This window comes from Bubalus bubalis, chromosome 3 (genome assembly GCF_019923935.1).
Source record: "Bubalus bubalis isolate 160015118507 breed Murrah chromosome 3, NDDB_SH_1, whole genome shotgun sequence".
NCBI lineage: Eukaryota > Metazoa > Chordata > Mammalia > Artiodactyla > Bovidae > Bubalus > Bubalus bubalis.
Window position 1 is genome coordinate 25,615,789 of NC_059159.1, and position 107,221 is coordinate 25,723,009.

Here is a 107,221-nt window from a genome sequence, read left to right on the forward strand (position 1 = left end):
AACCTGAGGCTTACATGATGCCATCTGGTTGAGTGAGGCACCTTTGTAAGGTGCTCATAAAAACTGCAAACAATCTCCATCCACTCCTCACCTGGCCATTTGGGTCTCCAAGGGCCTACTGAGTTAACTGCAGGATGATGCAAATAAGCAGCTTTCCCAAGGATCACAGGTGGAAAATGTCATCAGTTGTCTTTTGAAGTGGGGAATCATTCTGCTCGCACAACTCTGGACAAGTTGAGAGCCTGTGGGGATACACAGAGCAATGAGTGCATGGTTCCAAGCATGAACAAAAGCCTCCTATGAAGTTTCGGTGGTAACTGTGACTGGTTCACCCGGTGCCGTGTTCTCTGTATTTGCTCTAGAAACAGAATGCTGGTTCTAGGTGATAAAAAACAGTATACCTAAAACATCTCTGCCCTTTTCTGTCCGAGCTTGTGCATGGGGCAGAACAGAGAACTTAAGTGAATCTCAGCTCTAAGAAACCAAGGTATTTCCTTAACGTGTGTGGGTGACACAAGCAGAACCTGGAGTCACTGATATGTGAAGAGTTAAGGATTTATGAATAATGTGGGTATTTAATGAACTTTCCAAATCTAGGCAATGGCCTGAAATTCGTGGGCATGATGGCATGAAGACTCTGTGGCCCCATAATACACCTGGACGTGGGAGGGAGCTGTGGGCACTTGCTGAAGCATCAGTTACAGTGGGTAATAGAGCCAGACAGAAGAGGACACGGGGGTAACCCCATCATAAAATTTGTGCAGCTTCTAACTACAGCTGGGGCATTATTATTGAGTTGTGTGTCAGGAAGAAGAGGAAAACCCTGATATTTATGTGCACTCATGATCTCTGATGAAGGTGAAAGAGGAGAGTGAAAAAGTTGGCTTAAAACTCAACATTCAGGAGAATTTGAATACAGTGGGGGACCACGGACTCGGCTGAGGAGAGGTCGCCTGTCTGAGGTGCTACCAGGAGTTAAAAAAAAAACAAAAGAAAACAAAACAAAAAAAAAAACCTCAACATTCATAAAATGAAGATCATGGCACCTGGTCCCATCACTTCATGGGAAATAGATGGGGAAACAGTGGAAACAGTGTCAGACTTTATTTTTTTGGGCTCCAAAATCACTGCAGATGGTGATTGCAGCCATGAAATTAAAAGACGCTTACTCCTTGGAAGGAAAGTTATGACCAACCTAGATAACATATTCAAAAGCAGAGACATTACTTTGCCAACAAAAGTCGGTCTAGTCAAGGCTATGGTTTTTCCTGTGGTCATGTATGGATGTGAGAGTTGGACTGTGAAGAAGGCTGAGCACCGAAGAATTGATGCTTTTGAACTGTGGTGTTGGAGAAGACTCTTGAGAGTCCCTTGGACTGCAAGGAGATCCAACCAGTCCATTCTAAAGGATATCAGCCCTGGGATTTCTTTGGAAGGAATGATGCTAAAGCTGAAACTCCAGTACTTTGGCCACCTCATGCAAAGAGTTGACTCATTGGAAAAGACTCTGATGCTGGGAGGGATTGGGGGCAGGAGGAGAAGGGGACGACAGAGGATGAGATGGCTGGATGGCACCACTGACTCGATGGACGTGAGTCTGGGTGAACTCCGGGAGTTGGTGACAGACAGGGAGGCCTGGCGTGCTGCGATTCATGGGGTTGAAAAGAGTCAGACACGACTGAGTGACTGAACTGAACTGATGATCTCTGACACAAGGATTATAACTCAAGTTGGTTTTTAAATTCATCCAGCCAAGGCAGTCCCCTTCAGAGCTGGACACTTCAAGTTCATGCCTAGAAAGGGTACCTATTAATATTTATGAACCCAACTCAATTCTCCTTCACATTTTTTCATGGATGTGCCACAGAGATTAGAGAAAGATCATTAAAAAACTACACTAGCTTGGCATTACAAATATAGAATAATATAGAAATAAAAATTTATAGATGACTTAGCTATGAAATATGACTAAAACTACTGCTGCTGATGTAACTTTAGGGACAGTGTCAAAGAGATATGTAACTCAGAAAATAATAGAAATTGTTGGAAGGCATTTTAGAATTTAATAAAGAGCATTTTACTGTTTTTGGAAGTATAGGAAACTCTGTTAATATTTATGGCCATAAGCATTGAACATTAGGAATCTAAGATCATAAATACCAACCAAAAAAATAAGTGGATACCCATTCATACAAAATTGAAACAAAATTTTGTTACTTTAAGTTCCACATGGCAGTTCCTGGACCAAATTGGTTTGATATTTGAAGAGCTCCCACAAGGTCCAACTGACAGATCCCATCCCAAATTCTGACATGGAAATATGAGATCCTCACAAAAATTCCAAGAGCTGACATGTCTTTTTCCTAGAACCTTTCATTCTTCTTTCACTTCAAAGACAAGAGAAATGGAAGAAGAGTCTTAAGACGGCCTCTGGTGAACAGCTTCGATTTCTAGATTGACCAATTTTGAGGCCCATGACTTTTGTGTGGGGAAGGCACAGCATTATCAAGCTGCAGCTGCTACAGCAGTGCTGTGTAACAAACAGCCCCAGATCCAGTGGCGTGCAGCAGTGCACATTAGCCATCACACTCATGCTTATGGGTCGGTGGGTCAGCTGGAAATGCTCTTCTCACGTATGTTTGAGTTTTCTGGAACCAGGGCATTTTTTCTCCCATAGTGATGGCAGAGGCACAGAGGAAATGCAAAGTCATGCTACTAAAGGCATAAGGAAGGGTGAGTGATTGGGAACGATAATGCAATCAATATATGCTATGTTCATCAGCAGTTGAAAAAAGGAGGTGTGAATAACCCAATTCTCTAGACTTAGAATTGTGAGGACACTGCTGGGAGATCGAGAAAGATGAGAGCTGAAAAGCATGCATTAGGCTTAGCAACATGAAGGCCACTGGTGATATTAACAAAAGCTAATTTTGTGATATTGTGGAGTGGAATCCACAATGGGGAGATTGAGGCATGTGTGGCAGGTGGAAGAATGGTGGTGATGAGTATAGACAACATTTCAGAGATCTAGCTCTGAAGGGAGGAAGGAGACTAGTAGCTGAAGAACAATCTGAGGAGGATTCTTCTTTTTTAATGAAAGCGGCACAAACATGTTATATGTTGCCTATAAGGGTCAGAATGAAGGGATGGAGTCAAAGCAAAAAGAATACCCAGCTGTGGATGTGACTGGTGATAGAAGCAAGGTCCGATGCTGTAAACAGCAATATTGCATAGGAACCTGGAATGTCAGGTCCATGAATCAAGGCAAACTGAAAGTGGTCAAACAAGAGATGGCAAGAGTGAATGTCGACATTCTAGGAATCAGCGAAGGAAAATGGACTGGAATGGGTGAATTTAACTCAGATGACCATTATATCTACTACTGCGGGCAGGAATCCCTCAGAAGAAATGGAGTAGCCATCATGGTCAACAAAAGAGTCTGAAATGCAGTACTTGGATGCAATCTCAAAAATGACAGAATGATCTCTGTTCGTTTCCAAGGCAAACCATTCAATATCACAGTAATCCAAGTCTATGCCCCAACAAGTAATGCTGAAGAAGCTGAAGTTGAATGGTTCTATGAAGACCTACAAGACCTTTAAAAACTAACACCCAAAAAAGATGTCCTTTTCATTATACGGGCTGCTAAGTCACTTCAGTCGAGTCCGACTCTGTGCAACCGCATAGATGGCAGCCCACCAGGCTCCCCTGTCCCCGGGATTCTCCAGGCAAGAACACTGGAGTGGGTTGCCATTTCCTTCTCCAGCGCATGAAAGTGAAAAGTGAAAGTGAAGTCGCTCAGTTGTGTCCAACCCTCAGCGACCCCATGGACTGCAGCCCTCCAGGCTCCTCCATCCATGGGATTTTCCAGGCAAGAGTACTGGAGTGGGGTGCCATTGCCTTCTCCATCATTATAGGGGACTGGAATGCAAAAGTAGGAAGTCAAGAAACACCTGGAGTAACAGGCAAATTTGGCCTTGGAATATGGAATGAAGCAGGGCAAAGACTAATAGAGTTTTGCCAAGAAAATGCACTGGTCATAACAAACACCCTCTTCCAACAACACAAGAGAAGACTCTATACATGGACATCACCAGATGGTCAACACCGAAATCAGATTGATTATATTCTTTGCAGCCAAAGATGGAGAAGCTCTATACAGTCAGCAAAAACAAGACCAGGAGCTGACTGTGGCTCAGATCATGAACTCCTTATTGCCAAATTCAGACTTAAATTGAAGGAAGTAGGGAAAACCACTAGACCATTCAGGTATGACCTAAATCAAATCCCTTATGATTATACAGTGGAAGTGAGAAATAGATTTAAGGGCCTAGATCTGATAGACAGAGTGCCTGATGAACTATGGACTGAGGTTCGTGACATTGTACAGGAGACAGGGATCAAGACCATCCCCATGGAAAAGAAATGCAAAAAGCAAAATGGCTGTCTGGGGAGGCCTTACAAATAGCTGTGAAAAGAAGAGAAGCAAAAAGCAAAGGAAAAAAGGAAAGATATAAGCATCTGAATGCAGAGTTCCAAAGAATAGCAAAAAGAGATAAGAAAGCCTTCTTCAGCGATCAATGCAAAGAAATAGAGGAAAACAACAGAATGGGAAAGACTAGAGATCTCTTCAAGAAAACTAGAGATACCAAGGGAACATTTCATGCAAAGATGGGCTCGATAGGACAGCAATGGTATGGACCTAACAGAAGCAGAAGATATTAAGAAGAGATGGCAAGAATACACAGAAGAACTGTACAAAAAAGATCTTCACGACTCAGATAATCACGATGGTGTGATCACTGACCTAGAGCCAGACATCCTGGAATGTGAAGTCAAGTGGGCCTTAGAAAGCATCACTACGAACAAAGCTAGTGGAGGTGATGGAATTCCAGTTGAGCTATTCCAAATCCTGAAAGATGATGCTGTGAAAGTGCTGCACTCAATATGCCAGCACATTTGGAAAACTCAGCAGTGGCCACAGGACTAGAAAAGGGCAGTTTTCATTCCAGTCCCAAAGAAAGGCAATGCCAAAGAATGCTCAAACTACTGCACAATTGCACTCATCTCACACGCTAGTAAAGTAATGCTCAAAATTCTCCAAGCCAGGCTTCAGCAATATGTGAACCGTGAACTTCCTGATGTTCAAGCTGGTTTTAGAAAAGGCAGAGGAACCAGAGATCAAATTGCCAACATCTGCTGGATCATGGAAAAAGCAAGAGAGTTCCAGAAAACATCTATTTCTGCTTTATTGACTATGCCAAAGCCTTTGACTGTGTGGATCACAATAAACTGTGGAAAATTCTGAAAGAGATGGGAATACCAGACCACCTGACCTGCCTCTTGAGAAATCTGTATGCAGGTCAGGAAGCAACAGTTAGAACTGGACATGGAACAACAGACTGGTTCCAAATAGGAAAAGGAGTACGTCAAGGCTGTATATTATCACCCTGTTTATTTAACTTCTATGCAGAGTACATCATGAGAAAAGCTGGGCTGGAAGAAGCACAAGCTGGAATCCAGATTGCCGGGAGAAATATCAATAACCTCAGATATGCAGATGACACCACCCTTATGGCAGAAAGTGAAGAGGAACTAAAACGCCTCTTGAGGAAAGTGAAAGTGGAGAGTGAAAAAGTTGGCTTAAAGCTCAACATTCAGAAAATGAAGATCATGGGATCCGGTCCCATCACTTCATGGAAAATAGATGGGGAAACAGTGGAAACAGTGTCAGACTTTATTTTGGGGGCTCCAAAATCACTGCAGATGGTGATTGCAGCCATGAAATTAAAAGACGCTTACTCCTTGGAAGCAAGGTTATGACCAACCTAGATAGCATATTCAAAAGCAGAGACATTACTTTGCCAACAAAGGTCCGTCTAGTCAAGGCTATGGTTTTTCCGGTGGTCATGTATGGATGTGAGAGTTGGACTGTGAAGAAGGCTGAGCACCAAAGAATTGATGCTTTTGAACCGTAGTTTGGAGAAGACTCTTGAGAGTCCCTTGGACTGCAAGGAGATCCAACCAGTCCATTCTGAAGGAGATCAGCCCTGGGATTTCTTTGGAAGGAATGATGCTAAAGCTGAAACTCCAGTACTTTGGCCACCTCATGCGAAGAGTTACTCATTGGAAAAGATTCTGATGCTGGGAGGAATTGGGGGCAGGAGGAGAAGGGGACGACAGAGGATGAGATGGCTGGATGGCATCACTGACTCAATGGATGTGAGTCTGGGTGAATTCCAGGAGTTGGTGATGGACAGGGAGGCCTGGCGTGCTGCGATTCATGGGGTCGCAAAGAGTGGGACACGACTGAGTGACTGAACTGAACTGACTGAGAGAGGGAGAAGTTGGAGATATAAGAGGTAGAGGAGGTGACCGATAGGGCAAGGCCTGGAAAAGGGGGCATGGAGGGACCCAGGAAACAGGGGAGACTTGCATTATAGGGAGGAGGAGGGACACCACCAGGTCCCACTCTTGACCCATAATGAACTTAGAGAAGAAGCTGACTCCCCCATCTTTTCCACAGCTGGTGTAGTATGCTCTGAGTTCCTTTTCCTGCCATGGAGCATCAGTGTTTTGTATCTGTGTGCCCCTCTGCATATTTAGTCCCATACATTTCACGAGAATCAACTCAGTCTTCACTAGATTCCCTCAACATTGTTGCTGTGAAAGCAAGCACCACAAGTTCTAGCCTTGGATCAGAAGGTCCGGAATTGCTTGGAGACTGTACTGGTTGGCTTTTTTGCATCAGCATGACTAAGCCATGGGTTGCCCAGATATTTGGTTAAAGTATTATTCTGCATGTGTCTGTGGAGGTGTTTCTGTACATCTGAATCAGTAGGTTGAGAAAAACAGATTGCCCTCCCCAGTGTGGGTGGGCCTCATCTGATCTGTTGAAGTCCAGAATAGAACAAAAAGGCTGAGTGAGAGAGAATTCTCTTTCTGACTATCTTCACACTTGGGAAATCCTTTTCTTGGTCTTTCTGGCTCAGTCACTGACCTGAACTATTCCATCAGCCCTCTTGGATCTCCAGCTTTCTGATTACAGATCTTGGGACGTCTTAGTCTCCATAATCACATGAGCCAATCCCTCATAAGAAATCTGTCTATTTAGATATAGATATGTAGATACCCTAGGGGTCTTTTGGTTTTGTTTCTCTGGAGAACTCTGACTAATACCAAATCCTTGGAACATCCCCTCTTAGGAAAAAGGCTTGGCCTGGGGCTGGGACGAAGCTTAGGGGGAGGATGCTGGGGCCTCTGGTGTGAGAGTAATGTAAGTGGGGGGCACCTGCTCCACTCTCCCCATTAGAGGAGCTGCTGCTTTAGTCTTTCCACCATGAAGACAGTACTCGTAGGAACAGTGGAGGAGCATGCGTTTGGGACCTCTGTGACACTGGTGAGTCACTGAAAATTCTGAGAAGCAGGTTCTCCTGGCTTCTGGCAAAGAGATGAGCAATGGCCTTGCTTCTTAAGCCCTTTTAGCCAGGTGTTACCTGAGGCTGAAAAAAAAGTCACAATCTTAATCTTGATATGACCCTGGAGTTTGCCCAGCTGTTAGATTCACATCCATAGGTGACACACTAGATGTGGAGTAAAGGACAAAAAGGCACTTATAAGGCTCCACAGTGATCGTTGGGGCTATCAGCATCAGCGGGCTGGAGGTGACAGAAAGCTAATCCAAGAGGCAAGAGATCCAGTTCTGAGTAAAGCTCCAGCCGTGCCCTTTCCTGTATGTCCTTGAGAAGGTCAGGTCACCTCTCTGGGTCTCAGTTTCTACTCTCTTCTTTTGCCCCATCTTGTCCCTGTGATATGTAGAGACTCTTAAATTCTCCACCTTCTTCTACTAATACCCAGAATCAGGCTAAGGGAAGAATATTATTTTGCAGGTGATTCAAAGATAAGTGTGTTCACTCAGTTGTGTCAGACCCTTTGCTACCCATGGACTGTAGCCCGCCAGGCTTCTCTGTCCATGGGGATTCTCCAGGCAAGAATACTGGAGTGGGTTGCCATGCCCTCCTCCAGGGGATCTTCCCAACCCAGGGATTGAACCCAGGTCCCCCACACTGCAGGTGGATTCTTTACTGTCTGAGCCACCAGGGAAGCCCTCAGAGATGACAGGTGTAGCTCATATGTTGGTGGTGGTGGTGGTGTAGCTGGTCTACCAGATGACAGGCCCAGTTCACCGCTTCGTTTGGTGTGTATGCTGCTCCCATGCCTGGGTCTGCTATCAGGTACCCAATAAACCCTGTGATATTACAGGTAAGCAGAGGCTTATGCAGTTTCACCTGGTTGAGTGAAGCACCCTTGTAAAGTGCTCATAAAAAACTGCAAACAAGCTCTACCCACTCTGGCCTGGCCATTTGGGTCTCCATGGGGGCCTCTGAGTTAACTACAAGACCAATACAAATAAGCAGTTTTTCCAGGGGAGTCCAATTACAGGTGAACAATGCCATCAGATATCCTTCGGAGTGGGAGGTACTTCAGATATCCCTCTTCCCACCTCGTGCCCCTCAGCCTAAGATGGTAACAACTTCTTACTGCTGCTTACTGCCCAAGGGTTTTACCATCTCATTTTGATTTCTTAACCGTACTCACATCTCTGTAAATAGTTCTCCAGTCAAACCCTTTGGACTGAGTCAACAGTGAAGCTGACGTGGACAGATGCATATGATTGTTTAAAGAAGTTTAAATAATTTTTATTTATTTATTTTTGACTGAGGAGCAGATTCCCCTGGCTTCTGGCAAAGAGATGACCAATGGCCTTACTTCTTCTGGTCTTACTGCTGCACGGGTGGGGTGGGGTGGGGCGGCTTTCTCTAATTGTGGCAAACAAGGCTACCCTCTAGTCGCACTGCATGCGCTTCCCATTGTGGGGGCTTTTCTTGTTGCAGAGCACAGGATCTAGAGCATGCAAGCTTCAGTAGTTGAGGCACCTGGGCGTGGGCTCTGTAGTTGTTGCACACGGGCTTAGTTGCCCCTCAGCATAAGCAAGTTTAAATATTAATCAGAGTTTCTCTTAAAGCTTAGGATTCAAATATACTGGATTTATTAATAAAAAATATGTCTTAGTTGACTTTTCTTGCAATACTGCTGTGTAAAAGCCATCCCAGCAATGCTTACAAGCATTTATTCTCATGCTTGTGGGTCCAAAGATCAACTAGATTTCAGCAGACCTAGACTGGGCTCAGTAAGCTTTAGACTGCTTGTCAGCTGGCTTGGCTCCTGGCCATGGGTTCAGTTTGAATCCCCTTCCTGGATTTTCTTCTGGAGTCAAGGCTGAAAAGCCATCTGCTACCTGGGGCATGTTCTTCTAAGGAGAGCTTGCTGGAGCTAGGGAGAAAAAGGCAATCCATGCATATTTCAGCCTCTGTTAACATCCCCCAGGCTAAAGCAAATGTTTTGGCTGCACCCAAGTTTCAGCTTGGCTCACCTTGTGGCCATGGCAAGCATGTGATGTAAAACTCTAGTACAGGGGAGTAAAGTATTGGAACCCGTAGTTCATTCCACTACAAAAAATAAGATTTGTTCCTTGAATATGGAGCTTGCACTTGTGATTCCACTAAATTCAATATTAACTTGTAAGTCAGAAAGAGAAAGGCAAATACCATGTGATATCACTTTCATGTGGAAACTAAAATATGACACAAATGCATTTATCTATGAAACAGAAATAGAATCAGAGAATAGACAGGTAGTTGCCAAGGGGGTAGGGGGTGGGAGAGGGTTGGATTGGGAGTCTGAGATTAGCAGATGCAAACTGGTATATACGGATATGTCAAGTTGCCTTCCCCCATGACTCAAAAACAATTGTGAGCTTTCCTGGGGCTGACCCGGTTTGAAGAATCTGGATACCCAACTATGGCCTAATTACCCAGCTATTATATGAAAGCTTAAAGAGATGGGATGATTCAGTCCCACTGATGTGGGGATCTCCTCAAAAGGAGACAGAGACTACACTAAAACAATCCTTAACCCAAGCACTTGCCTTAAGGTTGCCAGACCCAGAAAAAGCATTCCAACTATATGTCCATGGAAAGGAAGGAATAGTCTTGGGAGTGTTAACTCAAAGGTTGAGACCTGTGCCCCAGTCAGTTGGTTACTTACCCAAGAGGCTTGACCCAACCACTCGAGGCTAGCCTCCCTGCCTTAGAAAATTTGCAGCTATTGCAGTCCTGATAGAAGATGCTTTAAGACTTTCTCTTGAGGACAAACTATTTTTACCAGTCACCATGTGAAACAACTCCTGAATGGGAGAGGCCATTTATGGATGTCTGATCAAAGAATCCTCAGATATCAAGTCTGATCAAAGAATCCTCAAAAAATCCAGGCTTGACTGTATCCCCTTGTGAGCTTCTTAACCCAGCTACCCTCCTGCTTACCCCAGAGGGCTCTCTCTTCTTTCACTCTTGCTTAGAAACTTTGGACCATTAGACAAAACCCCAAGAGGGATTGTCAGAAGATCCTCTGACCAATCCTAAGGAAATCTGGTACACTGATGGGAGCAGCTTTGTCTTAGATGAAAAAAGGAGAGCAGGATATGCAGTAGTCTCTAACTTCAAGACCATAGAGGCTAAACCTTTACCACCAGGCACTTCAGCCCAATTAGCTGAGCTCATAACCCTGACTTGAGCTTTAGAGCTGGGAAAAGGAAAAAGAGTAGCCATTTACACTGACTCCAAGTATGCCTTTCTGGTGGTACGTGCACATGCTGCTATTTGGAAAGAAAGAGGCCACTTGACCACCTGAGAGTTCCCAGTTAAGTATGGTGATCAAATCCTCAGGCTCTTGGAGGCAGTCCATTTGCCTGCTGAGGTTTCAGTCTCCCACTGTAAAGGACAGCAAAAAGGGAGCACGGAAGTGGCACGAGGGAACCAGACAGCCAATGAGGCAGCTAAGAGAACAACATTACAGAACAATGACCTAATAGGGGTTACCACCCTAGTTCTGCAGACTAATTTGCCAGAAACTCCTTCATACACTGAAGGTGAGACTCTTAAAGCTAAGAGCGAGGGCTTTCAAGAAGATCATATGGGGTGGTTCCAAAAGGAGGGACTCCTTTTTCTGCCTGGGAACCTCCAATGGAAGTCGGTTAACTCCTTATATGCCACCACTAATTTAGGTGACAACGCTCTCCAAAGATTACTAGAAAGGTCCTTCAGAGGAACAGGCCTCCAAACGACTATAAGGCAAGTGGTCTTCTCTTCTCTCACTTGCCAATTAAACAACCCCAAGGAGCTTGGAGACCCCAGCCGGCCCAGCCTATCCAACAGAATGGGGCCTACCCAGGAGAGGACTGGCAGATGGACTTCACCCAGATGCCAGTTTCTCAAGGGTATAAATACCTACCAGTTATGATAGATACCTTCACTGGATGGACTGAAGGTTTTCCCACCCGGACTGAGAAGGTCAAGGAGGTGGTAAAAAAAACTGCTCCATGAAATCATTCCAAGATTTGGTCTGCCCAGGTCACTATAAAGTGATAATGGGACATCATTTACTTCTAAACTCACCCATGGGGTCTCTAAAGCATTGGGCATTACTTATTAGCTCCATTGTGCCTGGAGGCCTCAGTCTTCAGAAAAAGTAGAAAGAACCAACCACATCTTAAAATCAGAGATAAAAAAGATAACCAAGGAGATCTCCCTCTGGTGCAAGGAGGCTTCAACAATAGCTTTCCTCCACACCCGTAGTGCCCCTAAGGAACAGGTCAGTCTTAGCCATTATGAGATGCTATGTGGGAGACCTTTTGTTTATATCAATGACCTCTTCCTAGATCCAGAGACTCAGAACCTCCGATCTTACACCATGGCCACTGGGCAATTCCAAGAAGAAATATGCTTGTGGGGTGTCAACAAGGATCCAAAAGAGTCTAAAGGGCCACCACTATATGCTCCAGGGACTCAAGTCCTAATTAAGGCCTGGAAAGACAGGTCCCCAAAGGCTCAACTCCAGCCCACATGGAAGCGCCTCTACCCTGTAATACTTTCTACCCCCACAGCAGTCAAGGTACCAGGGCCTGACTCCTGGATCTACTGCTTATGAGTCAAACTGTGGAAGAAAGCAGATGAGGACACTCAGCATACCTGTGAGCCCCTGGGAGATCTCAGATACCTACTCAGGACTACAGATAACTACACACGCCATATGATCTCACTAATATCTAGAATCTAAAATATAAAACAAACAGGCAAGGAAAACAAAAACAGAGTCATAGATACAGAGAACAAATGGGTGATTGCCAGAGGGGAGGGTTTTGAGGGTGTGTGTGAAATAGGCGAACAGAAAATCTCCAGTTATAAATAAATAAGCCAGGGAATGTAATATACAGCAAAAGGAATGTGGCCAATAACACTGTAATATCCTTGTATGCGGGACAGATGATTTCTACACTTACTGTGGCGAGCATTTCATAATGTATGCAGATGTCAAATCACTATGAAGTGGTGCACCTGAAACTAACATAATACTGTACATCAACTGTATTTCAACTGGGAAAAAGAAATCATTTGATTTCTCCCCGAGCACCCCTCCTCTTGGCTGACTCACTGGACCAGGATGCAGAGTTGGTTTAATCAATCTTCCAAGAACACTTTTCAGGAGGCACCAGGATCTTCTGGATCCATCTCAGACCCAAATAGATAAGCGCTCGATTGTCAAAGAGAAAGAGTTTGTGTATATAACCGCGTCAATTTTCTGTACAACAGTGATTATCACAAGATTATAAATCACCCACATTTCACTAAAAAAGAAAAAAAAAAAGGGTTTGGCCTTTAGCCCAGTGTCACCAGTGATGGTGGTGCGTAGATTGGGCACTGGAAGTGGCTGGAATAACCAAGCTCAGAGGACGTCCAAATGACTTAAGAACTTGCCAAATTATCAAAGTGACTGCCAGAAATGGGCCTACAGATAGGGAGAAGTGGAGGTCTTGTCATGGTGGTAAAATAGCAACCCCGGCCACCATGAGAAAGCCTCATGTCATCCTGGGAGAGGCTACCCTCAGGCTAGCCCAGACAGCATGGAGTAAAATGTGCTCAGACCTGGTCACCTGTCAGGGCTCCAGGTAGACTGGAGGAGCTCTTTCTTCACCTCTCAGGGCAGCAGCAAACACTGCTTGGCTCTGGGTCTAGACACCCAAGGGACCACAGCCAGACTTTGCCATGGGGAACTGGTCTTTAAGCCCCTGGCTAAATTAAGCTGAAAAAGAGCAAACATCCCTACTTAGGTAACTTTCCCTTCCTGCCAACCACAAAGAATGTACGCTGGAACCAAAATCACAGGTCGCAATGTTACTGAACAGAAGTTCTTGTGTCCAATGCACAGTGAGGCCAAACTGAGACTTTGGAGTTTGGAGAAAAGAAACATTTATTTCAGGGCCAAGCAAGGAGAAAGAGAAGCTCCTGCTCAAAAACCCTGAACTTCCCAAAGGCGTTCAGGGAAAAGTTTTTATAGGCAAAATTTGGAGTGAAGGCTGCAGAGTTTGTGACTTACTTCTGATTGGCTGGCGGTGAGGTAACAGGTTGGTGTTACAGGAATTGAGAAGCTGGGACTTGGGACCTGGGACCCTTTGCTGCAGGGCTTACACCTGGGCAAATGTCTCAAGCAACAAAGTACAAAGCAACTAAATTATAAGAGAATAAAACTAACAGCATGCATGCTTGGGGGAGGTTATGGACAACAAGATATAAAAAGACAAAAAAAAAAAAAAAACAGCAAACCAAAACACCCAACTGCCACTTCTGAAGAACTGGAAGCAAAAGTAGGGTAATGTGCATGCCTTGCACTCAACACTGCCAAAAGGGTGGGCAAACCATCTAAGCCATCCCTCAGGCTTGCACCTAGACACACCCCTACCCTCACCCCAAATAAGGAACCAGGTCGTTCCTTATATGGAACGAGCAAGGTAACTTGTTATTTGTTTTCCATTCTCCCCTACTACAGCAGGGGCCCCATTAAAGCCTTGCCTGAATTTCTTTTCTGATCTTTTATCAATTTCTATTGATAGGTGAAGGTCAAGAACCCTGGAGGACATCAGAATCTTGGGTTCACTCTGAAGTTACCACATTCACTTGTTCAGTTCACTTCAGTCGTTCAGTCGTGTCCAATTCTTTGTGACCCCATGGACTGCAGCACACCAGGCTTCCATGTCCATCACCAACTCCTGGAGTTTACTCAAACTCATGTCCATTGAGTCGGTGATGCCATCCAACCATCTCATCCTCTGTCATCCCCTTCTCCTCCTGCCTTCAATCTTTCCCAGCATCAGGGTCTTTTCCAATGAGTCAGTTCTTCGCATCAGGTGGCCAAAGTATTGGAGTTTCAGCTTCAGCATCAGTCCTTCCAATGAACACTCAGGACTAATCTTCTTTAGGAAGGACTGGTTGGATTTCCTTGCAGTTCAAGGGACTCTCAAGAGTCTTCTCCAACAACACAGTTCAAAAGCATCAATTCTTCGGTGCTCAGCTTTCTTTATAGACCAACTCTCACATCCATACATGACTACTGGAAAAACCATAGCCTTGACTAGATGGGCCTTTGTTGGCAAAGTAATGTCTATGCTTTTCAATATGCCCTCTAGGTTGGTCAGAACTTTTCTTTTCCAAGGAGTAAGCGTCTTTTTATTTCATGGCTGCAGTCACCATCTGCACCTTCACTTGGGTGGGGCCTTAGTTCCCTTAGAACTCAAAGATAATTGTTATGTATATTCCCCAAGGAGGAACCAGGACTTCGCTCATCCAGCACTATAGTTTCTTGATTGTTCCTCCTTTGTTTTTGCATTCCCTATTTCCTTGTTTGAATCTGTCCTTTGGTACTGAGGGAAGATCAAGAGGCTGAAGACTTTATCCTGCAAATAAGAAACAAGGGACCTGATGAACTATACTCCAATAAAATAAAATAATTACAAATTAAAAAGTAAAGAAAGAAATCAGATCAGATCAGATCAGTCGCTCAGTCGTGTCCGACTCTTTGTGACCCCATGAATCGCAGCACGCCAGGCCTCCCTGTCCATCACCAACTCCTGGAGTTCACTCAGACTCACGTCCATCGAGTCAGTGATGCCATCCAGCCATCTCATCCTCTGTCGTCTCCTTCTCCTCCTGCCCCCAATCCCTCCTAGCATCAGAGTCTTTTCCAATGAGTCAACTCTTCGCATGAGGTGGCCAAAGTACTGGAGTTTCAGCTTTAGCATCATTCCTTCCAAAGAAATCCCAGGGCTGATCTCCTTCAGAATGGACTGGTTGGATCTGCTTGCAGTCCAAGGGACTCTCAAGAGTCTTCTCCAACACCACAGTTCAAAAGCATCAATTCTTCAGTGCTCAGCCTTCTTCACAGTCCAAATCTCACATCCATACATGACTACTGGAAAAACCATAGCCTTGACTAGACAGACCTTTGTTGGCAAAATAATGTCTCTGCTTTTGAATATGCTATCTAGGTTGGTCATAACTTTCCTTCCAAGGAGTAAGCGTCTTTTAATTTTATGGCTGCAATCACCATCAGCAGTGATTTTGGAGCCCCCAAAAATAAAGTCTGACACTGTTTCCACTGTTTCCCCATCTATTTTCCATGAAGTGATGGGACCGGATCCCATGATCTTCATTTTCTGAATGTTGAGCTTTAAGCCAACTTTTTCACTCTCCACTTTCACTTTCCTCAAGAGGCGTTTTAGTTCCTCTTCACTTTCTGCCATAAGGGTGGTGTCATCTGCATATCTGAGGTTATTGATATTTCTCCCGGCAATCTGGATTCCAGCTTGTGCTTCTTCCAGCCCAGCTTTTCTCATGATGTACTCTGCATAGAAGTTAAATAAACAGGGTGACAATATACAGCCTTGACGTACTCCTTTTCCTATTTGGAACCAGTCTGTTGTTCCATGTCCAGTTCTAACTGTTGCTTCCTGACATGCATACAGGTTTCTCAAGAGGCAGGTCAGGTGTTCTGGTATTCCCATCTCTTTCAGAATTTTCCACAGTTTATTGTGACCCACACAGTCAAAGGCTTTGGCTTAGTCAATAAAGCAGAAATAGATGTTTTTCTGGAACTCTATTGCTTTTTCCAAGATACAGAGGATGTTGGCAATTTGATCTCTGGTTCCTCTGCCTTTTCTAAAACCAGCTTGAACATCAGGAAGTTCACGGTTCACATATTGCTGAAGCCTGGCTTGGAGAATTTTGAGCATTACTTTACCAGCGTGTGAGATGAGTGCAATTGTGTGGTAGTTTGAGCATTCTTTGGCATTGCCTTTCTTTGGGATTGGAATGAAAACTGACCTTTTCCAGTCCTGTGGCTACTGCTGAGTTTTCCAAATTTGCTGGCATATTGAGTGCAGCACTTTCACAGCATCATCTTTCAGGATTTGGAATAGCTCAACTGGAATTCCATCACCTCCACTAGCTTTGTTCGTAGTGATGCTTTCTAAGGCCCACTTGACTTCACCTTCCAGGATGTCTGGCTCTAGGTGAGTGATCACACCATCGTGATTATCTGGGTCGTGAAGATCTTTTTTGTACAGTTCTTCTGTGTATTCTTGTCACCTCTTCTTAATATCTTCTGCTTCTGTTCAGTCCATACCTAACCATTTCTGTCCTTTATCGAGCCCATCTTTGCATGAAATGTTCCTTTGGTATCTCTGATTTTCTTGAAGAGATCTCTAGTCTTTCCCATTCTGTTGTTAAATGGGGGACCCAAAAAGGCTTTTGTGCCCAGGAGGATTCCACAGGGTCCTGCTCAGTTTCCACAATACTTCTGTAAGGCAAGAGTCATGGCTAAATAAACCTGGTCCCATCTCCAAGTCGAGCTTCCCTGGTGGCTTAGGTGGTAAAGAATCTGCCTGCAATGCAGGAGACCTGGGTTCAGTCCCTAGGTTGGGAAGATTGCCTGGAGAAGGAAATGGCAACCCACTCTGGTATTCTTGCCTGGAGAATTTTATGGACAGAGGAGCCCGGCAGACTACAGTCTATGGGCTCGCAAAAAGTCGGACATGACTGAACAACTAACACTTTCACTTTCATGTCTAAGTCAGAAGAGCTCCCCTCTTAGACACAACCAGGGGGCAGGTACGGTACAGTGCACTGATCTTAGAGATACAACTCCAGGGTGCAAGTCTTCACTCAGATGCTGGTACGAAAGTTTGAACAAGTCGTGGAATCTCTCCCAGGCTGGGTCTTCACAACTGCAAAGCGGTACATTATGAGAGTTGAGTAGAATTAAGGAGTGCAATGTATGTGGAAGCCCTTGGTAAACAATGGGGTGTTTTTACTTCATGTACCTGCAAGCGCTACAATGTCTTGCTGATTACTCTTGTCCAGGAAATCCTAGAATCCGGTTTACAACTATTGCTGCTAACTGAAGCAAACTGACTGAAACCGCCCACCCTGGCTGGGCACCATAGTAACAATATGCATGGGGTATAAGATAGGAGGTTCAACGGAGAACTAATAAGCACCACCAACCAGAAGAGTTCCATAAAGGTAAAAGGAGACACTATGTGCCCTACCACCTCCCAGAATCCTTTCTGGCACCCATCTTGGCTGAGCAATGCCTAAGCCAATAGGAAGGACTCTGAGTAGGAATGCTTGGCCAAAGACAACCCAGAAACTAACCCCCTTACCAAAAACCAAGACTGCAAGCTGAACGACTGCGAGTTGAGCTGCCAGGCAGAGCAGTTCTTCTGTGTTCCCTTATCCTACTGCTCTCCGCCTGGGCGCCTCTTCCCAATAAAGTCTCTTGCTTTGTCAGCATATACTGTCTCCTCTGACAATTCATTTCCAAGTGTTAGACAAGAGCCCATTTTCAGGCCCTGGAAGGAGCCCCCTTCCTGCAACGTTGGTAGGAAAAGTTATCTGCAAGAGCCACTCCAGAACTCCCTCCAGCAGGGTTTCTCTTTTTTGCTGGCTGCTGAGAAGCTCTGAGCTGACTTTGGGACTCAGCTACACCAAGGCTGTAGATCTCTCTGGTTGTAGATCTCACCCCAGACTTTCTGGGTTTCACTGATTGTCTGGGTTTGTTTGATTTTATGTCTGTCTGAAATTCCTTTTCGGAATTTATATGGACAGAAAATCGGTCATTTTGCAATGGCATTACTAATGCCATTGTTTTGTCTAGTTTAAAACAAGGTTATGTTCATGATTTAAATACTGGATCATACTAAAATACAATACAATCACACTTGAGGTGAACTACAGGGAGCCGCCCAGCACCGCACCTGGCTGAAAAGGGATGGGCAAACGCTAATTTCACCTGAAATCCACCAGACTCTTCCAGACACATGCATTACGTGGCTGTACAAGAGTGTTAGAGGGACTTGACCAACTGCAGCTTTCCTCCCCCAACCTTTCGCCAGAACAGTTCCGGTGGGGCGGGGATGTGGAGTGCGGAGCGCGGTGGAGGTGGGGCAAGACGGATCTCCGCGAACTCAAATGTGAGCTGCGCGGGAGCTTGTGAGGCTCGCGGACGAGTTGGATGGATACCGTTTCAACAGGGCGGAAAGTGAGAGGCCGCGGTCGTAGGGAGCCTAGAGGTGGGCGCGGGGATTTTATTCTTTCTGGTGGAGAGGGTGCTCCGTCTACCCACCAAAAAGTGTCACAGAGATTGGGAGTGAGAGATTGGGAGTGACGCGGTGCAAGGACGGGCTCCGACAGCCCGAGGCAGGTGACCTAGGCAGGAGAAGGGAAGTGCGGGCGCCACGGGCAAAAAACGTTGAGTCCACGCGGTTCTCCACGGAGAGGCCCCCCCCCCCCTTTTTTTAATCAACTCGGGCCAACAAGAGGAAGTCTGGCCATCTTGGGGGCTCCGCGTCCAAGGGAGAGAAACTGCACCACTTGTCAGGGGCTTCCGAGTCATCCAGACTCCGTTCAAATCCCAGTTCTTCCATTCAACTGATCACCCTACTTCGCCTCAGCTTCCCCGTCCTAAAAGTGGGGCTAATAACTGCACTGGTCTCTTAGGGCTGTTGTGACGAATAAATGGTACCACGTAAATAAAGCGTTTGTGCCTAATATCTATCATAGGCAGGGACTATGTCATTACTGTGACCTCGGGAATTCCTTGGTGGTCCAATGGTTAGGCGGAGAAGGCAGTGGCACCCCACTCCAGTACTCTTTTGCCTGGAAAATCCCATGGACGGAGCAGCCTGGTAGGCTTCAGTCCATGGGGTCGCTGAGAGTTGGACACGACTGAGTGACTTCCCTTTCACTTCTCACTTTCGTACATTGGAGAAGGAAATGGCAGCCCACTCCAGTGTTCTTGCCTGGAGAATCCCAGGGATGGGGGAGCCTGGTGGGCTGCCGTCTATGGGGTCGCACAGAGTCGGACACGACTGAAGCGACTTAGCAGCAGCAACCAGTGTTTAGGACTTTGGAGCTTCCGTTGGAAGGGACACTGAGTTCCATCCCTGATCGGTGATCTAAGATCCTAAAAGGTTCAGTTGTCCCCCAAAGACCACAAAGATGCTGGCGCCAAGCTGTGCTCAGGGCAAGACCCAGGAGATGGGCGGGGGTTGGTGGTGAAGTGGGCGGGTTCGACCCAAGCTCTCGCGGCTTTCTCAACCCCGGGTTGGTGCCTAGGGCTGGACAATCGGCTGGGAGGCTGCCGGGCTCCACCAGCCCAGGGCGTCCGAGGCGGCGGGATTCGTGATGACTTCGTTCGGGTGAGTGTCTCTGGAGCAGAGGTCAGTCTTGGCCAGCCAGACGCGCCTTCGGAGAGCGGCCAAGTGCGGGGCCCGCGGACGCCAGGATCAAGGGAGGGGGCAGCCGGTCTCTAAATTTAGTCCAGTCCGCCCCCTACTTAGGTGGGGCAGCTAGGAGACAGTGCCTGGGGACACTGATGAGAACCCTTGCATGTTCTCGACCGCTGCGCTCTGGGGAACACTGGTTTTAGAAGTGGAAATGGAAAATTTGACGTGGAGGTTGCTTCTCGAGCCTGGAGTGCGTAGCGCGGTGTTGCCGAGCGTGCGAGAGCGGCCTGGAACCCGAAGTCTCTGAACAGGGCTGGGAGGTGTGGTTCCCCGGGGTGTAGAACCCCGGCGCGGAGACCGCCAGCTCTGGGCTGCCAGCTCTGGGCTGTCAGAAACTGCGGCTGCGTCCCTTATGCAGCTTCAGAAAACAGCCTGGGGTTTAGGAGTCAGAGATTTTGAAAAGTCGGTTCTCAGGTCCAGGCGACAATCTCGAGGCAGAGTAAGTGTTTATTTTGTGGCTCCGGGTGCTAAATCCTCTAAGGAATAGCGTAATAATTAACAGGGGAAAAAATAGATTTGGAGGGCTCATTTAGTTTTTATAAACCAGGAAGAAGGATCGGAAATACAATTTGTGCCTTTTTATCCCCAAAGTTTACTTTCTTTGTATTTTTCAAAACTAAAACGATGATTTAATGCTAACAAGGAAGGCATCTTCCGGCAATACAAAAACGTGTTGGTGGGATGATGTTTTATGGGCATTAACATGAAGCGCAGTTTGTAAGCGCTTCCCTGGTGGCTCAGATGGTAAAGGATCCGCTTGCAATGCGGGAGACCCAGGTTGGATCTCTGGGTGAGGAAGACCCCCTGGAGAAAGGAATGGCTACCCACTCGGTATTCTTGCCTGGGGAATCCCACGGACAGAGGAGCCTCCTCCATGGGGGTCGCAAGAAGTCTGACACAACTGAGTGACTAACACTTTCACCTTCACTTTTGTGGCTGAGCGAGGAGAGGAGGTAGCCCTTTCATCGCAGAAAGACCTCTCCCCTTCCTTAGCCAGAGACTTCCTTCATCCCACATTCCTTGATGAGTTCTCGAGAAGGAGCCCTGGCACCAGGCTCCCAACTGGTGCCAAGGAATTTAAAGCTGGCAAGTCCTCAACAAACTTGACTTTCCCTTCACATATGGACTGCTGGAATTGTGAACAAAAGGTCTGGGTTTTGTCTGATATTTTTGCTATGTTTATACCTCTGTAATAGTAAGGCTGCTGACTCGTGTGACCTTGGGGAACTAAAGTTTTTTCCTCAGAAGAAACTATTTCTTTCTTTCTTTTTTAATTTAATTTTATTTTTTTAACTTTACAGTATTGTATTGGTTTTGCCATATATCAACATGAATCTGCCACTATTTCTTTTAACCTTTGCCTTTTTAGTTTTCTTTTTTATTAAAAAAATACCTGACTCTGAAATAGGTATTTCTAATTTTTGTCCCTCTGTGATAGGATAGTTCACTCCAACACACCGTGCTACTGCTACTGCTGAGTCGCTTCAGTCGTGTCCGACTCTGTGCAACCCCATAGACGGCAGTGCACCAGGCTCCCCTGTCCCCGGGATTCTCCAGGCAAGAACACTGGAGTGGGTTGCCATTTCCTTCTCCAATGCATGAAAGTGAAAAGTGAAAGTGAACACACCCTACCTACCCAAGAAACAATCGCCATAGTAGCATGCAGTGAAACTCAGTAAATGTTGGTCGGTAAATTCCTGTCATCCACTGTGGAGCACTTATTTGTTATGAATAGGCCCTGTTCTAGATTGTACCACTAGAGTTCACCTCAGCACTCTTTGAAGTGTCATGTCCAAGCTACAGTTGTGGAAATGGAGAATAAAGGTTGTCCAAGGGCTACATTGAAAGGAGCAGGTTGGAATCTTAACTCTGAGGATAGTCAGTACTTTTTTGATTTATTCATAGCATTTCATTCCACAAAAGTTTGATAATCTTACCATGTGAGAGGCATTATACCAGGTATGGGGAATACAACTGTCCTGACCTCTTGGAGAAGTTATGACTCTAGCATATTTGACATCATCAGTTGATCATTTTTTAATACCCTTCTCTACAGGACAGAATTATCTTCAGTAATAATATATAATACCAATGATAATTACTATTGTCTTGCTTTCTTTTCATTTGCAGACAATTAGAAATAAACAGCAATTTTTAAAGATATTCAAATTGGGTAAAATAATTTATATATGAATTAATTCAGTTCAGTTCAGTTCAGTTGCTCAGTCATGCCCGACTCTTTGTGACCCCATGAATTGCAGCATGCCAGGCCTCCCTGTCCAGCACCAACTCCTGGAGTTCACCCAAACTCATGTCCATTGAGTTGGTGATGCCATCCAACCATCTCATCCTCTGTCATCCCCTTCTCCTCCTGCCCCCAATCCCTCCCAGCATCAGAGTCTTTTCCAATGAGTCAACTCTTTGCATGAGGTGGCCAAAGTACTGGAGTTTCACCTTCAGCATCAGTCCTTCCAATGAACACCCAGGACTAATCTCCTTTAGGATGGACTGGTTGGATCTCCTTGCAGTCCAAGGGACTCTCAAGAGTCTTCTCCAACAACACAGTTCAAAAGCACCAATCCTTTGGCACTCAGCCTTCTTCACAGTCCAACTCTCACATCCATACATGACCACTGGAAAAAGCATAGCCTCGACTAGACGGAACTTTGTTGGCAAAGTAATGTCTCTGCTTTTGAATATGCTGTCTAGGTTGGTCATAACTTTCCTTCCAAGGAGTAAGCGTCTTTTAATTTCATGGCTGCAGTCACCATCTGCAGTGATTTTGGAGCCCAGAAAAATAAAGTCTGACACTGTTTCCACCGTTTCCCCATCTATTTCCCATGAAGTGATGGGACCAGATGCCATGATCTTAGTTTTGGTAAATTCATACCAAACAAAATATACTTGGCAGTTTGCACTGTTTTTGCTATTTTAAATTTTAAACACAAATGAAAAACTCAAGTGGTCACCACTAAAGATAGAAGTAACCAGAAGCTTGGTTGTATCTTTAAAATCATTGTGTTATTGGTGTCTATTTTACATCTGTTGCTTAAATGGAGAAATGGGCTTGAGGAATTCTGAATACTTATTCTGATTGAACATTTACTCCTGTGAATCTATGTAGCTGAGCCAGGTATGTGTTGGGAACCAGCTGTGCCTGTGCCTGTGAGTTCTTCAGATTAACTTGCACATAAAATAACTTTTATTAAAGATAAGTAATGTGCTAATTTGAAGCTCATCTGTATTATTATTATCTTATTAAAATTTTTATTGCGGCATAGTTGATGTACGATAAGTTTCAAGTGTGCAACATTTTGTTGTTCAGTTCCTCAGTGGTGTCTGACTCTTTCACACCCCAGGGACTGCAGCATGCCAAGCTTTCCTGTCCTTCACTACCTCCCAGAGCTTGCTGGACTCATGTCCATTGAGTTGGTGACGCGATCCAACCATCTCGTCCTTTGTCATCCACTTCTCCTCCTGCCTTCAATCTTTCCCAGCATCAGGGTCTTTTCTATAGTGACTGATGAATTTTAAAGATTATATTCCATTTATATTTATTATAAAATATTGGCTATATTCCCTGTATTGTACTATAAGTCCTTGTGAAAGCTCGTCTATATTATCAAGAACCATAGTTATTGCTTAGAACTTAGATCAGCAATTCTTGGTCTTTTTGGTCTCAGGACCCTTTTATGCTTAGAAATTATTGAGGACCCCAGAGAACTTTTGTTTAGGTGGGTTGTATCTATTCCTATCACCATATTAAAAATTAAAGCTGTGAAAAATCTAAAAATACATAAAGCCACTAAAAATAATAATCATAAACCTATCCAATGGAAACATAACACATTTTAATGAAATAACTGTGATGAGTTGAAGACTCTACTGGGGCTGATGGCTGGATCCACTTCCTAGCTCACTCAAGTGCCTGTTGGCTGGGGACTTTAGTTCCTCCCCACGTGGCTCTGCATGGGCAACTCACAGCATAGCAGTGGGCTTTTCCAGAGCAGATCCTCTGAGAATGTGTCACCAAGGTGATAGTCACAGAGTCTTTCATTAGAAGTCTCAGAAGTGACCTATGTTGTTTTCATACTGGCCACCCAGACTCGTGTGGGAAGGGGCTTCTTCCACTCTGTGCTGTTATTGGCCAGGGTGGAAAGGGCTACACAAAGGTGTGACTGCTTGGGAGCTGAGACCATCCAAAGGCCACCGCGGAGACTGGCTACCACAGGACTTTGGTGTTTATTTTCATGAATGAGACTGGCTGTGATTTTTTTCTTTAAAACATTTTTTTTTAATATTTGTTTTTATTTATTTGGCTGCTGTGGGCCTTAGTTGTGACATTAGAGCTCTTAGTTGTGGTGTGTGGAATCTCATTCCCCCACCAGGGATCAAACTTGGGTCTCCTGCATTGGGAGCTTAGAGTCTTAGCCACGGGACCACCAGGAAAGTCCCTCTTTCTTTCTTATACCTTTGTAAGGTTTTGGTGAAATGTTTATGCTGTTTCATAAGTTGTAGTTTTTTTCCTATTCTTTGGAAGAATAGGAAGTCAACTGAAAATGAAAATTTGGCTTATAGAATTATTCAGAATTTTCTATTTTTCCTTGTGTCAGTTTTTTAAAACTGTATTCTTCTCTAAGAACTTGCTTATTTTCTCTAAATTTTCAAGTTTAGTGTCACAAAATTACTCATTTATATTCTCTTATTACTTCCTTAATAGCTTCAAGTTTCAAGTGATGCTCTCAACATTCCTGACTTTGGTGATTTGTGCCTGCTGTTGTTTTTATCTTAATTCCTTCCAGTGAGCTTATTACTTTTATAAGGGATTCCCTGATGGCTCGGATGGTAAAGAATCCACCTGCAATGCAGGAGACCCTGGTTCAATCCAGGGAAGATCCTCTGGAGAAGGGAAGGGCAACCCACTCCAGTATTCTTGCCTGGAGAATCCCATGGACAGAGGAGTCTGGTGGGCTACAGTACATGAGGGTCACAAAGAGTCCAACTAACACTTTCACTTTTAAAGTAAAACAGCTTTGGCTTTGATGATACTTTGAAGTATATGTTCCCTATTTCATTATTTTCTGCTCTCATATTTATTATTTTCTTCTTCCTACTTTATTTTGAGCTTAATTTAACTGATCTTTTTCTAATTTCTGAGGTAGATACTTGACTTCCTGACTGTCAGATTTTCTTCTTTTCTAATGCTATGCTATGCTAAGTTGCTTCAGTCATGTCCGACTCTGTGCGACCCCATAGACGGCAGCCCACCAGACTCCCCTGTCCCTGGGATTCTCCAGGCAAGAATACTGGAGTGGGTTGCCATTTCCTTCTCCAATGCATAGTGATATTCAAAGGCATAAATTTCTTTGTGAGTATTGGTTTTTAGCTGCTTTCCAGTGGTGTTGATTTGTGGTATTTTCACTGTCATGTAATTCAAATGAATGTTAATTTCCATCGTGATTTTTTTCTTTGACCCATGGTTATTTAGAAGTGCATTTCTGAATTTTTAAAAGCAAGGATTTTCTAGTTATCTTTTTATTGTTCACTGCCAACTTAATTGCATTAGGGTTAGAAAATATACTCTATATTATTGAAATTCTTTGAAATTTTGGACACTTGTTTAATGACCCAGCATATGTTCAGTTTTTGTAAATGTTCTGTGTATGTTTGGAAGAAATTCATATTCTGCAGTCATTACATGTAGGGCTTTATATAGTCCATTTATATTGTTTGCTGATTGTCTGCTTCAAATCATCTAAATGCTTATTAATTTTTTGATTACTTTGTTGATCAGGTTAAAGTCTCTCTCACCATGATTGTGAATATGTCTGTTTCTCCTTGTAATTCTTTCAGTATTTTGCCTTATATATTTTAAGGGTATGTTATTAGAATAAAGAATTGTAATCTCTTTCTGTGAGCTGAGTATTTTATAATGAGGTATTCCTCTATCTGTGGTTTTGCTTGATATCTCTATATTAATATCAAATGAAGTAGGCTTAACTTGATATTAATTAAGTCAACTTCCTTTAATATTAATATAGAGATAGCAACTTTATCTTGGTTACACTTAGTGTATTTATTCCTTTTTACTCTCAACATTTCTATATCATTTTGTTTTGATGTATCTCTTGCAAACCACATATATTTGGATTTCTTTTTAGCATCTAGTCTGATTACCTTAGGTTTTAATTGGAGCCTTTAATCAATTTATGTAATTATTGGATGAGATGGTTAGATAGCATCACTGACTCAATGAACATGAATTTGAGCAAACTTGGGGAGTAGTGGAGGACAGAGAAACCTGGCATGCTGCAGTCCATGGGGGTCACAAAGAGTTGGACATGACTTAGTGACTGAATAGCAACAATTATTGATATAGTTGCTTAAATCTAACATCTCAGTGAGTGCTTTCTATTTGTTCTGCCTGGTCTATATTCTTTTCTCTCTTCTTGCACGTTTGGAATTGATTTTTTTTTAATTATCCCATTTTCCTGTCTATTAGCTTTATTATCTGTATTTTATTTCTGCAGTAGTTACACTATAGATTATAAGGTTCTTGACCTACCAAAGTCTAAAATGTTGTTTTTAAAAATTATTTAATTCTCATTTTATTTATTTTCATTTTTTGGCTGTGCCATGTGGCATGTGGGATCTCAGTTCCCCAATCAGTGATCAAACTCATGCTGCCTACATTGGAAGAGCAGAGTCTTAACCGCTGGACCACCAGGGAAGTCCTTACTTGTTTTTTTTAATCTTCTTCCCAGGGAAATGTAAAGACCTCGAAACACTTTTAGTCTGCTTACTCGTTTCCTGACTTACATGTCATTACTTTACCCTTTTTTGGTTCTGTTGTGTTTTATGATTTTCTTATTGTTTCTTACTGTTACTAAACAAAACAGTACTATTTTTATAGTCAGTAGTCATCTAGACTTACCCACTTTTCAGTTTTATTTCTCTTCCTTATTTCTTTATGATCTTCCTTCTGGAGTAATTTACCTTTAGTAGTTATTTTAGTACAAGTATGCTGGTGATCAGTTCCCTCAAATGTTGCTTGTCTAGAAACACCTTTATGGGCACCTTCATTTTTTAATAGTCCTGGTGATATCAAAGATATTTCAGTATCTCTGGCTTCTCATATTGCCGGGGTCCTGCCCCGGTTGGATCCAGGGATTCCCTCGGGAGGATGGCGTCGGCAACTGAGAGAAATAGAGAAAGAGATAAGGAAAGAATTTTGCAGTTAAGAAAATAGAGGAGAGAAAAGAGGCTGATATTCCTTGGTTTACCCAGAATGCCAATAAAGCCCCAGCACAAGACTTGCTCTGTTCACGTAGGCTTCAGGCGCCCTCTCAAATAGCTGAATGTGCCCCACCTTAGGCACCTTCTCGAGTGGGTCTTAGACGCCCAGGCAGGAAAGTGAATGCAGAGGGCCCCTGCGCTCCAGGGAATCAGCCTGAAAAGGAAAAGGAAAGAGAAAGAACGACATGGGGAGCCCAAGCCTGATGAGCATGGCCCACACTTTATTTTCCAAAGTAGTTTTTATACCTTAAGTTGTGCATAGAGGATAATGGTTGGGGGGTGGGGGTAGAGTCATGCAAGGTCAGCAGTCCTTGATCCTTATCGAAGCCAGGCTTTCTTTCTGCAAACTTATCATATGCAAAAGCTTTAGGTGATTTACATCATCTTCTGGCCAGGAGGCTTGTTAACATTTTATGACCCTTTCTTCAGAAAACTTATTTTTCTCTAAAGGTGATTATTCTAAAGTCAGGCGCCACCCTCTGAAAGCATTAGATAAAGTTGCATTCCTATAGGGCAAAAGTGTGGTGGGCTATAACAAGAAAAGAATTAACTCAAGGGTCCAAGGTTACAAATATTAAAGCTACTACTTACATTTCTATATACCAACTATATTAATCAATACACTCCCAGGGACACAGTAGGTAAGGGATATGGATACTTGGCAGCAAGCATTAGCTCAACAAAGAAATCCTCTACTAGTTCTAACAATTTTAACTCTCTGAGAAGCTCTGCATTGTTAGAATATCTTAAGCTTCCCGTGCCTCTCGTGGTTGGGAAGCTGTGAACAATCACATGCGTAGCTGCAGGAGTCCAAACAAACCTGCCAGGCAAGCTAGAAAGTCATCAGAGGGGTTAGAACTGAAACACCCCTATTATGCCCAGGAGACTTATTAACTAGAGTTTTAAGTTGATTTTCTTACAGAGAAAGGTGGTTGGGGATAGCCCCCCGTTAATGTCAGAAGAGTTGGTGAAAGTCATGAAATAGTAAAACAGACAGATTCTGGTTTTGGGGTAGATACTCAGGCAAATCCTGGGGGGGGAGGCCCTCAAGCCCTGACTCGCCTTGCCCGTCAGGGCTCTCCCGCATGACCTTGTCATGGGTGGGAACTCCCGTGCTGGCCCCCGGCACCATATATTCTGTTGGAAAATTAACTAGCAACTTCCTTTAAAGGTAATCTTTTATGGCTGCTTTTAAGATTATCTTCTTGTATTTTATTTGTTTTTTGAAAAGCACTTGTTCAACTTTATGCATCTCCGACCATATGGCTTCCAGCTACCAGGACAAAAGCCCCACCCACACCTTAAATCTCCTCAGCTCTTCTGCTGAAGAATTTGGCCATCGTGACCAGGCTGCTTTGGGAACTTCCCATTCCCCAGAACTTCTGAGTAGCCCAATCGCACCACACCCATGCTAGGACTCACCCCAGTCTTGTTCTTGGCAGTGTTTACCTGTGTCTCCTCACTGACCGAGATCCATGTTTTATCAAGATTGACAGTTGGGCAGAAGCTCTGGTTCCTCTTTAAGTAGTAATGCCTCACCAATTTTGTGTGACTGGGGAGAGAAGGCAACCATTTTCATTACTTTACTACGATTAAAAAGCTATGTTTATCATCTTCACAGCCCATCTCCCTCATTACAGTGTAAGTTGTTCACTCGTGCAAAAGAGTGACATAGCAGGTATTCCACTTTTCAAATAAAACAAATCTTTAAAAAGCCACCAAAGCTATCAAGTGGAAAAGACTAGTTTTTTCATGGAACCAGAGTAAGTCACTGAGAAGGTCAGAGGCAGTGCCAAGACTAGAATTCAGGTCCCTTGATAGTTTCTATAGCTGTTACTCCTGTAACAGAGGTCTCCTAAACCTCCCCCTAGCTTGCGGGCATGCATGGATCTAACAGTTGTGTAGGTCAGTCTGATGCATGTCACTAACCTAGTACTGTGTCGTGAGGGCCACAGCCAGTGACTAACGTCAGCAGTTACTTTTGGAGGACTCCACTGCACTCAGGCAGTAGCTGATACCCAAGCGTGACTCTAGCCCTGATTCTCCTTATGTTTTAATTTTTACTATAATGCTTTTTGGTGTGTATTTATGTTTAATTTTCTTCCTTGTGGCTTAAATATAACTTCACAAAAGCTCCTTCATTAGTTCTGAAAATTTTCAGTCATTTTTCTTCAAGTATTCCTCTGTCCCAGTCCCTCTTCTCCAGTACTCGAATACTTACTGTTTCCTCTGTGTCTTTGATTCTTTTAGTAATTTGAGATCTTTTGTTCCTATATTATCCATTTTGGCAGTTATTTTATTTTGCTTTTTATTGAAGTATAGTTGATTTACAATGTTTCAGGTATACAGCAAAATGATTCAGTTATACATATACATACATAAAAAAGTAGAGCTGGAAAACCAATAAGGTAGATAAGTGCAGTGAAGTGAAAGTCGCTCAGTCATGACTGACCCTTTGCAACCCCATGGACTATACCGTTCATGGAATTCTCCAGGTACTGGAGTTGGGTAGCCTTTCCTTTCTCCAGGGGATCTTCCCAACCCAGGCATTGAATTCAGGTCTCCTGCATTGCAGGCAGATTCTTTACAGGCTGAGCCACAAGGGAAGCCCAAGAATACTGGAGTGGGTAGCCTATCCCTTCTCCAGTGGATCTTCCTGACCCAGAAATCGAACTGGGGTCTCCTGCATTGCAGGCAGATTCTTTACCAACTGAGCTATCAGAGAAATCCCAAGGTAGATAAACTGGTATACTAAGAATGTCATAGCAAGCTCTGTGAGAATGTTTGGAGGTAGTGTTGTAGGAAGTGGGGAAGGGCCCTACAGGACCCCAAGAGCGGGCTCTTGTCTAACACTTAGAAAAGAATTGTCCAAGGAGACACGTGCTGACCAAGCAAGAGATTTTATTGGAAAGGGCACCCGGGTGGAGAGCAGTAGGGTAAGGGAACCCAGGAGAGAACTGCTCTGCCGCGTGGCTCACAATGTCGGGTTTTATGGTGATGGGATTAGTTTCCGGGTGGTCTTTGGCCAATCATTCTAATTCAGAGTCTTTCCTGGTGGTGCACGCATCTCTCAGCCAAGATGGATGCTAGTGAGAGGGATTCTGGGAAGTGGACGGACACACGGTGTCTCCTCTAGACCTTTCCCGAACTCTTCCGGTTGGTGATGGCTTATTAGTTCCGTATTCCTTATCAGGATCTCCTGTCATAAAACAACTCATGCAAGTGGTTACTATGGTGCCTGGCTGGGGTGGGCGGTTTCAATCAGTGTGCTTCCCCTAACAGCTCCCCTCTGAGAGACTTCGTACTCAAGATACTTCTTGGGAATTGGGGCAGAGGTCTCTTTCTTCTGTAACTTCTTCCTGCTGTGCATGGGCGTAGGCCTGCCTAGCAGAGCAGAAGTCTCTCTCTACCTGATCTAAGTTGGGGTGTTCCACATCTGAAACCAGCTTCCACCCTTGTAGTAACAGCAATTTAGTTTGAAACTGCTGGAGTCTGCTGGAAATAAACTTTGTAAGGAGTTGGAGTATACAGGGGCCAAATAGGGAGGCCTAATAAGATAGTTATCACTGGACCCATGAACAGTAGGAGCCAAGAAGGGAAATAAAGAGAACTCCATATACTTGTTGAACTCAAATCCCGGATCTTTGTGGCCTGTTCCAAAAGTCCCTTGATATCTTCTTGGACCTTCCCAGACTAGTTGTAATAAAAACAGCATTCTTCCTTTAGATAGAGACAAGTGCCCCTCTGTCCTGCAGTCAGTAAATCTAGGGCCTGACGATTTTGTAGGACCATTGCAGCTAGGGAGTCTAACTGGGATTGTAGGCGTTGGAGGGTCCTCGCCATTTTTTCTATGGATACAGCAGTGTCAGTAGAAAGCTGCTGAAATTTATGTAAAGAAGTTCCCCCCATGGCAGCTCCTGTCAAACCAGCAGTCAGTCCTAATGTCAGGAAAAGAGGGGTAAGTATTACCATGCGACGTATCCTCTGGTTGGTATATACTGGTAAAGGCAAAGAGGTATTACTCCAGGCCAGATCTATGTGGGGTGTAACATACCCTAGGGAGCAAGTTCCTGACCAAAAAGGTGGTAGGGATAAATAAGCTTTATCCCCACATATGAAATAGACACCATGACTGGGTTTAAGCTGGGCAGCAAAACGGGTTTGCCAAAGAGGAACAAGATTTCCATCTGCCTTACAACTGGAGCATGGCATAATGGAACAGGGGCAGTTCTTTAGCAGCTGGGAGGAGACCGTCACCCCACTTGCTGCAAAACCAGCAGCAGTGAGGGCATTTAGGAAGGGATTCAAGTGTTGTGAGGCATCCTGGTTCTGTCCTCAAGGTAGAGAGTATTTCGTTTAGGCTCCCACCATAGGGTTAGGTTTTCAGGGTGGGTACCCCTACAAGGGAATAACAGGGGTCAGAGTTGCTTGCCCGATTTAGAAACCAGGATGAACAGGTGTGGTTCTTTGGTCATCCAGAACAGAACATGGATTTTCGAGAATGCTTAATAGCATCCGAGGAGAGCCTCATGTTCGGGGATAGGTATAGTGTGTCAGTTCTGCCAGAACCTCTAGTTCCCAGACTTTGGCTAAATCGTAATACCCTAGTGAAATTTCTAGGTCCCAGTTTTTCCCATCAGTTTCAACAGTGAAGGTCACCGCACATTGTGAGTTACCTAGATTTCCCACTGACACCCCTGTCAGGGAGTCGCTTTTTAGATAGGGAAGGTCACTTGGGGAATGTTAGTCAAGAGAGAAAATAAGGGCTCAGGTGGGATTGCAGATGTTATCGAGGGGGTAAATATAGACAGTTGTTGCTGATACCAAGGCATGAAGTTTTTTCCCCCTTTTTCCCAAAAAGGCCATACCACGACCAGATGGGGTGCGCTGGGTAACAGCATGTAGCTCAGCTGGAAGGGTGGGCCATTGATACCCTGGGATAGGTTGGACATACCTCCAACTTCTGCCATTAATGCAGATCCAGCAGGGGCTGGTTAGGTTGAGTTGAGAAGCAGTGTGGTTTGCAAGTGTATATGCCTCGTTTAGGGAGAGATTAATAGCCATACAGGGAGACATGATTAGAAATAGGAAGAACATCATATGATGCATTTTTACTTATCTGAGGGAGAGTTGATGGGGTTCCGCCTGAACAAGAGTCTGAGATCTTCAACAGGTTCACAGGAATAGTTGTCCTCTGGTTTTGGAGTCTCAGTCCCCATCTCCCCTTCCTGTAGGCCATAGGGTTTTATTCTAGAATTGTGGACCCAGGCAGATAGACCCTTCACCTTCACAGCATTTGAAATTACTAGGACAACCTGATATGGTCCTGTCCATTTCTCGGACAGCTGGCTTGGACTCCCTTTTTCTTGCCAGGTCTTTACTAATACTTGGTCCCCCGGCTCTACCTGGGGATTTTTCAAGTTTCCTGTGGTCTAGGGAGGATCTGTTTTCCATATCATTGGAGTTCTTGTTGAAACCTTCCCAGGTCAATTATATGTTTTAAGAGAGTATTGGCGTCCTCATCAAAAAACAAATCAGAAGTTAAGAATGGACGTCCATACATCATTTCATAAGGGCTTAATAATAGTGGCTGTTTGGGGGCTGTCCATACCCTCATGAGGGCTATGGGTAGCATATGGATCCACTTATTATGTGTTTCTTGACATAGCTTGGCCAGAGCCCTTTTAAGAGTCTGGTTGGCTCTCTCTACCTTTCCCGAAGCTTGAGGCCTCCAGGATGAGTGAAGGCAGTATTTTATGCCTAAGCATGCGGCCAGGTTCTGCGATATTGTGGCTGTAAATGAGGGCCCATTGTCACTCTGAAGTGATCGAGGCAACCCAAACCTAGGTACTGCCTCCTTCAGCAGAGCTTTACAGACTTCTGTGGCTCTCTCTGTCTTAGTAGGGAACGCTTCAATCCATCCTGAGAACGTGTCAATAAAGTCAATAAAGACTAGCAAATAAGAAAACCCTTGGGTCTTTGGCATGGCTGTAAAATCCACCTGCCAGTCATCTCCTGGGTATGATCCCCAATGTTGGACAGGTTTAATTAGAGGAGGTGGCAAGGGTCTGGTTTTTGGGTTATTTCTTAGACATGTATCACAATTCTGTGTGACCTGTCTAACAACCTTAGCCAACTGGGGATGGTAGAGCATAGGCTTGAGCAAGGTTTCCAGATTCTCTCTTCCAAAATGGGTACTTTTATGTAAGGAGTTAATAATTTTCCAAACCTGAGAGTCAGGGAGTATTACTTGGGCCTGATCAGTCTGAAACCACCCATGTGACCCAATCTCCCAGCCCCGCTCAGCATATCGGGAATGTTCCTCTGGAGTATAATCTGGAGTCAGGGTTTCCTTGGGGAAAAGGGGGCAGATAGCAGTGACAGGGGTAGCTTCCCTAGCAGCTCGTTTTGCCTCCTGATCAGTTTTTCTATTTCCCTGGGCCTCCTCTTCTTGCCCCTTTTGACCTTTACAGTGGATGACAGCTAATTTTGCAGGAAGTGTGACTGCCTCCAGGAGCCTGAGAATGAGCTCTTTGTGTTTAATAGGAGAGCTTCGAGCACTGAGCATCCTTCTTTCTTTCCAAATTCCTGCATGGGCGTGCAGGATGAGGAAAGCATACTTAGAGTCCGTATACACATTAATCCTCTTTCCTTCCCCTAATTCCAAAGCTCTTGTCAGGGCAAAAAGTTCAGCTTTCTGGGCTGAGGTGTCTGGGGGAGGAGACCCACTTTCCAAAGTTTCTTCTAGGCTCACTACAGCATATCCTGCTTTCTTCTCTCCCTTTTCTACAAAACTGCTGCCGTCTGTGTACCGTTTGTCCTCTGGGTCAGATAAAGGTGTCTCTGATAGGTCCGGGCGAGAAGAGTATAACTCGTCTATGATTTGCATGCATTGGTGATCCAAAGGGGAAGTAGGGGGATCTGGCAGTAAGGTGGCTGGATTTAAAGTCTGACAGACCCTCAACTTTATTTCTGGAGTGTCAAGGAGGAGGGCTTGGTATTGGGTGATCCTTCCCCCTGTCATCCACCTATCCCCTTTAGTTTCCAAGACTGCTTTCACCTGGTGAGGCGTATACACTGTGGTGGGCTGACCCAGGGTCAGCTTAGATGCCTCCTTAACCATAAGAGTGGTGGCCGCTACTGCCTGGAGGCAAGTGGGCCACCCTCTGGCCACCTCATCTAGTTGTTTTGAGAGATAAGCCACGGGTTGTAATACAGGCCCCATCATTTGTCCTAACATCCCAAGAGCAGTTCCTATCCTTTCAGAAACATAAAGCTTGAAAGGCTTTTCCAGGTTTGGGAGGCCTAAAGCTGGGGCTGTAGTGATAGACTCTTTTAGGGCATTAAAAGGCCACCTTGCAAGTTTCATCCCAGTCGAGTGGCTCTTCCTCTTTCCCTCTTAACTTTTCATATAGGGGTCGGGCCAGATTGCCATAATTAGGAATCCAGATCCTGCAAAACCCAGTCATTCCTAAAAATCCCCTAAGCTGTTTTTTTGTTTGGGGATATGGGGTATTTAAGATGAGGGATTTCCTCTGGGGGTCGAGCATTCTTTTTCCTTCCATAATTATAAATCCAAGGTATTTTACTTGGGTTAAGCTAATCTGAGCTTTCTTGGGGGATACTCGATAACCCTTTTCATACAGGAAATTTAGAGTTTTAATAGTGTCCCTTTGAGAGCTGGTAAAGTCTGGACTAGCTATAAGCAAGTCATCCACATATTGTATTAGATTGTTGTTTGTTAAAGTTAATTCCCTTAGTTCCCTCCCCAAGGAAGTCCCGAAAATATGAGGGCTGTCCCTAAACCCTTGTTGTAGTCGAGTCCAGCAGAGTTGTATGGCCTCCCTTGTTTCCAAGTCCCGCCACTCAAAAGCAAAGAGTTTTTGGGATTCAGGATGGAGAGGAATGCAGAAGAAAGCATCTTTAAGATCCAAGACTGAGAAGTACTTAGCATTTCCTGGGACTTGGGATAGGAGGGTATACGGATTTGGGACTATGGGGTGTATGGGAACCACAGCTTCATTAACAGCTCTTAGATCCTGGACGAATCAATAAGATCCATCTGGTTTTTTAACAGGCAAGATTGGAGTATTGTAGGGAGACTCACAGGTGATTAGAATTCCAGTATCTCGGTATTTGTTAACTAATGGTCTAAGACCTTCAAGAGCTTCTGGTTTTAAGGGATATTGTCTTTTCCAGAGGTAGGGAGCATTTGGCCTCAGAAGAATCTTTACTGGTGGAACATTTATGGCTAGACCAGGGCTGGAGACATCCCACACCTGGGGACTGACCTCATCTAAGAAAGGGACAGACTCCTCCTTTTCTACATCTGACTGTAAATATTCAGACACTAGGCAAAGGAAATTATCGACTTCTAGCTTTCCCCAAGTCACTCTGATCTGGAGGCGGCAAAGAACGTCTCTCCCCAGTAGGGGAGCAGGGCAACCAGGGATGTATAAGAAGGGGTGGGTTCCTTGCCAATTGCCCACCTTACAATGCAGGGGCTTAGTAAAATTTCGGCTTTGGGGTTTTCCATCTACCCCATCACTGTTTTAGTCTGGTAGTCTAAAGGTCCTAATCGGAAAGGAAGAACAGAGAAGGCAGCCCCCGTGTCTAAAAGAAAGTTCACATCCTTACCTTCTATTTGTAGAGTCACCCAAGGGTCGAGAGGAGTGATCTGGACCTCACCATTCACCGGGGTTTCTCGAGCCGCTGGGCACCATCAGTCCCGGTCGCCCAGGACTAATACAGAGGGAGCAGGTTTAGGGGTCTCCATACGCCTTCCCTTAGGGCGATATGGGCACTCCCTTTTCCAATGCCCATCCTCTTTGCGGTGGGCACACTGGGTGTGTCTCAGCCGCGGTGGATTGTTAAGATCCTTTTTCCTTCCTTGCTCTCCCCTGGACTCTCGAGTAGTGGCAGGATGAATCAAAACCAGGATTTTAGCCTGTTGTTGGGCCAAGGCCTGGGTCTGCCTCTCTATTCTATCTTTTGGGGCTTCCTTTTGCTCCCTTTTTGCTTCGTCCTCCTGGTCCCTGTTCAAAAACACCCTATTTGCCTCCTCCACCAAATCGGAAATTGGGGTCTCTGGTCCTTTTCCTAGTTTTTGTAATTTTCTCCTTATGTCTGGGGCTGCCTGGGTTATAAAGGAATGGGCCAACAGGACTCTTCCTTCCATAATTTTTAGATCTGTCTTGGTAAAGTTTTTAAAGGCTTCTGTGAGTCTGCCCCAAAAAAGAGCTGGATTTTCATTTTCTTCCTGTGTAACCTCTTTTATTTTATTATAATTAACAACATTTTGGACACCCTGGGTCATTCCCTGTAGTAGGCAAGTAATGAGGTGTCTTAAGGATTCCTTTCCTGCCCTTGTATTAGGATCCCAGTCTGGCTCTGTAGAGGGGATTGCCTCTTCGTCAGCTGCCAGACTGACATCTACCCATTTTCTTTCATCAGCCACTTTTCTAGCCTGATCTAGGATTCGAGCTTTTTCCTCATCATTACAACACCGGGTGAGGATGACCATTATATCCCTCCAGGTGAGGGAGAAGTTAAGGCTAAGATGCTCAAATTCATCCTTAAATTTTTGGGGGGTTCTCGGAATATGAGCCCAGTTGTTCCTTGCATTGGGTAATGTCTTGCATAGAGAACGGAACATGAACGTGGTACCTCTCTTAGGGGGCAGATTTTGTCTGAGGATGACCTTTCCTTCTGTGGAGGACAAAGCTTACTTCCTGATCGTAAACCCATGGGGAGGGGGCATATGGAGGCGGAGCCGAGGCGATGGTGAGTGACTTCCCTTCAGATCCCATGATTTCTGGGCCCAGCCTCCTGACTTCCGGGTCCGAGCTCAAGACTCCCGGGTGTGTCTTACCCTCCTTTCCAGTGACTTCTCTGCTGAAGCAGAGGCGGTCATGAGAAGGTTAAGGGAATCTTCTGTATCAGACCTTGCTAAAAGGATTTTGGAAGAGCATTTATCAAATTCCTCAAGCTTATATTTTCCCTTTTTCCTGGAATCCTGGTTCAGTTCAGTTCAGTCGCTCAGTCGTGTCCGATTCTTTGTGACCCCATGAATCTCAGCACGCCAGGCCTCCCTGTCCATCACCAACTCCCAGAGTTCACTCAGACTCATGTCCATCGAGTCAATGATGCCATCCAGCCATCTCATCCTCTGTCGTCCCCTTCTCCTCCTGCCCCCAGTCCCTCCCAGCATCAGAGTCTTTTCCAGTGAGTCAACTCTTCAAATCAGGTGGCCAAAGTATTGGAGTTTCAGCTTTAGCATCATTCCTTCCGAAGAAATCCCAGGGCTGATCTCCTTCAGAATGGACTGGTTGGATCTGCTTGCAGTCCAAGGGACTCTCAAGAGTCTTCTCCAACACCACAGTTCAAAGGCATCAATTCTTCAGTGCTCAGCTTTCTTCACAGTCCAATTCTCATATCCATACATGACCAGTGGAAAAACCATAGCCTTGACTAGATGGAACTTTGTTGGCAAAGTAATGTCTCTGCTTTTCAATATGCTATCCAGGTTGGTCATAACTTTTCTTCCAAGGAGTAAGCATCTTTTAATTTCATGGCTGCAATCACCATCTGCAGTGATTTTGGAGCCCCCCCAAATAAAGTCTGTCACTGTTTCCACTGTTTCCCCATCTATTTCCCATGAAGTGATGGGACCAGATGCCATGATCTTCATTTTCTGAATGTTGAGTTTTAAGCCAACTTTTTCACCCTCCTCCTGGTAGAGGGCCATAAAGGCCTGGACATAGGGAACCTCCTTGTATTTACCCTCACGTTTGCAGTATAGACTGAGCTGTAAAATGGTGTTGTATCCAAGTTATCCCAACTGGGGCCATTTTCCCCCTCCTTCCAGGGAGTAACTAGGCCAGTACTGAGTACAGTATTTGATAAGTTTTTTCTTTTTTAGTCCTTTCAGTTGGTATCCCTCCCAGTGGGCCAAAAGAAAACCCAGTGGGGTGTCTAAAGGGAAGCTAGGTTTATTTCCCATTTTAGTGACAATATAGTTTATATCTCGTTCCCAGGGGACCAGTACTGGGGTCAGATCAGATCAGATCAGTCGCTCAGTCGTGTCAGACTCTTTGCAACCCCATGAATCGCAGCACGCCAGGCCTCCCTGTCCATCACTAACTCCCGGAGTTCACTCAGACTCATGTCCATCGAGTCAATGATGCCATCCAGCCATCTCATCCTCTGTCGTCCCCTTCTCCTCTTGCCCCCAATCCCTCCCAGCATCAGAGTCTTTTCCAATGAGTCAACTCTTTGCCTGAGGTGGCCAAAGTACTGGAGTTTCAGCTTTAGCATCATTCCTTCCAAAGAAATCCCAGGGCTGATCTCCTTCAGAATGGACTGGTTGAATCTCTTTGCAGTCCAAGGGACTCTCAAGAGTCTTCTCCAACACCCCAGTTCAAAAGCATCAATTCTTCAGCACTCAGCCTTCTTCACAGTCCAACTCTCACATCCATGCATGACCACAGGAAAAACCATAGCCTTGACTAGACGGACCTTTGTTGGCAAAGTAATGTCTCTGCTTTTGAATATGCTATCTAGGTTGGTCATAACTTTCCTTCCAAGGAGTAAGCGTCTTTTAATTTCATGGCTGCAGTCACCATCTGCAGTGATTTTGGAGCCCAGAAAAATAAAGTCTGACACTGTTTCCACTGTTTCCCCATCTATTTCCCATGAAGTGATGGGAGCAGATGCCATGATCTTCGTTTTCTGAATGTTGAGCTTTAAGCCAACTTTTTCACTCTCCACTTTCACCTTCATCAAGAGGCTTTTTAGTTCCTCTTCACTTTCTGCCATAAGGGTGGTGTCATCTGCATATCTGGGGTTATTGATATTTCTCCCAGCAATCTTGATTCCAGCTTGTGTTTCTTCCAGTCCAGCGTTTCTCATGATGTACTCTGCATATAAGTTAAATAAGCAGGGTGACAGTATACAGCCTTGACGTACTCCTTTTCCTATTTGGAACCAGTCTGTTGTTCCATGTCCAGTTCTATGTGGATGCCCCTATATCTGACTCTAGAGAGATTGTAAGCTCTCTCCTGGTCCCAAATTGCCTGATTGTATATGCACCAAAGAAATGTTCAGTAGTAAGCACAATCAACGGTGCTGTAGGACTGGTCCCGAAAGGTGAATTAACCCCTAATGATGTGTCTAGGGTGTTAATTTTCACCCAAGACCAGGTGCGACTATACTGAACCCCGTCAATCAGTTCCACGTGGAAGCACTCAGCCAAATGCTCAATTAAATGGCTGAATTTATAGAAACAGGGCACCCGATGGAGGGCTTCTAACACTCGATTGTCTCCCCAGGAACAGAAAGCACAATTGATGGGGAGCAGAGAGCATAGCCTCTCAGAAAATCTCTTGCAAAGACCCAGAACTTCAGGTCCAAGTATCGACAGACAGTGAATGGAAATAACTTGGGTCTTCACAGAGAGGAAAAGAGGCCAGGTTGAGAGGAGTGGGAAGAGACAAAAGGTGGAAGAGTGGGGGAGAGAAAGAGGAAAAAGAAAAAAGGGGTGGCCTTACAGACGTCCCTTGCCACCTACAGATACCCAGGCATTACGGGGCTTTTCCCTGGGCCTCCAGAGAAGGGAGGACTGGAACTCGGCCCTACCAGCAATCAGAACCAGAATTTGAGTTCTCTGCCAAGAGGAGGTGATCAGTCTCCAATCCTCAGCTCAGGCTGAGGCCCTTCGACCAGACTCCTGCGTCCAGGACCGGGGGACTAGAAAAATAGAATGGGATAGGTTGAAAGGAGGGGTGAGATAAAAGGGGGTCAACAAAATCTCTTGTTCCTTACCCGGTCAGGGCACCCTGGCCAGTTGTCCACGTCAGGAGGAGACCAGGGACAAACGAGTCCTAGTTGCAGCCACTGGGTCAGATCCGTCGGCAGGCAAGCTGGTCCTGGAGTACCCCAAGTGGTCTGGATGTCAGCCTCAGTAAAAATGGGGGTGTCCCTTCGTGGTAGCCAGTTGTTGTAGGAAGGGGGGGACCCCTACTGGGTCTCAAAGGTGGGCTCTTGTCTAACACTCAAAAAAGAATTGTCCAAGGAGACACGTGCTGACCAAGCAAGAGATTTTATTGGAAAGGGCACCCGGGTGGAGAGCAGTAGGGTAAGGGAACCCAGGAGAACTGCTCTCCCGCGTGGCTCACAATGTCGGGTTTTATGGTGATGGGATTAGTTTCCAGGTGGTCTTTGGCCAATCATTCTAATTCAGAGTCTTTCCTGGTGGTGCACGCATCTCTCAGCCAAGATGGATGCTAGTGAGAGGGATTCTGGGAAGTGGACAGACACACGGTGTCTCCTTTAGACCTTTCCCAAACTCTTCTGGTTGGTGGTGGCTTATTAGTTCAGTATTCCTTATCAGGATCTCCTGTCATAAAACAACTCGTGCAAATGGTTACTATGGTGCCTGGCCAGGGTGGGCGGTTTCAATCAGTGTGCTTCCCCTAACAGTAGTAGATGCAGGTTAGGTTAGAAAACGGTAGCTTGGATATTAGGTTATGAAGGGCCTGTAATAGGCCTCCCAGTTGGCTCTAGTGGTAAAGAACCCAGCTGCTAATGCAGAAGACACAGGAGATGTGGTTCAGTCCCTGGGTTGGGAAGATCCCCTGGAGTAAGAAATGGCAGTCGCACCAGTATTCTTGCCTGGAGAATCCCCTGGACAGAGGAGCCTGGCGGGCTACAGTCCATGGGGTTGCAGAGAGTCACACACGACTGAGCAGCTTAGCACTAACACTAGCAGACATATATATCTATTCTTTTTCAGATTCTTTTCCACTATAGGCTATTACAAGATACTGAATATAGTTCCTTGTGCTACAGAGTAAATCCTTGCTGTTTACCTATTTTATATATAACAGTGTTTATCTATTAATCCCAGTTCCTAATATATCTGTCCCCCTCCTTGGTAGTTATAGTCTGACCTATCTTCCAGTCTTGTCATATTCTCTGTTAAATTCATCCACTTAAGCTTTCAGTACTGTTATTTTTTTATTTCTAAAATTTCTGTGTCTTTTTATATTCTCCAATTTTGTGTTTGGGAAGCAAAAGGCAAAGGAGAAAGGGAAGGATATACCCAAGTGAATGCAGAGTTCCAGAGAACAGCAAAGAGATAAGAAAACCTTCTTAAGTGAACAGCGCAAAGAAATAGAGAAAAACAATAGAATGGAAAAGACTGGAGATCTCTTTGAGAAAACTGGGAGATAACAAGGGTACATTTCATGCAAAAATGGGCGCAATAAAGGACAGAAACAACAGAAGCAGAAGCGATTAAGAAGAGGTGGTAAGGATACACAGAACTATAAAGGTCTTAATGACCTGGATAATCATGATGGTCTGGTCACTCCCTAGAGCCAGACATCCTGGAGTGTGATGTCAAGTGGGCCTTAGAGAGCATTACTATGAACAAAGCTAGTGGAGGTGATGGAATTCCAGCTGAGCTATTTCAAATCCTAAAAGATGATGCTGTGAAAGTGCTGCACTCAATATGTCAGAAAATTTGGAAAACTCAGCGGTAGCCACAGGACTGGAAAAGGTCAGTTTTCATTCCAATCCCAAAGAAAGGCAATACCAAAGAATGTTCAGACTACCACACAGTTGCACTCATTTTACATGCTAGCAAGGTAATACTCAAAATCCTTCAAGCTAGGCTTCAGCAGTATGTGAACTGAGAACTTCCAGGTGTACAAGCTGGGGTTAGAAAAGGCAAAGGAGGGACTTCCCTGGTGGTCCAGCGGGTAAGACTCTGTGCTCCCAATGCAGGAGGTCATGGTTCAATCTCTGGTTAGGGAACTTGATCCCACATGCTGCAGCTAAGGCTGGGAACAGCCAAATAAATAAATAAAATAAATAAATATTGAAAAAAAAAGAAAAGGCAAAGGAACCAGAGACCAAATTGCGAACATCTGTTGGATCATAGAAAAAAAGGGAATTAAAAAAAAAACTACTTCTGCTTTATTGACTACCCTAAATCCTTTGACTCTATGAATCACAACAAACTGTGAAAAGTTCTTAAAGAGATGGGAATACCAGGCCACATTACCTGCCTCCTGAGAAACCTGTATGCTGGTCAAGAAGTAACAGTTAGAACCATCCATGGAACAGCAGACTGGTTCAAAATTAGGAAAGGAGTACATCAAGACTGTATATTGTCACTCTGCTTATTTAACTTATATGTAGAGTACATCATGCAAAATGCTGGGGTGGGTGAAGCACAAGCTGGAATCAAGATTGCTGGGGGAAATATCAAAACGTCAGATATGCAGATGATACCACTCTAATGGCAGAAAGTGAAGAGGAACTAAAGAGCCCCTTATGAGGGTGAAAGCCAAAAGTGAAAAAGTTGGCTTAAAATTCAACATTCAGAAAACTAATATCATGGCATCTGGTCCCATCACTTCATGCAAATAGATGGGGGGAAAATGGAAGCAGTGACAGATTTTATTTTTGGGGGCTCCAGAATCACTTCGGACTGTGACTGCTGTCATGAATCTAAAAGACACTTACTCATTGGAAGAAAAGCTGTGACCAACCTAGATAGCGTTTTAAAAAGCAGAGGCATCACTTTACCGACAAAGGTCCATATAGTCAAAGCTATTGTTACTGAAATTGCAAGTCCATATGCCTGATGCGGTGAGGCCCATCAATATTCAACATTGGAGTTTGGAATAGAGAAAGGTTTATTACAGATTCATAGAAGGAGATGAATCTGTAATCTGCTCATGCCCTAAGATCCCCAAAGTTACTGAAAGCTTTCAGCAAGTCCCTTTAAAAGCAAAAGGTGAGGGATGGGCGTGGTTAGTTGTTGCAGACTTCTCCGTGTCAGATCCTTTGTTCTTGAGGTCTGGTCAGAGAAGGTAATGGCAACCCACTCCAGTACTCTTGCCTGGAGAATCCCATGGACGGAGGAGCCTGGTAGGCTACAGTCCATGGGGTCGCGAAGAATCAGACACAACTGAGCGACTTCACTTTGACTTTTCAGTTTCATGCATTGGAGAAGGAAATGGCAACCCACTCCAGTATTCTTGCCTGGAGAATCCCAGGGACAGAGGAGCCTGTTGGGCTGCCGTCTATGGGGTCGCAGAGAGTCAGACACAACTGACACAACTTAGCAGTAGCAGCAGCAGCAGCATGGTCAGGTAACCATGTTCCTGTAAATCTCTACCAGATAAATGTTATTCTCTGTCCTGACAAGAAAGGACAAAGTCTCAAGGCACAACTTTCACCCCAAAGCCCCAGTCCTGGCTAAGAGGAGGCAGATTTCAGTTGGCAGCTCTTTCGGGGCCAGGTTCCCACATCCTGCCCAACTGTCATCCTTGAGGGAGCCAGGCATCCAACCCAACTGGCCCTCAGTTTGCTCAGGCCACCCAACTGGGGGGACCAGTTCTCTCAGACTGCAACTCACACAAATGGCCACTGCCATTAGGTTGCAGAGAAAGAGATGGGGGAGAGGTTCCCTGCTCCCTCAAGGGCTGAGCCAAGACTAGTGGAAGGGGCCTTAGTGAGAGCTCTGGAGCCCTACAGGATGTAGTCCCCAGTCTGTTCCCTGGGCTGGCCAGCTGACCTTCTGGTCCAAGTCTGGGTAAGCTGGAGGCCCACCAGGAGAAGGCCTGAATCTGCCTCTTATGTCACTCTCCACTGGATGACCACCATACCACCGCCTGTTGACTCAGTCACCTCCCTAGTGATTGACAGGTACTAGTGGGCAGGGCACACTGCAGCCCTGACCAATAGCTGAGCAAGACAACTAACGGTCACTCACTGATGGTTGGTTGCTGTGGGCAGGGCCCGCTGAGGCAGGGAGCAATGGCTGAGCAAGACCTGAAGCCTAGTAACGGGGGGAGAGTAATAAGACACAGCAATGGCTACCTGCTAAGGGCTGTGCTCTTCCTGCTCTGTTACAGGAACATCAAGAGCTTCTAAAATCAGGGAGAGAAAACCCTGACATCCCTGTAGAAGAAAAGGCTAGAGCAGGACTTCTTCGTGGGCCAGAGACTCCTGAGGGTCCCAGTGACCTCCTTAGGGAGTCTGTAAGGTCAGAACTGTTTCATGATAGTATTAAGATGCTAGTTGCCTTTTTCACTATGCTGACTTGGACACTGATGATGCAGGGGCAATGATGGAAAACTGCTGCTGGTACCTTCGCTTGAACTGGTGGGAGTTGCATTCTTCCCACCACACCCAGGGGAAACTTGAGAATATCCTTGATGAAATGGTTGAATCAATTGATTTTTTTAAAAATACCAATTTTGGACTTCCCTGGAAGTCCAGTGGTTAAGGCTTTGTAGTTCCAATGCAAGGGGTGAGGGCTCAATCCCTGGTGGGGGAATGAAGATCCTGCATGTGGCATGAAGACAAAGAAACAATTTAAAATATATCTTTTGATGAACAGTAAAACATTCCTACTACAGACTGAAGTGCAGTTGTTGCCTCAATAAAAAGTGCTTGTGCAATTTGAGCAGGGAGCTGAACTAACTGCCTTTTTTTTTTTTATAACCACTTTTTAAAAATTTATTTTTAATTGAAGGATAATTGTTTTACAGAATTTTGTTGTTTTCTGCCAAATATCAATATGAATCAGCCACAGGTATACATATGTCCCCTCCGTATTGAACCTCCCTCCCCACCCCACCCTCTAAGTTGTTACGGAGCTCCTGTTTGAGTTCTGAGTCATATAGCAAATTCCCATTGCTTATCTATTTTACATATGGTAATGTAAGTTTCCATGTTACACTCTCTATATATCTCACCCACTCCCTCCTCCCCATCCTCGCCATGTCCATAAGTCTGTTCTCTCTGTCTGTTTCTCCATTGCTGCCCTTCTAATGAATTAATTAGTACCATTTTTCTAGATTCCACATATATGTGTTAGTATACAATATTTATCTTTCTCTTTCTGACATACTTCACTCTGTATAAATAAGCTCTAGGTTCATCCACCTCATTAGAACTGACTCTAATGCATTCCTTTTTATGGCTGAGGAATATTCCATTGCATGTATGTACCACAGCTTCTTTATCCATTCATCTGTTGATGGACATCTAGGTTGCTTCCATGTTCTAGCTATTGTAAATAACGTTGCAATGAACATTGGAGTACATTGTCTTTTTCAGTTTTGGTTTCCTCAGGGTATATACCTAGTGGTGGGATTGCTGGGTCAAATGGTGATTTTATTCCTAGATTTTAAAAGTAATCTCCACACCATCTTCCATAGTGGCTGTATCAGTTTACATTCCCACCAACAGTGCAAGAGAATTCCCTTTTCTCCACACCCACTCCCTCATTTATTGTTTGTAGACTTTTTGATTATAACCGTTCTGAATGGTGTGAGGTGATATCTCATTGTAGTTTTGATTTGCATTTCTCTAATAATGAGCAGCGTTGAGCATCTTTTCATGTGTTTGTTAGCCATCTGTATGTCTTTGGAGAAATGTCTGTTTGGTCTTTTTCCCACTTTTTGATTGGGTTGTTTGTTTTTCTGGTATTGGCTTGTATGGGCTGCTTGTATATTTTGGAAATTAATCCTTTGTCAGTTGTTTCATTTGCTGTTATTTTCTCCCATTCTAAGAGTTGTCTTCACCTTGTTTATAGTTTCCTTTGCTATGCAAAAGCTTTTAAGTTTAATTAGGTCCCACTTGTTTATTTTTGTTTTTACTTCCATTACTCTAGGAGGTGGATCATAGAGGATCTTGCTTTGATTTATATCATCAAGTTGAACTAGCTGCTTTTTAATTGAAATATTTTTTGTTTAAAGAATGAATAAAAATGAAGAATAAGCGGGTTATTCAGACCTCTGTTTTTGGTAGATATCTCTTTTAAAAAATGAACCAAGTGATCTTGTCCATTTGAAGAAAATGCCTGGTAGTATTTGTTACCAATCACAAAATTCAAGCTTTCCAAAAATTGGAACTTTGTAAAACTTATTTCTACTGCAATGAGTTTGAAAGTCTTATTATTTAAAGACCTTTCTGATGAGACTGGTGTCGATATTAATGAATGAATTCTCTGTATTGCATTAAAAATGCAGATAGCTCAGTGAACCAGTATTTTCCATATGAATGATCAGATCAGATCAGATCAATTGCTCAGTCCTGTCCGACTCTTTGCAACCCCATGAATCGCAGCACGCCAGGCCTCCCTGTCCATCACCAACTCCCGGAGTTCACTCAGACTCACGTCCATCGAGTCAGTGACGCCATCCAGCCATCTCATCCTCTGTCGTCCCCTTCTCCTCTTGCCCTCAATCCCTCCAGCATCAGAGTCTTTTCCAATGAGTCAACTCTTCGCATGAGGTGGCCAAAGTACTGGAGTTTCAGCTTTAGCATCATTCCTTCCAAAGAAATCCCAGGGCTGATCTCCTTCAGAATGGACTGGTTGGATCTGCTTGCAGTCCAAGGGACTCTCAAGAGTCTTCTCCAACACCCCAGTTCAAAAGCTTCAATTCTTCGGTGCTCAGCCTTCTTCACAGTCCAACTCTCACATCCATACATGACCACTGGAAAAGCCATAACCTTGACTAGACGGACCTTTGTTGGCAAAGTAATGTCTCTGCTTTTGAATATGCTATCTAGGTTGGTCATAACTTTCCTTCCAAGGAGTAAGCGTCTTTTAATTTCATGGCTGCAGTCATCATCTGCAGTGATTTTGGAGCCCAGAAAAATAAAGTCTGACACTGTTTCCACTGTTTCCCCATCTATTTCCCATGAAGTGATGGGACCAGGTGCCATGATCTTCATTTTCTGAATGTTGAGCTTTAAGCCAACTTTTTCACTCTCCACTTTCACTTTCATCAAGAGGCTTTTTAGTTCCTCTTCACTTTCTGCCATAAGGGTGGTGTCATCTGCATATCTGAGGTTATTGATATTTCTCCCAGCAATCTTGATTCCAGCTTGTGTTTCTTCCAGTCCAGCGTTTCTCATGATGTACTCTGCATATAAGTTAAATAAACAGGGTGACAATATACAGCCTTGATGTACTCCTTTTCCTATTTGGAACCAGTCTTTTGTTCCATGTCCAGTTCTAACTGTTGCTTCCTGACATGCATACAAATTTCTCAAGAGACAGATCAGGTGTTCTGGTATTCCCATCTCTTTCAGAATTTTCCACAGTTTATTGTGATCCACACAGTCAAAGGCTTTGGCATAGTCAATAAAGCAGAAATAGATGTTTTTCTGGAACTCTCTTGCTTTTTCGATGATCCAGCTGATGTTGGCAATTTGATCTCTGGTTCCTCTGCCTTTTCTAAAACCAGCTTGTACATCTGGAAGTTCACGGTTCACGTATTGCTGAAGCCTGGCTTGGAGAATTTTGAGCATTACTTTACTAGTGAGTGAGATGAGTGCAATTGTGCAGTAGTTTGAGCATTCTTTGGCATTGCCTTTCTTTGGGATTGGAATGAAAACTGATCTTTTCCAGTCCTGTGGCCACTGCTGAGTTTTCCAAATTTGCTGGCATATTGAGTGCAGCACTTTCACAGCATCATCTTTCAGGATTTGGAATAGCTCAACTGGAATTCTATTACCTCCACTAGCTTTGTTCGTAGTGATGCTTTCTAAGGCCCACTTGACTTCACCTTCCAGGATGTCTGGCTCTAGGTGAGTGATCACACCATCGTGATTATCTGGGTCATGAAGATCTTTTTTGTACAGTTCTTCTGTGTATGCTTGCCACCTCTTCTTAATATCTTCTGCTTCTGTTAGGTCCATACTATTTCTGTCCTTTATCGAGCCCATCTTTGCATGAAATGTTCCCTTGGTATCTCTGATTTTCTTGAAGAGATCTCTAGTCTTTCCCATTCTGTTGTTTTCCTCTATTTCTTTGCATTGATCGATGAAGAAGGCTTTCTTATCTCTTCTTGCTATTCTTTGGAACTCTGCATTCAGATGTTTATATCTTTCCTTTTCTCCTTTGCTTTTCACTTCTCTTCTTTTCACAGCTATTTGTAAGGCCTCCCCAGACAGCCATTTTGTTTTTTTGCATTTCTTTTCCACGGGGATGGTCTTGATCCCTGTCTCCTGTACAATGTCACGAACCTCATTCCATAGTTCATCAGGCACTCTATCTTGCATGGTGTTATAAAATCAAGTGTAGGTAAAAGATCCATTCAAAGTCCAAATGATACCAATGAAAAAATTTCATTGATATGGTTTCAGATTCCATGTTGCTGCTAACCTTTACACTACTACTACTTGATTTTTGGCATGGTATCAAAGATGAATATCCACAATTATCTTTGTTCCACTTATATATCTGTATGGGGCTGTATTTTCCTCACATGTTTCAACCAAATAATGTAACAGATAAAATGCAGAAACAATATAAGGATTCATTTTATCTATTAAGCTAAATATTACAGAGATAGGCAAAAATGTAAAACGATGCCATTTTTCTCACTATTTTTTGTTTGGAAAAATGTAATTATTTTTCATAAAAATATGTTATTTGTGTTAGCTTTTAATGGGCTTATTATGTTATTTCTAAATTAATACATACTTTTAAAAACTTCTCAAATTTAATTTCCAAAATGGTAAATATTGACAGATATAACCCACAAAAACAAAAGCTCTTTGGGAGTCCTCAGTAATTTTTAAGATTATAAAGAGGTCCACGGACTTTCCTGACAGTCCAGTGGTTAAGATTTCGCCTTTCAGTGCAGGGCATGTGATCCCTGGTGGAGGCTTTAAGATCCCACATGCTTCATGGCTTAAAAACCCAAAACATTAAAGCAGAAAAAATATTGTAACAAATTCAATAAAAGCTTTAAAAATGGTCCACATCAAAAACAATTTTTTTTTTAAAGAATAGAGATCCTGAGCCCCAGAATACTCAGAACCAGTGATCTGGGCAGTCATCAAATGCCTACTAATATTCCGCAAAAGAGAGATGCTGTGCCTAGCCTCTCTGATGGATGGGTGCACACCATCACCTATGAAGGGATTTTCTCAGAAATCAAACCTGGATCTGATCAAGCCTCTTGATCTAACTACAGATTTATAGAAATTTCAGGAAAAAAAGGAACATGGCCCGGGTCGGGGGAGGGGGGGAGCTGAAATCAACACAGTCCAGATGTGGAAAATCCAAATTATGTAGGATAAACAACATGGTTCCTTAAACAAGTATGTTGCTAGGAAGAGATACAGAGGAATGTATGTATTAAAAGGAACTGATGAAACATATCAACCAATGTATGGATCTTATTTAGATTCTGCTTTGATTCTATTTTTAATTGGAGTATAATTGATGTACAGTGTTGTGTCTGTTTCTGTGTACAGCCACGTGAATCAGCTCTATGTATACATATATCCCCTCCTTCTTCAGCCTGCCTCCCACCCCACCCCACTCCACCCCTCTAGGTTGTCACAGAGCACCAGGCTGAGCTCCGTGTGCTATACAGCAGCTTCCCACTAGCTATTTATTTTATGCATGGTTGTCTATATATGTCAAATGCCACTCTCTCAGTTGGTCCCACCCTCTTCTTCCACTCTGTGTCTACAAGTCTGTTTTCTATGTCTGAGTCTCTTCCTGCCCTGCAAATAAGTTCATCAGTATCATTTTTCCAGGTTCCATATATATGCCTTAATATACAATATTTGTTTTTCTCTTTCTGACTCATTTCAGTCTGTACAAAAAAATTAAAAAAAGACAGAAGGGAACTCTGTGCACATTTGATGGTAGTAAAGACTGATTGTTAGATTTTTAGCTGATAATGGTATTGGGTGTCTCTGTGTGTGTAAGAACCTTTATCTGAATCCCCCAAGCTTTAAGCAAAGAAGCAGAACTTCAATGAGGACTGCACAATAAGAAATTTATTATAGGAATTAACACAGTTTTGGGACGAGTTCCAAACAAAAAAATTAGAGAAAAGTCACCAATCATCTCATCACAGGTGAATGAGCTGGAACTGGGAAGAATTCAGAAACATCTGTTTTCTGGAGTACAGCCACAAAGAGAGTTTCTGGAGAAGTATATGAAAGGTTGCTTGTTCCTCATGGTTACCACTACTGTGAGTTCTCAGAGAAAGTTATTATAGTGAACCTGAGGTAGTTGGTCAGCAGGGCCAGTTGTTGGGAAGGAGGGCTGGATACAGAATTGAGGGAAAGAGGACCAAGTGGATGGAACTTGCCAGCATCTGGCACTGCCTCTGAACTCATGCAAATTTCTCTGTGGCCATCCCTAACCCGGCTTTACACAGGGAAGGGAATTCCAGCTTGGTTCATCTGAGTACAAAACTGCCACATTACCCTTCAAAGATAGAATATTTACTGATGAAATGATATGATGTCAAGATTTTCTTCAAAATGATATGAGAAGTGAGGAAATAGGTGAAGAAACAGATAAATCCATTTTGTCCAGAAGTAGAAGGTAGGTAATGGGTATAATAAAATTCATTTTATCGTTATTTTTATTTTTTGTATGTACTTGGGATTTTTTTCTATAATTAAAAAGTTTTTGTTTTTAGGTACCCTGATCACCCCTTGCATTTTTCCCTTGGAGTATCATTAACTTTATGGATTTTATTTTATTTAATATGTTATAGTTAATTATAGTCATTGTTCTTGTTGATGTATCAACTATCTCAAACATGGCTGGTAAAAGACCCTTTAAACTGGCTCCTCTTTCATGGATATAACTGTGGTCTTCTTAGATAGCCCCCTTCCCTTCTGGCATCACAGGATATTCTAGACTTGCTTTGAATTTTCCTTACCCAAAGCCAGAATCAGCCATTTCTGCAAGGGGCTTTGATTTTTCTTTAGAGGGGAATGCTGTATGTAAACCAAGATCCAGATGTTAGAGGTGCTCATAATTATTAGTGTGGTATCATTTCTTCCAGGTTCTTCCCTTTTTAAAAAAGTTTATTGGAGCATGGTTGATTTACTATGTGTCAGTTTCTACTGTGCAGCAACGTGATTCAGTTATACATATTTATATATATATACTTTTTCCTATTTTTTCCATTATGGTCTGTCACAAAATATGGAATATAGTTCCCAGTGCTATAGGGCAGGACCTTGCTGTTTATCCATTCTAATGGTGTATATCTGCTAATCCCAAACTCCCAGTTCTTCCCTCTCTCACCCTCCCTCCCTTGGCAACCACGTCTGTTCTCTGTGCCTGTTTCTGTTTTGTAGATATGTTCATTTCTGTTGTATTTTAGATTATACATATAAGTGATATAATACGGTATGTGTCTTTCTCTTTTTGACTTTGCTTAGTATGATAATCTCTAGGTCCATCCAATTTGCTGCAAATGGCCTTACTTTCTTTTCGTGGCCGAGTAATATTCCATTGTATAAAGGTGTACCAGACCTTTATCCATTCATGGACAGTTAGGTCGCTTCCATGTCTTGGCTATTGTAAATAATGCTACTGTGAACATGGTGCATATATATTTTTGAATTATGGTTTTGTGTAGATTAATGCCCAGGAATGGGATTGCTGGATCATATGGTAGCTATATTTTTAGTTTCTTTTTCTTTTTTTTCTTTTGACTGTGCTGGGTCTTTGTTGCAGCGTGTGGGCTTCCTCTAGTTCTGTCGTGCAGGCTCAGTTGTGGTGCATGGGCTTAGTGGCCCAGCACTATGTGGGATCTTAATTCCCCAACCAGGGATCAAACTGAGTCCCCTGCATTGGCTGATTCATGTTGATGTTTGGCAGAAACCAATGAAATTCTGATCACTTATCAATTATCCTTCAATTAAAAAGTAAATAAAATTTTAAAAAAGAATGGATAATTGTGTTAAATGATTTTAAAATCATCTGTCAATATAATCATATTGGTGTTCTCCTGACCTGAATTTCCACGTGGTGAAATTTATCAATAAATTGTATAATTATTGGAAGGCAGAGATATTGAATAATATCCTCCTAACTGAGAAGGAACTTTGTGACCCAAAACAAAACAGGCAACTGCATGAAGAGCAATTCTGAAGTTTGTTGTGGGTGACTTACACATGAGTAGGAGGCTGGCAGATGATCCAGAGGCATTCAAAGCAGCAGAAAAGGGTACACGAGATTTAAAGGACCAAAGCTGAAAATAAAATCTGACTACTAGGGAGAATCACGTCCTTATCAATGGGAAATGGATGTTTTTCACTCCCTTTGTGTATGTGTGGTAGGGGGAGGTTCTCATGACCATTAACCATTCACAACAGCAAAAGGCATTCTTCCAGTTTTCATGTCAGATGAAGGCCAGGGGAAAACTTGATAGGAAACTCCCCTGGCTTAGGCATGTTTCTTGTGAGTAGGCTAAAGCTCAGTCTTGCAGAAAGGGGAGCAGGTAACAGTTTAAGGAGAAAAAATAATATGGAATACAAGGAAAGTCATTTACCCAGAGAATTTTTTTCTCATTTTGTTTTGTTTTATTCAATGACACACAGTTTCATTTCCTGCTAGCAGAAGGAAAAGAACCAAACCCTCAAAAAAACCAAGACCACATCCCTCTGTTTTTCCTGATTTGTTTCTTTCTGTTAAGTTGAAAATTGTGTAATGAACTTAATGACACTGTTATTCTTTAAAAAAAAAAAAGAAAGAAAGAAAGAAAGAAAAGAGGTAGGATTGTGGGCCTAGGATAAAGTTGGAGTGGTTCAGCCACACTATAGGATTGAGTCATCCTTGCTCTCCTAGAAGAACTTCATTAGTGATGAATCTTTCATTTAGGATACCACTATACTCTATTTGCTAATATTTGTTCAGCATACTTACAGAATTATTCTTCAGTACTTATACTTGCATCACTGTAAAACTGGTTTTTGTAAATTGGCATGGAATTGTTTACTTATGAAATAGGGATTTCAGATTTTGTTGAGGCCTTTGACAACTTCCCTTGTTTTTTTTTTTTTTTTTTTTTTCACTTTAATGGATCTGTTTAGATCATCTCTTTCATCTAGGTATTCAAGATCTAGGCTTCTTCTTCTTACCTTATTCTATCTTCTCTTCCTTCTCTCCTTTCCTCTATTCTCAGTTCAGGGGGCCAGATTTAGCTGATCTCTGCTTACCAATTCCTGGGAAAGAAATTCTGGCTGAATGGCCCACCTCAGAGGTGTTCGCCTTTGGTCCAATCAGCCAATGGTCAGGGGAGAATCATGTGATGCAACTAGCTCATAGGTGTGACCTCTGTGGGTCAGGCAGGCAAACAGTCTTAGAGCAGGGAGGTTTTTAAGTAGGCAGATATCTCAAAAGTTGTCTCCTCTGTGCTTGGGTTTAATAATTATTCCATTTTAGATGTTTTCTAATTTACCACTTTCCATTTGCCTTGTTATTAGGTTCTTGTTTCTACTTTTCTTAGATTCATTTTGTTATCCATTTTCAAACTTATTTGATTGTTTAATGTATTAATTTTATGTCTTGTGATCAGAAATTTGTATTTAAATTCAAAATTTCCACTCAGCATAATTTTAGTGTATTCCATAGTTTTGTATGTAGTATCTTCATTATCTTTATATTTTTGTTCTGATGTTGTCCTTGACTCAAATTGTTGCTTTGGAAAGCTTAAAAAAATTTTTTTTTCCATATTGTGAAAGAGGGGCTTACTATTATTATAGGTTATATTTAAATTGTTTATTTATTTATATTTGGCTGTGCTGAGTCTTCTTTGCTTCACGGGCTTTTCTCTAGTTGCAGTGAGCAGGGGCTACCGTTCCTTGCAGTGCGTGGGCTTCTCATTGTGCTGGCTTCTCTTGTTGCAGAGCAAAGGCTGTAGGGCACGCGGGCTTCAGTAGTTGTGGCTCTTGGATTCTAGAGCGCAGACTCACTAGTTGTGGTGCACGGGCTTAATTGCTCCACAGCATGTGGAATCTTCCCTGACCAGGGATCAAACCCGTGTCTCCTACATTAGCAGGCAGATTCTTTACCACTGAGCCACCAGGGAAGCCCCTATCAGTTACATTTTGATCGCACTCGTCAGTGTGTGGAGTGTATAATCTGAATGATTTCTACTTTATTATGGTTTTCTTTGTGTTCAAACAAGTGGCCAACTTTTGTAAATGTCCTAAAAGCTCTTTAATAGAATACAAGATCTAAAATTTAGCTGCAGACTTCCCTGGTGGTACAGTGGATAGGAATCTCCCTGCCAGTGCAGTGCAGGGAATGTGGTTTCAACCCCTGGTCCGGGAAGATTCCACATGCCACAGAGCGACTAAGCCCATGCACCACAACTGTTGAGTCTGTGCTGTTTAGAGTCTAGGACCTGCAACTACTGAGCCTTAGCTCTAGAGCCCATGCCCTGAAACAAGAGAAGCCACCGCAATGAGAAACTCACACACTGCAATGAAGAGTAGCCCTTACTCGCCGCAACTAGAGAAAGCCTTCCTGCAGCAATGAAGACCTAGGGCAACCCAAAATAAATAAAATACATGGATTTTAAAAAAATTAGTTGCTTTCTTGCTTTATATATTTCTGAGACTTGATTTGTTAGGGAATGAGATGTTAGTGTGTTAGACATGAGAATGTTAGAATCCATGACCACCTTTGGATTTGTAATCTTTCTTCTCCCATATTCTGCCATTCTTTGCTTAAATAATGCTAATACCTAGTGGCTACAGTTCATGACCACTACATGATCTACATCTGTTTTGTAGATCACTCATGTGATCACAGTAAGTGATCCTTTTGGCCCCATTTAATTTTTTTTTTCTTTTTTTGCCTCAAATTCAACTATGTTGACATTAATACTGCAAGCCTTACTCTTCCCCTCTCCCTCCTTGGGCTTTAGGACATTCTTTTATTTGTGATCTTTCTGAGTGTCTGTTGCAACTTAATTCTTTTCTCTTTTGCTTATCAGAAATCAGTCTTGGTAAGTAGTAGAAGATATAGGTTTAATTGACCTTTTCCCTCCAGTTACTATTCCCATCTATATTATACAATCAGGTCCTTTTATGTTTCATGTAATCAAGGAGAAAAGATTTACACAGCATTTGCTCTTTTGTGTCCTAACAGCTCTAGATATCTGTGGATCCTCAAGATGTCCGTCTTATTCTTGGCCCTGGGCATTGTTTTATTTATGTTCAGAAGTGTGTACCTGTATTCAGAATTCAGCAGCTACAAAGCACCACTCCTTCAGCCTAGTCCGGCTGCCGGAATGCTGAAGCTTCTCCCTGAGGAACATATCAAGACCCTCTTTACCCACGATGGAATCTGGTGAGACAGCCAGTTATTTCCCCTTGGTCTGACCTCTCCCTCCCTCCTCCTGTGGCTGAGTGTCCTATTGTGCCCACCTTACAGCCAGTTCCCTACCTTTCTGCACCTGTGCTGATTGTGAATGTGATTCCAAACTACAGGCCCAGAAAAGACCTGGGTCTGCAGGGCACAGACTCTGTTCCCTACAACACCCAGCAAAGTCCCTTGTGATTTTGAAGGGCCCGTTTAACCCAAACTACAGGAAAGACGTTGCCTTTCTGTCCCTTTGGCCTCCTCTTCAGGTGGGTGGGACTGAGATGCCACTGTGACTCTCAAGTTTAAAGAAGTTTGGAGAGGGCTTCCCTGGTGGCTCTGTGGTAAAGAATCCGCTTGCCAATGCAGGAGACAAGGGTTTGATCTCTGGTTCTAGAAAGATCCTACATACCGCTGAGCAACTAAGCCTGTGCCACAATTACTGAGCTAGTGCTCTATAGCCTGTGAGCCACAACTAATGAGCCCATGTGCCTAGAGCCTGTGCTCTGCAACAAGAGAAGCCACCGCAATGAGAAGCCCCTGCACTGCAACTAGAGAGTACCTCCCGCTTGCCGCAACTAGAGAAAGCCCGCACAGCAATGAAGACCCAGCAACAACCAAAAATAAATAAATGAGTATTATTTTTTTAAAAAACATAAAGAAGTTTAAGGAATTCCCTGGCAGCCCAGTAGTTAGGACTTGGAGCTTTCACTGCTGAGCCTGGGTTCAATCCCTGATCAGAGAACATTCATGTGGCCTGTGGGATCTTAAGTAGAAGTTTGGTGCAGGAGATGATTTAAGACAGGGGTGGTGTTTTTTTTTTTTTTTGGATTACAAAATTTATTTTTTATTATTTAAAACAATTTATTGGAGTATAATGACCTACAATGATGTGTTAGTTTCAGGTATACAGCAAAGTGATTCAGTTATACATGTATATATATTCATTCTTTTTCAGATTCTTTACCCATGTGGGTTATTACAGAATATTGTGTAGATTTCCCTATGCTATACAGTAGGTCTTTGTTGGTTATCTGTTTTATATACAGTAGTGTGTGTATGTTAATCCCAAGTTCCTATCCATCCTCCTGCCACATGTCTGCTTTGGTCACTATAAGTTGGTTTTGAGAGGGGGCCTTCTTATCCCTTCCCCTCGCTGTGTCTTTGGGGATGGCTACTGCTGGGATTCTAGAGTCTCAACCCAACCTGGATGGTGGTTGTGAGATAGGAGAGTTTCGGGGGAACAGCACGGTGGGTTAGACTTCAAGTGCCTGCCCCACCCACCAGCCCACCCAGTCTGTGATCTTAGTCCTCATCTTGTTTTAGGCTCTTCCCGAAAAACCAGTGCAAATGTGAAGCCTGGATACATCAGGAAAGATATAACTTTGAAAATGCCTATGGCCAGACTGACCTCCCTGCGGTGAAAATGAGGAGACAAGCTGAATTTGAACACTTTCAGAGGAGGTAATGCAGACCACGGGGGTTCTTGGTCCCTGAGGTGGTGTGGAAGCTCTCCCCGCTCTCTCCTGAGGGTGTAGGGCCAAGGAGAGAAGAAAGGCATTCCCACTCTTGCAGGGTCCCTGGAAAGAACTCCTAAGAATAAGCCAAGTACAGAGAACTGGGGAAATAGTCCTTCAGTGAAGATTTATAAAACTTGGAAATTCCCTGGGGGTCTAGTGGTTAGTACTCGGCACTTTCATTTCTGGGGCCTGGGTTTGATCCCTGGTTGGGGAATGAAGAGTCTACAAACTACATTGTGAGGCCAATAACAAGCACACAAACCAAAAAAACCCCAAGACACTTGACATGTCTCAAGCATTTCATAATAAAGAAAGAGCAAAGGAAGGAAAAGACTGAAACATCGGTGCAATGTTGGTGGCACAGCCTCCATGCGCCCAGGCCACCAGAGCCTTTAGTCTCACCACGTTGCACTGTCTGATTCATTTATATGTTGAGAATGTACTGTCCCTCTGCTGTGTGTGAAGCCCAGAGTTAAACTTTGGGGATGTGTTGACCAGGATTGTTGGTTGAAAACAGGAGAAATGGATTCTGGCTGGCTTATGTTAAGAGGGAATCTGTAGGAAAGATGTTGGTACTTTCCCATATCCATAGGTGGTAGGATGACCAGGTTGGGGAATCAAGACCCAGGGGAGCACAGAATGGCTGGGCAGGGTTTCCCTTTTTCCCCCCTAGGAATCATTTATGAGTTACAGTGGAAAGCGTACTGTAATAAATAATACCATTTAAGGACTTGAATTCTGGAACAGGCTGGATGGCAAGTTGCTTAACGTCACAGACTTCCCTATCTTCATATGAAAAACTAACAGTGTATTACAGTACAGCAGTAACAGCTTATTACAGTAATAACGGATGGCAAGTTGCTTAACGTCACAGACTTCCCTATCTTCATATGAAAAACTAACAGTGTATTACAGTAGTAACAGCTTATTACAGTAATAACAGTTTATTACTGTAATAGGTTATTTGTAAGAAAACATGCAAAGAGCTAGCAACTCATACAGGGCCTGACATACAAAAGCACTGCGAAAATATTACCTACTGTTTTGCTTGGTTTATTATTAACATTATCATTCTTATAGTTCTTCTACAGGATAGAGTAAGAGGGACTTCCTTGATGATCCAGTGATTAAAACTCCACGGTTCCACTTTAGGGGGCACATGTGTGACCCCTGGTTTGGGAACTAAGACCACATCCTACATGCCGTGCAGTTTATCCAAAAAGAAACAAAACACATAAATAACCGAAATAGTAGATTGTTACCAGTGCTATGGGAGGTTAATTAAAATATCATGGTCGATGGCATAAAGTTTAATGGGACAATGAAAGAAGGTTACTTATTGTCTATCACGATCCCCCATGAAAGAGCATTCCAGAAGGAAGAATTAACAATGTCCAAAGCCAGAGTGGGTTACATGACAGGAAAACAGGCCTTTCCTGATGGCTGCATGACAGGAAAGCAGGCCAGGACCGATGTGGCCTAGCGTGTCAAGGGGAGGCTTGAGGCATGAGCCCAGAGAGGTGACAGCCATGGTAAGCCAGCAGGTGCATTTTGCTTTCTGGGTAATGCAAAGCATTGAACAGTTTTTCTTGATTTGTTTGTAATTTATTTTGGCTGCACTGGGCCTTCTTGCTGCGTGTAGGCATTCTCTGTCTTCGGTGAGCAGATGTTACTAGTTGCTCTGACTTCTCCTTGCAGTGCCTTCTCGTTGCGGAGCGCGGGCTTCAGAGCACACGGGCGTCAGTAGTTGCAACTCGCAGGCTCAGTAGTTGTGTACAGGGTTAGTTGCACTGCTGCGTGTGGAATCTTCCCGGACCAGAGATCCAACCTGTGTCCCCTGCATTGGCAGGTGGATTCCTAACCACTGTACCACCAGGGAAATCCTTGAACAGTTTTTAAAATTGGCAACTTATTCTATGAGACAGGTGCATGCTAAGTTGCTTCAGTTGTGTCCGACTCTTTGCGACCCCATGGACTGTAGCCTGCTAGGCTCCACTGTCCATGGGATTCTCCAGGCAAGAATACTGGAGTGGGTTGCCATGCCCTCCTCCAGGGGATCTTCCTGACCCAGGGATTGAACCTGTGTCTCTTACATCTCCTGTGTTGGTAGGTTCTTTACCACCAGCAGCCCATTCTATGCGATACTTTCATATGTAAAATACCACTGTGGCTTTTCTGTGGAGGATAAGCTGGAGGGAAGGTAAAGGGAAGGCAGGGGCATCAGTTGAGGTGCTGGGAAGAAGCTAAACATTTTCTACTGCTGCGGCAATTGTATGTGCCGCTTTGATGACCAGTCCCCAGGCTTTACTGCTCAGTTGACTGAGCCTAAGTCTTGAATTAAGGAAGGGAAAAAGGGACTCTCGCTCTTGCAGGTTTGATTTCAAGAACGAGCCGCTACCCCAGACTCCATACAAATGGAAGACTCCCCCGAAGACGGAAGAGCAGCAGAAGGGAGTGTTGGTGGTCAGGAAGCCAGTGCAGCGTGCAGGGGATCCTGGCTGGGGTTTGAGCCCTGGGCCCCCATGGCTGTGCGGGGAGCGTGGGGCTCAGTGGTTAACCTGCTGCCAAGGGAGGCAGACCGACTGCATCCTCCATGTCTCAGATAGGCGACCTTGGGCAAGCAGTTTAACTTCCTCTGTGGGGGCCATAGGTACAGGGTGGAATGGTGATAGCGCCTCAGGTTGACGTTTAGCGCTGAAGAATTGATGCTTTTGAACTGTGGTGTTGGAGAAGACTCTTGAGAGTCCCTTGGACTGCGAGGAGATCCAACCAGTCCATTCTGAAGGAGATCAGCCCTGGGATTTCTTTGGAGGGAATGATGCTAAAGCTGAAACTCCAGTACTTTGGCCACCTCATGTGAAGAGTTGACTCATTGGAAAAGGCTCTGATGCTGGGAGGGATTGGGGGCAGGAGAAGGGGACGACAGAGGATGAGATGGCTGGATGGCATCACTGACTCGATGGACGTGAGTCTGAGTGAACTCCAGGAGTTGGTGATGGACAGGGGGAGGCCTGGCGTGCTGCGATTCATGGGGTCGCAAAGAGTCGGACACGACTGAGCGACTGAACTGAACTGACTGAAGGTGATCCATGAAAGGCCTGAACAACCTCAGTGAAATTATAGGGTAGTAAAGGAGATAAGAAAAAGATGTAAATAAACCTATGACATGGTAAGCTCTGGCACATGCAGAATGTGTACCCTGGCCCTGGGCCCCTGTAATACCCTCTGCCTGCCTCCTGCCGGGAAAGCCTGCTATTTGCCTCCTGGTCTCTGTTTGTCACTGTCTGTGAGGTCCCTGTGCTCAGGGACTGTTAGCTCCTGGCACAGAGCAGGGCTATTAGGCATCTGTTAGCGGATGGTGGGAGGGGAAACACGTAAGACGGCTCCATCTCTGTCTGGGATGGCACAGAGCTGCAGAGAGAGAGAGAAGTCACAGAGCCCTCAGGAGAGGGCCCCAGGTGCGCACAGTGCATAGTGGGGGAAGGGAGAGCAGAAAGGGAGCTTTGAAGAGATCGGAGCCAGTAAGATGGGGACAGGAAGGGATAAGAGGAGGTACTAGTTGGGAGTGTGGGCTCATCTGGAGGAATCTGGGCAGAAGGAGTCACAGAAGAGACAGATTCCAAACAGGAATGGCCAAGGACTGGCTGTGTTCTCACCTTCCCCTCCTTCGCCTGTTTGAAATGCCCAGCTCTCTTGGGATTATACCTGGCAATCCAGGTATGAACAAAAATGACCCGATAATGATAACTGACATGAACTGGGTCTAAGGCCAGTAAGGAAGTAGCTGGGTGGGGAGACTCAGTGCAGGGCAAGGCACTGAGTCAGGCACAAAGGTCAGTCTGGTCTAAATAACATCTCTCACTGAGCTTATAGGACTATAGAGGAGTATAGAGTGTGTCCTCCCCTGGGGTCAAGTGGCTACTCTCTGAGTTATAGCCTCCCTGCACCGCCATTATCTGGGTGCATGGAACCCAGCATTGAGTGCACATGGGCAGTCTGTGGCCTGGGGAGTGTTTTCAGCAAATTGCATGGGACTCAAGAGTTCCATCCCCAGCTCAATGATAATAGTAGTCAGAGGGAGGGATGTGGTAGGGTTTAGGAGGGAGGTCTGAGAATTAAAAAAAGAACATTCAGGAAGAAGGTGACATTCAAGCTGGCCTGCCCTCTTTTACTGAACTGATAACCTTGTGTTCTAGTTATTGGGGTTTGGCTCTGGGTTCTCACCCTTCCCAGAAAGTGACTTTACTGATATCTTTGTCCTGGGTTTAGCACAAGGCTGGGCAAGTCAAGGAAGGAATGAATAAGAGGCAAGGGGTGATGTGTGACTCCAGACTGAGCTCTGGGTGTGGCTCATTCCTTGAGGGAAGAAAAGTAATTTGGAGGAGGAAGCTTCAGGCATTAAATAACAAAGGGGAAAGAGCTCCCTTCATTTATTTAGTCAAAAAAGCAAGATGCAGAGGGTTTGTACAGTGTGTTACATTTGTGTTTAAACAAGGAGGGGGTGTTTCTGTGATTGTGTGTGTGCGGAGACATGTTTATATATATTGAAGGGAGGAGGATGAACGGTGATGGTGTTTAACAGTGGGCTTTTGATAGTAGCTTGTAGCATTTGCTAATTTCTGTGGTTCAATAGTCACACTGTGGCTGATTTCAAGCCATGGACAAGATATCACTAGATTCCAGTTATAAGATATCTCCACCATTCAGATACAATAGATGAAAATAAGCTCCAGAGCAGAGATAATAGGAAGATGTAGTAAAATAATTAGGAAGTGGTGAGTTTTGACTGCTTTTCAGCTGTGTCCCATAATTTAATTTTTGTTAATGACTGCGTTTAAAAGCTGGCTTGCGAAATTCCTGAAAATTCAACAGTTGACTGCACTGTGTGGGTGCAGGCTGGCTCTCCCACACCACTGTTACACATGAATATCAATGGCTCGCTGTCCCTTTGTGGTGGGCAAGTGATTTTGCCTCCCAAGCCCTTTTCACACACAGTTTCCAAGCTTCCTGATGGACAGTGGGCTGGGCCAAGTCACTGAGTTACCCGCCTTCAGTGGCCGGTATGCTGGCTACCAATTTAGGGGTATCCAAGAGGCCCAACTCGGACACGACTGAGCGACTTCACTTTCACTTTTCACTTTCATACGTTGGAGAAGGAAATGGCAACCCACGCCAGTGTTCTTGCCTGGAGAATCCCAGGGATGGGGGAGCCTGGTGGGCTGCCGTCTATGGGGTCGCACAGAGTCGGACACGACTGAAGCGACTTAGCAGCAGCAGCAGCAGCAGCAGCAAGAGGCTCAACTCTGGGAAAAGTTTTCTGCTATTCAGTCCCCTCAGAAAGAAAGATCCTGCTTAAGGCCAATGGTGTCCTTCTCCTCACCCAAGTCCTTCAAGGGCTCGTTTCCCTCTCCAGTCTGAGGGATTCCCCACGCCCCCAACCTCAGTTGTAATCACACTCTGGATAAACTACTCTCAGATGCACAAACTCCATTTGCTGTCTCACCGTTCCTTTCCACACTGCTGACAGTCCAGTGGCTTCTTGCTGGAAGGAGGCAGGTCTGGAACTTGTGGGATGGATAGGACTCAGCCCTGGGTTTTTAATGTGTCAATACAGGCGTAAGCCAAGCTATCAGAATGTGGGTACTGCATTCCAGTAGATATCAGCTGAGTGGGACCAGCCAACTCTCAGGCCGGGAGCCTGGACAAAGACACTGTAAGGGCCTACCCAGATCCTCCTAGCCCTGTTCGTAGCAAAACACACCAATTAACAAACATTGCTTCCACATTCTCTGTTTCACACACTCTCTTCCTCTGAGTTTCATTTGTCATCTTCAGGCTAGAAACCTGTTTCTCTCAGCTCAGCAAGTACAAACTTGTCTGGCCAAGGTCAGGTTCCCCAAAGACTTTCTGTCCCAGCACACCGAGGGGAATAGCAGACTCTACAGCTCTTTGGTAACAGCAAGTAGAGATTTTTCTGGGGGTGTTGTGGGGGAGCTGGGTAATAGAAAAGATGTTATTCCATATAATTTTTATATCGTTACACAGATAAGCACACATAATCACATACTTATGTGTGTGCATACATATATAAATATATACTACTGGGGTTTTGTATATATATATATTTATTTTTTTATTTTTAGTTGCACTGGATCTTTGTCGCTTTGTGCGGGCTTTCTCTAGTTGCAGTTCAGTTCATTTCAGTTCAGTTGCTCAGTCCTGTCTGACTCTGCAACCACATGGACTGCAGCATGCCAGGCCTCCCTGTCCATCACCAGCTCCCAGAGCTTACTCAAACTCATGTCCACTGAGTCAGTGATGCCATCCAACTATCTCATCCTCTGTCATCCCCTTCTCCTCCTGCCTTCAATCTTTCCCAGCATTAAGGTCTTTTCCATTGAGTCATTTCTTCGCATCAGGTGGCCAAAGTATTGGAGTTTCAGCTTCAGCATCAGTTCTTCCAATGAATATTCAGGACTGATTTCCTTTAGGATGGATTGGTTAGATCTCCTAGCAGTTCAAGGGACTCTCAAGAGTCTTCTCCAACACCACAGTTCAAAAGCATCATTCTTCAGTGCTCAGCTTTCTTCATGGTCCAACTCTTAACATGCATACATGACTACTGGAAAAACCATAGCTTTGACTATATGGACCTTTGTCAGCAAAGTAATGTCTCTGCTTTTTAATATGCTGTCTAGGTTGGTCATAACTTTTCTTCCAAGGAGCAAGCATCTTTTAATTTCATGGCTGCAGTCACTATCTGCAGTGATTTTGGAGCCCAAGAGAAGAAAGTCTGTCACTGTTTCCATTGTTTCCCCATCTATTTGCCATGAAATGATGGGACCACATGCCATGATCTTCGTTTCTTGCATGTAGAGTTGTAAGCCAACTTTTTCACTCTCCTCTTTCACTTTCATCAAGAGGCTCCTTAGTTCTTCACTTTCTGCCATAAGGGTGGTGTCATCTGCATATCTGAGGTTATTGATATTTCTCCCAGAAATCTTGATTCCAGCTTGTGCTTCCAGACCAGTGTTTCTCATGATGTACTCTGCATATAAATTGAATAATCAGGGTGACAATATACATCCTTGACGTATTCCTTTCCCAATTTGGAACCAGTCCATTCCATGTCCAGTTCTAGCTATTGCTGCTTAACCTGCATACAGATTTCTCAGGAGGCAAGTAAGGTGGTCTAATATTCCCATCTCTTGAAGAATTTTCCAGTTTGTTGTGATCCACACAGTCAAAAGCTTTGGCATAGTTAATAAAGCAGAAGTAGATGTTTTTCTGGAACTCCCTTGCTTTTTCTGTGATCCAATGGATGTTGACAATTTAATCTCTGGTTCTTCTGCCTTTTCTAAATCCAGCTTGAACATCTGGTAGTTCTCTGTTTACGTACTGTTGAAGCCTGGCTTGGAGAATTTTGAGCATTACTCTGCTAATGTGTGAGATGAGTGCAATTGTGCTGTAGTTTGAACTTGCTTTGGCATTGCCTTTGGATTGGAATGAAAACTGACCTTTTCCAGTCCTGTGGCCACTGCTGAGTTTTCCAGATTTGCTAGTAGCAGTGAGTGGGGGCTACTCTTGGTTGCGGTGGGCACACTGCAGTGGCTTCTCTTGTTGCAGAGCACAGGCTCTAGGTGCCCGGACTTCATCAGTTGCAGCTCTAGGGCTTAGTTGTATATTTTTAATGTAATTAGTACCATAAGAACAAATCACTCTGAAATTTGCTTTTTCCTTCAATGAGTTTTTTTCCATTTTAAACAGGAAGTTTATTTAAATGATAAGATTTTTTGACTTCCCTGATGGTCCAGTGGTTAAAAATCTGTCTGCCAGTGCAGGGGGCATGCATTCAATCCCTGGTCTAGGTAGCTTCCACATGCCACGGGGCAACTAAGCCCAGGCGCCATAATGCAGCAAAGACCCAGCACAGCCATAAATAAATAAAAACAAACAACAAGATGTTTGACTTGGTGGGAAACTATCCAAGATTCATTTCTTTTCTAGTAATTCATCCTTCCTTAAATACAGATTGCTCTACCTGTAACAGCTGTGTGTAAAAGAATTATAAAATTATCCTTGGTTTTACGATGATAAATGAAAAACATTAAAATTCTCCAACAGAGGGACTTCCCTGGTGGTCCAGTAGTTAAGAATCCACCTTGCAATGCAGGGGACATGAGTTTAATCCCTGGTGAGGGAACTAAGATCGTACATGCTGCAGAGAAGCTAAGCTCGCTTGCCGCAACTACTGAGCCGTGCACCGCAACTAGAGAGTCCCTGTTCATGCGCCACAACAAAGATCCTGCATGACAAACTAAGACCTGACGCAACCAAATCAATGAAATTTAACAAATAAAATTCTCCAATAGATCAAAGTATGCAACGACTTTTATCTTGTGTTAAACTTCAAAAGCAAAATAGTGTACTGAATATAAAGACAAGAGCTGAGTGAGCCTGTTGCTAATGGAGAAAGGGATATTTTCACATAACCAGTATTCCCCCATCCCATCTCCATTTGATGTTGATCAAAACATACTATTGGCTATTTAGTTTAAAAAATTCAACACGGGGGAATTCCTTGGGTGGTCCAGTGGTTAGGGCTTCATACTTCCACTAAAGTGGCCTAGGTGCCATCTCTGGTAGGGGAACTAAGATCCCACAATCCCCTCATTTCAACAATAAACAAACAAGCAAACAAATAAATATGCATGTCCACACACACGAGGAATGGGGAAGGGGAAAATGAAAGAATAAAGAAAACAATACTGTAGTGATCAGGAGGTGATAGAACCAAATTGGAGTTTTTCTGATTTCTGCAATGGCTCCTTGGTCTGGAGGAACAAAGCAGCAGGTTTCCTTTCTAGTGGACAGCCCCTGTCTGCTACTGGGACGCTTCAGTGGCATCTCCAGCCTCTATGTCCAGCTGTGTGTGTCTTTCTCATTGATTGGCTGCCCATCAAATCAGAGTCTGATCTGCCTCGTGGGCAAACCCTGCCAGTCACATAAACTTCCACTGGTTTGCTGAGTGGTGTGTGCCTCTTCATCTCAAACGGCCCGCCGCCTTCAAACCCTGTGATTGCCAGTTCTCAGTTTTGACTCCTTCCTTGGGATTTTTGTGGGTCAGCTCTGAGTCTCCTGTTGCTGCTTCACAAAAGAGGAAGGGAGAAGCACCAGGAGACTCTGATATGTTTTTAAGAGTTATCTATACATCTAGTTTGTTCTTTTTAATTGCTATACAGCTATGAGTATGAATGCATTGAATTTTATTAAGCCATTCCCCTATTGAAAGAGACTCCGATTTTTATAAAATTTTTATGATTACAATTTCATAATTTATAATATTACATTGCACTTCCATTCTTTCCTTCATTTATTAAGATGTGTATAAGGATGTTCATTTCAGACAGTGCTGAAACAAACCTCCTTATATGCATGTCCTATTGTTGACAACTGCAGGTTTCTCCCCCTACCTATAGCATCTGAATTGCTCGACCACAGGATATGCTGATTTCTGCTTTTAGTAAATATGGCCAGATTGCCTTCAAGAGGACCTACATTAATTGACACTTTCATGAAGAGTCGGTAAATGTAGTGCCTTATTTATATATATGCTTGCGGGCTAAGTTGCTTCAGTCATGTCTGACTCTTTGCGACCCTATGGACTGTAGCCCACTAGGCACCTCTGTCCATAGGATTCTCTAGGCAAGAATACTGGAGTGGGTTGCCATTCCCTCCTTCGGGGGATCTTCCCAGCCCAGGGATGGAACCCATGTCTCTTAAGTCTCATGCATTGGCAGGCGGGTTCTTTACCACTAGCGCCACCTGTGATGCCTGTTTATATATATACCCTCTACCTAATCAACACTCGTTATTATCAAATTTTAAAACTTCAAGGAAAAGGTGCTGGGTTTTATTTATTCATTTGACTCACCATCTCCATAATGTGCCTGCTCAGTAGTTGCTGCTTTCGAGTTTAGTTACCCCACGGCATGGGTTCTTAGTTCCCTGACTAGGGATTGAACCCATATCCTCTGCAGATTCTTAACCACTGGACCATCAGGGAAGTCCTCTTTTTTTTAATTAATTAATTTAGGGCTGTGCTGGGACTTTGTTGCTTTGTGTGGGGTTTTCTCTAGTTACGGCTAGTGCGGGCTACTCTTTGTTGCAATGCACGGGTGGCTTCTCATGTTGCGTAGTTGTGACATGCAGGTTCAGACAGGTTCAGCAGTTGCGGCTCACAGGTTCAGTTGCCCCGCAGCATGTGGAATCTTCCCAGACCGGGGATGGACCTTCTGTTCCCTGTGTTGGTCGGCAGATTCTTATCTACTGCACCACCAGGGGAGCCTGCCTTGTTGTTTTCTTCAAGTTTCATTTCCGTGACTAATATTGAAGCTGAATGTGTTCCATATATTTACTGGCCATTTGTATTTCTTCTTCTGTTAATTACCTATTTCTGTCTCTTTCACCTTTTAAATTTTGGCTTTTTCATGTTCTCATAAATACTTAAGTAGTCTAATCTTTCTTCCAGGTAATCTCGATGATTTCCATGTTTAAGTGGATCCCTGAAGCCTCCATTTCAACTGTATTACCTTAGTCCCTCAAATAGTCAATATCACTGGGTTGTCCTATATCCTTGACTGAAGGTTGTGTTATGTCCTTGACAACAAAACCATCTGAAAATTGTCATTGTGTTTGCTCTGAACATATTGAGACATCATCAACTCCAAGATAAAGTTTGTTACGTATTTTATTTTGTAGTTCAGTGTCAGGAAATTTGACCCCATTCAGTTGATCTGCTTTGCCCTTTTGATAATAAATCCAGCACATTGATTGTCAATTACTTTGTACCCTGGCTACCAGGAAATTTGATGTGACTTTGGTATTTCCAAAAAAAACTGGCTTGACTGATATGACCTAATCATTTTTTTCTTTTTCATTAGTTGTGATTTTTTTTTAATTTTTAAAAAACTTATTTATTTTGGCTGTGCTGGGTCTTCATGGCTGCACGTGGGCTTTCTCTGGTTGTCGAGGGCAGGGGATATGCTCTCTAGTTGCAGTGCACAGGCTTTTCATCGTGGTTTTTCTTGTTGTGAAGCGCAGGCTCTAGGTGCGTGGGCTCAGTAGTTGCGGCACAGGGGCTTAGTTGCTCCAAGGCATGTGGGATTTTCCCGGATCAGGGATGGAAAATGTGTCCCCCTGCATTGGCAGGTGGTTTTTTTGGGACCCTGTGGACTGTAGCCAACCAGGCACCTCTGTTCATGAAGTTCTCCAGGCCTGAGCAGGTTGCCATTTCCTCCTCCGAGGGATCTTCCCGACCCTGGGATGGAAAGGATAAATAAACGTTCTTACTCTGGGTGTTGTTGGAATTTATGCCTGGAACTGCTGTACTTGCCTGGTGGCCATGACAGAAGAAAGTCTTCAGGCAAAGCTGACACCATCAAGGGGTAACTAGCAGGTATTCAACCTAGAAATTTGGCTATCTCACCAGAAGACTAACCAAACTGGTCACACGGATCACAGCGTTGCCTAACTCAGTGAAACTATGAGCCACGCCGTGCAGGGTCACCCAAGATGGATGGGTCATGGTGGAGAGTTCCGACAAAATGTGGTCCACTGGAGAAGGGAAAGGTAAGACATTTTAGCATTCGTGCCTTGAGAACCCCATGAACAGTATGAAAAGGCAAAAAGATATGACACTGAAAGATGAACCCCCCAGGTTGGTAGGTGTCCAATATGCTACTGGAAAAGAGCAGAGAAATGGCTCCAGAAGGAATGAAGAGGCTGAGCCAAAGCAGAAACAGTCCCAGTTGTGGATATAACTAGTGGTGAAAGTAAAGTCCAATTGCTATAAAGAACAATATTGCATAGGAACCTGGAACGTTAGGTCCATGAATCAAGGTAAACTGGACGTAGTCAAACAGGAGATAGCAAGAGTGAACATTGACATTTTAGCAATCAGTGAACTAAAATGGACAGGAATGGGCGAAAATAATTCAGATGACCATTATATCTACTACCGTGGGCAAGAATCCCTTAAAAGAAATGGAGTAGCTCTCATAGACAACAAAAGAGAAATGTAGTACTTGGTTGCCATCTCAAAAATGAGAGAATGATCTCTGTTTGTTTCCAAGGCAAACCAATCAATATCACAGCAATCCAAGTCTATGCCCCAACCACTAATGCTGAAGAAGCTGAAGTTAAACAGTTCTATGAAGACCTACAAGACCTTCTAGAATTAACACCCCCCAAAAATGTCCTTTTCATCATAGGGGACTGGAATTTGAAAGTAGGATACCTGGATAACAGGCAAAGTCAACAGATATCTAGAGTAACAGGCAGGTTTGGCTTTGGCGTACAAAATGAACCAGGGCAAAGACTAACAGAGTTGAAGATGTAGCTCAGATCATGAACTCCTTATTGCAAAATTCAGACTTCAATAGAAGAAAGTAGGGAAAACCACTAGCCCTGTTCAGATATGACCTAAATCAAATCCCTTACAATTATGCAGTGGAAGTGACAGATTCAAGGGATTAGATCTGACAGGGTGCCTGAAGAACTGTGGATGGAGTTTCACAACGCTGTACAGGAGGCAGTGATCAAAATCATCTCCAAGAAAAAAGAAATGCAAAAAGGCAAAATGGTTGTCTGAGAAGGCCTTACAAATAGCTAAGAAAAGATGAGAAGTGAAAGGCAAAGGAGAAAAGAAAAGATACACCCATCTGAATGCACAGTTCTAAAGAATAGCAAGGAGAGATAAGAAAGCCTTCTTAAGTGAACAATGCAAAGAAATAGAGAAAAACAATAGAATGGGAAAGACTAGAGATCCCTTCAAGAAAATTAGAGATACCAAAGGAACATTTCATGCAAAGATGGGCACAATAAAGGACAGAAATGGGTATGGACCTAACAGAAGCAGAAGATATTAAGAAGAGGTGGCAAGAACACACAGAAGAAATATACAAAAAAGATCTTCATGACCTAGATAACCACGATGGTGTGATCACTTACCTAGAGTCAGACACCTTGAGAGTGTGAAGTCAAGTGGGCCTTAGGAAGCATCACTACAAACAAAGCTAATGGAGGTGATGGAATTCCAGTTGAGCTATTTCAAATCCTAAAAGATGATGCTTTGAAAGTGCTGCACTCAGTGTGCCAGCAAATTTGGAAAACTCAGCAGTGGCCACAGGACTGGAAAAGGTCAGTTTTCATTCCAGTCCCAAATAAGGGCAATGTCAAAGAATGTTTAAATTACCGTACAACTGCACGCATTTCACATGCTAGCAAAGTAATGTTCAAAATTCTTCAAGCTAGGCTTCAACAGTATGTGAACTGAGAACTACCAGATGTACAAACTGAATTTAGAAAAGGCAGGAGAACCAGACATCAAATTGCCAATATCTGTTGGATCATAGAAAAAGCAAGAGAATTCCAGAAAAACATCTACTTCTGCTTCATTGAGTATACTAAAGCCTTTGACTGTGTGGATCACAACAAACTGTGGAAAATTCTGAAAGAGATGGGAATACCACACCACCTTGCCTGCTTCCCAAGAAACTTGTATGCAGGCCAAGAAGCAACAATTAGAACCGGACATGGAACAATGGATTGGTTCCAAATTGGGAAAGGAGTATGTCAAGGCCGTATATTACCACCCTGTTTATTTAACTTATAGGCAGAGTATATCATGCAAAATGAAGCACAAGCTGAAATCAAGATTGCTGGGAGAAGTACCAATAACCTCAGATAGGCATATGACACCACCCTAATGGCAGAAAGCCAGGAGGAATTAAAGAGCCTCTTGATGAAGGTGAAAGAGAAGAGAGAAAAAGTTGCTTTAAAACTTAACATTCAAAAAACTAAGATCATAGCATCTAGTCCCATCACTTAATGGCAAATAGATGGGGAAACAATGGAAACAGTGACAGACTTTCTTTTCTTGGGCTCCAAAATCACTGCAGATAGTGATTGCAGCCATGAAATTAAAAGATGCTTGCTCCTTGGAAGAAAAGTTATGACCAACCTAGACAGCATATTAAAAAGCAGAGACATCACTTTGCCAACAAAGGTCTGTTTAGTCAAAGCTATGGTTTTTCCAGCAGTCATGTATGGATGTGAGAGTTGGACTATAAAGAAAGCTGAGCACCAAAGAATTGATGCTTTTGAACTGTGGTGTGGAGAAGACTCTTGAGAGTCCCTTGGACTGCAAGAAGATCTAACCAATCCATCCTAAAGGAAATCAGTCCTGAATATTCATTGGAAGGACTGATGCTGAAGCTGAAGCTCCAATACTTCGGCCACCTGATGCGAAGAGCTGACTCATTGGAAAAGACCTTGATGCTGGGAGAGATTGAAGCAGGAGGAGAAGGGCATAACAGAGGGTGAGATGATTGGATGGCATCACCAACTCGATGGACATGAGTGTGAGCAAGCTCCGGGAAATGATGCAGTCCATGGCGTCGCAAAGAGTCAGACACAACTGAGTGACTGAAAACAACAACAGCAACAGAAGACCCCTGTCTGCTGATGGTCCTGTCTTCACTTCACGAAATACACACCAGGTAACAATGAAGAAAGGAGCTTGAAAGAGCAGCAGTGTGGGAAAAAAAGAAGTAGTAGGCCTATCTACATGTTCCCTCATACCATACAAGGGAAGGGTGTTCCCATTCTGGGCCTGAGAAGGGAGGATGTTTCATGTGGACGGTCCCTCTCACTCAGCTCCCTCTGTCCCCTCAATTCTATCCCCTTTTCCCTCTTGCCTCCAAGACACACAGTCCAGTGCATCCCAGCCCCTTCCTGAGAAACTTCAGCCCTGGACAAAGGAAAGGCAGGTTCTGCTCCTTCCAGTCCTGAGGCAGGGAGCGTCAGCACTCCCCCTATATCCCCTGCACATCCTCTCTGCCCTCATGGACCTTCCCTTCCACACCGACAGTTCTTTACCTCACACACCTGCACCCTCCCACTGAGACCCACTCTGCTGTGGAAGCGTGCTGGCCTCCTGGGGCAGGCCAAAAATGGGCAGAGGTTGGGAATGAACAGCTCTGGGGGTGGCCCTCAGTTGATGGTGGGTAGAAGTTAGTGACACCCCACTCCAGTACTCTTGCCTGGAAAATCCCATGGACACAGGAGCCTGGTAGGCTGCAGTCCATGGGGTCGCTAAGAGTCAGTCACGACTGAGCAACTTCACTTTCACTTTTCACTTTCATGCATTGGAGAAGGAAATGGCAACCCACTCCAGTGTTCTTGCCTGGAGAATCCCAGGGACGGGGGAGCCTGGTGGGCTGCCGTCTATGGGGTCGCACAGAGTTGGACATGACTGAAGCGACTTAGCAGCAGCAGCAGGAGTTAGTGGATAAATACCCCAGCTGTCTCATTCGTGGTTAGGAGAACTCTGAGACAGGTTCTGTTCAGGACTGAACCCAACTGCCCGCAGCAGCCCCATGAGCTCATAGTTCACCCTTGTGGGCTTCCTCCCCTCACCCTGCCTCTGCCTACGCTTCTTAGAATTGTCACCCAATAACACTATGTCCTCAAAAGCTGTTCGGCGTCTGCTTCCTGGAGAACTCAAGTTCTTTGTTCTGCTTTATTTATTTTTATTTTATTTTTAATATTTGTATTTATTTATTTGGCTGAGTGGAGTCTTAGTTGCCACATGTGGGATTCTTTTTTTTTTTTTTTAGTAGCAGCATTCCCTGCTGCTGCTGCTGCTGCGTCGCTTCAGTCGTGTCTGACTCTGTGCAACCCCATAGACGGCAGCCCACCGGGCTCCCCTGTCCCTGGGATTCTCCAGGCAAGAACACTGGAGTGGGTTGCCATTTCCTTCTCCAATGCATGAAAGTGAAAAGTGAAAGTGAAGTCTCTCAGTCGTGTCTGACTCTTCGCGACCCCATGGACTGCAGCCTACCAGGCTCCATGGGATTTTCCAGGCAAGAGTACTGGAGAGGGTTGCCATTGCCTTCTCCGACCAGGCATCAAACCCAGACCCCTTGCCTGCATTGGTAATGAGGAGTCTTAGCCACTGGACCACCAGCTAAGTCCCTGTTCTGTTTTTGAAAAATACCCAGACATTTCAGGATGTGGTCAAATAATTGCCAGTCATATTCCCCTCTGTGCAGTCTTTGATGAAATTAGGGTCATAGAGTGTGGTCTGACAGAGTGAGAACAAGAAGTGGGTTCCCCAGTTTTCTCACACTCTACTAGCTTTTACTGCTAGTATGGAGTCTCCTGTTCTTTTCTTTTCCTTTTTTTTTTTTTTTTAATTTAAAAGCATTTAAAAAAAGTCAAATACTATGTGTACACTGTTTCAAGGCAAATGATACTAAAAGGCCTAACCCCGCTCCCTACTCCCAGTCCTACTCCTCAGAGGCCACTATCCTCATCTAACATTTCGAGCTGTTTCCTCTGGAATTACCACCATATTTCTAAGTAAAATGCTTATACCGTTAACTCCAAATTTCTCAACATTAGACATTATCCATTTTACTTGTTATAGTAGATGAACATAGTTCAGTTCTTGATTTCTCCTCTTGTACACTTTCACACTCTGCGTAATTTTCGGTTAATTCAACATTTAATATTTCCATTTTATGACTGAATGACTGTGCCTCCCAGTTAAGCCATATGTTGTTGTTTATTGTTCAGTCGCTAAGTCATGTCAGACTCTTTGTGACCCCGTGGACTGCTCTCCTGTCCTTTACTATCTCCTAGAGTTTGCTTAGATTTGCGTCTGTCGAGTCGGTGATGCTGTCTAACCATCTCATCCTCTGTCATCCCCTTCTCCTCCTGCCTTCAATCTTTCCCAGCATCAAGGTCTTTTCCAGTGAGTCAGCTCCTCACATCAGATGACCAAAGTATTGGAGCTTCAGCATCACTCCTTCCAATGAATATTCAGGGTTGATTTCCTTTAGGATGGACTGGTTTGATTTCATCCTTGCAGTCCAAGAGATTCTCAACAGTCTTCTCCAGCACCACAGTTTGAAAGAATCAATTCTTCAGCTCTCAGCCTTCTTTATGGTTGAACTCTCACATCTGTACATGACTACAGGAAAAAGTGTGTGTGTGTGTACGCGTGCACACGTGCGCTTAGTCACTCAGTCATGTCTGACTCTTTGTGACCCCATGGACTGTAGCCCACCCAGCTCCTCTGTCCATGGGGATTCTCCAGGCAAGAATACTGGAGTGAGTTGCCATGCGCTCCTTCAAGGGATTGAATGTTAAGCTTTAAGCCAGCTTTTTCACTCTTCTGATCTTTCACCTTCATCAAGAGAGTCTGTAGTTTCTCTTCACTTTCTGCCTTTATAGTGGTATCATCTGCTTATCTGAGGTTGTTGTACTATAATTACATTTCCTTTCTTACATTTCCTTTTGTATGTAATGCTTCGGTTTGCCCGGAATTAACTGTCTCATTCTTTCATTTGTTTAGTTTTCTTTCTATTTACTACTAATTCTACTACTACTTCCTCCTTTCTTAATCTATTTGTGGTTGAGAATATTTCTTTTATACCAAAGGTAACATTCTATATGGGCTGCCCTGGTTTCTCAGGAGTCTTCCCTGGTGGCTCAGACGGTAAAGAATCAGCCTGCAATGCAGGAGATCTGGGTTTGATCCTTGGGTTGGGAAGGTCCCTTGGAGAAGGAAATGGGGAACCATTCCAATATTCTTGCCTGGAGAATGCCATGGACAGTGGAGCCTGGCTGGCTACAGTCCTTGGGGTTGCAAAAAGTCAGACACAACTGAGGACCTAACACACACACACACACACACAGCCCTCTATACAGATGTGTTTCCTTGCTGACTCAGCGATAAAGAATCCTCATGCAATGCAGGAGACCCGGGTTCTGTCCATGGATTGGGAAGATCCCCTGGAGAAGGAAATGGCAGCCCACTCCAGTATTCTTGCTTGGGAAATCCCATGGAGAGAGGAGCCTGGTGGGCTACAGTCCATGAAGTCACAAAGGAGTCAGACATGACTTAGGGGCTAAACAACAACAATATCCTTCTATACATATACAAGTTTCCCTTGCTCTCTGAATGTAGACAGTTTCTATGAAATTTTTCATAAAATGAAATGGTGTAAAGCGAAGAAACAATTACCTCTGGACGCATCTTGCTAATGGAATGCACAAAATAAATTGAGATAAAGCACAGATGCCAAAGCTACAGTAGCTTGATGCTGAGATCCTGCGTGTAGTTCCCAGGAAAGGAGCCTGGTGGTGCCACTCTTACTGCCTGGGATGCCTGCTGCCTCAGTAATTTTTGTTGTTCAGTCACACAGTCCTTTCTGACTCTTTGCGACCCCATGGACTGCAGCATGCCAGGCCTCCCTGTCCCTCACCATCTCCTGAAGCTTGCCCAAGTTTGTGTTCATTGGATCGGTGATGATGCCTCAGTAAGAGCTGCAGATGCTGAGTGCTATCGTATTATTATTCTGCCATGCTTGGTGGCGTGTGGAATTTTAGTTCCCCAACTAGGGGTTGAACCTAGACCATCGGCAGTTTGAGAGCGCTAACTAGTGGACCACCAAGGAATTCCCTTTCACTGTTTTTTGTTTTGTTTTGTTTTGTTTTGTTTTGTTTTGGCTGTGTTGGTTCTTCATTGCTACATGGGCTTTTCTCTAGTTGCGGTGAGTGGGAGCTACTCTCTACATGCAGTGCGTGGGGTTCTCACTGCGGTGGCATGGGCTCTAGGGAGTGTGAACTCAGTAGTTGGGGCACATGGGCTTAGTTGCCCTATGGCATGTGGACCAGGTGTTAAATGCGAGCCCCCTGCACTGACAGGCAGATTCTTTACCCCCAGGAAAGTCCTGCTAGTTGTGGTTTTGATTTTGAATGTGCTTTGTTGTAATCTGCTTCAATTCTTTGTAGAGTTAGAGGTTGGAGAGAGGAGCAGGAATAAAGGGGCGAGAGAATGGAGGGCCGATTGGGACCATCTATGAATGATTCCTCCCCATTGGCAGCACAAAGCTCTGGGTACAGACATCACTTTAAGAACTAACCAGGGACAGGTGTCAAGGCAGCTGCTAATGGTTTTGTTTCCCTACAGAGAAGGGCTGCCTCGCCCACCGCCCCTGCTGGCTCAGGCCAACCTCCCCTTTGGGTACCCGGTCCACGGGGTGGAGGTGATGCCCCTGCACACAATTCCCATCCCAGGTAGGTACCTCTCCATTCAGAAGACCAAAACAACTTTCTTCTTATTCCTTCTCAAGCGAAAGGTGGGAGCAGAAGGCAACAGTCGTTCATGCTGTGTATCCAGCACAGTGCACAAAGCTTGACATGACTTCATTTAATGTTGGTCTCACTCTTTCCGTCACCGGGAATCACCCTTAGTAGCTGTGACCTCCATGGGGATCTGAGATTATATAGAAGAGGACAGAAACCTAGGTGCCTTGAGGAACCTTAGGGAGTAGTGGGCTGCTCGGTGTCCTCCAGCATCAAAGCATGAGCCCGCCTCCAAGGAGTGCATAGGAAAAGAATGTCTATGCCAATGGCACCCCACTCCAGTACTCTTGCCTGGAAAATCCCATGGACGGAGGAGCCTGGTAGGCTGCAGTCCATGGGGCCGCTAAGAGTCAGACACGACTGAGCGACTTCACTTTCACTTTTCACTTTCATGCACTGGAGAAGGAAATGACAACCCACTCCAGTGTTCTTGCCTGGAGAATCCCAGGGACGGGGGAGCCTGGTGGGCTGCCATCTATGGGGTCACACAGAGTCGGACACAACTGAGGTGACTTAGCAGCAGCAGCAGCCAGTTAAAACTCCCCTCCACGACTGGTTTTTACACACTCTTCTAGTTAGTTCAGCATCACTTCTCTGTGAGGTAAATATTATTTTGCCAACTTCAAAGATGAGTTTAGTAAGTTACCTAAGAGCGCATAGGGAGGATATGTTTGAATTAGAGCTTGAATTAGTCATAAGAACAGAGATAGATGCTAAAGTAAAAAACATTTGGGATACCCTGGAGAAGGAAATGGCAACCCACTCCAGTACTCTTGCCTGGAGAATCCCATGGAGGGAGGAGCCTGGTGGGCTACAGTCCATGGGGTCGCAAAGAGTCGGAAACGACTGAGCAACTTAAAAAAAAAACAAAACAAAAACATTTGGGATAAATTGCTAGTGTTTTTGAATAGTCATTTAAAAAGGATTTGCCATTTCTCATAGTTCTTTTTCTTTCATTGTGGGTAAATACACATAACGTAAAATTTACCATTTTACCCATTTTTAAGTGTCCGGTTCTGTAGCATTAAGTATATTTACATTGTTCTACAACCAGCATCCATCTCTAGAACGTTTCACCCTCCCAACTGAAACTCTGTATCCATGTAACATTAACTCCCTTTTGCCCCTCAGCCCCTGGCAACCACCATTCTATTTTCTGTCTCTCTGAATTTGACTATTTAGGGAAATTCATATATGGATGATTCATTATTTATCTATTGCTTTCTTCCCTTCAGTACCAGAGATATCTGGAAGGGAGTGGATTAATTCACAGCACCCATCCAAAACTGACGGTGGGCAGCAGAGGCTTTAGCACCACCAGAGTTTGAGGAGGACCATGGGACACCATCTGATGGAGCCCTGGGAAGGGGGGGGGGGTGGCCAGCAAACACCCTGGGTAGGTGACACTTGAGATGACTCTGGAGGGACGTGTAGGAGTCGGACAGGAAGGTGAGGGCATGGTCTCAAATGGTGTTGATTGTCCTTTTCCTTGTATCCTCCAGGTCTCCAGTTTGAAGGACCAGACGCTCCCATCTATAAGGCAAGAGTCCCCTTCCCAGCTTCCTTTAGCTCTTGGCATCCTGTCCTTGGCTCACTACCTATGCTTGCTTCCCCCAGTGGTGGCTGGTCTCAGATTTTGACAGAACCTCTATCCTGATTAAATATTAGACATGAGTCCATGGTGGGGAGTGGGGGAAGGGTACCTATAGAAGTCATGAATTTTCCAGGCATGGGGTGGCTGAAGTTCCAGGGAGGACTTTCAAAGAAGTGACCACCAAGGCTCCTGCTGGCTTCAGCTCAAGGGGAAGCTGCTGCCACAGCTGGGCTGTGTTGCCTCTGTTTGGGTCAGCACCAGCAAGGTGGATGCTCTGGGCCTGTCCTTCTTTCGCTACTTAACACAGCTCCAAATTAAGGTCTCTGCAAGTATGTCTGACGGGTGGGATGCAAATTGCATTCAGAACCGTAACTGAAAAGGAGTCTGGGAAGTGTAGTTTTTAGTTTTCCCAGGCAGAGGCCGGAATGGGCGGTGATGGAGCTGCTCTGTTCTCCAGAGGACACCTCTGCCCACCTCGCTACCAAGTACCCTCACCCCCCTCCTCCCTCCCCCACCTTTGTCACTTTCTACTGTGTTACTTTCTTCATGGCTCTTATCATACCCAAAGTACTTTATATGTGTCATGATATGCTTATTGCCACTCTTCCCCACTAGAACGCAAGCTTTTTGAAGGCAGGAAGTCAGTCTGCTCTTTTCCCAGGACCTGTAGTTTGGATCTCAGAGTATCCGTTGATTGACTAAAGCATTTTTAGCAGGAATGACATTATCCAGGTTGTTGTTGATCAGTGGCTCAGTCATGTCCAACTCTTTGTGACCCCGTGGACCGCAGCACACCAGGCTTCCCTGTTCTTCACTATCTCCCAGAGTTTGCTCGAACTCATGTCTATTGAGTCGATGATGCAATCCAACCATCTCTTCCTCTGTCGTCCCCTTCTCCTCCTGCCTTCAATCTTTCCCAGCATCAGGCTCTTTTCCAATGACTTGGCTCTTCGCATCAGGTGGCCAAAGTATTGGAGCATCATCTTCAGCATCAGTCCTTCCAATGAATATTCAGGACTGATTTCCTTTAGGATTGACTGGTTTTATCTCCTTGCAGTCCAAGGGACTCTCAAGAGTCTTTTCCAACACCACAGTTCAAAAGCATCAATTCTTCAGCATTCATCATTCTTTACAGTCCAACTCTCATATCCATACATGACTATGGAAAAACCATAGCTTTGAAAATATAGACCTTTGTAGGCAAAGTGGTGTCTCTGCCTTTTCATATGCTGTCTAGATCTGTCATAGCTTTTCTTCCAAGGAGCAAGTGTCTTTTAATTTAATGGCTGCAGTCACCATCTGCACTGATTTTAGAGCACAAGAAAATAAAATCTGTCACTGTTTCCATTATTTCCCCCTCTATTTGCCATGAAGAGATGGGATCGGATCCCATGATCTTCATTTTTTGAATGTTGAGTTTTAATCCAGCTTTTTCACTGTCCTCTTTCACTTTCAAGAGGGTCTTTAATTTCTCTTCACTTTCTGCCATTAGGGTGGTGTCATCTGCATATCAGAGGCTGTTGATATTTCTCCTGGCAATCTTGATACCAGCTTGAGCTTCATTCAGCCTGGCATTTCACATAATGTACTCTGCATATAAGTTATCCAGGTTACTTTTCCTAAAGATAACTGGCTGTTGCAGAAGACAAGAAGGCAAGGGAAGAGAATAGCAGTGGGGATGAAGAGAAGCAAATGGATTTTAGCTACATGTTGAAGGTGGACCCAACAGGACTCACTCATAGATTGACTGCAGGTGTTGGGGAAACAGCAGGACAGGAGTGACTTCTGTTGGGGACTTGAACAGCTGAGTGGGTAAAGGTGCTATTCACAAGGCAGAGAAAACCATGGATGGGGTGGAAAACAGGTTTATTGAAAACAATCAATAAATCAAGTTTTGAAGATCATGAAACTTCCTAGCAGAGCAATCAGCCAGGCAGCTGGATCTCAGAGAGATAGGAGCTAAAGATGTGCATCTTCAAAGCATCAGCATATGAATGGTATTAAAGCCAACGCCTCCAGTGAGAACGTTCAGTTCAGTTTTGTTTAGTCGCTCAGTTGTGTCCAACTCTCTGCGACCCCATGGACTGCAGCACGCCAGGCCTCCCTGTCCTTCACCAACTCCCAGAGTTTACTCAAACTCATCTCCATTGAGTCAGTGATGCCATCCAACCATCTCATCCTCTGTCATCCCCTTCTCCGCCTGCCCGCAATCTTTTCCAGTATCAGGGTCTTTTCAAATGTCAGTTCTTCACATCAGGTAGCCAAAGTATTGGAGTTTCAGCTTCAACATCAGTCCTTCCAATGAACACCCAGGACTGATCTCCTTTAGGATGGACTGGTTGGATCTCCTTGCAGTCCAAGGGACTCTCAAGAGTCTTCTCCAACACCACAGTTCAAAAGCATCAATTCTTAGGTGCTCAACTTTCTTTATAGTCCACCTCTCACATCCATACATGACTACTGGAAAAACCATAGCCTTGACTAGGTGGACCTTTGTTGACAAAGTAATGCCTCTGCTTTTTAATATGCTATCTAGGTTGATCATAACTTTTCTTCCAAGGAGTAAGCGTCTTTTAATTTCATGGCTGCAATCACCATCTGCAGTGATGTTGGAGCCCCCCCCAAAAAAATTCAGCCACTGTTTCCACTGTTTCCCCATCTATTTGCCATGAAGTGATGGAACCAGATGCCATGATCTTAGTTTCTGAATGTTGAGCCTTAAGCCAACCTTTTCACTCTCCTCTTTCACTTTCATCAAGAGGCTTTTTAGTTCCTCTTCACTTTCTGCAATAAGGGTGGTGTCATCTGCATATCTGAGGTTATTGATATTTCTGCCAGCAATCTTTTTTTTAGATTTAATATAAATTTATTTATTTTAATTGGAGGTTAATTACTTTACAATATTGTATTGGTTTTGCCATACAACAACATGAATCCGCCACAGGTATACATGTATTCCCCTTTCCCAGCAATCTTGATTCCAGCTTGTGCTTCCTCCACCCCAGCTTTTCTCATGATGTACTCTGCATAGAAGTTAAATAAGCAGGGTGACAATAGACAGCCTTGACGTACTCCTTTTCCTGTTTGGAACCAGTCTGTTGTTCCATGTCCAGTTCTAACTGTTGCTTCCTGACCTGCATATAGGTTTCTCAAGAGGCAGGTCAGGTGGTCTGGTATTCCCATCTCTTTCAGAATTTTCCACAGTTTATTGTGATCCACACAGTCAAAGGCTTTGGCATAGTCAACAAAGCAGAAATAGATGTTTTTCTGGAACTCTCTTGCTTTTTCCATGATCCAGCGGATGTTGGCAATTTGATTTCTGGTTCCTCTGCCTTTTCTAAAACCAGCTTGAACCTCTGGAAGTTCATGGTTCACGTATTGCTGAAGCCTGGCTTGGAGAATTTTGAGCACTACTTTACTAGTGTGTGAGATGAGTGCAACTGTGCGGTAGTTTGAGCATTCTTTGGCATTGCCTTTCTTTGGGATTGGAATGAAAATTGACCTTTTCCAGTCCTGTGGCCACTGCTGAGTGTTCCAAATTTGCTGGCATATTGAGTGCAGCACTTTCACAGCATCATCTTTTAGGATTTGAAATAGCTCAACTGGAATAAGAAAGGTTAAGAAGGGGAAAGGACTCAGAACCAAGCCCTGAAAAACTCTCTTTGGAGGTCTGATGGATGAGGAGGAACTGGCAAACGGAATTCAAGGAGCCGCCAGCAGGGGTAGGAAGAAATCTTTAAGGATTGTATCCTGAGGCTTCCCTGGTGGCCCAGTGGTTAAGAATCTGCCTTGTGATACAAGGGACACTGGTTTGATCCCTGGTCTGGGAAGATCCCACATGCCTCGGGGCAGCTAAGCCCTGTGCACCACAACTCCTGAGCCCGAGCTCCACAACAAGAGAAGCCCACCCGGGGCAAGGAAGAGTAGCCCCCACTTGCTGTACCTGGAGAAAGCCCACACACAGCAACAAAGACCCAGCACAGGCAAAAATAATTAATTACGATAAAAATAAACTAGTAAAAAAAAAATGGTATCCTGCACGGCAAGAGTTAAGAATGTTTCAGAAGTTTCCCTTGAACACACCAGGTCTTAGGACTATCTTCCTTGCTGAAGCTGAGGCAGTAACTCCTGCAGAGTTACTCTACATTTCAGGGGCACTATCTATCCTCTCATCCTTATGTGCTCTGCCCCCTGCTGGCCATCCTGGGTATGTGCTGTTCTTTGCATTTAGTCTTGCTGTCTCATCCACCCTAGGTCACCCTGAAAGCTTCTCTGGGGACACTGAACACCCTCGCTGACACCCCAGACAGTGTGGTGCAGGGCAGAGGCCAGAAGCAGCTGACCATTTTGACCAGTAGCCGGAAGGTTTTGAATTTCATCCTCCAGCACGTGACATACACCAGCACAGAATACCAGCACCACAGGGTGGATGTGGGTGAGAGCCTCTCCTTGGATGACAAAATGCTTAGGGACCCAGAAAAACACCACCAGCCCTTGAAGTCTTCCTTCTCCCAGAAGCCTGCCTCCCTAGCTCCTATTTCTAACTCTAAACACTGTACTTTCCAATTACTGTCTCCAGTAATATCCCCCCATTGCCATTGACCCCACAGGACAGGCAAATGCCCGCTCGTCTCTCCATGAAGGCAGATCATTTGTGCTGTGTGCCCAGCTCTGTTTCTCATTCTCGGCAGCGAGCAGAGCTGACGATTTCAGCTGCAGTACAGAGGGTGCAGTCTGTGCCCCAGTGTCTTGTCCTGGGCACTAACCAGAAAGTGGGATGTGAGGAAACCTGCAGTTGGGAGGGCAGTAGCTTTGTCTTCCTCCTCCCATCCCAGCCCCGGAATTCCTGGGAGAATAACTGCTGACCCTAAGGGCAGCCCCAATTTCTTTCTGGATGAATTAAAGGCACTCTTTCCCATTTTGAGCAGCTCCACAGGATGCATTCCCAGGACACCCACCCACACACAGAATGAACTGTGGGATAGATTTCCCATGAACACAAACTAGGGAGAGAGTTCCCTCCAACCTTCAGGTGTTCAAATGTTTCTTATCACAGAATGACCCTGAGAGGTCAAATGAGGCAGGTAGAGTTTTCCTGGTTTTGTAGATGGTGAAGGAGATGAATGATTTACGCAAGGTATTTCAGATGATAAATAACAAAGTCAAACTTAACCCACCCCTCTGATGCCAAGCCCACTTCACCCTACAGAGCCACATGGGGAAGAAATGTGAGTTTCAGAGGCAGTCAGTGGGTTGCCCCAGGGACACACAGCAAGTCAGGAGCTCAGATGCCGTAGACTCCACGCTGTCCTCAGTCTCCTCCCACCAATCTCTCATTCTCCCATCTCGTTGGCTTCCTGGGCAGCATAGGGAGTAACCCAGACGCAGTACACAACTCTGACCTTATTTCTCCCTCCAGTGAGTCTGGAGTCCAACTCCTCAGTGGCCAAGTTTCCAGTGACCATCCGCTTTCCTGTTATGCCTAAGTTGTATGACCCTGGACCAGGTAAGGCCCTTGTTCCTGGGGCTCCATAGTGGGTCCTATAGACTACTGATGAGATTCAGAAGGGATCCTCTGAGACAGAGTAGGAGAATAATTATAAAAACAGAGTGGTACTGGACGAGGAATAGATATATCAATAGCATCAAATTAGAAATCTAGAACTAGACAAGTTGAAATTTTACCATATGATAAAGGTAATTTTTCAAATTAAAGGGGGGAAAAGATGGATTATTCAAGAAATCATGTGGGATAACTGTGTAGCTATATGGAGAATGACAAGTTGAATATATCTCACACCTCACATCAAGATAAATTCCCAATAGAGAAAACCCTCATTTTTTATAAGTATTCAAAAAAGTGCTCCCCTGGTGGCTTAGAATCACCTGCCAAGCGGGAGACCCTGGTTTGATCTCTGGGTTGGGCAGATCCCCTGGAGAAGGAAATGGCAACCCACTCCAGTATTCTTGTCTGGGAAATCCCATGGACAGAGGAGCCTTGCAGGCTACAGTCCATGGGGTCCCAAAGAGTTAGCAACTAAACAATAACTAGAAAAAAGAAAAAGGAATTTAAAAACAACTTTGGATTATAAGATTTTTCTAAATGTGACACAAAACCCAAAGGCCATAAAAGACTGGAAACATAAAATACATAACAATTTTTAATTGTTTTTCTTTTTTATGGCCTCTGACATGGCTTGTGGAATTTCAGTTCTCTGATCAGGGATCGAATCTCGTCCCTCGGCAGTGACAGCATGGAGTCCTAACCACTGGACTGCCAGGGAATTCCAAATTTTTAATAATTTTTTTGGACAGAAATCTACCATATGCAAAGTCAAAGGACAAACTAGGGGGAAAATACCTTCAACACAAAGTCAAAGATCTAATTTTACTTAAGAGTATTTGTGAGGACTTTCCTGGTTGTCCAGTGGTTAAGACTCCATGCTCCCAGTGCAGGGGGTACTGGTTTGACCCCTGGTCAGAGAACTAAGATCCCACATGTTGCACAGTGTGGCCAAATACATAAATAATTTCTCACTGTAGTCCTATAAAGTAGATGGTTGTTGTTTCATCTCTGTGTCATGTCCGACTCTTTGTGACCCCATGGACTGCAGCATGCCAGGCTTTTCTGTTCTTCACTATCTCCCGGAGTTGGCTCTTTCATGTTCACTGAGTCAGTGATGTTGTGAATCAATAAGAATAGAACAAATAAGAGAAGAATAAGCCAGTTCACAAAAAGTTAAATTCAAGTATACTTTCAGTCATTAAAATATATGTTCAGTCTCACACTAAGTGCAAATGAAAACTACATCCATATCAAAAAGTACTGGAGGAGGAGTGAGGAAACATTCTTTTAAACTGCCAGTAGGAATGTAAATTGGCACAACCCTTCTGGAGCAACTTAGCAATGTCTGTCAACATTTTAAATGTATACGCACGTTGGGTCAGCGATTCCACTTGTATGAATTATCCTTTAGATGCTTACATCTGTGTGAAAAGACATTTGTTTGAGGGTGTTTATTGCAGCATTATTTGCAATGACAAAAACCTTAAAAATGGTTGTGTGTGTTAGTCGCTCAGACATGTCTGACCCTTTGCGAGCCTGTGGGATTCTCCAGGCAAGAGTACTGGAGTGAGTTGCCATTCCCTTCTCCAGGGGATCTTCTCGACCCAGGGATTGAACCTGAGTCTCCCTTATTGCAAGCAGATTCTTTACCATCTGAGTCACCAGGGGTTAAATCAAGTGTGGTCCATGGGTATAATGAAATGCCACGCAATGACATTCAGAAGGACAGAGGAGGAAAACGTGAGCCGGAAGTGTTTTTTATACTGATACAAAATGCTTTCCAAGATGTAAGCAAGGTACAAAGAGTGAAAAGTAAGCTATTATTTCTGTAAAAAAAAAAAAGGGGGGGTAAAAAAGACGATGTAACTGCTTGATTACAGAAAAATGAACAAGAAGTTAGTAATACTGGTAAACTCCTGGGGAGGAACCAAAATGTTGGGGACAGAGATGGGAAGAAGTATTTTCATGGTATAACTTTCAGTATATTTGGGATTTTGAGCTAGTTGGCATTTTTGACGATATTTCCTGTATATTCAAAATGTAATGTATTCAGATAGATTCTATTAAAAATATAACTTATTTAAAAGCAATAGGATTAAATATCTACAGAGAGGAATTTACAGTATGTGCTTAACATCATCATAACTATCTCAAAAATAAAAGAAATCAACACAAGAAGTTCACAAAAAAGCTTTTTTGGCTTCAGATTTGTCTTAAAGGTGAAGTACTACCCATAAAATGGAAATCTCCATAGTCCTATTTCCCTCCCTTCTTCCAACAGTCATGGTCTTTCTTTTCCTGGTTTCTGTACACGTTTAATATGTAGATGTTTAATATGTAGATTTCTATTCCTACACACATGTGCACACACAGAGCATACAGTATGGTATAATGCATTTTTGAACTTTTCATAAAACTTATCACATTGTATGGCATAAAATTCTAGTTTCTGGCCTTTCATCAGTCCATGGCTTGTCTTTTGGTTTTGCTTCTGGGGTCTTTTGTGTTATAAAACTTTATCCTTTAATAAAATTGATTCATTCTTTTTTTCTAGCTTTTGCTTTTTTGCCTTAATTCAAAAAATTCTTCCCTACATTGAAGCCATAAAGATATTCTCCTGTATTTTTTTTCAAAAGTTACATATGCTTGTTTCTCACATTTAGATACTTAATCCAACTAGAAGTTATGTTTATGTGTGGCATGTGATAGGGACCTAATATTTTACATATGGAGAGCCTATTTTCCCACCACCATGGACCAAGTGGTCCAGCCTTGTCACGCTTGAACAGCCAGCTGCTCACACACACAGCTTTTTGTATGTAGGGGTTTGAACCAGCCTTTGTTGGAGCACATTGATCTGTATCCTGGGGCTCATTTTACAACATTTCCATATGCTTTATAACAGGTTTTCTATCTAGTGCAGATAAATTCTGTGTTGCAGGATGACTGTACTTCATTTAGTGAAATTTTCTTAGCTCTTCTTGGTCATTTACTTTTTCATTAGAGTTTTAGCATCAGCTCATCAAGATCCTCCAAAATGCGTTGAGATTTTGGTTAGAATTTTCTAAAATTTGTTGATTAATTAGAGATAAATTGACAGTTTTATGAAGTTGAATATTCACAACCATGAATCTGCTATCTCTCTCCATGTGACACTCTCCATGTCATAGTCTCTTCATAGATTCTTCAGTAATTTATTTTTTAGTCTTATTTGTAAAGGAATTGTACGTTTTATTGGATTTGGTCTTAGGTAGTTTATATTTTATTTTATTTTACTTTTATAAATTGGATTTTGTTCTACATTTTAACTAATGTTAGTATATAGGACATTAGTGATTTTTGAATGTTGGACTTAATAGGCATCCTTCTTGCACACATATTAGTGATTTTTTTTAACATATAGAGTCTGTTAAATGATTTTTATCTCTTCCTTTACAATTCTTATCATTTGTTTCTTTTTCTTAATGTGTTTTGGTAAAATCTTCAGTACAGTGTTGAATAATAGCAGTGGCAGCACACACTTTCACTTGTTCCTGACTTTAAGAACATTCTAGTGTTACGCCACTATTCTCGTTTGCTGGGCAGGAGTGTGGTAGATGTGTCAGGGTAAGAAAGTTTCCTTCTTTCCTTCTGTTTCTAAGAATTTTTCCGTTTCTACTTTGTATTTCCTTGCTGAGAGTTTTCATATTTATATGAATAAGTATTGAATTTTATCAAAGAAATTGTCTGCACCCACTGAAATAGTTTTTCTCCTTTAACTGGGTTCATGAAGTGACTTACATTGATTTTCTGCTGTTGAAATTGTTCTTGCATTTTCGGGATTAACCCATCTTGATTGCAGTGTGTTATTTGATTAAATGCTGAATTAAATTTGTTGCTATTTTTATAGATGATTCTTATATCTGTATTCAAAACTGAGACTGTCTTTTTCTGTAATGTCCTTGCTCAGTTTTGTTATCAATATTATACAAGTCTCATAAGACATGTTAGATGCCTTTCCTTTTTTCACTGTTTGCTGAAATGAATTGAATTATAATAAAATAGGAATGTCCTTGGGGGTTTTATTAAAACTTGTCTGTCCTTTTGTCTTTTTTTTTTTTTGGTCCAAGTTTTGGTTGGGGTGGGAATGTGAATGGGAAAGAGTGAGAGAAAGGGAAGAAATTTAAAGCTAACAGCTCTACCGCTTCAATGGTTATTGATCTGTATGTACATTGAATCAATTTAAAATGTTTCTATAAAGTTGTCTTAAAGTTGTTGTATATTTGTATATACATAAATTGTATATTTTGAGTTGTTCATAGAATTCTCTTACGCTTGTTAAAAATTTTTTTAATATCTTAAGTCATGTCTCCCTTCTGATTCTTTGTATATATCTTAAATAATTTTAAGTTGGTTTCATATCTAAATATTCTCATTTTTTATGCCTGTTTTGTTTCATATTTTCTTTTTCATTTATGTGATTCTGTGATTTATCACTTTAAAGATTTTAAACATTCTCACTTTAAGTCCCTTTCAGATTCGTCTATTGTTTGTCTATCTAGAGTGGATTCTTCTAGCACAGGGTGGATTTGCCGGCTGTTGTTCTTTACAACTAGTTTTATTTGAATGTCTTGGGATTTTTGCTGGTGGCTCATCTTGAATACGAGGCTTTACAAGCTTGTTTTGTTTTCTCCTCTCTCCCTCTTTCTCTCTCCTCATTCCTTCCCATCTCACAGCTTTACAGTTGCCCCAGATTCTCAGTCCATCATTATATACTACAGTCTTGGGGTCCCTGTCCCCTAGTGATATGAGCATCACCAAAGAGCCAGTTGCTGGGCCTGAGGGTGGCTTGGCACAGGACACGGCTGTGTGAGGTGGTGTCATCTCTGAACCCAGAGGTGTGTTTGGGGATGATGGCTCTCTGAGGTTCCTCGCCCAGCAGGTAGTATGTCGTGAGAGCTGGAGGGAGTGCAGCCTGGTTCCAGTCCATGGTTTCTAGCAAAAACCCTGGTTGTGGACCCACATACTTCATGAGACACTTTTATTCCATTAACACTCAAATCTGCCTCCCAGCCTCTGCTCTTCTGACCCCAGATTGCAGCAGACTCAGCTCCAGCTCTGCTCACTGCTTTTGATTCCTGTTCCTTGGAAGAAATGTCATCTGTTTTTGAACATGGCTCTGTCTTTGCATATTTCTTTATCATTGCTCTGTGTTTGGAACAATAAAGAATCTCAAAGCAGAAAGCTATACCACCCACCTGGCCAGGAGTCTCCCACCTGGACTACCTCCTGTGGTAACTCAGGCTCCTGATTCTCTCTTTACTGTAATGAAAGAACCAAACTTGTTACGTGGCCTGAGAAGAGAAAAGGTAGGGCTTTCATTCAACACGCTCTTGAACATGATTTACATGCCTCTTTCTGTTACTGAGCCCTTTCCACATTCTCGGACCATACCATACCATACCATAGAAATGAATATCACTTCCACAAGATTCTTCAGCATGCAAAGCCTTTTATTCACAGAGATAGTTTGTACATAAGAGAGAAGGCAGGAAAAATGCCAGCTCCATGGGTAAAATGGGTGAGTTGCTTTTATAGCAAAAGGGATGGTTTGTCTCATGATCACTGATAATTTCCAGAAACCATCAAATTTCTCGGATCAGCAGCAGGTGGCTGCATGATGGCTGTCAGGAATAGAGAGTGTTTCTGTGCAGGGGAAGAAATGCATGAGAATTTTCTGCAAGGAAGCCCAAGAACAGATGTGGTTAAAATTTACAGTTGAGCTTCTTGTCTTGTGGGAACTAGGTATACTCAGTAGTGGACCAGAAGTAACGTTAATCTTTTATATCTGTGATCCTGGTTTCTCCCCCCGGGACTTGGACCCCAAGGGCCTTTGTTCTTTAGTTTGCAAGGCTTGTTCTGCCCAAGGCCAGTCTTTTTCTGAAGTGACTGCACTATTGTCTTCCTGTCTTACTTCCACTCACTCCCAAAGACTCAGGAGGAGCTGGGTAATGGTGCAACAGAATGACCTCTGACTTCTGTCATTCTGAGAAAGTGGCTCTGCAGTGGGGTTCTGTTGCACTCATGCACAAACAGTTGGTGGGGTGTGACTTTGAGCATGTGTTAACTCCAGCTGATCCCACCCCCCAAGACGACCCAGCTGCCTATCAGCTGGCATGGCTCCATTCTGTGGCTAGATCTTCTAAACACACCAGCAGCTACGGTTGTTTGACCCAAGGGTCATTTCCACAGAAAGGCTGTCCTTTCTCTAACTGTTTCTATAAATCACACAACCTGGTCTACCCGCTTCTGATCTCCAAGTGGACCTGTTTCCACTTACATCTTCCAGAGGATAAAGATCAGGCAAGTTTCTCCGTAGGAGTGCAGCTGATGACAGGGCAGGTCCAAGTCCTTTAGAGCTTTTCTCCTCTTCCTGGGACCTGTGACTCTACATAGCGAATCCCCTGATGGGCAAGGCTCTATACATCTCAACTCCTAGCATGAAAGCACGATGCAAGCCCAGTACAGACAGGCAAGCATAAAATGAAACGTCCAGGTAGAAAGTAGGAAACAGCAGAATGGAACCAACAGAACCAAGAAAGAGACTTTAGAATAGAACACAGACAAAATTTAAACAAATCATTATCTTTGTTTTTCAGTCGCTAAGTTATGTTTGACACTTTGCAACCCCATGAACTGCAACACGCCAGGCTTTCCTGTCCTTTACCATCTCCTGGAACTTGCTCAAACTCACGTCCATCGAGTCGGTGATGCCATTCAACCATCTCATCCTCTGTTGCCCCCTTCTCCTCCTGCCCTCAATCTTTCCCAGCATCAGGGTCTTTTCCAATGACTTGGCTCTTAGCATCATGTTGCCAAAGTATTGGAGCTTCAGCATCAGTCCTTCCAATGAATATTCAGGGTTGATTTCTTTTAGGATTGACGGGTTTGATCTCCTTACAGTCCAAGGAGGACTCTCAAGAGTCTTCTCCAACACCACAGTTTGAAAGCATCAATTCTTTGGTGCTCAACCTTCTTCATGGTCCAACTCTCACATCTGTACATGACTACTGGAAAAACCACAGCTGTGACTATACAGATCTTTGTTGGCAAAGTGAAGTCTCTGCTTTTTAATACACTGTCTAGGTCTGTCATAGCTTTTCTTCCAAGGAGCAAGTGTCTTTTAATTTCATGCAGTCACTGTCTGCAGTGATTTTGGAGCCCAAGACTGTTTGCACTTTTCCCCCATCTATTTGCCCCTATCTATTTGAAGTGATGGAACCAGATGCCATGAAAAACAAATAGGATATGTTTAAATATATTTTTCTAATCCAACTAATGAACTCTTATTAAGCACTGACTATACACAAGAGGCCTGAGGTCCACAAACACTTGAGAGGTCGTGATATACAGAAACCCTCAGAACGACTCAAGTCAAGACAGTGAGGCTTCCCAAAGACAGAACTCTTGATGCCTACCCTTTCTTGCTCAGAGAGGAAGCTCAGAAACCTGGTGTCCATTGCCACCAAAACTTTCCTCCGTCCTCACAAGCTCATGACCATGCTCCAGAGCATTCGTGAGTATTACCCAGACTTGACCGTGATCGTGGCTGATGACAGCAAGGAGCCCCTGAAAATTAATGACAGCCATGTGGAGTATTACACCATGCCCTACGGCAAGGTATGTCCCTCCCGGGTGGGGAGACACCTGAATCCTGGGACAAGAGGGCCTCAGTCAGAGTCAGGTCCTTACCCCGGAGGGGCCAGCTTCAGTAGACTTCGCTAGGCAGCAAGATCCTGGCATGGGAGGGTGTGGAATTCTCCTCTGAGTCCTTTTGCTGACTCCAAATTCACAGAGAAATCAGGTCACTTTCCCTTTTCTGCATTAACAGGGTGGTTAATCCACCTTTTCTCACACATGGTTTAGAAATTGATTGCGATCCTTCTGAGTGACTTGCAGTGTCTGACAGTCTGGTTTCCTGGCTTGCAGGTCCAAGAGCAGAGAAACCGCTCATCCCTATCATGTCACCCTCTCTGATGCATCTCCTCCACTCACCTTCCTTCAAAGAAAGGAGGAGGTGGACATGATACACACCAGAGTGCCCCTTCCCCCGCAACAGCTTCCAGGCTCCATGAGGGGAAAGGGCTTGAGAGCCCCAGAGACTCTGTCAGGTGAAAAGAGACTTCCGTCAGTCCATATTGGCCACAGAGCCAAGGAAGGACTCTTTCACCTTTCTTGGCCTCAGTCTTTGACCCAGAGGGCCCCTGTCCTTCTCCCAGTGTCTCTGAGGCATGGACTCCCTTTAACCTAGAGGTTCCTGATCACTGTTTGGGGTGCAGTGCAGCGTGGCTCTTGGCAACTGAGAAAGCTGCCAGGTGACGCTGATAGGTAGCAGGGCAGGCCACCACTATCTAACCTCACTCTACTCACAGGGTTGGTTTGCTGGTAGGAACCTGGCCATATCTCAGGTCACCACCAAATATGTTCTCTGGGTGGACGATGACTTTCTCTTCAATGACAAGACCAAGATTGAGGTGCTAGTGGATGTCTTAGAGAAGACCGAACTGGATGTGGTAAGGGAGAGCTGCTGGTTCTATCTCCTCTGTATGACAAGCCAGAGGGGAAGGGAAGGAGAAGGGCAGAGAGGGAAGTGTTCAGGGGAGGAGGTGGGTGGGAAAGAGGAGGGGAGGGGCCAATGCAGGAGGAGATGAGGGGCCGCTGGGGCTGAGACCTTCACATGGGAGTCAGATGTGTGAGTTCTGCTTCTGCCTCCATTCTTACTTTTCTTTGAGCAAATTACACCAACCCCCATCCCCAAACGCACCATTGTTCCGTCTTTGAAATGTCATGTTTATGCATCACTTCTAACTTCCTCCCTGCCGTGGTGGGAGAAGGCAAGCAGGGCTCTGGTTCTGTCACACACCCTTACAACATGCAAATGGCACAAAGATGTGAAAGCACGTGCAGCCTTAACGAGAGAAAAAAAAAAAAACAAAAACATCAAAAATCCATTCACATACAGGAAAGAGAAGAAAAATGTAATAATACTGCATTGTATCTTGAAATTTGCAGAGATAACTGTACTGTGTAGAGATGATGGATCTGTTAATTAGCTTGAGTGTGGTGATCTTTTCGCAGTGTATACATCTATCAAAACATCAAGATGTATAACCTCAAAATATACAATTTTAATATGTCAAAGAAAAAGCTGTTAAAAAGAAAGAAAATGGATAAGAAGTAGCACAGTGACCATGGTTATCCCTTACTCCAAGGGGACAGTCCCCAAAGCATCTGGCTTGACTACAATGTCTCTAGAGACCCTATCACAGTAGCGTAAATGACATAGAAGGTGCAGTTCCTGCCCCTGTAATGAGAGCTGGTGCTGGACTCTCCTTCCAGAGGCATCCTGGACCAGTTCCATTCCCCATTGTTAGTCCATTTTTGTTGTCCTTGGCTGTATGGTCAGAAGAAATGAGGAAAGAGGGGAAGTAAAAGACAAGCAGTTTTCTTTTAAGAGTGTGATATTTATAAAAGTAGCAAGCATCTATTCTAAATCACATCCTTTCAGCAAGGACTTAGACACATGGTCAAAACTTGCAAGGGAAGTAGGAAATTTTCAGCTTTAGTGGGATAGTCGCTAGATCTTAATTTAGTCCATCAACACTCAGTCCATTTACTAAGAGGAGGAGAGAAAGAACAGGGGACAGCAGACTGCTGTGTCCCTCTGGGTGATTATGATGGTTCGGGAACAGATATACTTGCTTGTCCTGTTTTGCTTAGGCTCCAACATAGAGATGCACTCATCTCCCATGAGTGCAGGGACAGGCAGCGCAGAGAGGTGAGCCAAGAACAGAGAATGGGAGGAAGGAGCTTGAGACAGACGGCTGGCTGCAGGAAGTCCGTATAGGGACACCTGCATATGCAGGCTGCCTCTCACCTGCACCCAAACACTGCTTCTCGCACCAGAAGGGACTGAGCCACGTGGAAAGAGTGAGCTTGCAGGAGGGTAAGCACAGCAGAGTTGTCTGCCCTTTGGACTTGGTGTAGGCCTAGTCTGAAGGGTAGAGAGAGAAAGGGTGTGATTCTTGTCATAACAGGTTCAATCCAGTAAGGCTTCCTGGCAGGGGCTACATGGATATCATCTGTCCTCTAATGCCAATTTCTCTGCCCACTGTCTAGGTAGGTGGCAGTGTGCTTGGAAATATGTTCCAGTTTAAGCTGTTCCTGGAGCACAGTAAGAATGGGGACTGTCTCCATCGGCGGACAGGATCTTTCGGGCCCCTGGACGGCTTCCCCAACTGCGTGGTAACCAGCGGCGTTGTTAACTTCTTCCTGGCCCACACAGAGCGGCTCCAAAGAGTTGGCTTTGACCCCCGCCTGCAGCGAGTGGCTCACTCAGGTGGGGAGACTGGGAGAGTGAAGAGGGAGCTGGGCTGTGGACTGACCTCAGAAGTCTGCTATCCCCCGGGGAAGGAGGGAGGGCAGGCCGTGTGCCACAGATCAGGCAGCTTGCCCATTCTCCCCAAACTGGGGAGCCCACAGTTTCCCCTGCCTCCCTCCACTCTCTCTGCCTTCTTGCCTCCCACAGGCTGTTCCTACCTCTCTGAGATACACTTCCCCTTCCTCTCCCTACAGCTCTGGCCCCTATGTCCTGCTGCACCTGCATTTCCAGACTTCCTTTCCTCTGTAACTGCAGCTGGTGAACTTTCTGTCTTAAACTGCCCTTAGTCCTGGAGTCCACAGTTCCGTCCAGTTGGAAGCTAATCTGTGTCTTTCTATCCATATCACTGTCTGTCCTTCCAACTCATTAGCCTGGGCAGGTGGCTCCACATGGGTGGAACCACCCCAAGGGTGTAAACTGTGTCCCTTCCCCCCTGACTCTCCTTCCGGAGCTGCAATAGGGCCCTGGGTCTGTGGCTTGAAGGTCACATTTCCTTCTCATGCTTCCCTTCTCTTGGCAGAGTTCTTTATTGATGGGCTCGGGAGTCTGCTCGTGGGGTCCTGCTCAGATGTGATTATAGGTCACCAGCCCCATTCTCCAGTGGAGGACCCAGAGCTGGCAGCCCTGGAGAAGACCTACCGCATATACCGGGCCAACACCAATGATAAGATCCAGTTCAAGCTAGCTCTCCACTACTTCAAGAACCACCTCCAATGTGCCACATAAAGATGCCTGGACTTCGGCAAAGTGCTAGGTCTGGCTCAGGTACTGTAGGTCATTAGAAATGGACCAATCACTGATCAGGGCAATGGCAACTATATTAATAATAATTATTGTCTGATGTCTTACCATTTGTGAATCGCTGTACACACCTGATGTCAAGAGCTGACTCGTTTGAAAAGGCCCTGACGCTGGGAAAGATTGAGGGCAGGAAGAGAAGGGGACGACAGAGGACGAGATGGTTGGACGGCATCACCGACTCAATGGACATGAGTTTGGGTAAACTCAGGGAGTCAGTGATAGACTGGGAGGCCTGGTGTGCTGCGGTTCATGGGCTCGCAAAGAGTTGGACACAACTGAGTGACTGAACTGAACTGAACTGAACTGTACAACTGAACTGTACATATAATGGTGGTGGTGGTGGTTTAGGCAATAAGTCGTGTCCAACTTTTGAATCACATTGTCTCATGCAAAAGAGCACATGATGGATTGGTATCCTTGATCAAAAGGATCAAAAGGATTGGTATCCTTCTGGGTCCTTGAGGGTTATTTGGTGGGTATTACATCACAGATCATCTCTAGCATCAACTGTCATCCACAAATTTTTATTTGGTCCTACTTTGTGGACTCAAATAATGTGAATAACCCAGAGTCCTTACCTTGAGGAAGTGGCAGTCTGGTTCAGTTCATTCCACTAGTAGCATTGGGCAGCCAGGCTCAGAGGATCAGAGTGGGGAGAACTTACAAGGGCCCACGCAGGTGAGGAGGGCTCTGTGGAGTCAGCTTACCTGGAGTCCAGCACATCGATGGGATCCAGGAAGGTGGAGGGCAGAGATCACTGGGTAGTACACTCACTGCTGGAATAAAGCTTTCCCTGGCATTAGATACCTACCATAAAGACACATTTCAGAATGCTTGGGATTGAACTTGGACCTTATACTTTGTAAGCGCTGTGGCCAAGCCACTAAATTCCAGTTGCTTACTACTCAAGACTGCCGTCATCTGCAGAATGGAGCCATGGTGATGATGCGGGTTTTCTCTGTCACCTTGGGAATCAGTGGATTCTCCCACTGCTGCGCTGCCTTTTTGTTTCCACTCTTTCCTACTGAAGACAGCCACGGTAGTTCAAAATCTCTGAAAAATGTGTGAGATGTTAATTCATGAAAAACGTTTTGGTTGTCAAATAATTTTTAAAAATACTGCATGCTCTATCTCCCTCTTTGACAGTCATAATTCATATTAGTATATTCAAGGCTCTGAGAAGTCCTGCTGTGAAGAAATTGACTTAACGTCAATTCAGTATTTCTCAGATATGGATACAGACTGGCCATCATTTTTTTGTTCTCCTGAACACAAATAAAGCACATACCTCATTCCATTGTATATGTCATAATGATTCTGTTGCAAAAGTTTTATAACTTTAACTAATGTGCATGACCATTTAGTACAATAATATATGTATTTTGTGTATAATACCATAGCTATAAAGGGAGACGATGTTGGCTTGGTCTATTCAGTACTGTCCTTAGACACAGGCAAGATGAGCCCCTGCCTGTGCTTTAGAGAACTCTGCATATCACAGACACATGTATTTATTTTAAAAACCAAACAAACTCACAGAAGAGATCAGATTTGTGGTTACCAGAGGCAGGTGGTAGAGGAAGGGAAAATTGGATGAAGGTGGTCAGAAGGTCTAGACTTCCAGTTATAAGATAAATAAGTAAGTACGAGGGCTGTAGTGTACAGCATGATAAATATAAGTAACGCTACTGTGTGTTATATATGAAAATGGTTAAGAGAGTAAATCCTAAGAGTTCTCATCACAAGAAAAAATATTATTTTTCTATGTCTTTAATTTTGTATCTATATGAAATGGTAGATATTCACTAAACTTATGGTGATAATCATTTCATGATATATGGGAGTCCAGTCATTATGCTCTACATTTTAAACTTAAACAGTTGTAGTTGATGTTTTTGTTCAGTCACTCAGTTGTGTCCAACTCCTTGCCACCCCATAAATTGCAGCACACCAGGCTTCCCAGTCCTTTACTATCTCCCGGAGTTTGCACAAATTCATGTCCATTGAGTTGGTGATGCCATCCAATCATCTCATCCTCTGTTGTCCCCTTCTCCTCCTGCCTACAATCTTTTCCAGAATCAGGGTCTTTTCCAATGACTTGGCTCTTTGGAGCCAAGTATCAGGTGGCCAAAGTATTGGAGCTTCAGCTTCAGCATCAGTCCTTTAATGAATTTTCAAGGTCGATTTCCTTTAGAATTGATTGTTTTGGTCTCCTTGCAGTCCAAGGGACTCTCAAGAGTCTTCTCCAGCACTACAATTCAAAAGCATTAATTCTTCAGCACTTAGCCTTCTTTATGGTCCAACTCTCACATCCATGACTAGATGAAAAACCATAGCTTTGATTATGCGGATCTTTGTCAGCAAAGTAATGTCTCTGCTTTTTAATATGCCTGACTGTGTTTGCCTTAGATTTTCTTCCAAGGAGCAAGTGTCTAATTTCATGGCTCTCTCACCGTCTGCAGTGATTTTGGAGCCCAAGAAAATAAAGTCTGTCATTGTTTCCATTGTTTCCCCTTCTGTTTGCCATGAAGTGATGGGACCAGATGCCATGATCTTAGTTTTCCAATGTTGAGTTTTAAGCCAGCTTTTTCACTCTCCTCTCACTTTCATCAAGAGGTTCTTTAGTTCCTCTTTACTTTCTGCCATAAGGGTGGTGTCATCTGCCTATCTGAGGTTATTGATATTTCTCTTGGCAACCTGGATTTCAGCTTATGCTTCATCCAGCCTGGCATTTTGCATGATGTACTCTGCATGTAAGTTAAGTGAGCAGGGTGACAATATACAGCCTTCACATACTCCTTTCCCAATTTGGAACCAGTACATTGTTCCATGTCCAGTTCTAACTGTTGCTTCTTGTCCTGCATACAGGTTTCTCAGGAGGCAGGTGAGTTGGTCTGATATTCCCATCTCTATAAGAATCTTCCACAGTTTGCTGTGAGCCACACAAAGGCTTTAGTGTAGTCAATGAAACAGAAGTAGATATTTTGCTGGAGTTCTCTTGCTTTTTCTGTGATTCAATGGATTTTGGTAATTTGATCTCTGGTTCCTTTGCCTTTTCTAAATCCAGCTTGTACATCTGGAAGTTCTGTGTTCACAGACTGCTGAAGCCTAGCTTGAAGGATTTTGAGCAATACCTTATTAACATGTGAACTGAGAGCAATTGTGCAGTAGTTTGAACATTCTTTGGCATTGTCCTTCTTTGAGATTGGCATGAAAACTGACCTTTTCCAATCCTGTAGCCACTGCTGAGCTTTCCAAATTTGCTGGCATGTTGAGTGCAGCACTTGAACAGCATCTTTTAGGATTTGAGATAGCTCAGGTAGAATTCCATCACCTCCACTAGCTTTGATCATAGTGATGCTTCCTAAAGCCCACTTGACTTCACACTCCAAGATGTCTGGTTCTAGGTGCGTGATCATTCTATCGTGGTTATCCGGCAGCCCTGGGATTTCTTTGGAAGGAATGATGCTAAAGCTGAAACTCCAGTACTTTGGCCACCTCATGCGAAGAGTTGACTCATTGGAAAAGACTCTGATGCTGGGAGGGATTGGGGGCAGGAGGAGAAGGGGACGACAGAGGATGAGATGGCTGGATGGCATCACTGACTCAATGGACGTGAGTCTGAGTGAACTCCAGGAGTTGGTGATGGACAGGGAGGCCTGGCGTGCTGCGATTCATGGGGTCGCAAAGAGTCGGACACGACTGAGCGACTGATCTGATCTGCTCTGATCTGAAGAGATCTTAATGAACTTGTATAATTCCTCTGTGTATTCTTGCCACCTCTTTTTATTATCTTCTGGTTCTGTTAGGTCCATATCATTTCTGTCCTTTATTGTGCCCATCTTTGCATGAAATGTTCTCTTGGTATCTCTAATTTTCTTGAAGAGATCTCTAGTCTTTCCCATTCTATTGTTTTCCTGTATTTCTTTGCGTTGTTCACTGAGGAAGGCTTTCTTATCTCTCTTTGCTATTCCTCGGAACTCTGCATTCAGATGGATATCTTTTTCTCCTTTGCCTTTTATTTCTCTTCTTTTCTCAGCTATTCGTAAGGCCTCCTCAGACAACCGTTTTGCCTTTTTGTGTTTCTTTTTTTGGGGGATGGTTTTGATCACCACCTTCTGCATGATGTTACGAACCTCCGTCCATAGTTCTTCAGGCACTCTATCTATCAGATCTAATTCCTTGAATCTATTTGTCACTTCTACTGTATAATTGTAAGAAATTTGATTTGGGTCATACCTGAATGGTCTAGTGGTTTTCCCTGCTTTCTTCAACTTATACAGTGCTGTTGGTCAGTTATATCTCAATAAAACTGAAGGAAAAGAACAAATACATGTGTTTACTCAGGATGAGCATCTCTGTCACTCAGGATCTAGTGCTCAGCACCAGGACAGCATAACCTGTTTCCCTAAATATCTCCTCTGAGACTAGACACTGTCCAGGCCCCAAAGAGATGCTTCTCTATTCCTCTTGCCCTGTGTTCTCAAAACAAAAGACAGTTGCATCCAAATGCACTGAAAGTCTGTGGACAGTGCTTTGAAATGTAGGTATGATTTGAGCAGCAAAGTGCTTAGGTAAAAGGAAAAGACACATTTTTAAATTTGTCAAATTCTTCCTCTCAAAATAAATAACAATAAAGTCTTGCTCACTACCTAGTGTGTATTTTCTTGCCTTTCAATGCATGGTTGCAAAAGTACTAGAAAATTAGTGTGCTGTTCACAATTGCATGTGTGGCTTAAGAACATTTAAAAATAGTAAGCAATTTTTATTACTCTTTAATTTTTATACATGTGGTTCTAGCTGTATCATGCCTAAGTTTTCAAAACTTAAATCTAACTATAAAAACCACAGCTTTACAATATTTAGGATTTTGCCTTTTAAAGATAAATTTGTCAAGGTAAGAGGATAGTGAAAGTCACTCAGTCATGTCCAACTCTTTGCAACCCCATGGACTATACAGTCCATGAAATTATCCAGGCCAGAATACTGGAGTTATGCTTTTCCCTTCTCCAGGAGATCTTCCCAACCCAGGGATCAAACCCAGGTCTCCCACAATGCAGGCAGATTCTTTACCAGCTGAGCCACAAGGGAAGACAAGAATACTGGAGTGGGTATCCTATCCCTTCTCCAGCAGATCTTCTTGACCCAGGAATTGAGCCAGGGTCTCCTGCATTGCAGGCAGATTCTTTACCAACTGAGCTATCTGGGAAACATTTACTTTAACAGTTTGCTAGCTTCAGTTATTACAGCTTTTATATGTATAAAAATAATTAAAATATACATTAAATATTTAAATATTGAGACATATTTAATTTGTCCCAGGCCTGGTTCCCCACCCCCACCCAAAAAAAGTCTGTCTTCCTCATGAATTGCTTGCAGCATGGCATGTGGGGTCTTAGTTCCCTGATCAGGGATCAAAACTTTGTCCCCTGCAGTGGAAGCATGGGGTCTTAACCAATGGACCACCAGGTAGGTCTCTTGCATTCTTGATACAGGGAGATGGGGGTCATGGCAACTGTAGCATCTTTCAACATCCTCCAGCAGGGACTGTTGTGATGCACGGCAGTTACCATCAGGAGGTTCCAGGAAAATCTTCCCTGCTCCCAAGATCTGGAACTGTCTACTCCAGCCAAGACTCCAAGAGGAGTTCTTAAAATGGAGGATGTTTGCTTAAACCATGAGCCAGTTCTCCAAGAAAATTTCTCTAGGAATAGATCAAATTCCCAGAGAGTGTGTGACTCCACATCATGGTCTTACTATAGTGGACCAAGAGAAGCTAAACCACTACCCAAGCCAATTGTCTCTCTTGGAATGTGAATTGGATCTGAAACCATCAAGTGGGACAGCGGAGTGCTCCCATATGCTATTCAGATTGGGGAGCAGAAAAGGCTAGTCTGCAGTGAGAAAATGAATTCAACATAAGCACAAAGAGAATCTGAAATGAGAGACTTCTGGAAGCCTTCTGGTTCTTTCCTGAGGTCTGGCTATGGTCCTGCCCTGGGGTTTTGTGAAATACTATATCCTTATAATTCTCCTTTTTTTCTTAATTTGAGTTGGTTCCTGTGACTTACAAGCAAAGTGTCCTAAATAATACAAGTATTCAGTTTATGTGTGTTTTCAAAACAGGCATAAATAAAATGTTTTCTCTTTTGGGTAGTTTGGAAGCAAAAATCAGGTCATAGAGAATAACCCCTGCATGGGCCTCCCTCCAGTCTTAAATTTCAGACACAATTTGATCCAAGAGCAGCCTGGATCAAACCAATAACAAAGGTATCCTTTCAGGACAGTGAAGGGCCTCTGCTACTTCCTGCTAAACTACAAATTCCTGGACTGATGGACATGCTCACGTGCTAAGTTGCTTCAGTCGTATCTGATGCTTTGTGACCCTGTGGACTGTAGCTCCTCTATCCATGGGATTCTCCAGTCAAGAATACTAGAGTGGGTTGCCATGTCCTCCTCCAGGGGATCTTCCTGACCCAGGGACTGAACCTGTGTCTCTTAGGTCTCATTCAGTGGCGGGTGGGTTCTTTACCACTAGCGCCACCTGCAAAGCCCAGGGACAAATTGGTGCAAATAATTGTGTGGGCCTCCAGGGGGAGCTCTGGAGAAGGAAATGGCAACCCACTCCAGTATTCTTGCCTGGAGAATCCCATGGACGGAGGAGCTTGGTGGGGTACAGTCCACGGGTCACAAAGAGTCAGACACGACTGAGCGACTTCACTTCACTTTCACTTTCCAGGGGGAGCTCAGGTCCAGTCCGTTTCCCCTCTACTTAGTCCCACTCCCCAGCTCTGGAAAGGAAAATTTCTGTGAGTTTCAGAAAGGAATCCTGTTGGCTACTGGGTTAGTGGCCTTTTTCTTGCATACATGAGGTGTGTCCATTTCATGTGACTGAAGTAGAAATTGGACTGGGGTTTGCCTCCTTTTGGATACTCTACCTGACTCAGGAAGGTATCTCCCCAACTGTTTTTTGATTATTGACTGACCAACAATATATACAAGCCACTATAAAGGGTATCTATGAGAATGCATTTGTCTGCATGTACCAGAAACTTGATCCAAACTGTCTTAAACTGTCTCATATATAGTTTGAAGGCCAGAGGTGGAGCAGACCACAGGTTTCCTGTCACTGACAGGAATAGGCGTTAGGGATTCCAAGCCCTGGCAGTGGAGGGGGCGCCTTGCTTAGCTCATCTAGCACCACCCAGGACAATCTAGGTTCTAAGGTAGGAGCCACCTTGGCCGTTACCTTCCTGTTCCCCATCTGAGTGGGCATTGGGCAGGGTGACCTTTCTGAGGCCTCCACAGCCATAACTGCCTACTTCCTGCTAGTGCTCTTCACAAGCCCAGGATTGGCCGCAGGAGTTAAAACACACTAGCTGTTATCAGTCAGATGTTTAAGGAAACGTGATTGCCAGTGAGATCTCATTGGCAATTCCTTTCTTTTATTTCAGTCCAGACATCTTGTCTAGACATAGTCTTGGAGACTAGGAAATCCGTTCTGATAACCACAGGTCTCCACACCTGGCCTTTGCCATGATGCTGTCATCTAAGTTACAGTCATCTAAGGTACATAGAGACCGTCTCTTATCTCTTCGCCCCCAGGTTTTTCTTCTTCGTGGGTAGAAAGTGTTTAAAGCATCACAGTGTAATAGGCTAGGCTTTTGCTCCAGTTGGTCTCCTGCTAAGTCTTCTGTCTCTGCTGGTGCTTTCTCTTGGGTGGGAGATTTCAGCTTTTCTAGTCCTGAAGCCTCCACATTATAGGACATCCAGTAAACTTGGATTGCAGGCCATTCTTAGCAAAGCCATAGGACACCTGCTTTAAAATGGGCTGCCTCAGCCTAAAACTCCTCTGTCTCATAGGACCATCATGAAGACGGCATGAAACACATGCCAACATCCTGGTTTTTTCCTACCATTTGCCATTACTGATATCTACAGTCTTGCTAGGCCCATAGTCTGTGTTCCAGACCCCAGCAACAATTTCAGGATCAGCTTCCAAGGAAGTCACTGCTGTCTACCCCAGTTTTTCTGCTCAAACCTACACCTAATGACCTTCACAGTGTTCTTGTCTATATACAGCTCTTCTTCTTAATCCTTTGCCTGGATGCTTCAGCCACCTTTCTGTCCTTCAGCCTCCCTGTTCCAGCTTCAGACAAGTCTGCTATATAAAACCTATATCCCTGAAACCTCTTTAAATTTTACCAAGATATCAAAGTTTTCATTATGTAATTGAGTAGACTGTATAACTGCACAAGCCCCTCTATCACATGTGCTTGGAAATATCCCTGATCTCTGCATGCAAGAACACAGGTACTAATAAAAAGAATAATTTCGACTTGATTGAAATTAAAACCTTCTGCTAAACAAAAGACACTATTTTTCCTTGGTTGTGTGGCTTGTGGGATACTTAGTTCCTCGACCAGGGATCAAACCCAGGCATTCAGCAGTGAAAAGGTGGAGTCTTAACCACCGGACCACCAGGGAATTCCCAAAAAGACACTATTAAGAATGTAGAAAGACAAGCCATAGACTGGAAGAAAATATCTTCAGTATAAATATTTGACAAAGGATCCAGATACGTTAGGTTCAAACTGGTAACAACCCAACTGTCCGTCAACTGAAAAACGAATGAACAAACTGTGGTCCATTCATAGAATGGACTACTCAGCAATGAAAAACATACTGCAAGTAAATAAAATGACATGCATGAATCTTGAAAAAATCTTTAGCAAAAGTGAAGCGAAGTGGCAGTTGCATAGTCATGTCCGACTCTGTGGCCCCATGGACTGTGGCCCGCCAGGCTCCCCTGTCCATGGGGTTCTCCAGGCAAGAACACTGGAGTGGGTTGCCATGTCCTTCTCCAGGGTCTTCCCAACCCAGGGATTGAACCCCGGTCTCCTGTGTTCAGGCAGATTCTTTACTATCTGAGCCACCAGGGAAGCCAGGCACAAAAGATACTACAAAACAGTATATGTATACTATAATAATAGGCAAAACTAATTTCTGGTAATAGAAACCAGAGTAGTGATTTCAGTAAAGACTGGAAAAAAAGATCAGAGAGCTTTCTGGAGTGATGGAAACGCCCTATATCTTGATCTAGTCGGTGATCATATAAATGTATACATTTGTAAAAAAAAAATTGATTTCTTCAGTTAAGGTATGTGCATTTTTCTTAACATAAATAATATCTCAATACAATGATTTTTAAAAAGTGAGATGGAGGGCTTCCCTGGTGGCTCAGTGGTGAAGAATCCACCTTCCAAAGCAGGACATACGTATTTGATCCCTGATCTGGGAAGATCCCACAAGCCACAGAGTGACTAAGCCCACATACCACAACTATTGCGCTTGTACTCTAGAGCCAGGGAACCACAACTACAGAAGCCCGTGTGCCCTAGAGCAACAAAGGCCACCACAAAAAGAAGTCCGCACACCACAGCTAGAGAGTTGCCCCCACTTGCTGCAACTAGAGAAAGCCAACATGCATCAGTGAAGACCCAGGGCAGCCAAAAAAATGATGTAGCTCAGATTTCCTCATCAGAGCCTGGGGAATGCCAGGCTCAGAGCAGGAGGCTGGACAGGAGGGGTTGGGATGTGGCCAGTGGAGGCTCAGGGCATGTCACCCTGCACAAGTCGACACTGGTGGCTTCCCTGGCATAATCAGGGTTCACAAGGCAAGATAGTGACTTGTGACAGATCGCACCTATCCTGGGCGGCCAGGAGAAAGAGCAAGGCTCATTCTATCCCAGTTAACTGTGAGCATCCTAACATGGTTACGGGAAACGGACTGAACATAGCCTTGAGAGTGAATATGAATACTTTCCACCTTGACTACTCAAAGCATTAACGTCCCTACTCCATGGTCTGTTCGTTTACAGGCTCATAAGAAATGGGAGAGTATCTTCAAAGTTCCTAATCCTGGACTTCACCCCTGTTTTCTTAAACCCTGGCCTCATTGTACTTTCTGGGGTACAGTCTGCCCTCAGTCACAGGTGCCACAGCTGAAGCTATGCTAACCCCACCTCTGGCAGACCCCTGAACTCCCCTAGCTCAGGAGCCACCTTGTGGAGGCTTGAGAGTCTATCCTCAAAGATGTCATGAGATGCCATTTTAGGATGTCACACACAGTGGGTTAAAAGAAACTAGTTATACTGGGGCAGGGAGATTAGATGTTGTCTCTGTTATCATATATATATATATATTATATATATATATTTTAAAGTGTATAATATATATAGAAAATATATATATAGTATGTATGTATGTATGTATGATGCTAAAGGGTCTCTGAACACAAAACTGGATTGTTGTTTTTTTCCTCCTAAGTTCCCCTGTGCCCTCTAATGGGGTTCAGGGAACATGTCTGATAAGGCATTAGCCATGCTCAAAGGTAAGCCAAGTCCCAAGGAATTCATAGCCCGACCAAGGAGGATAGGGAGGGAAGATGGGAGAGACTGAGCCACAGAACACAATTTCTTATAATTCCAATGAGTCATGAGAAAAGTTGTAAGCGAGATGATTCTTTCACATTCCTTGGGAAATGAGAAAGTAGGGCTGTTAAGGTTTTGTTCAAGCTGAGAAAGAAAGTGGGGGGAATTGCAAAGGAAGAACTAGGGAGTAGAGTAGGGAGAAGTGGGAATAGGAAGGCAGTCAATCCTCCTCCTTCACACTGGAGAGAGGAACTACGCGTATACTTTCAAAGGATATAATCATCACCCTTTAGTAGTTTCTGCAGTAGCTTTTGAAAAATTAATTGCAATACACTTTAGCCTGTACTGAACCCTTGCAAGAAGAAACTAGAACGGGAAGGCTGAGGTCCAGAGCTGCCCAAGTCATTTGATGTTAAGTCAAGTTGATATTACGTCACTCCAGCCTCGAGAGAGGGATACCCTTATCTCACCATAGAAACTCAAGGGGAATTTGGTTATTTCTTCAAAAAGGAAAATCGTTAATGTTTCTTCTAACAATATACAAGAGTTATATACAAAGAAAAAGAAAAGAAAAGGCCTTCATAAATTTATTCCCAGGAGATAACTGTCATCAACAGACCTTTTTGGATTTGGACTAAGCAGGTTCTTCACTATATGTAACAGAAAAGGACTCTAGGTACCTTGCATAGAAAAGTGGCTTATTAGGAGGATCTTACATAGTTCATAACAGCAGAGGGAAAGCAAACTCAGAAAGATGGGCAAGAATGAAGGGAATCTAGGCAGCCAGGAACCTGCCAAGGTCAGGATCCTGGACAACCTAAGGGCACCGCATCTGCTGCCAGTGGACATGGCATGGCTGCCGTCACGGCCTCTGAGACTCCGCGCCGCAGCCACCACCAGCAGCCAGCTAAGTTCTAAAATGCTCCTGCTTCTGGATTCTAAGTCCAATTGGCTAGGGTATGTTAGGCAGGTAGAATAGGGAAAGGGAGTCCAAAATGGCGGTGGCTAAAAGACAAGGAAGGGAAAAGCCCGCTAAAATAGAACAAAAGAAGGTCCGAGGACCGGAGTGAGGACCTCAGGTAAAACAAACAACACTCCTGGCTGGCCCAATTTACATAGGACAGGCCCAGGGAGAGAAAAACATATAAAAAGAGGAGCAAAAATAAACAAATGGGACCTAATTAAACTTAAAAGCTTCTGCACAACAAAGGAAACTATAAGCAAGGTGAAAAGACAGCCTTCAGAATGGGAGAAAATAATAGCAAATGAAGCAACTGACAAACAACTAATCTCAAAAATATATAAGCAACTCCTACAGCTCAATTCCAGAAAAATAAATGACCCAATCAAAAAATGTGCCAAAGAACTAAATAGACATTTCTCCAAAGGAGACATACAGATGGCTAACAAACACATGAAAAGATGCTCAACATCATTCATTATCAGATAAATGCAAATCAAAACCACTATGAGGTACCATTTCACACCAGTCAGAATGGCTGCGATCCAAAAGTCTACAAGCAATAAATGCTGGAGAGTGTGTGGAGAAAAGGGAACCCTCTTACACTGTTGGCGGGAATGCAAACTAGTACAGCCACTATGGAGAACAGTGTGGAGATTCCTTAAAAAACTGGAAATAGAACTGCCTTATGACCCAGCAATCCCACTGCTGAGCATACACACTGAGAAAACCAGAATTGAAAGAGATACGTGTACCCCAATGTTCATCACAGCACTGTTTACAACAGACAGGACATGGAAGCAACCTAGATACCCATCAGCAGATGAATGGATAAGAAAGCTGTGGTACATATACACAATGGAGTATTACTCAGCCATTAAAAATAATACATTTGAATCAGTTCTAATGAGGTGGATGAAACTGGAGCCTATTATACAGAGTGAAGTAAGCCAGAAAGAAAAACACCAATACAGTATACTAACGCATATATATGGAATTTAGAAAGATGGTAACAATAACCCTGTATACGAGACAGCAAAAGAGACACAGATGTATAGAACAGTCTTTTGGACTCTGTGGGAGAGGGAGAGGGTGGGATGATTTGGGAGAATGGCATTGAAACATGTATAATATCATATATGAAATGAGTCACCAGTCCAGGTTCGATGCACGATACTGGATGCTTGGGGCTGGTGCACTGGGACGACCCAGAGGGATGGTACGGGAAGGGAGGAGGGGGGAGGGTTCAGGATGGGGAACATGTGTATACCTGTGGTGGATTCGTGTTGATATATGGCAAAACCAATACAATATTGTAAAGTTAAAAAATAATAAAAGAAAAAAAAAATCTGAGAGAACGGATGACTGGAGCCACCACGAGAGCAAGGCTGTATCTTAGTCGCCATGGGGTTCAGCACAATACTCACAGAACTCTGTAAAAGCCCATTAACAAATGCACAGATGGGTGGGCAGGTGCGAGGGATAGTCAGTTACTTGCCATTAACT

At 43.9% G+C, this 107,221-nt stretch overlaps 1 protein-coding gene across 1 annotated transcript; it reads left to right on the forward strand.

Annotated features, from left to right (window-relative positions):
* Positions 1-19,538: 19,538 nt before the first annotated feature.
* On the forward strand, positions 19,539-94,368 carry B4GALNT2 (beta-1,4-N-acetyl-galactosaminyltransferase 2). Its single transcript, XM_025280303.3, has 11 exons — positions 19,539-19,648; positions 54,990-55,190; positions 56,529-56,666; positions 75,765-75,871; positions 77,443-77,480; positions 81,789-81,969; positions 82,954-83,040; positions 90,572-90,759; positions 91,512-91,652; positions 93,259-93,478; positions 94,041-94,368. The coding sequence occupies exons 1-11, from the start codon at positions 19,635-19,637 to the stop codon at positions 94,244-94,246; spliced, it is 1,521 nt and encodes a 506-aa protein (XP_025136088.1). The 5' UTR covers positions 19,539-19,634; the 3' UTR covers positions 94,247-94,368.
* Positions 94,369-107,221: the final 12,853 nt, after the last annotated feature.

Excerpts from the sequence above, each read along its gene's own strand:
- B4GALNT2 (XM_025280303.3), top strand. Across the intron at positions 55,191-56,528 it reads TTTACCCACGATGGAATCTG|GCTCTTCCCGAAAAACCAGT; the intron begins GTGAGACAGCCA and ends ATCTTGTTTTAG. Across the intron at positions 83,041-90,571 it reads GTTGTATGACCCTGGACCAG|AGAGGAAGCTCAGAAACCTG; the intron begins GTAAGGCCCTTG and ends TTTCTTGCTCAG.